Genomic DNA, 121,896 nt, shown 5'->3' with positions numbered 1-121,896 from the left:
TTGTTGTTTTTGGCTCTAAAAAGGATAGCTTAAATGTTTGAACATTTTTAGAAATATCGAACTTATGAAGGTTTATCTCTTTATGAATAGTCTTGCCGTTTTTATTTATAATTACACTTGCGACAAAACACGACGACTGTGGCGGCAATGTTTTAGGTCAACGCCTTCCATCCCGAATAGATCTTGGAAGAGGTAAAGGCAAGTGTATGGATCTTCCGTAAAAAGCAGCGGTCTACACATGGAAGCTTCTATATCGTCGAATCAAGTTGGATAACAGTTCAATCGATATTTATGCGAAAAACTATAGAAACAAGCCCAGTAGCAGAACGTTTAAACGGTTTAATGGCACTGGGTAAACGCCAAAGACATAGAACATAAAAAAACAAAAAATCACAAACAAGAAACATGGAAAAACAGCACAAAACTCCACAAACAGCACATTGCATACATACTATATATAAAAAACTAGGTATGTTTATCAAGGATTGTTAGGTACCGCCTTGTAACGGTCAGTAAAATGTAAATTTACTGGGGGTTTAAACCAGTTTGTGTGCACAACCTCACTCTTATCACAACAGTACTGAATAAAGTAAAAACGTAAAAGGTAAATCTGATCAAAATTTGCATTAACTTGTGGACACAAAAAATCCGTATAATTGCACATGGTAAACGCCAAAGACAAAGTACACTAAAACAAGCAATCACAAACCCGAAACATGGACCATATGCTAGATGTTATGTAATCAAAAAATAAATAGGTGAAGTTGGATATATTTATCTTTGTGATTTTTGTCTTGTTTAAAGTGTAACTAGTGTGATTTGATAATATAAATTATAAAACTCATGTGAAACCAGTGTGTACGTGTTATAGATTAAACAGGCGAGGAATATTCCTACTCCTAATAATAATTAGGAATTCTAAGCATGCAAATAATAGTAATAATAAATGATTAATAGCGAGAAATGAGTATCATATTACTCCTTTATGAGTCAAAAAGACAACATTTTTCACCTAGTTTCAGACTCGTTAATCACAAGCTCTTCCCGGCCACAATTAACGATAAGAAGCACCATTTAGAAGACATGTTTCCACTTGTACCACCACCGTTGCAGTAGAAATATTTCCCGCGCTAGATGCACTGTCGTTTCAAGAGATATTTATTAAATTCGATTTTGTTTTAATCGTTTTGATGAAACCACTCGTTCTTCAAAACGTAATTGTACGATGTAGCTAGGCTACGAGCCACCCATAATTGTATTCTTAGTAAGCTTGTAGGTTGAATAAATCAATAATATTTATTAAAAAATTAACCATGGCATCAATTGACGATTCTTTATAAGTTTCAAACCACTTAACTAACTATAATGATCCTTATCATTCGAAATCTTTACTTATATGCATTCTAGCGAAGCAATGGAAATAACAGTAACTGGAAATGTCAGAATATTCATATGTAATAAAACAAGATTTAAAAATGGAGTCCTTTAAGCAAAAATGTTGTATTAAGAACAGTGGAAAACCCAGAAGCCTCTATTTTGCGACGAGCCCGTTCAGTGCAACAAGGCTCAGTGCCTGAGAGACTTTCAACGCCACAAAGTACATCAAGACATAATACATTATACATTTAGATATATTTAATAATAAAACTTTTGGTTACTATATCGACATAAACGAACTTATTTAAATTAAATAAAAAAGATAAACTTTCTTATCTGTAAATTTAATACTTTTGGGGAAAACATGATGATTACGCTTTGGCTGGTATATTTTCAGGAGTGAGTGGGTGTTTGTAAGACAGGTTGGACAACATTAAGCCTAAACACTGATAAATTGATCGGTATTTATTTAGATTTAACAGATACACGAGTTCTGAAGTAATCTCATGCGGGGACATTTACTAGACTAACAACTTTCCTAATATTTGAACGAAAATATATTTTAATTTAAGGATACATGTATAGAAAAGCGGTTTACCTAAAAAAGTATGCATTTATGATATGCTAGTATCAGTGTACATTACGCCGACATGCAAACTAATATTAAACACCGAGTTGATATTTTTACGTTCAAGTTATATTTTTAAAATATTTTTTTTTCCTGATTTACATTAACGGCATTTTTGTGGTTGTTTTGTTCCAAACATTAAATTATTTTCCGACCAAGAGAGTATTACTAGGCGCTATCAAGAGGTTTATAATGTACCGATGTATTTACCCTCACATCTATCAGTTATTTGATCAGTCTCGTGAGGATTATCTAATGGTATAGGTGTCCACCCAAGAGGCTGTGGGTTCGATCCCTAGCGGGCGTACCTTCTCATTGCCTCTCAAAATGGACACCAGTACTTTCGTCACAATCGTCCTAAAAGAAATTAGAATAAACTTAGCAGTCTTGTGAAGCATGTCGATTTCACGATTACGGTTTGTTTTTGAGTTTACATTTTCCAAAAAAATGTATTCCACTTGTGACTGATAAATACTAGTTTTAAAAATGTCTATATTTGAACTCGTTGTCGCATGACTTTTTTTTGCCAAGTGTTATACTGAATTAATTTCCATTAGCTGTCTCCAAGCATTTTAACATGTTCGAGCCCAACGCACGCCTATTTATTTTAAGTTTCGTTCGTCTCTTATTCTGTTACTACTAGTTCAAATGCAAAGTCATGATTTACTTTAAAACATAATGGTATAATCTGAGTATTTTTTAGTTTATTGACATGACTCTCAACGACTCTTTATATATGTTTAGATGATTTATTTTGATTTATTTTTCATTTTCTTCAGCCTGCTCCGATTGGATAATATTTTTATTATTGCAATGATTTATAAATATTGGGACAATGGCATTCGAGTTTGAAAGCAGACAAGTTTCTGACTTAATTCCTCTAATTTATAATAACGTTTCGTTACTAGACGGCTGCATCATTTTCTCTTTTTTTGAATTTAGAGAATTGCAAAACACAGCTCCATACTTTTATTCGACGAGTGGTTTAATTTCGTTGCTTATAATGAATAAGTTTATTCGAAAAAAAATATATTATTACCGTTTTCTTGTTTCACTTTCGAAGATATGTTGAATAAAACAAGATATCATCAAGCCATTTCAGGGGAAGTTTATAATCAACTACTAACATATAGTGTAAACTAACACTGTATAGAAATAATACACTCATTAGCATGTTTCTTTGCACATCCCCCCGTTCCAGAGGTTTCTTCGGTTGTTGGTTCGTAATATTTATCAAAGATCCACGTTTCTACAGCCGTTGATTTGCTGTTGTAGAACTAAAGCTGGACGCATGATATTTCAGTAAAACATGCTATTAGTCAGGGCCCCAGGTACCAGTTTCTCAGAAAAAAGTGTCCGGCCTGCTATACAAAATCTGTGTTACTGATTATATAGGAGGACGTCTACCATGTACGAAAAGTGCTGTTGGCAAAAAAAATTATCTTGCGAAAAGCCAAAATCCAAGATGGCCGCCAAGATGGCCGACAAATAAAAAAAAATACACTCTTGCAGAGAAAATCCATCTCATTAGGAAGTTTTTTGAAGTTCTTAGAAGTATTAATTTGTCTAATTTATGATAATACATTTTCTAATACTTTAAAATTGTCTTTGATGAATTATTATCTATATTTTTCAAATTATTAGCCTTTTTTACATTGAAATAACCAAAATAATACCCTTTTTTGGCCAAATACCTTTACGTTTATTTCTTTTTTATTGAATAATAATCACCAAATTATGCTTACAATAAGCCATTGTCATAATGCAAGCCACAATGATGTTATTTTGAAAATAGCTTGTTATTATAATGTTTTTTTTTCTAATAGCGGCAGTTCTTTAAGTGGGTGGGGTAATTGAAACCCCTGAAAATTATTTGCCAAAGTGTTTGTCTGCACGAATGTTACAGTTTTATGTATGAATTAAATGCTAAATATAAACATGGATAATACTTATATTATACTATGCGTAGAATTTACGTATTTCTTTAGAATCATGTAGTTAAGGTCAAGGTCATTTGAAGGTCAAAATACAAATAATTCATTCCAAAATTCCAGCTCTAGTTACTTAATAAACTGTAAATCCGTTTTATCCACAAATAATGAGCAAACTGTTAAAATTATCACTAAAACTTAAGTTTTTCAGAGCAGGTAAAAAAAAAGTCTGACCACCTGCCGCCATTTTTAATCCGATAAATGCCATAATGTTAAGCTTTTATCTATTCAGTAAATTGTCAAATGATGAAACTGATGTCGTATGGCAATCTACAATTTTCAAGTGACAAAAGAGCAGAAATTAATACACTGTAACAAAAACAAATTAGTTTTATCTGTTATTTCCAATACCTGGCTCATATGTAATCATTATAATCATTTTCCGGCTATTCCGGTATTCTTCCACAACGTTATGTGGCCCCAAGACAAGTACAGCCTGCGAAACAATTCATTCTGGAGCGAGAACATATACAATTTTTTAAGCAGTGGGTTGATTTGCATGCGACAGTTTTCACACTGTTTGGTTTTGATGGCATTTTGCTCAACACTGGTGTACTTCAATAAATTACCAAGTATTTGGTGTATGATTAGTAAAGTAGTTTACAAACACTGGTATTTATGGTTCGATATGCTTAGTTATGAGTTGAAAAAATGTGTTTTATTTGAAATACATAAATTCTTATATCTTATCTAACAAAGAACAATAATTAAAACATTTTATGATAATAATCATGTTTTAGTTGTATATGACGGTATATCTTATTGATGTATTATATCACTTGCGTTGTATGAACTGAAGAGTTTGAAGCATTTGTCATATTGACCTAATTCTAACATATATGTTGTATAAGTTGGTAATGAATGAAACGTTTTCTTCCAAACCTGATTTATAGCATAGATTGCATTCAGAAAAACAAATATAGTTCACTGTATTATCAACCAAAGGACACGCAAACATGTCGTAAAGCTGTTTCTTTGATAACAAAAGCCAATAATTAAGCATCCAAGATATACAGACGTTTGTTCTAAAACAACCTTTATTGCTATTATTGATAAAACTAGGATACATCTCTAAATATCAATTAAGAAACGAGTACCGCGCCCAGTTGTGAAGTATTCATGTATGCGAAAACATTTACGAAACACGAAAAGAAATCACATAAAATGACAAGTTATCTGCATGTGTTGAGAACTGTTTTGTTTTTTTAAATAATTTGGTTGTATCAGTGTAATTTGAGAAGTATTTGTTGGAAAATATTGATGCAGGTGTCAGAGCAAATGTGTCATGAGGCTTGGTATAATTAACTAATTGTGGTCAATAAAGTAGTGCATGTAGATTGACACAACTACTGCTTTACGATGTTTAAAGAAAAATATCATGTTTATATAATGTTTATAAACCGAAATGTAACGCACAGGCAAAACATGAACTCTTTTGAAGTCATCATACAATTATAATAGTTTGGTTTAAACATTGGTTTGTCAAATGAAATTTCCATTTCAATGACCCATTCATAACTGCGGCATACGGTGGCATGGGGGTAAAAATGTTATATCAGTCTCGGTCTGTTGTCTGGCATTATAAACTTTCGGGGTGCGACACGTCCTGGTCTGTGTGACAAATCCCTCACAATATCTGTATTAGGCAGTTAGGACCATTTGCCTGTAACACCACATCGACCTGCGGATCAATAACTAACAAATCCTACCATAACATATCTGATTATCGCAGTGTTTTAAAATAGGTAGGATAATTGTTTTTTTTTTATGACTCTTAGAACGCTTAAATATCCTAACTTGATCAAACAGAAGATCGAAATTACCAACAATGACCTTAGCTACGATAAAACAACGGAAACAACAGTAACAAGACCTTCTTATTATCTTATTTAAACAAATCATGCTTTGCAAATACTATTTGTCATTTGCCTTCTTTAATTAAAATGGGTAATGGATAGCTCTGAAACTCTGATCAGCTAATTGGGGTAGTGTAAACACGACTCTGATATAAGCATCATTAGAAAGAATTAGTTAAAAGATATCACGCTAAACAGATTTTGTGTTTTCTCCTAAATGAAACAGTACATGGACAATTCAATGCATACAAATCTGTAAATATTGAATTTATTTGAGGTTTTTCTGAATGTGTAGACTGGCACTTTTACATAAGACAGCTTGCGACAAAATGCGACGATTTCTCTCTTGTATCTGTTTGCCTTTGCGTCTATTGATAAATCGCCCCTCAACTGCAGCAGTGTTTAAAATCAACGCCTTCCTTACCGCATAGATTTTGGTAGAGCCCAGTGCTTGGAACTGCCATGAACAGCGTTGGTCCTTCGATGGAATCTGATATACTGTTTTCATCTCGGTGAATCAAGTGGGATAGCGCTTCAATCTGACGATATAATGGTTGTTATGTAATTACATAGGAAATTTGTCGAGTTGGATTTATTAATCATTGGGAGTGTTGTATTGTTTTAAGTGCACCCGTTAATTAATATAAGATTGGATAACATAACGAATGCCGGTTAAACCAGTGTGTAAAATACATGGATTAAACAGGTGAGCAATAATAAAATTATTAATAATAATAAAAATAAAAATAATAATAATAATAATAATAATAATATTAATAATAATAATAATAATAATAATTTAATAATAAAAGGTTAACAAAAAAAGAAAATAATTTGTGTCTCATGTAATATGATAAAAGTTAAACCTATCTGTTATATTCATTAAAAAAGTTTTATGATTTGTGTACGAATAAAAAAAGCCTTTAAAATTTGGGTTATCAATTAATAACAACGTGGCCACAATTCCCAAGTTCAAAAGGCGCCAAAATGTTGATCGAGCCAACTAAAATCCGTACATTTAATACTTATATGAAATCATCCATCGTATGATATCAACCTGCGACCAATTCCGTGACGTACTATTTATCGCTATAACCGTTACAGAATGGGTCGCCGTGGGTATCAAACGATGGAAATAACTATACACTAAGGCCGGTGCCTAGACACTTTAATAAAGTTATCTTTAGTACAGACATGTGGTATTAACATGCAATAACATTTTGAAGTGTCTCTTCCACCGTAACATATGATTACATGGTTTATGGCAATTTGGCAAAGATTGATTCAATGGTCTGTATAAGATATTTCGATTGATGAAAAATGTCATGGATACGCATTGTAAAAAGGAACCGGCATGGGAAGGTTAAATAAGTGGACCAGGGTGTAGAATTATATCAGACATAATACCGACTGCTAGGAGGCCAGACCGACACACAGTTAGATGGACTATCAAAGTCTCAATTAGTTAAACAGTATTTATTTCAATTTAAGCTTACAAGTGTTTTTAAAGGATCTCCCCCATGATCGTTAAACACAGAATTAAGTGCTTAAAACAAAATCAGTCCGACGGAATAGTTCATGGGATAAATGCTTCAATGCAGATTACTGGTTGAAGGGTCTAATTTAAACACATTGCGTAAAACTTGTAAATATAGTACACATTGATATGTATAAAACAAGTGACTTTATTATATGCCGATCAATTCCCTTTTCGATATCCAGTAGTGAAAAGAGACACGCCATATTGAAAAATCCGTATCAAGTTACTGGGTTTTTTCAAACCCGTTGGAGCACGGTAGCATGTGTTGAGTGCTATCCTTAGCTTAATCATGATTTAGAACAAAAACGACATTTACTTACTACTCAATAATAGGAACGTACTTTATCAGTGTGTGTATATCACGTGATAAATAACGTCATAAATGCCACGTCGGAAGGCAATATTTTGCTTCAAATGAAGACTTAGAACAAAGATAACTTTTCTTTTTCTTCACTATTTTAAATGAAACAAAGGACAGTTTATGCCACTAAAATAGCCCGCCTTCTTTTTGTTACCGGAGTTTGATAAGTGATTAGTTTCTTCAAACACTCCGACGAACCTGTTTCAAAAAAAATGTTTTGACAGTGCTACACACACTGTATTTACTTAATATTTATCTTTCGAATATATTCAATTGCTGATTTGTGTCTATATTCAACAAAATGCATTAATCATTTATGCAATTGATTGATGACGTTATTTCTGGAATGGAAATTGTCATGGAAAATCTAAAGGCAAATTTCTTTTGTTAAAACTAAAAGCAGTGCGTTTAACTATGGAAATAATCATTAATATGAAAAGCATGTAATGTCTCGAGCGATATATAAACATGCATCCTAACAGTCTCGACGCATGAAAATCATCATATCATAATATTCTCTATGTATCAATAATCATGAATATATGATAATAGTTTTGAAATTGTAATGCATACAGTACAAAGGGATGAAAAATTAGAAATATCAGCTAAAAACTAAACAAGAGTGAGAGCAGTCTAGTGGTTAAGGTGTCCGCCTCTCGCCAAGTATTTGTCGTTTTGAGCTCCACCAGGGGAATTTTTCTCAAGGCCTGTCAAAATGGCCGCCTGTACTGGATAAAAAAACTGATTCGAGAGTGATCGTGTCAGCTTTTGTCACAATCGAGCTTAAATTTGTATAAACTAAAACTACACGATAAACTATCGAAATAACGCATAACATTGACTACTTTATACTTTTTATGACACATAAAAATATGTTAGTATGTTTGACAATGTTGCAGACATTCGCTCACAGAATGGATGACTGACAGAGGAAGACAGTAGTAGTTTATAAAAAATAAATATCTAGATGCTTGTGGCTTTGTTATTTATTTCCTCTCAAATTTATCAACCCTAATATATTTTGGTTGTTCATAACGAGCAAGTTTGAAAATTCAAAAACGTATGTCATTACTTGGTCATGCAAGGTACAACATTTGAAAAGGAATGAAATCTCGATGACAACCTGTAAATGCTTATTATTGCATAATGTGTTTTTTCTGACTAATACGTCAATTTATACGCAAAAAATGATTTTTCATTTATCGAAAGTTTTTGCTCAATTTATGCAGACATAAAGACTTGTGCAAATTTTACATAATTTCAATCTTTATAATATAATCACCACATACTTATCATTTCTCTTACAAAATTATCATGTTTTGCTAGGAACATTATAGTATAAAGATAAAGATTTTAAATGTACTGAGTGTTTTTATGACATTAAAATACCTTGATATGAGAAATGTTATTTAACACAAACGCCGAAGGTGTAAAGATTGGATTCGTCGTTTGGAATACGTATTATTACAACGGATTGGATCGTTCAGAATAAGATTATTCAAGCAATTTTTTAAACGAATCGATGAGCTTAACGATAATGTCAATTAACTTAATAACGTTTGACCAAAGATTTCTGATTGAATCAAACAGTGTATGAGAGAGGCTGTATCTCCTGCCACGTTGATTAATCAATTGGTAAATATCTGCAAACTATATATCCATCCAGTCGATAAGCTTGTATCTCATCTTCATACCGGAGCCAAACGCTTGAAGGTCAGCAGCATCGCCAACTCCTTTCACAGTGCCATATGTTCTAAGCACCATAATTACGAACGGCCTTACGTAGTTTGAACACTTTTTTTTAAATTCCGACATGTTATCTATAGTCTTTGGATAAAAACACCTCTATCAATAGCTTGACTGGTCAGCATACCAATATACATTAATATGCAAACAATCTTGATATTTATTATGAAGTGTTATAATATTATTGTTTGCAGTCTCATTGCAATGATGCTCTGGCTAAAAATAATCATTTGTAGGTGATGTTTTCATGTTTTTGGTTAGGTTCTTCATGTTAATTTATACGTTTGATATCACTCGTTAGCTCATCAGTGGATCGAAGTCGAATTACTAGGATATCATTGTTGTCGATGCCGGTTGCGGCGTCGTCTAAAACATTAGCCAGATCTGAAAATAATAAAAAAAAAACGTTGAAGATAATGACATACTATTTGTCATATATCACCAGTCACATTATACATATATGTATCAGGTACACTCCTCTGACGTCAGTAGTGATAAAATTATTCCCTATGATTGACTGAAATATGAGACAAGCGGTGGCACCCGCAGTCGATGCCCTTGTTGTGCTACACACGTATAATCTTAGGAATGATACTGTCTCTTATTGTTTAAGTCTGTCTTTTACTGATAAAATGCTGGAACAGGCTTGAAAACGACGCACTTAAATGTGAAATCAGACTGTTTTTAGGTGGTAAAATTTCAAAACTATTTAAATAAACGGTATTTTACAATTCACGTGAACTGTACGTGTCTTCTTGTGTGTCTCTGTTTGTGTTTTATCATTGATCATGGTAGTATTAAACAGAATCAAAGTAGATTGATCGCTTTGCTCGTTCCTAAAGTTTTAACTGCATTAATTTATATTGAAAAGCTGTACCGAAAGTATGCGCATATCATGGAACAGATTTCAGGTATTTAATTTTTATATGTTGATAATTAACTTCGATTCAAGGCTGAGCATAGACTCATCGAGCAAAGACTCATCGATTGAATGTTCAATGAATTAAGCTTAACTTAAGCTGAAATACATCCAATTATAGTCCTTACCAGATAATATTTCGAGTTAGTGACAATTGCTTTAATATTAAAATTTACGACGATTCTCAAATGTGTCCCAGTTGGAATTGAGGTTTGTAATTGAAGCATGTAACACAGAAATATGTTTGTTCTTGAACTTGAATAAGGGAAATACTGTCATTATTTTTAAGGCAACCTATTTTATAATGAGGGTTTTAATTATTTGAATATTTGTCTTCGGGCAGCTTGAAATCTGTTTTGTAGATATATATATATCCTTATAACTTGTTCTGAGTAGTGAATCCAGAATAGTGGTCCATCAATACAATGTTTGCAGACTGTTCAACGATATTCTACGAGATTCAAATTCACAAACATATATCAATTTCAAAGCTAAGGACTAAGAAGAAAATGATATTCAACAGTTAATTGCATGTGGATTCGTCCTTTTATGGAAATATTACTGTGTAATGGTTGGTTGTGAAAAAAAAACACCATATAATACCTGTTTCACCACCATGTAGTCAAACGGCAGATAAATTTTCAACTTAAATGCTTTGTAAATTTCGTGTGACCAGATTCTCTTTATTTCTTATAAAATACTGTGTTGATAAATTTGTTCGCTGTATTATCACTGTTGATATCACATGTACATTGTACACATACACATCTTTATTTAATTATAATATTTCTTACACAATCATTGTGTACAATGTATGTATCACTTAAATGTATCATTTTGCAATAATTGCACTGAACACCATTGATTATTGTTGTCTTAATTCCAGTCATTGATGCTATGTAAAATAGTACTCGATTGCTTGTATATCTACACTGTTACATACACTTTATGTTTTATATGAAATTATGCTCCATATATAGGTGACTTATAGGCCCGATATGCCGGGTGTAAATGTAAAACTATTCATCATGAATGTTTTTATGCTATGTACACATGCCACTATAATAAACAATTTACTTACTTACTTACACTAATATTTCACTGTTTTGTCATGTTATGTTTGCCATACGGAGTAGACATGTTGTGAGTTTAGAAGTACTTGGGGTTTACCTATAAGTTAGTTTAAACATATTTTATTCAGTTCATATATACAAAAATAACAGTACAACAATTGTATGATGAAATGGATTGGAAAACAAGCAATGTGATTGATTATACTAATTCCTTTCCATGTAGAAGTGTACAGTTACGAATTGCATAGAAAGTACAAATTGCATAGAAAGTTTATTAATATTTGTTTTATTGTTAAGTTTCCTCAAGTCAATGCACACTTTGATAAGATTTACCTTTTGTGTTTTATCTTTATTTAGGATAGTTTGGATAAGAGTGAGGTTTATGCATTTAATTTGGTTTAAAAAACCCAGTAAATTTACATTTTACTGACCGTTCCAAGGGGGTACCTAACAATTCTTGATAATCATACCTAGTTGTTTTTATATATATAGTATGTAATACTATGTATGCACTGTGCTGCTTGGGGAGTTTTGTGCTGTTCTTCCATGTTTCTTGTTTGTGATTTTATGTACTATGTCTTTGGCGTTTACCCAGTGCCATTATACCGGGTTTATGTTTAAACATTTTGCTACTGAGCTTGTTTCTGTAGCTTTTCGCATAAATATTGATGAAGTTTGATATGGTTAAGAGTGTGATATCTAAGCTTAACGATTGTGTAAATCCAAACGAAAGCACCGTGGATGGGTGTATTAACATTATTACGTGATCGCCAGATTGCAAACTTTAAAAAATGTCAGGTTTTACGGTTATTTTAGGTGCACTTCTCAGTAAGCACACTTATATATGTATTATTTCGTAAATGTTTACGTTTGTTTCCGAGTAATGCAAACCTCTCAAATGAAGATTTTTATAGAATTTGGTTAAAAAGATATTTGCATCCAAACCAGACGTTCGACACGAAAATGTATTGTTTTAGACGACCATTTCTTTGACACTATCCATCCAACAATGTTATGTCGGGTTTGGGATTTTTTCTCCAATTTTCAGAAATAAATTTGCATTTTTGTGAAGAAGCCAAATTTATGTCAATGTATTTGGTCCTATCTAACCCGCAACAGATGCGTTACTTGCCCGTCTGTTTTTGTAACATAATTTGAAAGCCACACTAATGTTCACCTTTGTTGCATCTTTCACAGTTTAAAGTCATATAAAGAAGGTTAAGTTGCTATGGCTAGAACGTATTTCCCACTCCACCACATTATTGATGGTACAATGGTAAGTCATAGAAGGTAGCCTGTCCCTTCTGCATTTTGCATATAAATTTCAGTTTCGAAAGTCGGAGTATTTATAAAATTAATGTTTTAGAAATAAAGGGTCGGCAACACTGCGTACTGTGTCAGTAAACTGGTTCAATCCTTTATCCATAGTATTTTGTACAGTTATTTAAATAATTCACAATACTATTAAACGTGGTGATTTGGCTGTAAGGCCAGATCGAAAATAATCTCATACATTATCAAGAAACGCACATGTACACGACCAAGTTGCCACAAACATCCGAGTACGTATTTCACAATGTGAGCGTCAAAAGATATTGTGCTGAGTCTACGATTGTACATATTAAGTTATATTCGCATTAAAAAGAACAACAACAAATTCATTCAAATTAATTTGATTCACACTCAATGAATTGTATATGTTTATGATAAAGGTTGGATTCTTCTTCTTTTTCAAAAAACAATAGTGAACCACGAAAGGAAGGCCGAAGGCCAGGCACGCTCGCTGCATATTCTTTTGTAAAACGCCAAAGCGATTTGTCCAGTTTTGCGTTCTACAAAAACGTATTGTCTGACTCGACTACCTTCCGAATCGATCTGCATGAAATTGAGCAACAGACAGTTTCGAAGTAGCTCGAATATATCGTTGACTTTCTTGAATATTCGGGAAAGTCCAAGTAAATCGCATTCAAAAGTGTTCGAAAGACTCATCAGTTCATGTTCACTTCTCGTTGCCCTGCGGTTTGTCAGTAAATCAACAGGTTCAAATGTGAAACTTGACATACTTCCTTTAAGGTTGCATCCATATTGATTTTACCGCTATCTCATAATTATGGAAGATGAGGTCAAGTGCATTTCAGATATCACCCGAACGCTTTCACGGAGACGATCGTTGATCTCCGTAAATCTTTTAGAATCCACCAGTCATATAATATTTGTACGTTTTAGCTATTAAATACACGGTTGCAATCTTGAAATCAGTAACTGATATTTTCAATGAATGAATTATTTAGTAAGTAGTTAAAGGTTTATCCCTCAAATTTTATGTTTGTCGTATTGATTATAAATGCGAGTACCATTTTAAAAAGAGAACGCTTGAACCTCTGCGCAGTGTTCAGTTACATTGTTTATTAATACTTTTATTCTATGCTAAGCAATTGAAAACATCTTTGATGATCAGCTGAAAGTACGTATGTCTTAGATATTTGCACATTTCATATCCAAATTAATACCTGGCAAAACGGATGGGTTGAGAGAAATAACTTCAAACTAAGAAGTTAATCGAGCTTCACATCTGCAACATATGTTCAAAATAATGAGTTTGAGTAACTAATACCCATATGGTGAATTTTCGTATTAAGTTAATTATCAAGTATTATCATAGTGCACATAAAATGGTTAATAAGCGCGCATGAGCGCTGGCGTTGGTGTACGTGTATAAATTTCTTCTTTTGTTACTTGAAAAAGGTCAACAATTTCGAGTCACCCGTGGGATTGAAGTGTTTGCATATTCAGTACTCAGGTTTATTCCCATAGATACAACTACGTGAAATTAAGTTAAAGAAATAAACCCAATGTATGAGCTGCCAATGTAACGCGTGAAGTACACCTCATTAGAGATTTTTATATCCCCAAGGAGAAGTCGACATGGCGCTTAAACGGACCACGCTTTCCCAGGTGCGAACATGCTGATACGTCCAAATGGAACTCGGATAACGGGCCGAGCTAATTAGACAAATTATATTTAGCAACAGCTGGCTAAATAGGTCGTGTGCGATGTACTGACTGTGATAGAATTTCTTTATTCATTATAAACCTCGAACAGTAATTGTAAGGATTTTCTCTTTAAAACGTTAATCAACCATACCAACCTAAAAGCCAATATGGTATCTAATGTGACACTTCTACCCGCTTTGCTTTTATTTATTTCGTGGGGTTCCGTACTAGACAAGTTCTTATTTCGTATTTATAAGATTCGGTACTTTAAAGGTTACTTTTTTCGACGAATGGTCTAGTTTTGTTGCTTTTTAATGGATTTGGTCTTGGATCTGCGTTCACAAATGAGTTACATTTGTATAAATTGATTCATTACTTAAGTCTAGAAGTTCAATTTGGTCTTATTTATAAATTTTATTAGGGCAATTAATCAAAACACAAACGCATTCTGAAAGATTCAATGCTCGTACGAACACTTTATATTTAGCGTTTTCTTCATGGTTTGCTTTCTAAAAACATATTGGAGAAAACTATGACCAAATTATTTTATATTATACTACAGGAGCTGTTATTAGCAAATTATATCCATAAAGTACACACAAATACTGCTAAATGTTGTTCTTTCATGCATGCACTATTTAATATGTGTATTTATTTTTGTGTTTATAACAATGAGCTATATATGCATAAGTTGAATTAACGTTCTGTTTTGTTCTGTTCTACTCAATATAATTTAATCGTTTTATATTGTTTTGCACACCCGTGACTTCCTCCCGCTTATGTTATTCGAGTGTTTCTTCGGTCGTTGGCATGAAGACACGTGTCGTTGTGAATTATTCACATACACCTGATGTATTGCAAAGATAACAGTTGGAGAAATAGTTTGCTATATTAACAACAAATAGACACGCAAAACATTCATAAAGCAAAGAAAAGACATTTTAATTAAGCATCGTAGATATACAGACTTATAAAACTTAGATACACCTAAATGTTTATGCGAGAAAAAATCGGTAAAAAACTTGCCCAATTAGTGAATATTCATGAATGCATGGGCAATAACGAAAGAAACGAATAAAAATGCAGTGTTATCTTGATGTGTGAGGTAAAATGAAGTATTTTCTTTTTCATTTCATTTTAATTATTTCAAAAGTTTGCTTGTATCACAATCGTTAAAAAGGTTATAGGTATCTGCTGGAACGTATTGATACAGGTGTCGGGGAACTTTGGTAATGAGGCACGGGTAATTAGGCTTTTGTATGCCGGGTTTGATCAGTTGTTATAACGTCCTTGTACATGTTCATCGGTAATTGTTTATTCGTATAAGAACGTTGGCTAGTACTGTAATGTAATTCTTCTCCAAATGAATGAGTCGAATAGTAATTGCAGCATCTCTGCATTTTCTTTCGAGACAACCTCAGATGTATATGGACTGTGAACAATGTAAGAATTTTTTTACATTTAACAAGTAAGTAATTTCAATAACTTCTTTTACTATCTTGAATACTTGCACCGGCATACTTCGGTGTCTCGTCGTATGGCGGAGATGACCGAGGTGTTCCGATACTATAAATAAGTTTTATGCATGGAGAATGTTTCCGGTTATAGAATAGAATTGTTTGATTTTTTTTATCCAGATAACTAAATGAAGCAAGCTTTTGTCGATAATATTACATTGTTTCCTATTTTTGTCGTCTAATAAATGGTTTTGGTTTATACCGAGTGTGGTTGAATATATAGTTATACTTCACTTTTTTGTTTTGAATTTTCAAAACAAGCGGCATTACAGCAAGAACTAGATCAGTTAAAGCGATGTTAAATGTCAAGTGTTTAACTATGCACATACAGTATATAAGGTAAAGTAGGATGCTCACAGGTCATATTTGTTTCTCTGAAATACTAGAAGAAATTTGATGGGAGGTGACTTGTGAACTATGTGTTACAGAGTTATAATTTTTCAAATTGGTACAAATACAAATTACCATTTAATGAGCAGTCTCATCATTGAACATTTCTATAACATGGTTGTTTGGGAACAACAGTAAACACAATTATGGTTTTGGAAAGGTGCATAAGTCGATATTTACATTGACCAATTAATTTCTTTTATGTTTTGGAACTATGGTCAATTGTATAGAACAGAACAGAACAGAACATAACATTTTATGGCACGTAAACTTACATTTTTGTCTGTTTCATTTACATTTACATATATCAATATAACAACTATACTATGCATTAGCGATTTATATTATTGACATAAAAAGGATGAACTGAACATAGCACAATTGCAAATAATCGAAATTAGTACAAGACTATCATTTGCCTATCGTATACATATGCATGTCTGAACAATAATTTTCAACATATGATTTACTAACATGACAAATATTGTATTAAATATCTTAACATGAGTGTAAAACATAAATTATGTTAACATAAAAAGCTACTTATCAATGTACCAATTAATAATCTTGTTTATATATCAATCAATAAAGTATATCGAATCTTAAATGCTTCCGATGTATATTTACTTAACATAAATGCGCAGATTTTTTTCTGTATTAAACAGCTGTTTAAGGTAAACATACTGGGTCTATATCTATCATAACGTTTAATATAATTTTGTCTTAACATAACATTTAGTGTACAGTTATACATAAAATGCTACTCGTCTTCTAACTCTTTTGATCGCAAAGTTGACAATGACGCAAGTTTCGTTTAAGTATATCATATCTACCAGTATGTTTTCCTATTTTATGAGATCAAATACGTAATTTTAGAATAACAATTGTATAATTTCTTGACGCGATATTGTCTAAATTCGATCCAAATTCAAATGAGGTTTTGAGTTTTCTATTAACAGTTAAAGTACCATTATTATTAACAGTTCTTTGTCATTGTTGTCATGCTTAAATTTTCTATTGATTTATCGATATCCAGTATATGCATGAGATAATAAACATTCTGTTCTGTTCTGTTCTGTAAATATTCTTCAATAAGACGTTGTTTAAAAATACAAATAAAATGATTTTCGTTTATCTGTAAAGCATTTCACCACACACAATATAAACAATACCATGTGAGAAGGTTCTTACCATTACTTAACCAGTGTGTATACGCTGATGAATGAAATATGTTTAGCTAAGTATAGGTCTGCAAAATTTCCAATGTATCCCCTCTAACTGTAAGGATATTGTTAATCTCCATCTTTCACACCAGTGTGTAATAATGGATGAAACAAAGCATATTATACCTATATTAGTGCTGACCTTCGTTTATATTGACAACAAAGTATTCTGTGTTTTAAAGCCTTGACCATAGAGAGTTTGGTTATTAAGATTAAAATTACCAGTGTAATTCAATGTGACATCCAAGCAGTTACATTTGTTAATAATTTGCAATTGCTCATTTACATAATTATATCCAATTATATTTCTTGCGTTTTTGGGAAAATACAATTTATGTTTAGCGAAGTGCTGAGCCCCAGCTATTTCAGTAACTATGTAATCTACCTAGTGACATTTGAAAATCATCTGTTTGTTTTTTAGGTTAAACCACATCATCGGCAAATAATAAGAAAATTAAACATATATCCTGCATACCTAACCCACATCTATTTTGTAAACATAATTCCAAGCGGGCACATAATCGCCCCTTGCTTTAAGGCCAACTGCGATATTTAAGTAATCTATATTACTAGTAAAGTGTTATGCACAAGAATAAACTGACTATTATAATATGTTATATATGTTGCGTATTATACGTAACATTTTACCATTTAAATTCGATATATGCAACTGCAACCATAGCGCATTGAGATATATGGAATCAAAACAACGTTTCATGTCAATAAAACAGCAATATAAACTTTTGTTTAAGTTAACATATTTTGAACAATTGGATGAAGAAAATAAATTGCATCAACTGTAGACCGACCTCTTCTCAAACCAAATTGTGCGTCAGAAAAAACATTATTTTCTTCACACAATTTTGACATTCGCATTTGGTACTAATGTAAAACGTTTCGAAAATAGCAGAATTATTCCTCTATAATTTTTAACATCAAACTTATGAATTATTGTGCCATTGTAAGATACAACCCTAAGTCTAAAAATATCGGGATGAATCCGGAATTAAAATGCTATTGAACATCTTTGTCATATATCACCCCCAAAATAGCACAATCTTCAATAAATTTCCCCAGAGATTTACACTTCTTGAGCAAAGTAATTGTTTTGTAAATTTCATCGTATGTTATTGGGTTAACTAGGTCTCCAAAAATATTAATAAACTCATTGAAATCATACCTGAGGTTTAAGTTTGCAGCCTACTCATTTTTATCTTGATTAAAATAAGCAAATATTTGAACGAATTTGAACGAAATGATTTTTAAAATCCTCCAGTTAAGTGGTACTTTAACATTATCATTTGCGTTTTGTGAACGAAATCAGTTATAATACATTTTTCAAAACATGAGTTTTTTATGACATGCTTAACAAATAATAGGTCTGCAACTTCACTAAAAATAACTGTAAGGGTATTCATCATAAAGTGAATGTTTATGTTATTTGAACATGACAATTTTGAACCAAATTCTATGACGCTTTTGCCAATATACTTTGACCTTGAACTGAAAAGGAAGTTGTCACTGAAAAGAATTACGTAAAAAAACGAGTCCACCAAATCCATTCAATAAAAACCACTGGTCGCCATTTAATTATCCTATTAGTGCCCCATAAAATATATTTCTACTACATTCCACGATTAAATTCGTATAAACCACTGCAGCAAACACAAAAGAGATTATACTCACTGTTTTGACCATTTTCAACGAGATACTCCCGCGTTAGTGAATTCTTAACGCATAACTTAAATGTTTTGGCTCCGTTCGCCGGTGCTAATATCAGTATGCAAATTATAGAAACAATATATTTAATATTTAAGAAAAAGGTTAGAATTTCAGGGTACAGTTTTTCATTGCAGTTTTGAAATATCTAGCTATATTTATACAGTGTTCTCGTTGAAGCGGATAAGAAACAATTCATAACTGGGGCAAACGTGTTCTTTGGTAGCGGTATGGTAGAGTCTTTGAAAAATCTTAATTCGTTGTCGATCTATTGACTGGCCTTATGAATATTCGGCGTGCGACACTTTCTTGCGTGTATTACAAACCCCTCGCCATATCTGTAATTGGCAGTTTAGAAACAGTTGATTATGCTCCATGCCGTCGACCCGCCGATCAATTACAAACTAAACGTACCACAAAACAGCCGATGGACTACAACTATTCAAAAAGAAAGAGGACAGATATTTCCTGATTCTTAGAATTGCCTAGATGTCAATACTTGGACAGACTGAGATTCGTTAAAACAGGAGAAACCACAAGGACACACATAGTAACCGAAATTAAAATATGATTTAACTGTTGTTGTTTTTGTTTTCTATTTATATAAGAACAAACATACGTTGTTGCTTGCTTGTATTAAACATTATATATGTTTTTGAACGTAGCGTTTAGGCTCCTCGTTATATAAGCATCACTAGAGTTGTATTTGCTCTTTATATACGATAAAATCTTCATAAGTTACTCAACATGCAGTTGAACTGTTAATAGCTAGAGGACCATGATGGCAGTAAAGCGACATGTACATTGAGCGCCCGAATATGAATCTAACTGTGGATTTTTGGCCCATCAGGTGCTAGTTTGAAAAAAAGTAAGAACACTCAATGTACATGTATAACCCAACCGTTGTGTTTTGGCCCTTATGGTGCTAGTTTTAAAAAGTAAGGACACTCTTTGGAATTATCTCTGTACGTGTAGATTTGTACCTTCGTATTTATAACTCAACTAGCGACAAAACGACGATTTCCCCCTTGTCTATGCATCATTTTGCTTTATAGATAAATCGCTTCAATTCTGCAGTAGACGTGTTCCAACTAATCGCCTTTTTGATAGAGCCAAGTGTTTGGAACTGCCATGAACAGAAGCGGTCCACCGAAGGAAACTGATATTCTGATTTTCATCTCGGTGAATCAAGTGGGATAAGACCTCAGTCAAATCACAAGATGGCTGTTATGTAATCACATGTGAAGTTGGATAAATACTTTGTAGTATTCAAAGATGAAAGATGAAATTACTTACCGATCTCATGTGAAACAAATGTGTATTATAAATGGATTAAAAAGGTGGGGCTAAATAATAATAATAATAATAATAATAATAATAATAATAATAATAATAATAATAATAATAATAATAACAACAACAACAACAACAACAACAACAACAACAACAACAACAACAACAACAACAACAACAACAATAATAATAATAATAATAATAATAATAATAATGATAATAGGTCTGTTTGCGGTGTATGTATTTGTATATGTGGTGTTGATTCGCTTGTGTCTCTAGTTCATTGTCATTTGGGCCCTTGCCTTGTGCATCTAAACAGGGTAAACATTTGATTTTCTGCCAACTGGGCTTGTCCCTGTAGTTTTCATAATATTATCGCGTAATTGCTGTTATATTAGAAATAGAAAAAAAATTACTGGGACATCAAGAACGTACACATGTTTTGATACAACAAGGACAACTCAACTCCATTAAAGAGCAACAAAACTACCACTATTCGAATAAAAATATAGAGCTCTGTGTTTCAAGTCTTTAATTTTAAAGAAGAAAATGGCGCAGGTGTTTTATTCTGGTTGCTTGTAACGAAACACAATTATCAATTATGTAGATCAAATTAGAAACATGTCTGCTTTCATACTCGGGGAAACAAGTGAAGAATATTACTTATGTCCAAACATTTATAAATAATTGCAATTTTTAAGATACAAGCAAATCAGAGAAGGCTAAAGGAAATGAATTATAGAGTAAAAAAATCATCTTAACATGTATAAAAGGGCGCTAAGCGTCATCTCAATGCACTACTCATGAACAGAAAATTAAATGTACAATTCCAATTAAATCATGGCTTTACTCGACATTTAAACAAGTAGAAAATGAGACGAACGAAATATACGATGAACATTGGTGCGTGATACAAAATAGTATTTGTCGTAACAAATTAGGAATAGTTTACAGTCCCGTAAATGTCCCCGCATGAGATATCATCATATCTCGTGTGTCTGTTAATTTTCACCCAATAACTGTTTAAAAATGTTCCCGCTTCAATTTATCATATTAAATTATGGAAAGGTATTTTTATCTATTTTAACTAAAAAGGAATAAAAAACACTGTCATTAAGGTCGATATGGTAACCCAAACTTTTATTATTAATGCTATCTAAATGTATATGTTTTATGTTTTTTGTGAGTGTATATTAGGCCCTGAGTCCTGTGCCACTAAATAGCTTACGAGTTGTTACTGAGCTTACCCCTGTAGTTTTCATGGTCATATAACAACATGTTTACTTAAACGATATACCAAAAATATGTATCTTTTCGACTCATACAGGAATAATTTATAGGTACCATTTTCTTCTTTCCCTGTTGAATTAAATAAAATAAAACAAGATATGATCAAGACATTTCAGAGGATGTTTTATTATCAACTATTTACACATCGAATAAACAAGCTCTGTTAACAAATAATTAACTAATTCTGATGTTACGTTGCACATATTTCACTTCCCCGTCTCAAAGGTTTCTTCGGTTGTTGTTACGTAACATAAATCAAAGATGCACGTTTTTTACAACCGTTGATTTGCTGTTGTGTTTTTAATCATAGGTCGTATTCAACTATTTCTAACATGTTTGGTACATATTAAAAGTGATCATGAATAAAGGTTTTCTTCTATCCTTTATTGCAGATATAACGTTCAGTAAGAATAGTTTTGCTTTATTGTCAACCAAAAGACACGCAAAAATGTGATAAGGCTGTGTCTTTGATAACAACAACAAAACTTAATCATCAAAGATATACAGAAAATTGTTGTTAAACAAAATATATTGCTTTAATTGATAAAACTCGGATACATCTGTAATGAATAATCAAGAAACGGATTACACGCCCAGTTATGAAAGCTTCCTAAATGCGAAGAAAAAAACGAACACACAAAAGCTTAAAATGACAAAAGTTATCTCCATGTGTAAAAACCCCCCATTTTATCATCATTTTTGGTTTTGTTTCAAAGTTAAGATTGACTCAGAAATATTTAAGATGTATTTGTCGGAAATAGTCGGAAAGTATTGATACAAGTGTCAGCGGAACCTCTGCAGTGAAAAAGGGTAATGAGGCTTTAAAGTGTACAGGGGTACTCTTCCTTTGATATGAGGATAAAAAATCCTGTAGCTCAGGAAAAACCTCCCAAATTTTATTGCCTTTTCCTGTGGAAATAAACAACATGCTATGCATGGAGAAAGTTCCCGGTTTTAGAAAACGAATGTTGATAATAAAATTTATTTGCCTGATACAAACTTAAAAAAGGTAGATTTTGATATATTATTTGCATTTATTGTTTCCTGTTGAAAAAAAGCTTAAGTTTTACTGCGGTTGTTAGGTTTGAATATGAATTCCCTCTTCTTTTACTCTACATACTTAATTGTTTTGTTTAACACGGACTTTATATGGGGGAAATACTAAGACAATGAGCCATCACAGCCATAACAGATTTCGACCAGAGCCTCGAATGATAACATAGTGTCATGGAGTGCTAGATGCCAATATAGGTTAATATAGAAATATAGCAGTAAACAAATAAGTAACGTTATAAGCTTTGTACTAATTGATGTGCAAGTGTTTTGGATACGTATACAGTTAACTAAAAGTATGGGTCAAGTAATTTCATTAAAATACATATATATACATACATAGCCCATACTTTCTTCACGACGTTACGCTAAGGGCGATATGATTTTTATGAAACTAGTTCACTGTCTACAAGTTAGGATTGCCATCTGATTCAAGCAAAATAATCTCAACTTACCTCTGAACAGAAGAAACAATATCAGGGGATGTAGCTTTGCTTTACATAATGTGCTTAATACGAACATACTGCCAATTGAAGCTTCCATTTAAATGACCCATTCATAACTGCTGCATACTGTGGTATGCTGGTAAATATCTTAGAAATTCTTCTTCACTGTCGGTCTGTTGTCTGGCATTATGAACATTCGACATCGAAACGTTCTGACGTGTGTGACAAATCCCTCGCAATATCTGTAATTGGCAGTTGCTTATGTTACATGCGATGACCTGCCGATCAATTACAAACACAACTTACCAAATCATAGCTAATGAACGCAATATATTCAAAAAGAAAGAAGACAAATATTTTCTGATTCTTAAAATACCCTAGATATTGACCGTTGGTCAGGCCGAGATTTGAAAATATAAACGAAAGAACAAGGACACACCAAGTAACTAAGATGAAAATATGGTTTAACTGGGGTTTTTTCACACATGTTAGTGTGTTACTTGCTTGTATTAAAATGTATTATTTTTGTTCATGAACTTCCTATCACTAAGGTAGTATTAACACGATAGGGTGATGAATTCTTCATAAGCTACTCAACATGCTTTTGAACTATGAAACGATTTAGTACTATGGTGGCAGTATAGCGACTTTTACAGTGAATATTATTCTGTTCAACAGCAAATGAGCATGGATGTTGTTGGTTTTGGCCCCTACAGTGATAGCTTAAAGAATTATACGTATAGACATACATTTTTACATTTTTATATTCAACCTCTGGCAAAACAAGACAATTTCTCGGTTGTTTTTGCTTCTTCTCTTTTATTGATAAATGGGATCTCATCTGTAGCATTGTTTTAAGTCAAATATCTTGGTAGAGGTTGAGCCAAGTGCTTGGAACTGCCATGAACAGAAGCGGTCCACCGAAGGAATCTGGTATACTGTTTTCATCTCTGTGAATTGGGTGGCATAACACTTCAATCAAACCATATAATGTCTGTAATGTAATCACATAATTAATAGGTGGAGTTGGACATATTTCAGTCCATATAAACAGCCGCTTCAGAGTCTTTGACGATTTTTGATTTGGCAATTCTACGCGTCCATATTCCACTTGTTGTTTTTCTAGAATGACAGATCCCAGCGCTAAATATATTGAGCGAAAAGCTGACGGGCACCTGCCAGATAGTTTAAAAATGGCGATGCGTTGTTGACAGATCGTTTCATGAAACACTTAAGTGTTATAAGAGAAAGGTATTGGCTAAAAAAAAATATGTGTAACTTTTGTGGGTTTTTTTTTAACAATAGAGTGTTAAATATTGTAGAGTTATAGTTGAAGAAAATATTTTACACTGGTATGGATCAGTCGAAATGTTGCATTTAGGGAACAAAATGAATATCCAAATGTAAAAAAGTTCCCTATACGCGCATTATTGGGGCTAGACATATTTATGTTAGTGTGTTTTGTTTTGTTAAAGTGTTATTATTGTGATTTCATAGTACTACTCATCGAATTCATCTTAAACCAGTCTGTAAATTGAATGGATACAGCAGGTAAGGAATACAACTACAAATAACAATACTACTACTACTTCTACTACTACTTCTACTACTTATAATAATAATAATAATAATAATAATAATAATAATAATAATAATAATAATAACGTGTAATTAAGCTTCACGTCTCATTCAATTCATTCCAAAACGTTATGGTAAACACTAAAAAGTAAAATAATTTGTAGAATATATAAACGGGGTATTGTTTGCAGTTTAGATGTGAAGTGAATCTTATTTTTTAATAATCACCATACCTAAGTGGACAGGACCGACGAACAAAGTGCTTGTTTTAGAGTTCCACATATGATTTTCTATGTAAAATGTAAATAGTTAAAACGAAAACAAATCATCTAGAACTTGAATGTTATCTTGCTAGAGTTAGATGGTGACAATCTAAAATCGGGAATTCCATGAAAAGTGTTATTGTTCCTTAATCTTAAGCGATTCCATCACATACGATACAAATTATAGAGCTAAAGTAGATTAACATGGTGCACTACGATCGTTTGGTGAACGTTGTGGTGTCAATGAATAAAGTGCAGTGCCAATGCATGTGTATACCGCTTTTGCCAATAAACTTTGATGTTGAACTGGAAACGAAGTTGTCAATGACAAGAATTATGTAACAAACGCGTCCACCAAATCGATTCAATAAGAAACAACATATCGCAATGCCTTTAACTTCTCTTATTAGTGCCCCATAAAATACAGTTGTACTGCATTCCCCTATTTTACACTGGAAAGGACACATACAAAACTATTTTCACTGTTTGCAACCATAATCAACTTTGTGGCACTACAACAGAACGCTTTGAGGCATTCTAAACTCACAACCAAATGTTGTGGCTTCAATTGCCCGTCGTCAAATTATTGTACGTATAAAAACATATATTTAATATTTAAGGAATAGGTAAATCCTCAGGGTAGAGTTTCTTAATTTTATTGCAGTTTTGAAATATCTAGCTATTTTCACAGTTTTCTTCGAAATGGATAAAAACCAATTCATTTACAAACGTGTTCTTTACTAGTGGTATGGTAAATATTTAGAAAACTCTTAATTTGTTGTCGGTCTTTCGACTGGCCTTATGAATATTCGGTGCGCGACACTTTCTGGAGTGTATGACAAATCCCTCGCCATATCTGTAATTAGCAGTTTAGGAAAATTGCTTATGTGACATGCCGTTGACCCACCGATCAATTACACACTGAACAAAGAATAAAACAACCGATGAGCTCAATACATTCAAAAGGAAATAATACAAATATTGTCAGATTCTTAGAATTCTCTAGAAATCGACACTTTGTCAGACCGAGATTCGACAAAAAAAAGAGAAAATATATACACAGTAGCAAAGAAAACTATAATTTCTTGTTTTAAAAGTATTAATGTTCTTACTTCCCATCGACAATGTAGCGTTAACACTACTTGGTATATTAGCCTCACAAAAAATGTTTTTGCTCTTTATAAACGATGAAATCACAAGTTGCTTAACATACAGCTGAACTGTAGATAGCTAGAGTAACATGATGGCAGTATAGCGACATGTACATTGAGCATCCGAATATGAATCTAACTGTGGATTTTTGGCCCATCAGGTGCTAGTTTGAAAAAAAGTAAGAACACTTTATGAAATTATCACTGTACGCTTAGACTTGCACCTTTACATTAGTGACTCATCTTGCGACAAAACACGATGGTTTTTACCTTTTCTCTGCTTCTAATTGCTCTATAGATAAATCGCCTCTCATCTGCAGCAAAAGTGTTCCAAATATACGCCTTCTTGGTAGAACTTATTGTTTGGAACTGCCATGAACAGCAGCGGTCCACCGAAGGAATTTGATATACTGTTTTCATCTCGGTGTGTGAATCAAGTTGGATAACACCTCAGTCAAATCATAAGATGGCTGTTATGTAATCACATCAGAAGTAAGTGAATTTGGATAAATACTTATCATTGTGAGAGTAATCATTTTCTATCACTAGATGAAATTACTTACCTATTCCATGTGAAACAAATGTGTAAAATAAATGGATTAACAGGTGAGGATAAATTATAATAATAATAATAATAATAATAATAATAATAATAATAATAACAATAATAATAATAATAATAATGGGTTTGTGGTGAAGTATAGAGCTCTGTGTTTCAATTTTCTAACTTCAAGAAAAAATTGGCACAGGTGTTTTATTCTGACCGTCTTGTAACGAAACACAATTACAAATTAGCTGAATTAAATGAGAAACATGTCTGCTTTCATACTCGGCGAAACAAGCGAAGAAGATTTTTTATGTCCCAACACTTATAAGTAATTGCAATTGAAAAGGTACAAGCCAATCGGAGCGGGCTGAATATAATGAAAATAAAGTAAAGCACTTCATCTAAATATATATATAATGAGGCGTTTGGCGTCATGTCCATGCACTTCTTATTAAGACCAGATTAAATATATAGGTTTTAAAATAAATCTATGTATAAAAATTAGTAGAAAAAGAGATGAACGAATTATGAGGCGTGAGTGATACTCGAACGGAAATTAAAAATGCTTAGAGTCAGATGATGACAATTCATTCAGTGTTATACTTGGCAAAAACCTTAATGAGACAACGATTTTGAAATCGATGACACAAAAACATATGTATCAGACACAAGAGTTATAATTGTTTGTAAACTAAAAAAAAAACAATAATCGTAAAATCGACGCATTCATGAGCCATCTGAAATAATCGATAGATCTGAGGGTAAACACATCGTTACTATAATTAACCTCGAGATAGGTCAATGCATTACTCTCCTAATCTTAAAGTAATGCAATTTCAAAAACAAAAACAACCCCAAAGATGTAAAAGTAAATCAGGAACTATTTTAGAAATATAACTTGCATCTGAAAAAAACAAAACAATTCAGCTCGCTGTTTGAATAGTTTACTTGTCAGCGTAATATTCTCTAAAACTAACATAAAGTAAGCATATAACTGTTTTAGTCTATTTTGCTGGTAAAACATTTTATATTATCACTTATTTAAACATCGAGTAAACAAGCACTGTTTAAAAATAATCAACTAATTCTGGTGTTTCAATATACATATTTCACTTCCCGTTACATAAGTTTCTTCGGTTGATGGTAAGTAATATGAATCAAAGATGCACTTTTTGCACAACAGTTGAGTTACTGTTTTAGAACAAACTCTGGACAAACATACAAGAATGGAGCCTTAACAATTCATACTACATGTTTCATGATAAACTACATATGACCTCTATGGTCCATGTTTCATGATAAACTACATATGACCTCTATGGTCCATGTTTCATGATAAACTACATATGACCTCTATGGTCCATGTTTCATGATAAACTACATATGACCTCTATGGTCCATGTTTCATGATAAACTACATATGACCTCTATGGTCCATGTTTCATGATAAACTACATATGACCTCTATGGTCCATGTTTCATGATAAACTACATATGACCGCTATGGTCCATGTTTCATGATAAACTACATATGACCTCTATGGTCCATGTTTCATGATAAACTACATATGACCTCTATGGTCCATGTTTCATGATAAACTACATATGACCTCTATGGTCCATGTTTCATGATAAACTACATATGATCTCTAAGGTCCATGTTTCATGATAAACTACATATGACCTCTATGGTCCATGTTTCATGATAAACTACATATGACCTCTATGGTCCATGTTTCATGATAAACTACATATGACCTCTATGGTCCATGTTTCATGATAAACTACATATGACCTCTATGGTCCATGTTTCTTGACCTCTTGTAACTTTGTTGTTACGAGAATATCATGAAATAGTCTGTCTTTAAGAATGCATCGCCTTTTTGTGTTCCCAGTAATAAGTATAGGACATTTTCTCTAGGGTTTAGTACACTCGGAGGTTTCGCACCTTTGTCATAGAATCATTTTTTCACTTTCCTGGCATTTCAAAAACTGTTCGTGGGTATTTTCACACACTTTCGATTGCAAGAGATCTGATTACATTGGTATTTTATCTCGTGGTCGCCTACTCATGAGTATTTGTGCAAAAGAATAATCGCATGCAGTGAGCGGCGAGTTCCGATATTCCAGCACGTGTGTTCGCTGTTAAACGGCATGTTACCGGCAACAATTTGTTGCGGCAATCCGTGCACTGCAAATAAAGACATTATATGTCTCCCTACCGCGGCTTCATTTTCCCGTATAAAAGTCGTAGGTCAACGAGTTTTGAGAAATAGTAAACGACCATCACGTTATCACGATTTCAGTATTGCACAAGGTCTCAATGGGAGATCGTGTCGTAGTAACAGTTCTGTGGTATTGTTTCTTTTGTACATGTAACAGATTGTACATTTCGAGCATATTATTCGAGCATATGCTTCTTTGCCCGATTTTATCTGTGACCAGTTGCTTGTATTAATGAATTGATAAGAAGTATATTTGCAAGGAAGAGAGATGTCATGATAAACCATTCATGACCTCTACGGTCCATGCTTTTTGACCTCTTGTATCCTTGTTGTTCTGAGGATATCATGAAAATATGTGGTACTTAATGTCTATAAGAATGCATCGCCTCCTTGTGTTTCTCAGTAATGAATATATGATAACATGTATACGTAGTTATAGTATAGTTACAAAGGGGGAAGGGTTATGACATTTTATCAAAATATGCAATTCTTAAAGTATTCTTTAATATATTGTTAACTATATTTTGTGTAAGTTTAGAAAACTATTTCACAAACGCTTGTCATTCTGGTTTGCTATGTTAGGAGTTAAAATGTTTGTGGTTTATTTGAAATTGATATGGGTTTTTTATATCTTAGGCGACTATTTATTTATTGCTGAATTTTCAACTCATATTTAAAGAAAAACAGTCATCTAAGAAAAATTAAACTTCATCTCCGCCCCCATTTAAAATAATTGGATGAAAATAAAGCAATTAATTCAAATTGGTCTTATTGTATAATTAACAATGATTAAAACATTTTTTTATGTTAAGAATGTATAACTTGAATGTTATTGTATGGTTTTATTATTGCATAATATGACTTGCATTGTATGTACTGAAATGTTTGAATCATAGGTCATATCGAACTCATTTTAACATGTGCGTAATATATAGTGAAAAATGACTAAAGGTTTTCGTCCAAACCTGATCTATTGCAGAAATAACGTACAGAAAGAATAAACCGGTGTATTATCAACCAAAGACACGCAAACATGTCATAAAGCTGTTTCTTTGATAACAAAAGCTAATAATTAAGCATCTAAGATACACAGACGTTTCATCCTAAACAACATTTATCGTCTTATTTATAAAAATAAGTTACATCTCTAAAGATTAATTAAAAAACGGGTAACACGCCCAGTTATGAAACATTCATAAAAGCGGCATTATTTAACAAAACGAATACACAAAAAATAAAGTTACAAAATTTAACTCACGTGTTAAAACCAACCCAGTTCATCAACACTTAATTTTCAAAGTTTTGATTGTATCAGAGTAATTAAAGAGGTATCTGCCGGAAAGTAATGATACAGGTGGCAGAGGGTTCAGGGTAGTGGAAATGGATAATTACGCTTAAGTGTGTTTTCGAAGGGATACTGTTCCTTTGATAAGGTGTCTCCGTACAACAGGACTGGTAATTGTTTTGTTGATGATGCGTGATAATGGAAATCGCAACAAATTAAATAAATAGAAGATAAATGTTTGTTTCAGTGCAAGATCGTAATAATTTCCAAGGAACGAGCACCAAAAGACATATTTCACGCCCGAAATTAGATTTAAAAGTCATTTAATTACACTTCTGTAGAAAAACGCGCAAAATTGTATACGCACGTAACATCATTTCTGAAATTACGTCGTTGACATTGTGCCCAGATGTTGACATAAGCTCGCCGTCCATCTTCCATTTGAAGAGTATTTAGCGGAAAATAACCGCTTACTCTAATGAGGATCAATAAAGTTGATACTGAGTTTAAAACTCGGCTGAGAATGGTCTCAAATTAGTTCGTGATCACCAAATTGAGTCCACAAAAAAGTCTCAAGTCAAATTTTGAGTTTGAGGTTGAGTTTGAGTTCTTTCGTGATACTGGGGCCAGGCCCTTTGTGCTCTGACGTTTGGTTTGGAACTGAGAGCGGGCTTAATTTTTCAAACAGTGAAAATATCAATTTTATATTTCACTGTTTCAAACAGTGAAACATTAATTTTATTTCACTGATGAATTTCTATAAACCACCGAAAACATATAATAAAATGTGATGCTCTTGATTGGCAATGGCATGGAAAAAAAGTCCTGTATCTAAAGGCAAAAACCTCCCAAATTTTATAGCATTTCCTCTAGAAATAAATTACATGTTGCATGGAGAAAGTTCCTGGTTTTAGAATAGGAATGTTGATAATAAAATTTATCTGCCTGATACCATCTTAAAAAAGCAGATTTTGATGTTATTTATATTTTGTTTCCTGTTTGAAAAAATAGCCTCTGTCTTACTGCGGTTTTGTGGTGGAATACAATTCCCTCTTTTTTAACCCTACATGCCTAATTATTTTGTTTAACACGGACTTTCATTTGGGGGAAATACCAAGACTATGAGCCATCACAGATTTCGATCAGGGCCTCGAATCAAAGCATTGTGCTAGACAGAGTAATTTGAAAGCATGATAGAAGTCAATATAGATAAATATAGAAATATAACATTAAACAAATAACTAACGTTTGAAGTTTTGTATTAAATGTTGTGCAAGTATATTATTTATGTCTACAATTAACCAAAACTATGGGTCAAAGCAGTCTCTTTGAAACAATTTTATATGAGATATAGCCAATACTCGCTTCACGACATTACGCTTAATGCGATATGACTTTAATGAGATTATTAATGGTCAAAGAGTTTACATTATTTCGCTGTCTACAAGTAAGGATTGCCATCTGATTAAAGCAAACTGATGTTAACTTACCTCTGAACAGAAACAATATCAAGGGAGGTAGCTTTGTTATTTGAATAAAAGTTGCCTTTAAAATATAACAGATTATTGGTTATTAAAGCAGTATAAATACATATTTACATAAATATTGGTTTAGATATATGCTAAATACGAACATACTGTCAAGCTTCGATTTCAATCACCCATTCATAGCTATAGCATAGGGTGGCATGGTGGTAAATAAAAACACATTAGATATTCGTGTTCCATTGTCGGTCTGTTGTCACGCATTATGAAATTTCGACGTGCGACACGTCTTGGCGTGTGTGACAAATACCACTTAATATTTGTAATTCACAGTTGAAAACCAGTCGATTATGAAACATGCGATCGACCTGCCGATCAATTACAAACACAACTTACCAAATCATAGCTCATGAACGCAATACATTTGAAAAAGAAATGAGGCAAGTATTTTCGGATTCTTAGAATTCTTTAGATATTGACCATTGGTCAGACCGAGATTTGAAAATACAAACGAAACAATAAGGGCAAGGCAACTAGCCAAAAATAATATATGGTTTAACTGAAACCTCGTTTCCACAAAACACCCTACGTTCGGGTCGGAATAAACCTATCTTACACTCTCGGCCATGGAAGATACTTATAATCACCTGCTCTTTCCCGGCCACAATTAGTGACAAGAAGCACCATGTAGTAGATCTACTTACCACTTGTATCACCGCTGCTGTAGTAACACCATTTCTCGCGATAGATGCTAGATTCCAAGTCGTTATCAAATTCGAAAAAAAAAATGGTTCGTGAAGACATCCACACTGCAGGCATGTTGGTTAGGCAAAATATCTTAAAGAAATTCTTATTCCATTGTCGGTCTGTTGTCTGGCGGTATGAAATTTCGATGTGCGAAACGTCTTGGCGTGTGTGACAATTCCCTCGCAATTTCTGTAATTGGCAGTTATGGACCAGTTGCTTATTAACATCCACTCGAACTGCCGATTAATTACAAACATAACCTACCATAATATAGCTGATGAACGCAATGTTTTAAAGATTTGTATTTTTTGATTCCTAGAGCAGCTATAGTATCCATACTTGGTCAATCAGCAGATAAAATAACCATTGCCGATATTTTGATACGATCCTACTATGGAAACAACAATAACAAAACCAACCGTGAAAATGTTCTAGTAAGGATGTTTTAAACAAATCATGCATTGCAAGTGTTACCTGCCATTTGCCTTCTTGAATTGAAGTTGTTATATATATATCTTTAAATGCGTATCAGCTAATTGGTGTAGTATTAATACGATTTTGATAAAAGCATCATTATATAGAAATAGTTTAAACATATCACGCCTCAAGGGAACCAAACTGCGTTTGTTTTGTTCGTAAATGAAACATTGCAAAGCAAATGTATTGCATACACATTGATAAATATTGAATTTCTTTTTGAACTTTTACATAAGACAGATTGCGACAAAGCACGACGATCTCACCCTTGTCTTTTGTTTGCCTTTGCTTCTATTGATAAATTGCCTCTCAACTGCAGACGTGTAAAATGGTAGAGCGAAGTGCTTGGAGCTGCCATGAACAGTGGTGCTCCACTGATGAACTCTGATATACTGTCATGTCGGTGAATCAAGTGGGATAATACCTCAATCAAACCATGTTAATGGCTTTGATTTTATCACATAAGAAATAGGTGGAGTTGGATACATACTCATTATTGTGAGTTTTGTTTTCTTTAAAGTGTACTCATTATACATTACTAGATGGGATTACTAAATGAATTCATCTGAAACCAGCGTGTAAATCACACGGACTAAAAAGGTGAGGAATACTACTAATATTAATACTAATATTAATACTTATGTAAAAAAACTACAGAAACAAACACAGGAGCCAAAAGTTTAAACATAAACCCCGTTTAATGGCACTGGGTAAACGCCAAAGACATGGAACACAAACTGGAAACATGGAACAACAGCACAAAACTTCACAAAAATTATATTAATAAATATTAATACTTGTCTTGCTGTGGCCGTTGACTCGTGACATACAGCTAACATGTAGACCGCTGAGAGATTATGTTTAAAGATCACATACGAGAAGAGTATTTTATAAATTGAAAATGAATTATTCCAATAATTTTTACGGATGAAGAAAAGGAGAACAACGTCAATTTTCTAATTAATGTACGAGTATAAGTAAAAAACAATTATGTATGCAAATTTTGTAAGCAAATATGTTGCAATGATACAATTAAAATTGCAGGGACAAGTCCGGATCCAATAACTTTAACCAATATTTTTTTAAAGGACAGAAAGTTCAAGGCGTAGCAAAAACAAAAAAAAACAACACAAAAACAATACGTCATTGGTAATTGCTGGGTTTATCCACATAGCACGGCAATTGTGAAAACTAAATAAGAACTCACAATGAGGCACATTATTTTACGGACTGGTTACACTCATATACATTAGGCTATTTTGAATAATAAGTTAAAAGTTACCAAATCGAATCGGCTTATCAGTGTTGTTTATTTTTATACCCTTTTTCGAATAATCCACGTGCAACCCATTCCATTTCGTTCCATTTACTCTTTTACCGTTACTGAATGGGTCGTCCGTGGGTATCTAACGTTGGAAATAACTATTATGTATACATTTTAAGACACTTTAATTATGTTATTTTTAGTACAAATGTGTGGGTAGTTGCATGCAATTACATTTTGAAGTATTTTTCTTCCACCGTACGATAGTACTACATCGGTTATGGCAGTTTGACAAAAATGATGTAATGGTCTGTTTACGATATTTAGCTTGATGCAAAATTTTATGCTCACGTATATAAAGAAAATGGAATTGAAAGGAAAAACCAAGTAAACCAGGGTGTTAGATTATAGCAGACATATAATTTAATTTGGTGTTGTCAAATAACGAGTCTGTCCGTAAGTGCACAATCTAGAATCGTTACAATGTATTAGAGAAGAAAGCTTTGAAGCTTTAACTATGTCTTTTTTTGTTAACCTTATAAGCTGCGTATTCTAGTGTATTCTTAAAAGTTTGTTTGATTATAAAATGATTAACAGAATGAAGAATGCAAGTGTATGATATTCAGTTGGAAGTTCCGAACGTAGAGTATAAATGGAGAGTAGACAAAGTGAGAGTGACGGGAAGAGATTGTTTGGACAGGTCATGTCAGTGGTATAATTAGGTTTATTTAATATATGTAGAAGATATCAAATACGTTCAGTATGACGAGTGGTGTGATAAACGTGGTTGAATATCGTTGTGTTGATTTGGTACGTGTTTTTTTTTTTGACCGGATAAAGGCTTCAATGCAGATAACTGGACGGAGAGTCTCATTTCGAAACATTTTGTCAACCTGTAAATAAAGCACACAATAAGATCAACAAAATCCGTATTACCCAAGTAGTATTTATGAGTGCTACCTTTTGAAGACTGATGCTTATTCAAGATTTAACAATATTAACCTACATTTTATAATAGGAACGTACTTTTTTTGGTAAAGAATGTATGCAATTCCTAATTTGTGTGTATATTACAAAATGCACTAAATCGTTAATGCAATTGCTTGATGACGTTATTTCCGGATTGGTAATTGCGTGAAATGTGGAAAAATGAAAATAATCAAAGGAGACATTTAATAAATAACGTCAATTTATACGGACATAAAGATATGGGCAAACTTGACATAGTTTCAATCTTTATAAAAATCACCACCACAGAATTTACATTACTCTTACACGATAATCGTCTTTACACGGAACATAGGATTAAGACTATTTGCTTTTTTAAATGTACGTTTTAAAATGTGCACAACTATGATATAAATAGTTTTCAAGTTATGTCCCATGATTGGCTGAAAAATGAGACAAGCCTTGCACCGTTAGTCGGTGCCCTTGGTGTGTTGTATACTTAAAAGTCTAAATATTGGAACTGTCTCCGATGGGCCTTATATAAATTAAAGTTTGTTTTGAATGATGAAATGCGGGAACATGCTTGAAAAAGGAGTAGTCCACTGTAAAATCCAACTGTTTCAAGGATGTAAAAATTCCAAGCTTTTGAAATCAACGATATAAATATATATATAATATGTATGAACTGTGCTGTTTGTGGAGTTTTGTGCTGTTCTTCCATGTTTCTTGTTTGTGATTTTTTTGTTTTATGTTCTATGTCTTTGGCGTTTACCCAGTGCCATTAAACCGGGTTTATGTTTAAACGTTTTGCTACTTAGCTTGTTTCTGTAGTTTTTCGCATAAAGTTTTTTTATACAAGAAAAATGTTCATTTCATTGAACATATTTCATGTAAGTTTGATATTATCGTAATCAACTTAGATCATAGCTGAGCATATCGTTATTCAAATTATAGGATAACTTAGATACAGTTTAATTAAATAAGATTTTCTTCAGATAATATTGCTAGCTTTCTTCGTATTATATCAATTCCGAGTGCTGTGACCTGAAATAATACATGTAAAAATAATCCTTACGAGATAATTCCCAACCAGGTTATTTTTCATTGTAGTGTCGATAACTTTAATATTAAAATTTACGACGATTCTCAAATGTTTCCCAGTTGGAATTGAGGTTTGTAATTGAAGCATGTAACAATGAATATGTTTGTTCTTGAACTTAAATTGAATAAGAGAAATACTGTCATTATTGTTAAGGCAACCTATATTGTAAAGAGGATTTTTATTATCTGAATACTTGTCTTCGGGCAGCTTTAAATCTGTTCTGTTTATATGTTTGGTCTAAGTACTTATTATGAGTATTGAGTTCCCGAATAGTGGTCCTTGTCAAACACAGAATAAAGACACTGTTTCAATAATTATGATTAAGACTACTCAACAATATCTTTGGAGTTTCAAGAAACACAAAGTTATATCAATTCAATGCTCTTGAAGGTTTTCTATTCACTAGAAATAAATATTCACACTGTCAATCGCATGTGTATTCGTCTTTTTTTGGAAATATTACTATACACTGTGTGCTTGTAAAAATGTCCCCTGTTATACCTATTTAGCCGCCATGTAGTCAAACTGCAGATGAGTTTTCAAAAAGGCTTTGTAAATTCCTTGTGGCCACCAGGAACACTTATATTTCATTGTTTTGTCACTTTATAATTGCCATATACAGTAGACATGTCCTGAGCTTGATATGGTTTCATGAACAGAACAGAACACAAGTTTATTTCCACACATAACATCACACATATGTACATCAATGAAGTAGACTATGATAGTCCATGATCATTTCCATTATTTTACACTTGCTTGAAACATATGGTTGCATGTGGCAGAGTGTGATATCACAGTCAAACGATTGTGTTTATCAGACGATAGCACCGTGGTTGGATGTCAACGCAAAACTACGTTATGAAGTGATCACCATAGTGCAAACTTTGAAAATGTCAAGTTTTTACGGTAAAATTAGGTTCACTCCTTATGTATCATAAGTTTACATGTATTTGGCAAATATTGGTCAAACAGGAGATTAAAACAAAGCAATTCCGATTCTGTTTACGATAATACAATGAAAACAACAGTAACACGATCAACAGTTTATAATTTTATGTTCGTGTTAGGATTTTTTTTAAACAAATCATGCATTGGAAATGTTACCTTCCGTTTGCCTACTTGAATGGAAATGTGTAATGGATAGCTCTTAACATTCTTAACAGCTAATGGATGAAGTGTAAACATGATCCTGATATGAGCATCATTATATAGAAACGGTATAAATATATCACGCTTTCGTACCTTTGCTAAGTTCGGCCCAAAAAGAACCAAAATGTTTCTGTTTTGTTTTGAAATGAAACATTACAAAGCATATTGCATGCTCTTTGATAAATATTGAGGTTCTTATTGAACAAAGCATATAACTTCACCCTTTTATCTTTTTTTGCCCTGCTTCTATTGATAAATTGATAAATTGTCCCTCAACTGCATCCGTGTTTAAAATCAGCGCACTCCTTACCGATCATATCTTGGAAGAGTCAACTGCTTGGAACTGCAATGAACAGCGGTGGTCCACAGATGGAATATGATTTACTGTTTTCATCTCGGTATGATTACATTGTTAATGGCCTTTTTACACAGATATATTCAATGTTATGTGTAAGATATTTCGATTGATGCAAAATGTCAGGCACACGCATTAAAAAACACACACAAAAAAAACAAAGCAGAATTGAAAGGAGAAACAAGTGAACCACGGTGTAAGATCATACCAGAAATGTTAGTGAACCACGGTGTAAGATCATACCAGAAATGTTAGTGAACCGCGGTGTAAGATCATACCAGAAATGTTAGTGAACCACGGTGTAAGATCATACCAGAAATGTTAGTGAACCACGGTGTAAGATCATACCAGAAATGTTAGTGAACCACGGTGTAAGATCATACCAGAAATGTTAGTGAACCACGGTGTAAGATCATACCAGAAATGTTAGTGAACCACGGTGTAAGATCATACCAGAAATGTTAGTGAACCACGGTGTAAGATCATACCAGAAATGTTAGTTGATGATGTGCCCTTACGAGTCTATGCGTAAGTACACAACACAAAATATAGTACACAATAAGATGTATATAAAAGGGTATCAGACAAATTGTTCTATTATCATAATCCATTTACATCAACACGTATCAATAGGTGATCATATCTTTCAAATAATAATGCATACATTTAAAAGGATTAGGAATTTAAGAATACTATTTTACAACTACACAATTGTGAGAGTGGTCGAGTGACTAAGGTGTCCGCCTCTCACCCAGTACATTGTTGGTTCGAGTCCCACCAGAGGAACTTTCTCATGGCCTCTCAAAATGGAATCCAGTACATGTTTCTTACCTGGAAACGGACTCGAGAGTTGTGATATAAACTTTCATCCCATTAGATCTAGCTAAGAAACCAATGCATGAACTTCAATTTCACGAAACACGTTTCGTACGAAATGTCTATACATTTATTATACTTGAAAAATATAAGGCTCCTTTGGTAAGCTATGTAAGTATGTTTTACATACAGTTTGTTTCTTTCAGAGACAATCCTTCACAAAATGGATTGGACAACATCAATCACTGGCTATCTTCTTAATCAAACCCACACACTATTTATTTTTACACTATCGTCACTCCTCACATGCTGTCCTTATTTGATGTCTCGTTCCTTTTTTCACTCAGCTCCAAAAACATATAGTTATACATTTTTAACGAGTTAGTGAGTGATTGAAAATTATAGACCAAAATAGCAATGAGTGTAATTGATTGATATTAATTTCCACCAGTTATGACGATATCTTATGCGGGGGACATGAACACTGATCTCAATATTTAACATGTCAATATTGGAAACAATATAATAAATTAGAGAGCGGGCTGATTTTATTTTTCAGATAAAAATTGTAGTTTTAAGTATAACTTATTTTGATAACGAAAATTGAATCAAATATGTCATAACTTGGTCATGCGAAGGAGAACAAGTTAGAGGCAATTTAATCTCGATGACATCTTTAAATGTCCAAAACTACTGCAGAATGGGAATTATTTGCTGTTTGATACCTCAGTTTATACGCATGAAAACAGAGTTTAGGTTAAAAAATGAAATTTCATTTTATCGAAAGTTTTTACCCAATTAATGCAGACATAACGACATGCGCAAAATGAACATAATATCATTCTCTATAAAATGATCACGACTGACTTGACATAACTTTTGCACCATACTCATCTTTGGCTCGGTACATAGCATTATACGTAAAATATATTTGTAATAGTAATGCACTGTGCGCAATTATTTATCATAATAAAATATCATGATATGAGAAACGGTATTTAAAAGAACACACACAACACAAAAAAGCGTATAAGGCATGTTTGTTGTTGGGTATAAAGTCTTTTACATATTTGTTATGTATTATACAAAAGATGAGATCGTTCGGAATTATGCTATTCTATCAATTTTAAAATAATCGATGAGCTTATCGATAGTTTCAATTAACCTAATTACGTTTGATCAATGCTTTCTGATTGAATCAAACAGTGTATGGGAAAGGCTATATCTCCTATCGCGGTGATTAATTAATTGGCAAAATGCTGCAGACTATATCCATCCAGTCAATAAACTTGTATCTGATCTGCATGCCAAAACCAAACGGTCGAAGGTCAGCAGCATCCCTAGCTTCTTTCTCGAGGCCATAAGTTTCATCATTACGGGCGGCATTTGGTATGTAGTTTGAAAAATGTTACAGTACTTAAATGTTCCCTATAGTATTTGGATAAAAGACCAGTATACATATGGCTTGTATGGTCAACATACACAGACATTTCATACGCAAACATTCCTGATATGTGTTATGAAGTTATTTTTGCAGTGTCGTTTCATTGTACCAATGTTGCTTGTAAACATTGTATAAAGTACTTTAGGTTAATTTATATGTTTGAACTCGTCAGTGTATCGAAGTGGAATGACGATGATAAAATTGGAGTCGATGTCAGTGGTGGCGTCGTCGACGTGAATGACTTAAACCTTATCCAGAACTGAACAACCGTGGAAGATAATGACGTGTTATTCTGTTCATGTCATTAGTCACATAAAGCACATATGTATCAGGTACACAACTCTGACGTCAATAGTTTTCAAGTTATGTCCCATGATTGACTGAAATATGAGAAAAGCGTTGACAAGCGCAGTTGGTGCACTTGCTGTGCTCTACACTTAAAGTCTAGAAGTTGATACTGTCTCCGTTGAGCCTTAATTTTTAAATTATGTTTCATTGATAAAAAACTACTATAGAAATAAACAATATTTTACTATTCATGTGAAAAGTAGGTCTCTTCTGTGTAGCTTTGTTTGTCGTTTGCATTGTAACATTGTGGTATTTAACAGAATCACAGTAAGTGGTTCACTTTGATCTTCCCTAAGGTTTAAATTGCATTGTTTTGTATTGAAAACGATATACATGAAGTATGCGTATTTTAAGGAACATATCCCAGCTATTGTTATTTGTGTTCGTTCGTAATCAATTGAAATCAGAGCAAAGCATATACAGTTAAAACTCGTTGGCTCGATATCTCATGGCTCGATTTCCTCGTTGGCTCGAACCAGATTAAAAGAGCCGATTTTTTTTTACTCTATGTTCATATAAAATCGATCGGATGGCTCGATATATTGAGGGTTGATATTTCTCCACGCTCGATGTTATTTTTGCGGTCCCAAATAAGAATTTCACACTTTGTTTTGTTTGCTTGGGTCGATGTCATTTTCGCGGGTTCAGGTAAGAATTTCATATCTTAATTTGTTTGCTTGGTTTCATTTAGCACAAGGCGCTTATCGATAAAAATTGCTTGATTGATATTATAATTAAAATTGATTTAACAGTTTGAGCAAACATACCATCACTTTCTGTTCTGTCTCTAATTGTTATCCATGAATAAATTTCACTGCATTTTGATAAGGCGACAATCACATAAAACACACTACGAAACTTCCTTGAAGAAAGTGAAAGTACAGAAGATCTACAGAGCCACCTCGATTACTTAGACCGATATACGACAAGCCGATACTTCAACAAATAAGCCCCCAAAAACCACCGCCTTTAAAGCTGTTGAACATGTAACATGCACTTTATTTTATTGCTCAAATGCTTCAACAGTAAGATGTGCTCAAGTCTTATTCATGTGCTATCTCGATATTTTCAGTGGATTGTTTATGAGCTTATGAGCTATGCTTATATGTTACTCACTGTATAAACTGCTTGTTTGTTGTCTTCGCATAAATGTATTTTTATTTTTAATATTATTGCGTAAATAAATCAAATGATAATTCCTTAGTATCGTATAATGTTGCGAACTGTACTGCGTGTGTACGGTAAATATGTGCAATAAATACTCTTCTCTTGCGGAGATAGCGCAGCAAATAACAAACGAGGTAAACAAGACTTTTTGTAACGTTTAAATTAGTTTACACGCACTAACCTCACTCTTATCCCAAAAATCATGAATAAAGTAAAAAGGTAAATATTATCAAAGTATGCATTAACTTGAGAAAACTTAATAATTAAACAAATAATAATAAATTAATAGGTAAACCTCAAGTACTTCAATGATTAGGGATCTAACTGCAAACGGAGGAAAACAATTCAGAGTATTTAATGCAAAAACTTTTCAAAGATACGATGCAGTTATTGTTTGAAACTATGAGCATTACACACAGTCTGCCTTAGAAAATAAAAGGTTTAAGACTGTTTGATTATAGTGTTTCATGATTAAAAGCATGGTTCATACTTTTTTAAATTATTGTCATTTGGTTATATCAATTTTACCTTCAGACCCTTTTCCAAACAATCGAAGAACAGGTAATCTCGCAGCAAATGCATTATGCCTAATTGTGCCCCTGCATATATAGTACCAGCAGATTCAGTTTATAATTGACGGACGTACCTCACTTAACCGCCACCGTGCATTTCTTGTGCATTGGGACAATTTCTGTATTCAAATTTAAAACCTAATGCCAAACTGTATTTCTTTTTCATGTACAAAATTAATGCGTGATTTCCTGTTTACAGCACGTTCGTATGAGAAAGTTCTTCCTTAAAAATCTGCTATCATTCTGCAATCCCTTTTTACAGAGGGTATTAGTAGAGCAAATCTGCGACGGCTTCAATGAGGTTTTGGTGCCTGTCATCGAAGATGTCGTCGAAAATATAGACAAATGCTCTTTTGTCTGTACACTTTCCTCGGTTCTTTTAAATTTCAATTGCGTAGGTAGCGGAACAAAATGGTTGCCGAATAATTACATTTCATGAATCTGATGTGTACAAATAAACAAAGCCAGAATCTATGAAAATTAGCGTTTTCCGCATATGTAAAAAATTGTTTTCATTGAATATCTTATTTGTTCAAACTTTAAATAAAAATAAAACGTGCACATTCTTTGGTTAAATATACCAAAAACTCTTTACCACGTCAACAATATGGTCCAACCTACGGTTTTTCTACCAAACACTCACAAAAAACTGTATACAAAACAACACGGACACCTAATATTAAAAACAACCGGTTATCTATGAATTATTGGAGTTCCGCCTAAGAACGGTCAGAGGAGATCTTTATATAACTTCATAAAAACAGCTAGTGACCAGCCTTCTTGTGGTTTTAAAAAACGCATCCGAGTCAGTTATTCTAGTGTCAAAATTGTGTTCTGAGATTGTTAAGTTTGTTTTGTTCCCTTGCGTGACAATACGCTCCTGTCGCATAAAACAAGACTAAGCTCATGGTCAGAATCTCCAATGCACATTCTAGTTTTATAAGGCCTCTAAGTTGCTGTAAGTCCCATGTGTTTGCATCAGTGCATTGTATACTTTTTTCATTAATTAGATGTATATTATTTAGTGCCATCAGTGCATGAACGTGAATTCTGCGAATCTGATATGTTGCTTGTCGGTGCATTAACATCAGCAAGACATTGACTTTACGTCGATGCAGGACAAAGTTATCCCAATGGTTCTGGCTTGCTTTGCATGCGACAATAAAATTTCTTGATGTTGTTGAAGCGCTTTTAACTATTGTATTGTGCATTTTGCATTTTTCTTATTACAAATAATCATACAAATGACACCAGAATAAAAATAATTAAAATGGTATAGTTAGACCAGTGTCAGTAAGGCGAAAACGAAATAAATCTGCAATAACTATTTGGAACAACAAGCTTACCACCAACAACACAACTCGTCAATCAGACCAAGGACAAAATATTAAGGCACAATCATCTTCTTCACCCGGTACTCGGTATTGGAGTATGGCATGGTGAAATGTGTATGTGTGCTTTATATCGGACACGTATGGTTATATTCGAAAAGAGGTAGGGTATCATGGTTGCATTTATTGAACCCTTCCCAGTCCATGTTTTTTTCGGATGTTTCAATAAACAGATATTGTAATGAGACTTTCAGCTATCTGAATATTTTCCGTATGATAAAACTACTCTAGGGATAGGTTATCGTGGAACAACTCGTATTTTTCGTGTAACAGGTTATCGTTATGTTTTAAAAGCTTTTTGACACACTCCGATTGGTTTACAGGTTTATGAAATTGTTGGCAATGCTGTCAAATCAATCGTTTATGTACTTCTGCATAAGAAAATATCTTGTATTCAAATTTTAACAAAACAAATGTAAAAGTCGATATTCCGACCAAATGCCTTTTTCATAAATTGAAATTGTCTGAAATTAAAAGGCCTGACAACCCTGTTATATGGTCTATTACCATGACGCCACGAACGCTGTCATATCGCTTCCCTCGATACCAATCTGGCAACAGGCGCCTTAATTACGCTTGTGTGTTCGCAGCCAAATATGTTTGTCTCTGGGACAGATCACGGATGTAAATCACAATCAACATGTTGCGGATCGGAGCTAAAGGTCACATAAAAGAAACCAAAGGCAATATGGATAACGGTTTATCAACTACAATTCATAATAATACAATTATTGCTAGAGTAAAGGAGTTTATTATTTCCTCCATTGCATAGAAAGTTTAGTTTGAAACATCAGTTTCATAATTATTCATACATAGATCCTTATTTGCATAAACACAGCGATTGCATTTTTTTATATCAAGAAATAATCTATAAATTATGTGAAAACAATGTTTCTACAGTAAGGTGATGTGTACTTTAATCTCCAAAAAGCAATGTATCTCCATAGTTGATACGTTTCTGCGATCTCCTGTCAAGACCACTCCGGTATCAAGAAATAGAAACATATTTGTCACCCTGCTTCCTCAAATGACGCAACCGTCTTTGTCAATCTAGCTGAAATATTTGCTCTTTTCATCATGGCCTGCCTGTGTCACTGTTTAAATTGGTAAAATCTCTTCAGTAACGGTTCATTACCACATTCATAAAACATTTTGAAATGGTGAAGTGTATAGAATTAATAAGAAGCTTGTGTTTATATTCCGTTTTCTTTCTGCATCATGGAACTTTAAATAAAATTTACATCGAAGAGAGACAAAATACATGTCATGTGAATGATTTTGTTAACGGTTCATGACTTGAAATACATGAAAGGAATTCTCAATACATTATATACTAGTATTGCATTACTAAAAGTATGAGAATGTTCAGTGTTATTGGGCGTCACTTATATTGTACCAATTATATCAACGCAGTTCTGGAATAACAGACTCGTTAAGAACAGAAGTTGAGCATGCATATGTTTCTCTTTATATCCACTGAAAACGATTTAAAGCTAAAACATGTTTCATATTATATTTTTTTTATAACTATTATATGTGCCGAAGCTGATGTAAATTGTTCTGGTATTGATCTACTGGTCATGGTGTGTACATGTTTGTCTAAACTCTGGTTCAACAAAATTTCCCTTTAAAGTCTAGAAAAATGGTATATTCTCCTCGTGGCGGATGTTTCCACCCAGAACTGCTATTTTGGAAAATGTATAAAACTCATTTCGCTTTTTACTCAATGATATTTCTTTACATCAGTTGATGGCATTTTAGATGAAGGCCCACTTTTCATTTAATACCATGTGTTTCAGTACCAATACCTCACACGGGTTTGACCAGGCCTGTGACTCGACAATCTTGACCTTATGGGTTATTATTAAAACTGAATTTTACCTGCATTTAATTTTCGCTTGATTAAAAATGTATTGGAAAAATATTATTATTTTTGAAACTCCTCACATATAAGGGTATACCAGAATTGAGCTGACCGATGGCTTTTCCATGTTTTCGAACTGACAACCCCATTTAGTGTTATTTTCGGTTGTAAGGATCGTGTTACAATCCACAGCTACCACGTGCAATTTTTACACCAACTCACTATTGGCACGTGCATTTTGATGTGTGTTTGTCGTTTCGTAGTTCAACGTACTGTTATGTTCAAATTGATGCTTTCGAATCGATTAATGTTGCAGAAAAATCTGTGAAGAAATATGTATCACTTAAACGTTAAACGGTAGTGAATAATGCAAACTTAATGCAAAGATTTGTTTAGTGTATGTTTTTATTCAAGGAATATTTATTGCCCTCTATTAATGTATTCAAAATTGAAATGGATATTCTTTTTACTTGCAACCGAGCGAGTTGCATTACTGGTTTGTGCGTTCTCGGGGTCTCGTAGCAGATTGTATGCATGTTCCGGGGTTTTAAGTTTCTACATTTATGCTGATTTTATGTCTCTGAAAGCATCCAAACTGTCAGTTTTTTGCCCTAAGTGGCTTTCAATTTAAAGTTTTACTACTTGTTCAGTAGTTTTTGCTTTTAGGGGTCAAATCTTATTAAATAGAACAAAAGGTACTTGTACTAACTCTCTAGGTAGATAATTAAAATGTCATTTTCATTTATAGATGGACATTAATGGTATGTAAATGTACGGAGAAAATGTGTTCGCGTTGGTCACAAAGATCAAAATAATTGTCATGCATCAGATAATGGTAAAGTTGCACGGAATAAAGTATATGTTCTTGACAAGATGATTTATTCAAAGTTAATGCATAGCCATAAGTTGGAATGTTGTTTGTGTTTTCCATGTTATCTTCAAGTTGACGTTGTGCTTTGAAGCAACAGGTAGTTGTGTGTCTTTTTCTATAGAAATACAAGTTAGAGTTTATTAACAAATACACCTAGGCCAAATACCGATAAGGACACACTCAATAATTGCCAACATACTTTAAAGAAATAGCAAAGGAACAATATGAGCAGCATAAGTAAATCACACAATTATTTTAACAGCAATATATCTTATATCGCACCAGTATTACCTGATAATGCAGTAATAACATTGTTTTTACATATAAACAATAATTCTATTATCATTGGCATGTTCTTATTAGCTGCGTGAAGTTAGCTAAACATACAACATTGGACATTGGACATTCAAGATCGAATGTTGTGCTGGCACGACATTGGACATTGGACATTCAAAATCGAATGTTGTGCTGGCACGACATTGGACATTGGGATTTCAAAAATGAATGTCGTGCTGGCACGACATTGGACATTCATAATCGAATGTTGAGCTGGCACGACATTGGACATTGGACATTCAAAAATGAATGTCGTGCCAGCACGACATTGGACATTGGAATTTCAAAAATGAATGACGTGCTAGCACGACATTGGACATTGGACATTCAAAATCGAATGTTGTGCTGGCACGACATTGGACATTGGACATTCAAAAGTGAAAGTCGTGCCAGCACGACATTGGACATTGTGATTTCAAAAATGAATGTCGTGCTAGCACGACATTGGACATTGGATATTCAAAATCGAATGTTGTGCTGGACATTCAAAAGTAAAAGTCGTGCTAGCACGACATTGGACATTGGACGTTCAAAATCGAATGTTGTGCTGGCACGACATTGGACATTGGACATTCAAAAGTGAAAGTCGTGCTAGCACGACATTGGACATTGGACATGCACAACATTCGATCTTGAATGTCCAATGCCCAATGTCGTATGTTTAGCTAACTTCACACAGCTGTTCTTATTTATGTACTCCAGTACATTTTATTACATTTGGACCTGTAAGATCCTATTTTTTTCAAATAATGTTTTCTCAAATCATAATACAATTGACTTTTTTTATCAAAAGGTAATTCACCTTCTTATTCATTACATGAAATGAATTTTATATTACAAAGAGGTATTACAACTGCTTTGTGCCATCTACTGGGTTTTACCTCTCACCTACGTGCAGAATATCTAAATTTTCAATGTTTCACTATATTAAAATGACGCATTCGATAGTTGCTCTGGCTCTAGTGGATTCATATAACTCCGTTTGCCAGTTTTGTATAAAACAAAACATCTGAAACGTGTTGTTAATTGAAAACATAAATGAATTAACATCTCCAGCACTTTGAAACATTCCCATGATTATCTCCCAAGGACTGAAGGAAATACTTCAGTAATTAAGCCATTGATTTGAAACTAGGATAACAGTCTAAATCACAACACATTTTATCATCGACCAAACAGACATATTTAACATGTCTCTATTTGTATTATCGTCATTTCTTATCTTCTAAAGCTTTAAGAACGTTTAGCTAATTAATAATACATATACGAACTATATACATTCGTTGAACAGAATTAACACTAAATTTCAATCTACATAATATTCATCTAACATTACTTATCTTTTCTTTAATATTGCCTCTTGTTCAGAAAATAATACTCTATCATCGGCATATGATAATAAGAACAATTGAAAAATGCCTAAATCAACTCCGCTGATGTAATTTGTAACCAAGTAGTATTCAATATCATTTTAGTACATGGAACATTGAAAATAGAAAAGGAGATGTTCTTTCTTTCTGTTTTACTCTTTAAAGACATTCATATATGCCTGTTTAAAGTAAAGAAAACGGACAGCATGATTTTAAAATAAGAAAACTTTAATAACCCTTTTTTCAAATTAATAAGCCTTCTATGTAGCTACTGCAAGTTTTAGCGTGTGTATTTTGACCTTGAGAAAAGAAAGCTATGGTCGGTGTCTTCGTCTATGTGACGGTCGTTCAAAAACTTTTATCATCACCTAACGAAACACCCTTACAGACATTAACCTGAAACCTATCACGTATAACCGGCGACAATATGCGCATGTGAAGCAAGACCCATAATTCTGGTTATGATTATTGTCGGGTTACGCCCCTTGGTCGGAAATATTTGTGTGCATATCTTTAGTTTTACTAGAATGATAAATCTTGTTAAACTTTTGCGCGAAACTAAGCACCATTGCTACTTGTGACAATGGGCATATGTGTAGTACGGTCCATAGCTGTTGCTTTACTAATTGTTGTGTTATGCTTTTAAGTCGACTTTCAATAACAAGCGTTTGCATCCGTTAGTGGTGCTGTTTTTTAAACAATTACTGTTATGCTTTATAGCGTGATATACGTGTTATAGAAACTTGTTCATATGAGACTGGATGGGAAATATGAAATGTATGTTGGAATTTTTTGGAAGTATTTTTTTCTTTGTATTGGTACTTGTCAATGACCTCTTCAACTTCTTGCACGTTTAATATAAGTAATGAAACGCTCAGTACAGCTTTCTGGGGAACAGTTTGCAAGGTCGCTGTGGGCTTTCTGGGGAACAGTTTGCAAGTTCGCTGTGGGCTTTCTGGGGAACAGTTTGCAAGGTCGCTGTGGGCTTTCTGGGGAACAGTTTGCAAGTTCGCTGTGGGCTTTCTGGGGAACAGTTTGCAAGGTCGCTGTGGGCTTTCTGGGGAACAGTTTGCAAGGTCGCTGTGGGCTTTTTGGGGAACTGTTTTCAAGGTCGCTGTGGGCTTTGTACCTTGTAAAGGAATCGTGCACGCATGCAACGCAGCTTAATTCAGTTGAATATACTGAATCAGGCAAAACTTGTCATCACGATATATCTCACAGAAATATATTTTTTTTATTTTCAGAGCATTTCCCGACGGACAAAAATATCAAAGCATATCTTTTTCGCAATGCATATATTCTAGATAATGTCTTTAACAATTTAATGCGAAACCCAGAAAAAGAGTCTAAACATGCTTTTTCCGGTAAACAGGCGGTCATTTTTATTCCCGACAAAATAAAAGCACTCGATAATACTGGTTTTATCTTAAATGTAAGCTTCTTGAGTGAAATTAAGCTGAAAATTGGTGAAAATGTTCTACTTTCGTTTGTAAACATGCATGTGTTTGATTGGAGAATCGGTCTTATAACTCCATAAACAATATGTTTACAAAATAACCGAAATACGTGTGAAGATTAAACATATTTATATGGCACTGCATTCCCCGAGTTCTCAAATAAGCCCTCATAATTGTGATATTAGATAAAATAACGAGTCATACTAACGTTTTATGATGATGTCCGTTCCTTTGCACTAGCCCGGAAGTGTCATTGTCTACTTTATTAAGAGGTTAAGAGTCGTGGGAATAAATGTTTTACAAAGTCTTTCGGGACAGTGTATAAACAAACAGAATCACGAACATGTTTTGTTTTGCCAAAGAAACCTATAAACAGTGAACTAGTGTTAACGAGGGGAATGAGATTTTCAGGAAAATAATATTTTGATTCTCTCATAATGTCTTTCAACTGTCGTAATTTTCGACTTCCCCAAGCAATCGATCCCACCTTTATGTTGCATTCTGTATTCGTGTATCGCCAAAAAAACATGAACGAATGCATTCGCATTGTGATATACTTTTATGATGTGCGGACTACGCATTGTGCTGAGCTGTAATGATGTGCGGACACCACATTGTGATAGACTGTTATGATGTGCGGACACCGCATTGTGATAGACTGTTATGATGTGCGGACACCGCATTGTGATAGACTGTTATGGCGTGCGGACACCGCATTGTGACAGACTGTAATGATATGCATACACCGCATTGTGATAGAAGGTAATGGTGTGCGCACACCGCATTGTGATAGACTGTAATGATATGCATACACCACATTGTGATAGAAGGTAATGGTGTGCATACACCGCATTGTGATAGACAGTAATGATATGCGAACACCGCATTATGATAGACTGTAATGGTGTGCATACACCGCATTGTGATAGACTGTAATGATGTGCGGACACCGCATTTTAATAGACTGTAATGGTGTGCGGACAGCACATTTTGATAGACTTTAATGGTGTGCGGACAGCACATTTTGATAGACTGTAATGGTGTGCGGACAGCACATTTTAATAGACTGTAATGGTGTGCGGACAGCACATTTTGATAGACTGTAATGCGCGCGGACAGCACATTTTGATAGACTGTAATTTTGATAGACTGTAATGGTGTGCGGACAGCACATTTTGATAGACTGTAATGATGTGCGGACACCGAATTGTGCTGAACAGTAATGATGTGCGGAACATGGTCCGTTGTATTTTACGTATAATATTATCTTATAAATCATATAGATACTACATTTACTTGAATATAAATGTTCATATCAATCAATATCCAGTACACCAAACGCACAATCACTTTGACACGAAACAGGTTTTCGTAAAATTATTTTTGCAGCTTTTTTCTGAATAATATATATCTTACATGTAGATGAATAAATGCACACACATGTAAAATATCCATTATTCATAAAAAGCTGCAAAAACAGTTTTTACGAAAACCTGTTTAAATGTCATCCAGTCCATTGTTTAAGGAATTAGGCTGGTTATCGTTTGAAAAATAGATGTAAATTTAATGTTGGACTTATTATCTACAAGTTTTGCATAGTGTCATGCCTGAATACTTATGTGAAGTAATTTAATTCACACGCAATGCGGTCTGTCACTCATAATGATTTAAGTTTCCTTTGCTACAAGACTAACTATAGTAAGAAGACATTTACTTATTTTGCTAAATCTGTTTGGAATTTTTATATCGATTTTTATTCGAGAATCATCATCTTTAATTGCATTCAAAACACAATTAAAAAAACACCTTATGACAAAACAAATACTTTAGTGAATGATTGTCTGTTTAAATTGTTTGTTATAATGCGATTTATTTTGTCTTTCAGAATTTTGATCATAGTACATGCTGTGTTTGAATGTCGTCTTGTTTGTTATTGTGAGAAATATATGTTTATATGTTTTGAGAGTCTATTGAAGCGCACATTGTAAAGAAGATACTTAATTAACTTAGTTTAAACATATTTATTGAGGAAAATAACACAAGACAACATATATACATCAATGAAAAACAAAGAATTTGATCGAAAGCATAGCTTATATAGATCATTTTCGTATGCATGTATACTTTACGAATCAGAAAAAGGTTGTCGCACAAAATATCATTTATTATATTTACCAAGAAGATGAATATGTCTAAAATAAATGTAGAAGAATAATGCTATTATGAAATTTAAGTATTGTAATAAATCAAACATAGAGCAAGTTTTAGGTTGAGCGGTACTACAAATGAATATTGCTATAGTAAAATGTAAATATTTTAGTAAGTCAAACATATAGATAAAATGAGTTAAGCGCTCATAATACAAAATCATTAGAAACAGTAGAAGATTATGGGAATGATGTGTCTCAAAGTAAACAGATTAGATGAATTTCAACGCACACATAAGCTGTTTAGAGAGTTAGTACTCAAAGAAACCTCTTGGTAGAATCAATGTATGAGTAAACAATAGAAAAAAGCTGCGAGTTGACGGGATCAGTAAATCGAACGTTACCCTTTAGCAATAAGTCGAGCGTGATAGCTGTACCAGGGACGAGCAAATTTATTGACTCGAACATATCCTCTCTGTAGGAGGTGTAAAGGGGACAAAATAACATAAAATGGCGGACAGATTCAGAGTCACCACAGAGACAAGCTTGTGAGGAAACAATATTCTTCCGGTAAAGATCATAATTAAGTAGACTACAGCCTAACCTAAGCCTAGTGTGATGGACTTGTAAACGCCTAGGTCCTGTGTTAAAATAATGAGGAACCTTAGGAGTATTACTAATCAGCCTTTTAAAACTTTGTATTGAGTCAGCGGACTTGAAACTTGAATCGAGAGTATTCCAAGCACGAATGGCAGACGGAACAAGAGAGTTATAGTATAGTGTGGATCTGCAATGTATAAGTGGAATATCCGAAGAGTTTCGAAGATTATACCTAGGATCGGCTGGGCGTAAAGGAATGAGATTAATAAAGTATGTAGGACTAATATTGGATTTGATTTTAAACATAAAAATAAGTTTGTGGTTGGTGCGGCGATCTGAAAGGGGCTGCCAGTTCAGGTCACTGTAAAGTTTATCAATAGAAACTAGCTTTGTTGCACCTGTGACGATTCTCGCAGCCTCGCGTTGTATTTTGTCAAGTTCCTGCTTTTCCCCTGCAGTGCAGTTGTCAAATATAATATCGCCGTATTCAAGCAATGGTCGGATAAAGGTCATATAAATTGTCTCAAGGGTGAGACGATCAAGAGTAAACTTGAGCGAACGTAGAATATTAACACGGGACCATGCTTTGTCTTTGATATAATCAATATGGGCAGACCAGGAGCAGTCACTAGAAAGAAACATACCGAGGTGTTTATGGGAGGAAGTCTCTGAAATGTTATGGTTAAGCATAGTCAAAGGGGGATGTAGGGGTCGGTGGAGTTTCCTGGAAATCATCATTGAGTTGGTTTTCTGGGGATTAAAGGAGACTAACCAAGTATCGGCCCAACGGCTTATCTTCTGTAAGTCCGAGTTAAGAACAGAAGCAGTTTTGTTAGGGGTATCGACTACCATAGATAGGCTAGTGTCATCAGCAAAAAGACTGATGTTAGCTTCGATGTCGCGAACAATGTCATTAATATAAATGATAAAGAGCAAGGGTCCTAAAATGGAACCTTGAGGAACACCTGCTTTAATGTAACGAAGGGAAGACGAAGAATTCTGAAGTATAACACGTTGTTTGCGGTGTTGTAGGTAACTACCAAGCCAGTGAAGCAAATGATCTCGGACGCCAATAGCATGCAATTTCGAACGAAGGCCTCTATGCCAGACACGGTCGAAGGCTTTACCTATATCACAAAATACGATACGCACCTCCTTACCGTTGTCAAGTGCTTCACAGAAGCTGTTATATATAAAAGATAGTTGATTCACAGTTGAATCACATGGTCGGAAGCCAGACTGAAAATCCGTCAATATATTGTTGTCTACAATATGGTTAAACAAGTGCTTATAGACTGCACGTTCAAAGACTTTGCCAAGTGAGTCAAGTAGAGATACAGGTCGATAATTAGCGACAAGATTAGACTCACCCTTCTTAAAGATAGGGCAAACATTAGCAATCTTCCAGGAATCAGGAAAGAATGGAATAGACATCGAATAATTGAAAATATCACTAAGTGGTTTTGCGAGGACGGCAGATAGTTCAATAAGAACACGATTATCAATCGTGTCTGGACCTACAGCTTTCCCTAGTGGCAAAGAACGAAGGAGAGGCTCTATATCCGAGGGACTAAAAACGACTGTTGCTAGTAGGGAGGATATATGGTAAGTCGGTGGTACAGGTTCACTGTTAGGCTCTGTGAGATGTGTTTGATTGGCGAAAAAAGTGTTGAAAGCATCAGCCTTATCTGCATTGCTATGAATAATACCAGATTCAACAACTAAAGGTGGAATCGAAAGAGAACCAGAGTTAGGGGACATGAATTGTTTAATGGTAGACCACCAGCCTTTGGATTGTTTCTTTTCGAGTAGAGATTTAGAGATAGAGTCAATATGCAAAGCCTTGGCTTCTCTAATTTTAGAAATAATAAGATTCCGTAGCTCTCTAAATTTCCTCCATGTAGATGGTATGTTTGACCTCTTCGCCTCTTTATATAAGCGTTTGCGACGACGAATGAGCCTCTTGATATCCGATGAAATCCATCTGGGTTCTTGAGGTCTGATAGTGATCATACGATTAGGTATATAGCGCTTGGCACCATCAAGAATAGTAGAAGTAAAACGAGAAACCCATGTATTAAGATCATTGGAGCGAATCGAGTCCCAATCAAAATCTTCGAGGTGTGCTCTAAATGTATTGTAATCACCACGGTCATACAGCCATACAAGACGACGATAAGAAATTAACTTTGGCTTACAAAACTTAAAGAAGACAAAAGTGGGACAGTGATAGCGAACTTGTTGATCAAACAAGGGATCTCCAACTTCACAGAGAAGCAAACTTGTAGTATTTTTTAAAAATACCAGGTCAATAATAGACGAAGAATGTTCGGTAAAATGAGTGGGCTCATCAATGCATTGGGTAAGACCATATTGCTGACATAAAGACACTATTTTAGGACTGATACAATATGGAGTAGCATTCAAGTTAAAATCACCCACCAAAACAATGTTAGAAATATCAGTGTTTACAGCCGTATTAATAGACTCCTCAATACGTGAATCCAAGACAGCAGAAGTGTTTGGGGGTCGATAAAACAATCCAACAAGCATCTTCAAGTTAGGTTTAATAGCCAACTCGATCCAAATGCATTCAGTGTCCAGAACTTCTAGATCAAATCTCCTCTTATAAAATATATTTTCCTTGACATATAAAATAACACCTCCATAATTGTTGGTTGCCCGATCTTTGCGTTCAGGAGCCTGAAAATGTGGAAGAAGAATATTGTTGGTGTCAACTGACTGTGATAACCAAGTTTCCGAAAACGCTATAACATCGAAGTCTAGAAGTTCAGCTTTGATTATGTCAAGTTTTGGTAATATGCTTTGGACATTGTAATGAACCAAGGATAAATTATTAATCTTAATTAACTTAATGTGTTATCTTTATGAAATAAAGTTATCATTATTAAAATAATTATTATCAAACATTAAATGTCTGGCATGTTCGACGTTTGTTAGTACACAATTTTGTATTATGGTAGAAACTAAAACAATATCCTAAAGGTCGGACGGCGAAAATTAATTCGAGATTGAGTGTTTTATGTAAATTCATTTTTTAACAATTCTTGAAAAAAAATGTTATTGAACAAACTTTTGCTTCTAATTACCCGATGATAATCAGCTCAAACTAAAACAATTAAAACAACAATTGTTGCAATGCCATGTTCACGATACAGTGACAATAACTTGTAACTATATGTGCATTTCAAAAAATATTTCATTTCCTAATATAAGAAAGAACGCTATGGAAGGCGTATTCGCTGCCATCGACAGTATACGGAGCTACGTCTTTGAAAGTAGAAGTGATTGGCCATCCTCACCACTCTTTGTGTTAACGAAAAAACCTTAATGGACAGGTTTTTGCCTCTCCATTTGTTCAATTGTCTTTGTCCAGTGGCCATTATGGTTGGTATGCAATTATGTTTGCATCTTATTTCTGGAAAACTGCTGTAGAAATTTGAGCCGATGCTGCTCTATATGTTATTGAATGTTGCATGGATCAACCGTAAATCATTGGAAAAGTTAGAAAAAGTGTCATTATTAAACAGTATACGGAAAAAAATTCACAATTCACCAAGTTTCGCTTTCTTCATCAAGAAAGCCCGGGGCCTGATTGATCAGCGAAAGTAATCCCAGTTTGTTGTGGCATAGGACCTTTCTAGGCAATAGCTGTTCTTGCCATTTTCCCATGCACATGTCGGGAAAGCACAAGGAAATATAATAATACTCGTTTTGTTTAGTATCTGATACCAACAATCTTACACAGATTTCCGGACGGATTTATAACTTTATTTCGTATGCGTGCGGAGACACATTTACATGAGCTAACCACTTACAGAATGCTTAATTATGCATCTTGGGGAAGTTTTGGGACGAGATAACAGCTTTTGGCGTCTTAGCTGGCAAACTTGTGTACGTTAAAGATGTTTAATACACAAATTATAAAGCAAACAGGGCATATTAAATGGTTTGGGCTTTCGTTTTGTCAATTATTTGCTATTAAAGTAAACAGATTTGCCTCCAAACAAAGACATGTTTTGTATTTGTTCAAGATCAGGGTGCTTTGAAAATCGGTTAAAAACCCCATTTAGTTCCTAAAAATTCAAGGGAAAGTGAATGCTTCAAATAAACGCATATCGTTTAGCATTACTATTGATTACATCCTAATGTAACCAACTCAACCATATTCTAATTATGAATTAATCGTGAAGTGATCTTCATTAAACCAACATCAAATTAAATTGTGTATGTTGCCCTGAAATAAAGATCTTGCAAAGCATGGTATTCCTTGTTTCCGTATTGTTTTGAAATCACTGCTTTTAATTAAAGTAAGCGTTCGAAAAGGATCGAGTCCAGCCGTCAAAAATCATAAGCTTGTTTGAAGGCGCACTGGTCAAAGCCCAAACCAACTCCCACCGATACACACAACACCACAAGACAACACACATGGGTTACACAAATACTGATTCATCGTTTATCAATACATTTTGGCGTAGCTAGTTTGGAATGGTCGGTAAATAAAATAGTCCAATGGTTTGCTGAACCGGTTTTCAAAATTTCAATTCCACATTTGTCCCAACATTTTATCAATATGAAGCAAATGTGAAGGCAACACCAGACCAACATCAATATACATAAAAAAAGAGTATAAAGCAAAAAAACAAAATATATTAAAGTGGTTCTCGTGTTGAAAATCAATATATATATATATATATATATATATATATATATATATATATATATATATACATGTATAAAAAACATAAAGTTTGGACGACAAACATTAAATAATGCGTTATGGAACTATGTTAATTACTGATTGAAACCGTGCATTAAATAGCTGAAAACGCACAAATATTAAATGACTGGTGGGTACTAAACGATTTATAGCGATCAACTTTAGTCTCATAAGGTAGTAGTACCTTGTTTTCTGCACCTTTCTTTCAAATTAAACACGGTATCCTTCTCATTGTTTCCGATATTAAATAATCTTTTTCGGTAAATTGAAACAATTGCATTACTTGTGGCGCATCTTATCTCAGAATACAACTTTAACAGTTTTTAAAACAAGGAGGTATATATGTAATTCGGCGCATATTGAAACACGGGAAGAACATCAAATTGGCTTCATCTCTGACCGTAACTTGAATGAACTAGAATTCTGCGATTTTAATATGGCGCCTGGAATGGAAACTTATTCAAAGACTTTTTATTATGGATATAACTGCTTAACTAAAGCGATATTTTGAACTTCTTAGTAAATTGTCTGTATACTGGGCTTGTCTCTGTAGTGTGCATTGTATTAAAGTTGGTATATTCGATTTAGTTCAATAAATTGATGCGCTTTATGTAGAGAAGGTAAAAAATGAAAATTCAACGCCAGTAACTCCATTGTGAATTCCAAACTGGCAGGCTATCACATTTGCGCAATATATTATGCCGATTATATTGATATTACAATGATCTTAAGGGAGCGCAACAAGTGAATTTGGTGGTTTTGATATCCCGGAACAACGGGTTTTCGACCGCCTAAGGATTATTTACATTTTAATCATAAATAAGTGATAATAAAAAATAAATGTTTGTGTGTACCATTTAAAGCAATCATTCATCTTTCCAAAAAAAAAAAAATCTATTTTAATCGTCTATTGTTTACATTTTGAATGCAAAATGGCGGCTGTCACTTGTTGTATTTGACCTAGATACAACATGCTTTCGACCATGACCTTTAACTATACTTCGCAACAAAAGTTTGTGCACAATATTTTTTATTTTGATTTGTATAACTTGTTTAAACTGTTTAATGCATTTTATTTTTAGAAAAAAGTAATTAAATATTTACATATTTGCCATACAGTCACTTTTTAGTTACTTATCACCACAAGAGAGGCAAATGAATGCATCATCCCTTCTAATGGCTTTCACATGGGTACAAAATGATAAATTCACCCATCATGAACCCTGTTATCACTGGTCCAACTCTGAATGAGCCTCATATGGCCTGCCTAGGCTGCAATATGTATAATTTTATGGTAACTAAGCGCCCAAATGCAATTCAATATAGTTACCTGTAGATAAGTTTCATTAATTTTAGAATAAGCAACATACCATATTTAGATGCGCTTTTGATGTTGTGCACTATACTAAGAAAACAATAGGGCATAGGTTTTAGGCTTTGGTAGATATGTAAGATCTGGCAAACAAAAACAACACGATTTTAAAGAAGTATTTTACTTGTGAAATCATATTAAACAAAGGGTCTAATTTGGCATTAATTAAAAATGACAAATTGGTGTTGTTTCAAGTATAACTTAAGTTTTTTTAACACTACCATTCCCATGCTTTTTCAAATGAAGTTTTCTGACAGTTCTACTGTTATGGTTAACAATTGGAGCTTATTTTTACCGGAAGTGACGCAAAATAGAAGTGTTTTACCCATTTTCAGGAGGCGGTCGAAAATAGGTTGTGGTCGAAAATAGGTTGTTCCGGGATAATTGATGGGCCATAACTGCCATTACCATTCTCAAGTAAGAGGAACGACTAATTGAATTTGATCAAATTTTGACAATGCATGGGCAATAAAACCAGCGTTTAAAATGCGACCTTGTAATGACCATTACAACCCAGTCGACATATTACGCTCATTAACATTATAACAATGTCTGGTAATCATTTGTTTAAAAATAACGTGTGACACAACAGACGAAGACGACGCGGACGACGACCCCGGATAAAATGACCCCTATCTGTGTATTGCTCTTGAATAAGTAGGGGCTAGGTATGATACGTTCAAACTAGAATTTTAGACACGAATAATCAATCACAAAAGGACATTTATTCAATGTCAACATGACTTTGTCAATTTCGTAACATATAATTTAAGAAAGCATACTGGGCGTCCAAGAACCGTTATAATAATAATACACATAAAATACACACCATATTTGTAACAATAAACACAAAATAAACCAACACAAATGCATATACATGTTTACACTCAGTAAAATAGTTAAGTGTTAAAAAATAAACACAAACCAATAAGAGAATGGGCTGATTATATTCCGGGCATAACATAAATAATTGAGCCAAAAACTCTAAAACTGGGAATAATGGTATGGGTTTTATTTTGTGGCGAGAGGTAACATTGCCAATCATTCGCTCCGCACTGCAATCATTCTCGTAATTTCTTCTTAAGAATTATACAGTTTAGCCCGCTATTTAGCTTGGCTAATATTCCATGTGAGTAGAAAACAAATGCAAAGCACAACTCGATCATTGCAGCCGTGTCTAATTCACAAACGCTTGTTTTTGAAAATATTGGAGAAGTATATTCAGTTTCAGAGTTATAATTATTTACGCTCTAAAATGATATATTGTAAAAACCTACTCACAGATTAAATGTTTGCAGGTGCTGAGCGTCCCCCAGGGTAATGTGAGCTTGTAAGCCATGCGGGCGATACTTCACCTGCTGTTGTTGGAGATCGTGCAGCCGAGCCTGCTGCTAGTGGCAAGCTTTGTACCCACGGATGAGCAGCGCCTGTTGGACAAAATTCTGGCTGGCTACAACCCCGCCTCCAGGCCCGTCTACAACGCCTCTCATCAAGTCACAGTCAAGTTCGGCATCACCCTTGCACAAATACAGGATATGGTCAGTATTAGCAATACTTCTATCAAAGCGTTATATGTGTTTCCCAATAGTTGCCAATGTGAATGATAGGACAAAGAAAAAAGATAATTCGAAACGTTTTTTTTTTTCGTTAATTGAAACACTATGTAAACAAATCTTAAAACAGATAATTAACACTCATTCCATGCGCCATCTTGTGAAACTACGTGTACATTCATCATTATGGTACAACCTCACATCAACTGCAAAGACACCAAGTCTGTGGAAAAAATACGAGCAAAATGCACCAGCTTCTGAATGTCGAACCTTTTGCATGTGTGACTTCATCTTCACCAATTTCACGTTTAGCGTTTCTTAAACGCTTGAACTGCAAATGCTGTTTACGCATAACATTAATCTCTTGAGACAAAATTGTTAACTAATTTTCTCGCTGAATGCAGGCCATGGTAATTACTGGAAATCATTCTGTCCAAGGTATGGTCGTTAAAACGTCAAGGGGAAAAGAAGTTTAGATCAAGGGTTTCGGGTTTACGTAATTGTTGATGATAATACTGGCAATCAAAGGTAATGTTAAACAGAACAACAAGGTTCCCAGGACACTGTATAAACAGAGCAAATCACGAACATGTTTTGGTTTGCCCTTGAAACCAATAAACAGTGATTTAGAAATACACTGAAGCACTTATAAAGTCAAATATAATTAACAATGGGGAAGAGATTTTCAAGAGCAGAATGGTTTGATAATGACATGATGTATTTTAGTCTGTCAGGAATTGTTATCATCGACTCTCTCGAGCAATCGATTCCATTGTTAATGTTTCATACTGTGTCGTTAAAATGACATGTAAAAACATCTTTATTGTCATGAAATGTAATTGTGTAATATCACGTGGTTCATTGTTTACTTTCTCAGCTATCAAAACGCAGCTATTATTGAGGAAGTTCAGAGTTAGAATAGAATGTTTCAGCATGAAGTTGAACTAAGGTATGCATTCTGGGCAGTCTTTTAAGGCGTCTGTCAATAATTTTTCCTTGATTGATATCATATGTCAATGGGATGTATATTATATCAATATACGGACACCTATAATTGGCAAGTTGATGATAGAGCGCTAAATAATCGCCGCCAGATTGATAGCAAATGAAAATCGCAGTTGCGGCCAGCCGTTATACCAACTCTCTCGCCTGTCTTAGAGAAATTATTATTCCGTGGCACCAAATGAAATATTTGTGTCATATTTCATAATCACATTGATCTTGGTCGTCGCCTTTCATTTTCTAAGAAAAACAAAACAAGGAAGCCAATTGATTATAAACGTATTGTCTTATTGCACTAGTGACTGGTCTATGTTCACTCTGGTTGTCTCCTGCACTACTGACTGGTCTATGTTCACTCTGGTTGTCTCCTGCACTACTGACTGGTCAATGTTCACTCTGGTTGTCTCCTGCACTACTGAGTGGTGAATGTTCACTCTGGTTGTCTCCTGCACTACTGACTGGTCTATGTTCACTCTGGTTGTCTCCTGTACTACTGACTGGTCTTTGTTCACTCTGGTTGTCTCCTGCACTACTGACTGGTCTATGCTCACTCTGGTTGTCTCCTGTACTACTGACTGGTCTATGTTCACTCTGGTTGTCTCCTGCAAGCAATGACAGCAGCATTTGAATATTCATGTAAGTCTCTTCTCCGGTCAGCAACGACAGTGACACATGTAACGTGTTGTAAGTCTTCTCCTGCAACCAAATGTAATGACACATGGAACGCGTTGTAAGACTTCTCCTACAGCCAATTCCAATGACACATGTAACGTGTTAAAAGTCTTCTCCTGCAACCAAATGCAATGACACATGTTACGTGTTAAAAGTCTTCTCCTGCAACCAAATGCAATGACACATGTGACGTGTTGTAAGACCTCTCCTGCAGCCAATTCCAATGACACATGTTACGTGTTAAAAGTCTTCTCCTGCAACCAAATGCAATGACACATGTTACGTGTTAAAAGTCTTCTCCTGCAACCAAATGCAATGACACATGTGACGTGTTGTAAGACCTCTCCTGCAACCAATTCCAATGACACATGTTACGTGTTAAAAGTCTTCTCCTGCAACCAAATGCAATGACACATGGAACGCGTTGTAAGACTTCTCCTGCAACCAAATGCAATGACATATGCTACGTGTTGTAAGTATTCTCCTGCAACTAAATGCAATGACACATGGAACGGGTTGTAAGTCTTCTCCTGCAACCAAATGTAATGACACATGGGACGTGTTGTAAGTCTTCTCCTGCAACCAAATGCAATGACACATGGAACGGGTTGTAAGTATTCTCCTGCAACCAAATGAAATGACACATGTAACGCATTGTAAGACTTCTCCTGCAACCAATTCCAATGACACATGTTACGTGTTAAAAGTATTCTCCTGCAACCAAATGCAATGACACATGTTACGTGTTAAAAGTCTTCTCCTGCAACCAAATGCAATGACACATGTTACGTGTTAAAAGTCTTCTCCTGCAACCAAATGCAATGACACATGTTACGTGTTAAAAGTCTTCTCCTGCAACCAAATGCAATGACATATGCTACGTGTTGTAAGTATTCTCCTGCAACTAAATGCAATGACACATGGAACGGGTTGTAAGTCTTCTCCTGCAACCAAATGTAATGACACATGGGACGTGTTGTAAGTCTTCTCCTGCAACCAAATGCAATGACACATGGAACGGGTTGTAAGTATTCTCCTGCAACCAAATGAAATGACACATGTAACGCATTGTAAGACTTCTCCTGCAACCAATTCCAATAACACATGTTACGTGTTGTAAGTTTTCTCCTGCAACCAAATGTAATGACACATGGGACGTGTTGTAAGTATTCTCCTGCAACCAAGTGTAATGTCACATGTAACGTGTTGAAAGACTTCTCCTGCAACCAACGGCAGTGACACATGTTACTTGTTGTAAGTTTTCTCCTGCAACCAAATGCAATGACATATGGGACGTGTTGTAAGTCTTCTCCTACAACCAACGGCAGTGACACATGGAACGCGTTGTAAGCCTTCTCCTGCAATCCATTCCAATGACACACGGGACGTATGGTAAGTCTTCTCCTGCAGCCAAATGCAATGACACATGGTACATGTTGTCAGACTTCCCCTGCATCCAAATTCAATGACACATGGAACGAGTTGTTAGTCGTATTTTGCAACCCAACAGCACTGACTCATTGATCGTGTTGCAAGTCGTCACCTGAAAGCAACGGCAGTGACGCATGAACCATGTTGTAAGTCGTCTCTTGCAAACAATGAACGTTGGTGTTGTCATTATAACTGCTCCTTATCCACTGCCTGCAAGTGATCGATTTACGAATACTAGTGGGTATTATATTGTATTATTTTTTCTGCTTCAATTAATATTGTCTATGAAAAGCTAAATGTTCAAAAACAACTGTTTACCCCTTTGTAAAAGATCACCAGTACATATTTATTTCTTCTGCTTAATGTCTTTAAGTATTTCTAACCTTTTGTAACTTGGTGTCTTCTGTGAATATATTTGTTTAGATGGCGTTAATGCGCCATAAATTGGTCGTTATCTCTGGTTATTCTTCCACCGGAATTCGCTAAATCGCTTGTTTGGTGGTCATTGTATGCGCGTGGTATTGTCTGATAATTGCCTTATTTGCAATCGGGAGATTCTAACAATATTACAGTTCTGTTTTTGCTCAAAATGCCGAGCAGAGTAGAGCCGTTACGCCAAGTGTATGCATTACATGAATATGCAGGTTTAAGACGTCGGTGAGCAAATCATTAATCGATACATCACTGGTTAACAACACATTTACTTAATATTTCAGGTAAATAAAAAATACAACTACTTAAAATCTATCTAATCCAAATACCTAAGTAACACCTTTATTTTCCATGTCTACAAACGTACAGTGACGGATAGAATTAGTACCTAGCCACTGAAACCTCTAAAATAGCGTAAGATTGCCAATAGAACCATACGGCTATAGAAATAAGCCTCAAAACGAGTTTTGTTTTATCTTCAGGACGAGGTCAATCAAGTGCTGACAATCAACGTCTGGCTGGAACAGGTATATCAGGGGATATTATGTTTTCGAAACACTACGAGTAGTTATAAGGGATGGTAATACAGTTGTTAAACAGTTGTGTTCGCAACAAGCTACAAATATATTAAGAACCGTCTATCACTAAATCATTAGGTAACCGCCTTTTAACGGTCAGAGAAGTTCACTGGGTGTTGAATATTGTATTTATTATATTACAAATACATCTCAATTATCACAATTATAATGAAAAAGGGAACACTTTCATTTGTAAATAGTTCAGAATTAAATGTTCCTGCTTTTAACAGTTTTATTTTACCTGCCTTCCTTTATACATCTTGTGTCACTGTGTTTGAAACAGTGCGTAAGCAGTGGGCAGCCTCCATATTAAACGATTATGATTTTTCATCACTTCATACAACTGTTTGTCAAATAGTTATACGTTCAGAGAAATTGAAACCTCCAAAAATCAACATCATTAACGCGAGAAAAAAAATACATTTTATGGCAATAAAAATGGAAATGCTCATTTTGACAACTACATCACGCTCGGATGCGTGTGATTCGTTTGGCACTTTATCATTTTTTCATCAAGTCGTGAACATTAAAGAGATATCTTAGTCTTCACCTCTCAAGCTGCTGATTGTGCTTAAAGACGATAATCCCGTACTTCCAGATAGAATCATATAATATGTATATTGCGTTTTAAAAAAAGACCCTCATGAAGACAAGACTATCAAATTGTACGACAAATAAAATGATTTTATCTTTAACATTGTAAATCGTCCTTCTTAGAACGGCGAAGTTCGAATGGCCCCTTCATGTGGTGTATGTATTTCCATTTATTTACACTTGCTAGGGTATGTTCGGATGTAGATGGTTTTAGTTCCCGTAATAAACTGTTATAGCAAGAACTAAATAAGACATTTTTCCAAGTTTTTCAATGGACATTTATATTGGTAAATCGGCATCTTGCCTTTCGCCATTTACACAATGAAGTAAATTGATGACCAAGACACAAACGTACATAAACAAATATTACAATTATAAATTACAAACTTACATTATATTAAACAAAATAAAGTGCATATGAAAAACTTGACAATGTAAATAGTATTATTAATCAGCGAGTTATACAATCCATATTATTATTAATCGTTATAGTTTCTGTCATAATCCTTATCATCATTCCATTATCATCACTACTATTATCATTACTATCATTATTGATAAAGAAAAACTAAGAAGCAGCCAATATTTGGAATTTTTCCTCTCAAAATTTCATAGCATCGGAAATAAATCTAGCAACATTGTTGACAGCCTTCACATTTTGACATGAACTTGCATTTAAGTAAGCTATGCCAGTTTGATTTCATTCCATATTCTCTACGTATATTGTATGGCATATATATACCGTAAAATGGCCGGTTAACGTTCGCGAATTGTTCCGTGTTAACCACTTAATTTGTTTTCACGATCATTATCTTGCTATCAAGTGAATATTTGCGTTACGTTTTTGGTAAGATAAATATCATAAGACTGAAAACAGTCTTGAAAGTGCCCAGAACTGCCACCTGTTACCTTTTTTTGGCTGTATAACATTAACAGGTTATCTAGTTATGGTTTGTGAATTCCACCTAGTAAGTAACATACTAACTGGTTAACGTGATAAGATTCGTGTTACCACTTAGCTATAAATGCATTCCAGATTCAGGCGCTAACAGGTTATCTAGTTATGGTTTGCGAATTCCACTTAGTAAGTAACATACTAACTGGTTAACGTGATAAGATTCGTGTTACCACTTAGCTATAAATGCATTCCAGAATCAGGCGCTAACAGGTTAACTAGTTATGGTTTGCGAATTCCACCTAATAAGTAACATACTAACTGGTTAACGTGATAAGATTCGTCTTATCCCTCTTTAGATAGCAGAACAAGAACGATGACCTTTCTTAAAGATAGGAACTATGACGCCTTTACAACAAGCCTCAGGATAAATTCCTTTGTCATAAATATAATTCAAACTCTTAACAGCATAGGGGGAATAGAGTGCTTGGAATCAATGAAAAAATTAGCAACATTACTTTGCATATCAGGACTTTTTGTCTTTTTTTAATTTGAAATGGTTATCAAAATTTCAGTGATCGTAAAAGTGCAGTCTTATTCATCAACATTTAATGGTTTCTGGTTCCAAATTGTTAACATTGTCGAATGAACTGAGGTGTGGAGTTTTTGTTATATCCTTAAAATATTTAATGAAATCATCAATATTGACATCATGACTGCTAGAAGTAGATTTAGCCTTGTATTTGTTTAGATATTTCCAGATAGTTCTGGGGCTATATTTACTCAGAGTACTTAACGTACCTTGATATGAAAAAACACGTTATGTTTTGCATTCAATATCACAAAAGCTAGCTCCAGCACCTAAAGAAGCTAAGCGATTTCTTTTGAGGTGACTCTTACAATTTAATTTTACAATGATAAAATTTATTTTGACAAAGAAAGCATCGTCCAACCTGACTTATTTGCACTCATTGCAAATATGAATTCTGAAATTCTCAAGATATCGGCACAACAAGCTAAAGATTCAGTGCTTGTCGCAGCTATTCAAACTGACATGGCACAGATAGCGAATAATTAAAGAGTGTTTAACGGAACGTTTAGAAGTGTACTTGCGAGGCTACCGGAAGCAACCGCTACTTCCGAAATCAGTAAGCTTCAGACTGAGGTGAAGCGTCTTGGCTCTTCCATAGCGACCGTAAATCAACGACTTGTCGACGGTGCTTGGAATAAAACCGATGATACATCCGTGAGCTATAGTGGTCACGATGCAGGAGCTGACGCTGTTCAGCCAAAAACATACGCCGATGCTATTACGCTGGGAAGTGAAGTGCAATCTAGGAAGCAGGACATGCATACATGTGTAACTTCAGATAACTCCAAAATGACGACACTAATCACACAGGACAAAACGAAATCATTGCCGTCAACAAAGCGACAGGGATCATGAAATAAAAGCCTCTCACTCCGCTGCGCGAGGATTACGAAGAATCTGGATGGCAGCAGGGCGACCAAGAGGTAACGAGTACGATACCTATCGTGAATATAAGCAGGCTAAAGCAAAGTTCAGGAACATTCAGAGACAAAAACAAAGAGAAAGTTAAAACAAATACTTAGATGAACTGAATCGCACCGCAGAGCTTGACTATATATATATAGACAGTTCTGGAAAACATTAAAGAGTAAGATTGGGAAAAACACTGAAATTTGTAACGAACTGATATTTGATGATGTGAAATATTCTGATGAAAATGTCGTTAAAGGCTTCCAAAAATATTTTGAAAATGTGTTCGATCACAACTATCATCTTTCGCGTGAAGATGAAGCAATAAATATGCGTGTACAAGACTTTGCTAGCAATGACAGTCGCCAAGACATAATACTACCAGTTGAGGTCGAATCAGTTGTAAAAACGCTTAAGAAGCAAAAATCACCAGGAATCGACAATATACTAAATGAACATGTCATACACTGTGGGAAAATGCTACAAACCGCCCTCTTGAAGCTGTTCAACTCAGCCCTGCGTAACGAAACAATACCTGAGACGTGGAAGACAAGTATTATAATACCTCTTTATAAGGGAAAAGGAAAAGCAAAGAATGACCCCAACAGCTTCCGGCCAGTGTCGCTATTGCCTTGTTTTTGTAAAATCTTTGAACGAATCTTATTGAACAGAATAAATAATCAAAATGCATCGCCTACAATTTCCGTCGCCACAGCAACAGGGTTTTCAGACAGGACTCAGCTGTCTCACAACCGCCTTCAACTTCCAGGAAACAGTCTACACGCAGATAGAAACCGGAAGTAACGTGTACACGGCGTGTTTAGACCAGAAAGCCGCGTTTGATTTTGTATGGCACACCGGTTTGTTTTACAAACTCGGTCAGTTAGGACTTACTGGAAAATTTCTACGGATCATTATGAGCACGTATGACAATCTGAAATGTGTGGTACGCACAAACGGACTGAACTCAGATATCATTAACGTTCGCAGATCAGTACGCCAAGGAGGAGTACTTTTGACATTTCTCTATCTTGTTTACGTCGATCAGTTGTTACTGGACTTAGAGAATAGCAATAGCGGTTACACGGTGATGTCCGTAAAGGCGGGAAACCCATCATTCGCAGACGACATTGCGCTAGTCGCTGTAGCCCCCCTCTTTCTTCAGATTATGATCGACATTGTTTACAAGTATTGTAAAACTTGGAAGATGGACATTAGTGTTGCCAAATCGAATATCATCGTATTTTCAAAGCGCAGGTCCATACCTGTCGCAGGGATGATATACGGAGACAAATTATTACAACAAGTAAATAACGTGAACCACTTGGGTATAAGGCATGACTCGAATTTGAACTAGACCATGCGGATACAAGATAGGATACAAAAGGCCAGAAACGCCTTCTTCTCTATGGCAGCTCAAGATGTCAACCCGTATGGTGCAAAACCCTTAGTTTGTGTCAATTTGTTTTCAAAGATAGTAAAACCAATTGTAGTATATGGATCTGAGCTATGGTGTAATTTAACTAAACACAACGTGTACTTGATTGACAAATTCCAACATTTCATTGTTAAGAAAATACAGGGATTCCATGTTCGTACAAGGTCAGATATGTGTGAATCAATGGTTGGGTTGCACAAACTTAGTTGTGATGTTACTGTAAGGAAGCTTATGTTTCTACACAAACTTCTAAGCCTAGATTGTAAATGCACCTGTCGTAACATCTTTATTCGACGATACTTGTTATTTCTATCATGTAATACAAACGTGCGGTACGGATTCGTACCCGATATATCTAACATTCTTTGCCAACTTGGCCTCCATTCTCTTATTAATAATGTTCTCATCAATCCTTCTTCGTTACCTACCAAGTTGTTGTGGAAAAGGACTGTCAGACAGCTTGTGTACTAGGTGGAAGCTCACAGTTGGAAACATAGGGTAATGACGGACTCCGACTTTGCCTACTTCAGGGTACTACAGCCTACCATCACTCCATCTATTGTATACAAAGTGTGCAACAGGGCTGATCATAGAAACATGATGCATGCGGTTGCTAAAATATGGTGCCATGGAAATCGATGAACGGACTTGGTCGTCTGTGAACGCTGCCACCTTTAGATATCGGACACAATTGTGCATGTTATTAGCGAATGCAAATCGACAGCCTTATTGGGGTCTCAACTACTGAGCGACAGTTTGTTTTGTGGCAGTGACTTTGTATCAGGGTTATTGAACTTGAGCCAAACTTTGTTTGCGTTAAGGCTCATGGGTGCTCCGATACAGCCATTACTTGAAGATGACGCGAACATGACATTCTTACTGATATCATTTCAGTACATCTCCAAATGTGTTCATGGAGTTTAAGTTGAATATGACACATATGTGACTCAATGAAGAGTACATATGGTAGACTAATCACCCTTATTGGGCACATGTTGTACATATTTGTAATGCTCCATTATAATTTTGAATATTGACTTTTCTATGTGTATATAACATGCATATCTCCTGCAAGGAGGAAATAAAGATATTGAATTGAATTGAATTGAATTGAACATATCGATTAAGATTGATATTTTCAAATACATCTGATCGTTGACCTGTCCTTGAAATTGGAGACTTGTTAGAATTATATCATCCAACTGACTGTAACATGTAATATCAACATTAAGTTGTTCATGGAATCAAATTCAAATATAAGAGAGTTTTCATTTGTATAAACATTTGAATCATTTGGATTACATGAACAAATATATTTATCATTATCCGCCCCCAAAAGGCATTTTTATATCATATATAAAACCATATTATATCTTTGTTGTTTAGATTCGAATATAATGTCTTGAAATACATAATAACCCCACCGCTATTACGTTTTGCTTTTCGGTTGCATGTTAGAAGAGGATAGGAAAAAACCTTCAAAATGATCAAAGTTGGGATTGGAAGTTTTAGAACTCCAAGCTTCCGAAAATATTAGCACACCATATGAGTAAATAACATTAAGGAAATATGCATCATTTAGCAGAGCGATAAAGCTTCTAAATGCAATTGCAGTCTCGAATCTGCGGTTGTTGTGGACATTTGCCATCCTGATTAGTATGGAAATGTTCTTAAAAAAACTGAGCAAAATGTTTCCTTCTTAATCATAACGAACGTTCACAAATTATGTTTCAACTATTACATATACCTTATTGGCTTTAAGTTGATTCTGGCTCAGATAAGGCGTATAAGTATAATTGTGTTATTTTTGATGACAAGTGCGAGATTAAGTATTCAAAAATAGTTTTAACCTCCAGTGATCTTCTGTTTCTCTGACTGAGTCAAGGCGTTCACCCGAACATTTATTACTTAAGATATTTTAAAGCACATGCTGCATACGTTATATGTTTTTGTTGAATTGAAGTGGCTCTCGTTAAGTGGCTCTTAGGTATTGAACCAGAGTTATCGTTAATGAAACAAATCGGCTTCTCTTGGTATACTCAATTGTATTAATATACTTATAAATCATCACGAAATAGTTAATATATCATAGTATGTGTACATTCGATCATAAAAGCACCTGTCACGTGTACCTTTACCACAGGAATGGGTTGACGAGCGGCTAGTGTGGAACCCGGCCGACTATAATGGCCTCCAAACACTGCGCATGCCTTGTGAGAAACTGTGGCTTCCGGACATCGTCCTCTATAACAAGTAAGGACATAACAGGCTGGTACAGATGTTTAATGTTTAACCGATAGCAAACATGTGCATTCATGTAACAATTGTACAAAATGACACTGGCAAATCGCTGTACACCTGATAGGGTTTAGATTATTTGAATTTAACACTGTAACAATCATTTAGACACATTGGCAAGAACAAAACTCATGTTTGCACTTTCAGAAATGCATTAGTTTGATAAATGGCGGAAATGAAATAGCATTTATTAATCATTAATGGCGCCACCGAAATAAACTGTCGTTCCTTTTGGCATTTATAATATGATTGTAATTAGTTGTATGCAGCCTTGACAATTACTTACTCTTTTATTCTGTGGATCTCATTCTGGGACACATATTGAATCACTGAATGGTAAAAACACTACGTTCTGATCCATTGTCTGGTAAATGCAAATATTTAATAAAGGACCGTGGCAGTAGAGAGTTATTGTCCAGAATACCATTGATAGCCAGGGGTGACATTGCTTTCATTGGTTAATGCCATTCAATGAGTTCCAGTACGATTTTCACATCAGACAAAACAGGGTCTGATTCGATTTAGTATTGTCAGGAACCTAGTTTCATCATATAGCGACTGAATACAGTCCGACTTTTATCGCGTCGTTTCTAAGAGAGAAATAATGTATGCCTACCACATAAAGTGAAAAGTGGCATGTTGTGTATCACCTGACAAGCATTATGCATTAATGGTTAAGCATTTGTAATGTACTCTTTTACACAATAATAAACTGACTTGGAAGGAAACACAGTAGTAAAACTTATAATGTGTCCCCGTCTCCAGTGCGGACGACTTCACGACCGGTTATATGCAGTCAAAAGCAATGGTTCACCACTCGGGCGTCGTCTTCTGGCCACCACCCGCCAAATTCCGCTCATCTTGCAAGATCGACATCACATACTTTCCTTTCGATGACCAGCTTTGTAAGATGAAGTTCGGCTCATGGACCTATGATGGCTTTCAAGTACGTTACAATGGATAACTAAGCAATAAAAAGATTTGGAAAATATCAGAATAGTGTTAAACTTGTTTATACTCATCCATTCATGTCGTTACCGTTCTCTGATATCAGACTAGTCGTTTTGATAACATGAAAGAGCACGTTTTGGTTCTTTGTTCTTCGCCACCTTTTCAAGCATTTTGGTATCTCATCACACACTGTACCTACACATCTGTGTGTTACAGGTGGACGTTGTGAACCGATCGGCGGAGGTGGACCTGTCAAACTATGTGTATAGCGGAGAGTGGGAGCTGCTCAACATCAAAGTCGTCCGCAACACCGTCACGTACGCCTGCTGCACGGAGTTCTTCCCAGACGTTACGTTCACCATAATAATGCGACGCCGCACACTCTACTACCTGTTTAACATTATCTTCCCGTGCCTATGGCTCACCATCCTGAGTCTGCTTGGTTTCTGGCTGCCTCCGGACAGCGGCGAGAAGATCACCCTCGGTATTACCGTCCTCCTGGCGTTCTCCGTCTTCATGCTGCTCATAGCGGAAAACATGCCCGCGACATCCGAGTTCGTCCCGCTCATAGGTAGTTTTTACAAATTGCAATTTCTCATACTTTATCTCTTTTTTTCAGATAAAGTCTAGCATTTATCGATTATTGGCATGTACACAAATTTATTTTTACCCGATATAAACTTATAATGTTCATGGAACAGTTCCCCTACAGTGTCCCCTATCATGAGAGGTCAACAAGTTTCATGTGTAGAGAACATTTTTAAATCGTTGACTCGAAATGACCGTGGTCGTTAACAACTCTGGTCAAATATGTCTTGCTCCCTCACATTGACCAGCTCATGTGTGGGTTGAAAGAACGCTTTGCAACTTCTTTTTCTTCTCACCAGCCGACGTATCAGATTGTACATAGCTGATTTTGTATAAGACATGATTTTCCGAAACAAGAAGATGCAACAAAAATATGTTACAATTTGTACGAACATCAAAGGTTCATTTTAGTGTATTTTTCTGCAATTTTAGCAATTATTCTCCCAGATCGTGATATACAATGGAATCACACGTTTATGCTTTCTTTACAAAACAACATAATATGTCTGACACATTTAAAGACGTTTACAGACAGTGCGTCGTTTCAACTTTGCTACCAATATGATTTCTCTATTGATTTGTCATGCAATGATAAAGTATTTCAATATCAGGGCAGTCGCGTGAGATGATTTCATTAGTCCAGCCCTCGGAAACAACCGGAATCTGTCAGAAATAACATCCAAAACACTTCAACGGAAATTGAATAAAATATGAAACGTGCAACTTATTGAACGAGGATATTAATTACCATATTTTTCATTTAAGTGATACATCCCAAATATTGACGTCCTATCCCATATACAACAAGGTCACGGCGAATTGACAGGGTGCTTTCAGTGATCAAATTGTTATCGTTAACTTATTTTAAAACGTTGTACAAAATACTATGGGGTATAGTTGCGGTTTTTTAAAAGAAATGCATCTCTTGGTGATATATTTAGTTTTGGTTAATTGTTATAAATATTTGTACACTTATTTTCAATCGTACTAGACGATTTGGCGAATACTTATGGGAGTTACGAAACTGTGTTTCAGGAATCTATCTGACTGTGACGATGGGTATGACGTCACTCTCGATCATACTAACGGTGTTCGTGCTGCAGCTACATCACGTGGGTCCCCACCAGAAAGGCGTGCCACGTTGGCTCCAGGTCCTCTCCTACGACATCCTGTCCAGCATGCTCTGTATGCGGCCGCGCCTGAACCCCTTCATATACCGTACCTCACACCAACACGACCACACCTTCCAGTATACCGAACCAGTAGAACTGGTTTCACAACCTTACAGAACAAACGGTGTCATAACTCACAAAACTGCCAACCGCGCGCAAACTGTGCCTATCAACCAAAATCATGTGACGTCACCAGTGACGCAAAATGTTTTGCACAATAATCAATTTGAAAATCATTTTAATGCCACCATGGTTGCTCCTGATGGTGAGGGAACACAGAATCGTATTACTTCCTCCTTGAAGATCCTGATGGAAAAACAGGATATAGAGGAGCGGCACCAGGACATCGTGAACGAGTGGCGCTTTGTGGCCTTGATCATGGACAGGGTCCTCTTCTGGCTGTTTTTGTTTGCCGCAGTCATATCGTCAATTGTAATTCTAATAATTATGCCAATGCGGAAACCTGCAATAGAATAAATCTCCATGAGTGTGTGTGCGTGCGTGCGTGCGTGCGTGCGTGCGTGTGAGAGTTTATGCATGTATATAAGACGAATAAGAACAGTTAATGTCATATTTCATAGTACACGTAGTAGTGACGTGGGACTATCGAAGAGCCACCGTGTTGCTTCAAAGGTCGATTGGGACAGGAAACTCCACGCAGGGGTGTTGTACAGTAGGCACATCCATCAACAATATTTCATAATGTTAGTCAAATCCACATGACCGCATTCATTATTGCTCTTTATCATATAACTTTTAGTAATGTAATACTGAGATAGTATTAAAAAGTGTTTAAAAAAGTGAATACTAGCAGCTGAAATACAGCAATTTTCTTATGTTATGACTGGATCTTCACCGTTCGCCCCCGGAGGTAACGGTGGAGGACATTTGCGAGACAAATCAACCGTTGCTCTCAATTTGAACTATACATTTTTGGTGTGATGACTGTTTTGTTATTGTGTTGCAATCCTTAATAATTGTGTTAAATTTACGATAAACATTAGGTTTTTAGATAAGAATATTTTCAACTAAAGCGATTGCATTTGTCCTTGGTCGTTGACGGATTAAACGCACATTTTCTTTTTGGTGTTTAAGTCCTTTGCTTAATTTCTTATACATTGTACCTCATTACAATATTGTTGTCTTTAAAGAAAAAGATAAAGCTTAAGTCACACTAGAGTTACAACAAATCGCCGACATCCATTCATTGGTCTCCTGTTGGTGGCAAACGGAAGCACTTTGGTCAGCATGAGGAAAACGCTGCTCTGCATATTGGTTTTTGAAGCTACTGGGCGTTAATTTGTTGTCCAGTGGTTGGTGACGGAAGTCTTTAATCGGTTGTCCTGGTATAGGTTATAATTCTTTGATGCGACCAGTGACCAGTGCAGCAACGTCTACCTTTACACGACTAAGAGTTGCCAAACACTTACAACATTAACAAACAGCCAGAAATTGTCGGGCGTGTGTGTAGTATAACATCGGAACACACTTTGATTCACTTTTTTATTTTATTTCGATTTAACTTTTTCATACTCGATATTGACTAAAACAATGTATGCATTTTCAGTACATGTAATATATGCTATGACAGAATGGCGTTGCCGTTCGCTTGTTTCAATTGCAGGTACTAACATCTCAGTCTTAATATACTCGTATATTTTTCCAATAATGTTTGTTTGAGTCTATGAAAGATATAATTAGAATGTGTATAATGTATAAATATATATGATTTTATGCATTTTATCTTGTCATGGTTAATCATATGAAATAAAACAACATGCTTTTCCTTCCATTCTTTGTCTCGTATCATTGTGTTGAAGGTAAAATGTTTAAGTCGAACCGTTCTTCGTCCGCATTGCAGTTATATATTTCTGATTTAATTTGATGAACCGCGTTGACAATGGCAATTACATCTCTGAATAACATCGGGGCTACTTTTTTCATACTCAAACGCAATTTGAGTTTACGTACTTCGTCGCTGAAACAATGATATTAAAAAGTAAGAAAGCTGAATGACTTTTGAGCAAATACATCAATTTCTATTTCCCTGACGTCTCATCCCGGAGTTGACGACTGGTTCTCAGACCCGCCTGTACATATTTGATAAAAGGGTCACATTGCTAAAATGAAATTAAATCGAGAAACAATATGAATATCACAGCTCAAGTTCTACAAATTGTAGGAAAACCGTACCAACTTCCTACAAAAAGCGAGCAAACAAGCTTTCAGTGAATGACAAGTTTGAGGGGTTCGAATATTATAATCAGCAAGGCGATGGGCACCTGGACATTCAGCAAGACGATAGGCACCTGGCCATTTAGCAAGACGGTAGGCATCTGGCAATTCAGCAAGACGGTAGGCACCTGGCAATTCAGCAAGACGATGGGCACCTGGCAATTCAACAAGACGATGGGCACCTAGCCATTCAGCAAGACGATGGGCACCTGGCCATTCAGTAAGACGATAGACGATGGGCACCTGGCCATTCAGCAAGACGATGGGCACCTGGCCATTCAGCAAGACGATGGGCACCTGGCAATTCAGCACGACGATGGGCACCTGGCAATTCAACAAGACGATGGGCACCTAGCCATTCAGCAAGACGATGGGCACCTGGCCATTCAGCAAGACGATAGACGATGGGCACCTGGCCATTCAGCAAGACGATATGCACCTGGCCATTCAGCAAGACGATAGGCACCTGACCATTCAGCAAGACGATAGGCACCTGACCATTCAGCAAGACGATAGGCACCTGACCATTCAACAAGACGATTGTCACCTAAAAAATTAGCAAGACGATAGACACCTGGCCATTCAGCAAGACGATGGGCACCAAGCAATTCAGCAAGACGATAGGCACCTGACCATTCAGCAAGACGATAGACACCTGACCATTCAGCAAAACGAAAGGCACCAGGCCATTCAACAAGACGATATGCACCTGAAAAATTAGCAAGACGATAGACACCTGGCCATTCAGCAAGACGATAGGCACCTGAAAAATTAGCAATACGATATACACCTGGCAATTCAGCACGACGATAGACACCTGACCATTCAGCAAGACGATAGGCACCTGACCATTCAGCAAGACGATAGGCACCAGGCCCTTCAGCATGACGATAGGGACCTGGCCATTCAGCAAGACGATGGGCACCAGGCCATTCAGCAAGACGATAGGCACCTGGCCATTCAGCAAGACGACATGCACCAGTCCATTCATCAAGACGATAGGCACCAGACCATTCGGCAAGACGATAGGCACCAGGCCATTCAGCAAGACGATAGACACCTGACCATTCAGCAAGACGATATGCACCTGGCCATTCAGCAAGACGAAAGGCACCTGACCATTCAGCAAGACGATAGGCACCAGGCCATTCAGCAAGACGATAGACACCTGACCATTCAGCAAGACGATATGCACCTGGCCATTCAGCAAGACGATAGGCACCTGACCATTCAGCAAGACGATATGCACCAGGCCATTCAGCAAGACGATAGGCACCTGGCCATTCAGCAAGACGATAGGCACCAGGCCATTCAGCAAGACGATAGGCACTTGGCCATTCAGCAAGACGTTAGGGACCTGGCCATTCAGCAAGACGATAGGAACCTGGCCATTCAGCAAGACGACATGCACCAGGCCATTCATCAAGACGATAGGCACCACACCATTCAGCAAGACGATAGGCAATTGGCCATTCAGCAAGACGTTAGGGACCTGGCCATTCAGCAAGACGATAGGGACCTGGCCATTCAGCAAGACGACATGCACCAGGCCATTCATCAAGACGATAGGCACCAGACCATTCAGCAAGACGATAGGCACCAGGCCATTCAGCAAGACGATGGGCACCAGGCCATTCAGCAAGACGATTGTGACCTGGCCATTCAGCAAGACGACATGCACCAGGCAATTCAGCAAGACGATAGGCACCTGGCCATTCAGCAAGACGGTAGGCACCTAGAAAATCAGCAAGACGATAGGCACCTGGCCATTCAGCAAGACGGTAGGCACCCAGAAAATCAGCAAGACGATAGGCATCAGGCCATTCAGCAAGACGATAGGCACCTAGCAAATCAGCAAGACGATAGGCACCAGGCCATTCAGCAAGACGATAGGCACCAGGCCATTCAGCAAGACGATAGGGACCTGACCATTCAGCAAGACGATATGCACCTGGCCATTCAGCAAGACGATATGCACCTGACCATTCAGCAAGACGATAGGCACCAGGCCATTCAGCAAGACGATAGGCACCTGGCCATTCAGCAAGACGATAGGCACCAGGCCATTCAGCAAGACGATAGGCACTTGGCCATTCAGCAAGACGTTAGGGACCTGGCCATTCAGCAAGACGATAGGGACCTGGCCATTCAGCAAGACGACATGCACCAGGCCATTCATCAAGACGATAGGCACCAGACCATTCAGCAAGACGATAGGCACCAGGCCATTCAGCAAGACGATGGGCAGCAGGCCATTCAGCAAGACGATAGTGACCTGGGCATTCAGCAAGACGATGGGCACCTGGCAATTCAGCAAGACGATAGGCACCTGGCCATTCAGCAAGACGATAGGCACCTAGCAAATCAGCAAGACGATAGGCACCTGGCCATTTAGCAAGACGGTAGGCACCCAGAAAATCAGAAAGACGATAGGCATCAGGCCATTCAGCAAGACGATAGGCACCTAGCAAATCAGCAAGACGATAGGCACCAGGCCATTCAGCAAGGCGATAGGCACCTAGCAAATCAGCAAGACGATAGGCACCAGGCCATTCAGCAAGACGATAGGCACCAGGCCATTCAGCAAGACGATAGGGACCTGGCCATTCAGCAAGACGATGGGCACCTGGCCATTCAGCAAGACGATAGGCACCAGGCCATTCAGCATGACGATAGGCACCAGGCCATTCAGCAAGACGATAGGCACCTGACCATTCAGCAAGACGATAGGCACCTGGCCATTCAACAAGACGATTGTCACCTGAAAAATTAGCAAGACGATAGACACCTGGCCATTCAGCAAGACGATGGGCACTAAGCAATTCAGCAAGACGATAGGCACCTGACCATTCAGCAAGACGATAGACACGTGACCATTCAGCAAAACGATAGGCACCAGGCCATTCAACAAGACGATATGCACCTGAAAAATTAGAAAGACGATAGACACCTGGCCATTCAGCAAGACGATAGGCACCAGGCCCTTCAGCATGACGATAGGGACCTGGCCATTCAGCAAGACGATGGGCTCCTGGCTATTCAGCAAGACGATAGGCACCAGGCCATTCAGCAAGACGTTAGGGACCTGGCCATTCAGCAAGACGATAGGGACCTGGCCATTCAGCAAGACGATAGACACCTGACCATTCAGCAAGACGATATGCACCTGGCCATTCAGCAAGACGAACGGCACCTGACCATTCAGCAAGACGATAGGCACCAGGCCATTCAGCAAGACGATAGACACCTGACTATTCAGCAAGACGATATGCACCTGGCCATTCAGCAAGACGATAGACACCTGACCATTCAGCAAGACGATAGGCACCAGGCCATTCAGCAAGACGATAGGCACCTGGCCATTCAGCAAGACGATGGGCTCCTGGCTATTCAGCAAGACGATAGGCACCAGGCCATTCAGCAAGACGTTAGGGACCTGGCCATTCAGCAAGACGATGGGCTCCTGGCTATTCAGCAAGACGATAGGCACCAGGCCATTCAGCAAGACGTTAGGGACCTGGCCATTCAGCAAGACGATAGGGACCTGGCCATTCAGCAAGACGATAGACACCTGACCATTCAGCAAGACGATATGCACCTGGCCATTCAGCAAGACGAACGGCACCTGACCATTCAGCAAGACGATAGGCACCAGGCCATTCAGCAAGACGATAGACACCTGACTATTCAGCAAGACGATATGCACCTGGCCATTCAGCAAGACGATAGGCACCTGACCATTCAGCAAGACGATAGGCACCAGGCCATTCAGCAAGACGATAGGCACCTGGCCATTCAGCAAGACGATAGGCACCAAGCCATTCAGCAAGACGATAGGCACTTGGCCATTCAGCAAGACGTTAGGGACCTGGGCATTCAGCAAGACGATAGGAACCTGGCCATTCAGCAAGACGACATGCACCAGGCCATTCATCAAGACGATAGGCACCAGACCATTCAGCAAGACGATAGGCACTTGGCCATTCAGCAAGACGTTAGGGACCTGGCCATTCAGCAAGACGATAGGGACCTGGCCATTCAGCAAGACGACATGCACCAGGCCATTCATCAAGACGATAGGCACCAGACCATTCAGCAAGACGATAGTGACCTGGCCACTCAGCAAGACGATGGGCACCTGGCAATTCAGCAAGACGATAGGCACCTGGCCATTCAGCAAGACGGTAGGCACCTAGCAAATCAGCAAGACGATAGGCACCTGGCCATTTAGCAAGACGGTAGGCACCCAGAAAATCAGCAAGAAGATAGGCATCAGGCCATTCAGCAAGACGATAGGCACCTAGCAAATCAGCAAGACGATAGGCACCTGGCAATTCAGCAAGACGATAGGCACCTAGCAAATCAGCAAGACGATAGGCACCAGGCCATTCAGCAAGACGATAGGCACCAGGCCATTCAGCAAGACGATAGTGACCTGGGCATTCAGCAAGACGATGGGCACCTGGCCATTCAGCAAGACGATAGGCACCTGGCCATTCATCATGACGATAGGCACCAGGCCATTCAGCAAGACGATAGGCACCTGGCCATTCAGCAAGACGATATGCACCTGGCCATTCAGCAAGACGGTAGGCATCAAGGCGATAGGCACCAGGCCATTCAGCAAGACGATGGGCACCAGGCCATTCAGCAAGACGACATGCACCCGGCCATTCAGCAAGACGATAGGGACCTGGCCATTCAGCAAGAAGATGGGCACCTAACCATTCAGCAAGACGATGGGCACCTGACCATTCAGCAAGACGATAGGCACCTAGCAATTAACAGGCTGCCAAGTGAACTTTCTTTTATAAAGTAGGAGATAAGGAATTTGTACTAAAACTGTAGGAGTTTTACATACCTTTGGGCATAACTTTGTATTACTTACAGACATAAATTGCCAACTAGAATACTTCTTGACGAGATTGCATAGACTGGTCTTTTGACTCTCATACATATTTCACCTTGGTGTGATCATGAAGAAAACAGCCTTATCCTCCCAGTCTGCACCCCCAGTCTGCACAGTCTCATCAAGATGATTTCAGTCTTCTGATCCTTCCCAAATGAAAAGATCCTACATATATACTACCATTTCTAACTATCAATGCAAGGTAATTGTGAAATACACATCTTGAACCAAAAAGTAGGAAACACCAGAAGTTTTGGACCAAAAAGTAGGAAAGGGTAGGAAGGAATTAAAACATAAAAAAATAAGAAAGCAATAGGAAAAATAAGGATCGATTGACAGCCCGCATTCAGCAATACAGCAAGACGATGGGCACATGACAATTCAACAAGACGATTTACTTTAGTTCTAATGGAGCTTTACTCCCTCTGTAATAAATGTCCTAACAATGTAGTCATACCCATGAAACGTGGTGTATTGAAAACCAAAATGTGAGCGCTGGTTGTAGTTGATTTGTATCTACCAAGTGCCTCTGTTGGAAACATTGATATCCTCATTCTACGCAATTAAACAGTTAACACTGGCAATATGATACAGATTGAAATCTAAAAGTAGCGGCATCAATCTTAATATTTTCTTTTATCCAGTTTTATTCTTTAATGTTGATTCCAATATAATTCATAATTTAATTAATTTACGCCTAGGTAATAATTATATGAATGGATTTTATATCTACTTATAAATCTTATATGAGTGTGCATTATTCAATTATGTGAATCTTTTCTATATTTTATTATTTATGCACGGAAAATTGAGCATTACAATAAACTGTATAATGATAATCGGTTCGATATTATCAATACAAATAATTACGGTGCGTCGAACATGAAATGATAAAAATATAAAAAAAAATCATGAGAAAAAGGTGAGCTGGCTAGGTACAGAACAGTCGATTATTAAAAGAACTCGATCATCATCTTAACCCTTCGACGTATTTTTATGATACTTACTTACAACCTTCCGGCGTGCGTTTCTCTCCGACCTGTTCAGGTTTCACATTGCCATTTTATCTTTAGCTTACTCTTCAACATGTTTATATTTCTATTCTGGAGAGAGATATCTTCCAGTATGCTTGCAAACTGAGGGTATAATAATGTCAGAAATGTCTCTGTCTGCCATCGAACTACAATATCATTTGTCCCCTGCAGATACTTAGAATAAAATCGGAACTGTCTGTTAAAATATTAATGACTGTTTGTTACAAAATTTAAAAATTAACCGAGAAACTTTATAAAAACTATGCAAAGCCCTGCATGCAACACAGCATACATAAGAAAATCAAATAAACACAAAACGAAAAATGGAAAACGGCTATAACATCGGTTATCTTAACATGTTGAACATCTTCAAATTCATAATCTTACTGAAACTTTGTGACAGTACATATGTATAATGAACTAATTAACAGTAAACGAAAAACGCATATATCAATGCAAAGAAAAGGTTTAGAATGGCACACTTAGCATCATGTATATGTATAACTTTAGTAGAAAATGTTAAGAGAATTGTTTCATTATTATTTTGCAAAAGTGCTAGGAAGATTTCCACCATGGTTTAATATAAAACAATTAAGTATCATGAAGTATCATTATTGTATGAGATTTGGTACTCTGAAAGGGGCTAGACACCAACTGATTCAGTTGCAAGAAAAAAGCAAATTGTCAAAAACCTACATAAAATGTACATCGTTGTGTACAACGCATTGGATCTTACTTACTGATGTATCACATCGCTTAGTACATATGCATCTTTCGCAGTTAATGCACAGTTTGCTATTTAGGTTGTATACCACGTTATTACGTTTAAAAATAGCGTCTGTGTATTCATCTGTACTCATAAACAGATATGATTTGAATTTTGAAACCATTATGCGCTATTTTAAACGGGGAAGAAACAGAGATGAGACAGAAACATTATTGTTGCGTTTAGTATGTTGACCATGTCAAAAAACGTATTATTGGCCTCCTACTAGCTTGCATTGACAGTTCTAGGCCTGTTTTGAGAAAAAACTGTATTTGCCGATTGTTTGGCCATCTGGGGTCTAACCCCTTTAACATGGGGAATAATATGGCAGTTTTATATTCAATGCATGATTTACTATAGGAAAACTTCAAAAACATCAAGCTACATTACATTTGTAACGGTTCATATATATAATGAACTTTTAAACACATATCACAAAACTAAAAAAGAAAAAAAAACACGATTTTAAAAGAAATCATGAAACATAATGACGATAGGAAAAAAACAAGAGCTACAATTGTACCATTAGCAGCATCAAATAAAAAATCATTATTTTGCAAACAATACCAAGGTACAAAAAAGCTCTTCAATGCTGCACTCTCATAGATAAACCGTTTTGACAGCTGCTTTTTATTTTTTTTGTCTAGGAATGAGCCAATATTTGCGTAAATATCTAACAACCAATGATATAAGACTGCTGATCAGATCGCAGATTTTCATATTTCCGTTCGAAAATGAATGTTATATGGAGAAAGTAAAGCCTTAAGCCATCAATTGTACTTCCTGTATTTACACCTTAAATATCGTTTTAATGAGGATATCATTTAACATCATTTAAAAACATAGAAAGAAGACTTGCCTTAAGCCTATGATATAATTCAAAGATCTGAAAAATTCGTAATTTTATGTTCTGTTTCATATCAAAATTTTAAATTTGAAACAAGGTCCATTTATATTATTATTGATTACTTTCTGCTCATACAGAGTCAAATGCCTGCTTGAAATCCATAAAACAGCTAGATTTTTTTTTGGCAAAATATCACGTAAGCCCTTCGGTATGAAATTGTTATCTACTGTTGAACATTCTTTTCGAAAACCTACTTTGTTCTCAATTATCAGGTAAGATTTCTCTACATAGGTATTAAGTGTATTATTTAAAACGAAAGTAATACGTTCGCCTTAGCAACAAAAGAGATATCGGTCTATTGTTATCAGGGTTTTTATTATCACCATTATCTTTATAAATTGGTTTAGTTATGCCTTCCGTCCAACTGTTTGGAAAGAAACCACTCTTTATAAAGGCTTTATAATGCTTTAAATAGACATAAAGCATAATGTGTATAGTGGATTTGAATAGTTCATAAGATATACCATGATTACCCGATGCTGTACTTTTTTTGTTGATGATTGAACCGCTTTGTTTATTTCCCGTTCATTAAATGACGTATTTAATTCTTCATTTCTATTTTCAATACATGCATTTGATTGCATGATTCTTTCGCATTGCAAATATAATCGTTTAAATTGGGATTCTCATTAGCGTTTTTAATTTTTGTTATAAAAATCATCTAAGGATGCAATTGGGTTATTTCTTTTAATATCAAAAACTTTCAGGATCAGAGCTTTTGATAGCTCTTAATTGATTAATTTATTTGAGATGAATATTTTTCTAGCAAAATGCTTCGTTTTATTATGTTATGTGTATTATTTTAGCATCCTTTAAAGTACATACTTTTTTACTATTTTAAGCTCTTCGTGTTCTGTGATAAATGCTTATTACCCTGTGGCATTCACCATTAAACCAGGTGAATTTGTATGGTTTGTTGATATTATCATGTTTATGTTGCTTTCTATGCTCTGTGCCAAACTAATTTGAACAGCTGGTACTAAAGAAATTAGATATAGTACGAACACAATCATCTATATTTGTCTGAGAAAAATATTTATTAGAATTCAACATGTCAATTCTGATTTGAATTTCTTCAACAATAGTAGTATCAATATTATAAAAAATCAAAGTGCTGAAAGCACTGATGGACTAGGGCTTCATTAAGGGAAATGTTGACAACCATAGTCTAAGCATTGAAAGAATCGGCTCACATCACAAGGGGTCACTGTTTAATGGGCTAGCTTAAACTTTAGACTAAAACTGCTTGCAAGCTGCAAAGGAAATTTGAAAAATCTAGTTAAGTGTGTGTAGAGTGAGTGGGGTAGGGTGGGGGCGTGTACACATACTTCTTTAATTTGATCAAATCCTTTTATATCAAAGGTCTGTTATTTGCAGTTTCAGAGCAGATTTTCAATGATGTAATTATATACTATATAGAAAACCTGTCACCTCTTTTTCAGGGGAGCTTTAAACCACAGGGCCATACTTTGAACAATCTTTGTAAAAGACATCTACATTGTACACCTATGTCAGACTGCATACACAATGCTATTAGGAAGTAGTTTTTATTTAAAAAGAGAAGAATTATTTTCTCCCTCTTAATTTGTGCTTGGTATTCAATTCATATAACATGTTACCATGATAACTTAGTGCTGTTGATAAATATTAGGCACTGCCTTCTGTCTAATGCTATTCATATTACTGCTGCAGACTTTTGTACATAGCAAAGCAAGTTGAGTAGACTAAGATGAGATGAATATCGTTTTTAAAGTATGAAATATTGAAATGTCTTTTAAATACTTTGACCATCAAATTTCATAACATGGTGTCAGCAGTTCATCACACTGCTAGTGAGAATGGAATACCAAACATAATGTTATTCTTTATTATATACCCATCATCAATACACATGCAATACATATCACAAAATACTTTAATCCATATTCCGCTCCAGTGCAATACGGCCATATACCACTCTTGTGACGTCACGTCATAACAAGTATGTTGCGCAATATTAAATTGACGTCATTAAACCAATTAGTGCATCCTTAAAATGAAATTTATTATGCAAAGATGTGGCTTCTAAGTGATCTAATCAGTAATGTATATAATAAAAGGGTTATTAGTACTGCGTTTTGATCCGGATATGGCGGAATTTCATATTTGATTCTGGTAGTTTTTTGTAGATTTGATTTTACTCGGCTTGTGCCTTGTGAAATCCGAATCTGCAAAAATCTACTTGAGTTAAATACAACCTCCTGGATCAAAACCCAGGAACAACAAAACCTGTTACCCCATGGACAGAGCATCTTTACACAGGGCCATTGTAACTTTGAACAATCATTGTAAAAGACAACTACATACAAGATGCTTAAGGAAGTAGTTTGGAAAAATTAAGAATTATTTTCTCCATCTTAATTTGTATGCATTAGATAACTCAATAATTGCAGCAGTTGGCCATTCTTGTATTGTTATCTGTCACTGTCCTGATAGCTCCCTATTTCAATAGATGCAAAAAGTTGTAGGTTCATGATTCTCCTGGTCCAATATGTCATACGGAAAGATGTTGAATGTAGAATCAAGAAGCTTTCTTTTCAGGCACTCCAAATTGAATAGTACTGTAACATTTGGAGTGCCAAGAATTTGTTGGATTCCTAGGCAACAGGTATCAGGTGTTGCAGTACATTTGGCAAATACTTTTCACCCGACCTTGTAAATCTAAAAAAGCTTTCATTTCGCAAAAGTAGTTCATATAACTATATTAAAGTTGCTAAATCAGAGTTTGAATAATTCTGCAAACTAGATGTGCCTTTAATTCCAGCAATTTGAACTCCAACTCATAATGTCAATTTAGCTGGTTAAGCAAAACTGCAGTTCCTTGGTGTGGGGATTGCTTTATTTACTTTAATAAACAAACAGTTCTTGCGTTGGAAAGTACAATGTATTAGTATGCATTTTTCTTGCCCTGACTCCATCCAAGCCTTAAATCTTAGATCAACATGTACTTGGGGCTATGTGCAATATCAATGAGAACTATAAATTATGTTCAATTTAGTGCCACTTATGATATTTCATTCCACATACAAAACACTAACATGTTCTTTAAAACCAATATCCTATGTTATGATAAAACCATTGCCAAGTTGGTAATTTGAAAAGACAAGAAATTACATCTGGTCAGGGTTTGACATAGTCTTTCTAGACAGCGTGCTGGACTTGTTTTGCAGTTACTTTGAAACAAGACTGGAGCAAAAAACTCACAAAACCAAAAGGGGTTTTAAAGACTTACGAGATCATTCTCACATCAGCTATACCATTAGTTCTTATCTACAAACTGAAGTCAACATAATAATTAATATTTTACATAAATATTGCAGTGAATAAAACATATTGCAATAAGTGCCAATAACATAGCAATCAAGTATGATCACTATAGGCCTAAACATGAGATTTCAACATTTTTTGATAAACAATAAATAATTTTACTTAACAATTTTCTCATTATTTACACAAGCTGAAAAAATGGTCTCTTTTTTAATGCTTCACATATTTCATGGCTTTCATTATTTAAACTAACATTTCGCTTGATATTTCAATATTCAATGATTTTGTAAACATTCATAAATGATGGTTAAAATTAACATTTATGCTAATCATGCCTACCAAAAGCACCTGACTGACCAATCAGTATCCAATTTTGGCAGGGCTTATTGGTGGTTCATTGAAATCAACCATGACCTCCCACAATCTGCACTGATCAACAGTAGTTAATGAGTTGTTTCAATTGTTCTTATTTGCATAAACTTAGAAAACAACTGCAGTGAATAAAATTTATTCCTCATCACTGAGAGAAAGATTAGAAAAATGAACGAAGCCGAGTTACATCTAGTAGGATGTCAAATCCTACAAATGTATCCATCATTTTATATAACCATATTTAGTAAATGTTAAATTTTTGAAAGTCTAAAAAAAATCATTTTTTTTGTATATCAAAGAACATTTGTGTGTATAATGTTGATGATATTTTGTGATTAATTTAATTTCATTCTTGTTTGATTTAGTGTTCAATCCCAAGCTTTCTTGTTCACATTTAAGTGCAAGAAAAGTCACTTAATAATGATCTGAATAAATTCATTATAATGTAAGGTCACATAAAGGATATATATTGTGCTTTTTAAAAATAACATTTTTTCATCTGTTTAAAATTATGTCAAATGTAGTGCATTGAAATTTTATAACGAGTTTAAAGCTGCACTCTCATTATGACAACTTTTTTTCTTTTTTTCTTGGAACGAGCCAATTTTTGCAAAAATCCATGGAAACCAGTTATATAAGACTGCTGACCAAAATTTAGATGGCAGATTTTTATATTAAAGTTAAAAAAAATGATGTTTTAAGCATTATTATTAAACTGTTAGTAACGGTTTAAGCCATAAAACATTAATTTTCGAACGGAAATATGACAAACTACGAGCTGATTGTTTGTCAGCAATCTGATATCATTGGTTTAAAGATGTTTACGCAAAAATTTGCTCTTTCCAAGACAATTTTTTTTGGTAAAAACGGTAAATCTGTGAGAGTGCAGCTTTAAATTATGACAGGAATAATTCAAGGGAATGATTTTTTGTGATTTCTAGCATTAAAATTGTCTGAATCGCATGAAAATTTATAAATTATGTAAGGTATTCTCACATTTGTCACACTTTTTGAACTTTGTGCTGTCTTCTTTTTGTTTGTCTCAAATTAATACAGCATTTGCTTCACTTGTTGTTTATGAAAGGGACTGTACACCAGATTGGCACCAAAAAAGTTTTTTTTTTTCCTGTAACGAATCTAAGGACACTTTTTTAATAAAATATTTTACTCTTTGATATCGTTATTGTAAATAAAATACCAAAAATAAAAAAAAAATGCAGTGAAGTGTCGTATCCACTATTCTATGAAGACTTACTTTTACTGGGTGGAATTTTCCAGATGAATACCTAACTCGCTAATATCATGTAATAACATCAACGGCAGATTACGCATAAGGAATGAATTCTACTCGGTAGACATACCTAGTAATCTTTTTTTAATGGAAAAACACGAAATAACTGCTATTAATAAATCATTTGTAAACTATGGGGATCATCAGTTAGTAAGTTTCAATTCATTAATTGTACACATCGATACCAAGTTTATGTCAATTTTCTACAATTTTCTTTAATTTTTTGCTTTTTCATCATTAACTGAGTACAGCCCCTTTAAACTGTACCTTATAATGTCTGTGACTTATCAAATATTTAATAGTAATGGTCTACAACCAAGATTTGTTTTAATTATCCAGGTTTCAAACTGCATTGTGTATGCGATTGGAAAGGTAATCTTGAAAGTTCACTTAGTATAATTTTTACGAATAACATTCACCCTGCAAGGCACTCATATTTGGATGATACATAAAGATTTGCACAGTCATTTATGTATACTTGCATTTATTGATAAAGGATACCTTTTTCAAATCTTTGATTTAGATTGCAACGTATAACTTATATAAATAAATAAATATTCTTAGCTTTATCTGAATACACAAGCTAATGCATCAGTCAATTGTAACCATGCCCCCCCCCCCCCCCCCGATCCCGGAATAACGGGGACTTTTACATTCGGTCCAGCCAACCCCAGCTAAAATCCCCGCCCTGCTGAGATAATCTGATGGTAAAGTCCCCACCAAATGCCCCACACCCAAGAGACATTATGTTAAGCCCCATCCACACTGTATATTCCGGGAAGTCTGGTACTGCGGGGCCACCTGAAAAGTAAAAACATGACCCATTTCGCCGGCTATCCCCGGTATACCCCCGGATGTGGGAGCCGTGGTTACAATTGACTGGTGCATAGTGATCCATGTAGTGATCCAATCTCATGTCAAGAAGATTTCTGGTCTGACATCGCGAGGTTAGTTATTCTTAAGCATAAAAAAGCCTGGACAGCATTTGAGAAAGACTGTTGTGAGGTTAAATCTTCATTACTTCACTATTCCACAACATTGGGTGATAAGGGAACTTTATTGAATATTTTGATTTTAATTTTGTTCCCTAAACGCCACAAGTCAACTGATTAATTAATACAAATACAATTCTGTCTCCACAATATTCGGCACTGCATTGTTAAATAAAACTCAAAAGTTACACTTGTAAATTATTTAACCAAATACCTTTCCCTCAAATAATTCACAAATTTATATTGATCTATCAACAACAATGCATCACCATACAGTATCTCTGACTGATTTTTGATTTCCACTCTTGGCTAGAAAACAAAAAGTGAGCACAAAGCGTCTTCAGAAAAAGAACTTGTAAATTATGCACCAGTCAATTGTAACCACGCCCCCCCCCCCCAGGGAATTGCAGCTACTTTGACTTTCGGTCCAGCCAATTCCCGGTAAAATCCCTGCCCTGCGAGAACGAACTGGTGGTAAAATCCCAGGTAAAAGCAATTCCCTGATATATTTTGAGGGAAGACAAAACCACCGCAATCACCCGGCATTGCGAGGACACTAGTTCTGGCTTCCATAACTTTAATGTTGATATTTATTTTTGACTGGTGCATTGTGTTGTTTTGACAAACGCCTCTGTCCGTTTTGTTGTTTGTTTTTTTGTTTTTTGTTTTTATCAATTTTTGTAAGAATATGATATGGTAACTGTAACTTGTAATAATTGGCTAAAAAATAAAAAAAATATATATATATATTTTATCTTTGTAAAGGGTGAGGACTTCACCCTGAATTTCCATATATTTGCCGACATGACCCTGTTTAAGAAGCCATAACTTTATCAAAACTTTTGTGTCAAAACACCGCAACCTGCCCCTGTGGTAAGAGAGGAAATCAAAATTGAGCATGCAAGATTGTTTTATCAATGGCGATGGTTTATCACAATGTCATGTACTTACACTGAGAGTGGCTCCAAGACTTTTCTATCCACATAGGTAAACAATCATCTTTTTCACAGATGCTGTGCACATATTCATACACTTGGCTTCATTTAGAATGAAACTTCAGAAATAAGTATGCGCATATTTGATATTTTTTATCTCCATTTTGCAAAATTGAAATCACATGATCTTTTCAAACGAACTTGGTACGTATTGCTTGAAAATTTACGTGTCAAATTAAAAATGCTACCCACGGTAAGATAAAAATTCTTGAAAATAAATCCGTTTGATGGTGGTAATCATTCAGTGGCGGCTTTATTGATAAATTTCCTCAATAAAACACTATGAAATTCACATCATCGGCATCCGGAAGTAGTGATAACATACATGTATGTCTGAATCATTCGGCCGCTCTGATCTGAGTAAATTTTGAGGTCAATAATTAGACTGGTACCCTGATATACTTTTCCTCAAAAATATAAAGTTATACAGGTACGCGGCATATGGTTTTGAGTTAACATTAATAGTATTTGAACTATAAATACCAAAAATCATGTTGTATTTAAAAATGTGCTAGGTGCCATGCGATGATTAGTTAAAAAAACTTTGTATCGAAAAGAAAATATCACGGAAACATGCAAATTATGTCGAAAGAACAGGGACCGACCTCGGAATACCAACATTGTATGCACAGGATAACAATACTTTTTTTAAACCAACTTTCCTGGTTGTTTTCTACTTAGACCGCACGCTTTATTCGCTTAACGTATGAATTCACAAGACATTTCGAATGCGCGACGGGCACCGCGGTTAGCTGATACTGGTTTCTTTTCGGATAAAAGAGAAAGAGGGTACCAGTCTATCAATACAGAGCATTGAACGGAAAAAATTCGATGCGTACTTTTCCATATCCCTATTGCATATTATCTGACCGTATGCAAGAATATCATGTAGTTAACCCGATTAACTCACTCGCTACGTATGAATTTCTTGTGCTTCATTAAAAGAACATACAGTTAGCTTGAATTGTTAGGAGAACTATTTTTATTGGATGTTTTCATTGTAATCAGTTCTGGTACTACTTTGATTATTCAAATTCGCTAACGGCAATCCAATCAAAATACAGCGTATGAATACATTACGTCAGTGAACCCCCAGATGCGGCTTGAGAATGCAGATAGCAGATAGTTAATGGCTATGAACTAGGCCACAAGTGCCCTAGTCCAAAAACATGTTTCTCCCTGCTTATCCCATAATTTACATCAGAAGAGGAGCAGTTGAAGGTTGATAAAAATTTCATCGACTGCAAAATTCTTAAAGCTGCGTTCTCACAGATTGAACGTTTTGACAATTTTTTTTTGTCTTGAAACAAGCCAATTTTTGCGAAACTCCATGGAAACCAGATGTACGTGAAGTAAGCGGCCTAGAGGCGTGAAGTTAGCGGCCTAGCGGCGTGAAGTTAGCGGCCTAGCGGCGTGAAGTTGGCGGCCTAGCGGCGTAAAGTTAGCGGCCTAGCGGCGTGAAGTTAGCGGCCTAGCGGCGTGAAGTTGGCGGCCCAGCGGCCTAGCGGCTTGGCGGCCTATTTTTTTGAATTATTAAATTGAAAAACGCTTCAGAGTGATAATTTGTGCATAATAACAGTAAATACATCATTGTTTTAGAAGAACAGGCATGTTAAATATTTTGAATTAGCTGACTGCTTTATCGACGTTTTTGAAAAAAAAAAATGTTGATAATCGCTTCAATGTGTTAAAATGTGCATAAAAACAGTTAATATGTCATTGTTTTAGAAGAAAATGCATGAATACATGCTTTGAAATAGGATTCAATTTAGGCCGCTAGGCCGCCAGGCCGCTAAATTCACGCCGCTAGGCCGCCAGGTCGCTGAAGTGCTTGATCGACTTTTTTGAAAAAAAAGTTGAAAAAACGCTTCAGAGTGATAATTTGTGCATAAAACAGTTAATTTAAAATTGTTTTAGAATAAAAGGTAAAGAAAAATGTTCTGAATAGAAAACAATTTAAGGCTGCTATGTAACTGTATGGATAAAAACTTTGATTTATAATTGTTTTAAAAAAACGCATTAACAATTGCTTGGAAATAGAAAAAATAATTAGGCTGCTAGGCCGCTAGGCCGCCAACTTCACGCCGCAAGGCCGCAAGGCCGCCAGGCCGCTAGGCCGCTAATTTCACGCCGCTAGGTCGCTAACTTCACGCCGCTATGCCGCTAGGCCGCTAACTTCACGTACATGGAAACCAGTTATATAAGACTGCCGACAAAAAGTTGCATTTTTCTTAATCCGTAAATAACGGTTTAAGCCATACAACATTAATTTTCGAACGGAAATATGAAAATCTACATTCTGACTTTTTGTCAGCAATCTTATATCATTGGTTTGCAGATATTTAAGCAAACAATTGCTCTTTCCAAGACAAAAAATAAAAAAGCTGTAAAAATGGTAAATCTGTGAGAGTGCAGCTTTAAGGGCTCACACAGAGATACATGCAACTTGTGCGGCCGGATGGATCAATTGTTAGAGGACGAACAACAACGCATACAATGTAAGCGTTGTGTGTTTAAGGTTTCAAGAATTTTAATTACCATTTATGTGGGAGGTTTGGGAGATGCATGTGTCCCTGTAAAGATTTTGCAGTCGATGAAATTATTATCATCATTCAAGTTTCCCTCTGCGAAGGTAAGTCTCGGTCAATTTCATCTGCATAAATTCTAAATGCCCCTCAGAGATTTAAGTGAACACATTTTACGATATACTTGTTAAAAGTTAATGTTATATTTCTTATAAATTGATCAACATCTCTTTGTTAATATCAATACATGCAATTTAATTACACTAGGTTATGTTATACAGACATTACAATTGAATGTCGATATGTTTTGAATAACACAGCATCTTGCGCAGAACTTTACTCTTCGATTGATTTGTCATAGAAGTGCGAATGTCATCTCTTTTGACCAATCGCCTGTTTGGTTTAGACAGGGTTTATTTTGTAATATATATATAGAACATTACGTATACACTATGAACAATCATATGCATTGATGAAATGCAGTAAACAACATGTATATACTGTATTAAATGGAACATATTTTACATATTATATATGTTTAACGCAGCAGACAAAGTATAAATCTTGCTATACAAAAGATACTTACATACGATTATACATTACAGAGACGTTATAGAAGTATAGAATTATACCAAATATAATTCTATTCACCCTTCTCCATTACACGGGGTTTATGTTTAAACTTTCGACTGTTGACCACATTTTTGCTGTTTTTCAAATCAATAATTGTAAAAGTATAAATATAGTTGTACAATTATTTATTTGAAAAACTGCAGAAATGTGTCCAGAAGTCAAAAGTTTATACATAAACCCCGTGTAATGGCAAAGGGTCAACGCCAATGACATAGCACACAAAAACAAACAATCACAAACTAGAAACATGGAACAACAGCACAAAACTCCACGCGATAAATTAAAGCACTGTATGCTGCCACCTTGTAAAAAAGGGCAGCTATATATATTAGCACAAATTTACAGTGCGACAAAGGGGATTTGGTTCAACTATTTTTGCATTTTCGACGCTCCCCATGATTGCAACATAAGCTCTTAAGGCTTGCGCGGAACTGTAATCGGAGGGCTTTGCTAATACCGAAAAATTGCGTATTGTTATTCTTTAAGGGATGTTGTAGATGTAGCTTGCTTGGCATTGTTAGTATCTGTTGATGACTTGGAAGTAGATGGCATGACCCGCACGAAAGTGGTCACAAGCACTGCGTTTCCCATATTGGTGCTACGTATGATTTCCGAACTTGAAAGCAAATACTATTCCGATAAGATATACATCTTTCGATTTAGTTGAGTGATGGGGGGTCTTTAATTATTCTTTAAGATGTATCTTTATTTCTGATGAAGAATTTTGGAATGTCATAATAACTTTGCATTCTTTAGTTTAACGAGATTCTTATTTATCAACATTTTGGAACACCATGAAGATCATAATCTTTAAAACTGTCTTTATTATCATATATAAGACTTGACCTTGTCTGACATACGTAAATAATTTTGATGATAAAGTGGCCTATCGTTTCGATCGTACCAATAATTTCGATAAAACAATCTTTACGATGAATGCATTGTCTACCATCTTTTTATGAGACAGTTTCTATTATAATTATTATTTTTGTTTTTTCTAACATATTCACTTAGTTCGGTCGGAGTCAAATGTACCTTTTTCGGAAGTCGTTCGGGAGTCAAGCGTGTAGCACACCGGGCAATGTCATATGACTTTATTTTAGTAAAAAACGACATCGTATGACTGAAACTGATTATAACTCCATGAAATTCTATTAAGAGCATACAATTCAATAGTTGGTTATTGCCTCCAATAATCAAAATATCTGAACAACGAGACAAAAGTTCATACATGACGAAAGTATACAAAACTCTGGTCTAGTTTCTGTGGAAAACAAATGTCCTCATTGGTTGAGTTTATTATGTGTATATACAATAAAAACATATTATTACCTTGGCGTGGAATAAATGAAGTAAGAACTATATTCGAGGAAACCAGTAAGGTATAGAACTGGATAAAAATTAACAATTAAAATTGATGTCGCTACTTTCATATTTCAGATTTCAATCTGTATGATGAAGCCGGTGTTTACTGTGTAATTGCTTTGATTTTGTGTAATATTGTTTCCAAAGGAGACACTTGGTAAATACAAATCAACTACAAAAAGCACTTATTTTTTTGTTTTTTCAATGCATCAATGTTTAATATTTATGAATACATTGAAAACCCTACATAACTTGTTTTAAGTGTTTATATTACCATATAAACCTTAGTTATAAAGACAAAGATAAACTTTTTGACAGTCTTATCGGATTCATTCTTTATTATTGATCATAATACTACAGAAACAAGCTCAGTAGCCTAAAGTTTAAATAAAACCCCGTGTAATGGCACTTGGTAAACGCCGAAGACATAGAACACAAAAACATCACAAACAAGAAACATGGAACAACAGCACAAAACTCCAAAAACAGCACAGTGCATATATACTATATACAAAAAACTAGGTATGTTTATCAAGGATTTTAAGGTACCTTTTATATATATATTATGTATGCACTTTGCTGTTTGTGGAGTTTTGTGCTGTTCTTCTATGTTTCTTGTTTGTGAGTTTGTGTTCTATGTCTTTGGCGTTTGCCCAGTGTCACTAAACCGGTTTTATGTTTAAACTTTTTGCTACTGAGCTTGTTTCTGTAGCTTTTTGCATAAATATTGTGTGGGGTATAAGTAAAATAGTGCTGATCAATTATTAGACAAAACTATTCATTTTCTAACAAAAACGAGGTTTCCAAAAATACTCGTTCAATTTAAAACATGCTGTTGTTAACAATAATAACTGCAGTGGTTTATTGGGCATTAGATGTAAATGGTATGTTTGATATCTATAAAAACCTCGAGGTATACCATTTCCATTAATTTGTACTACATTAATTTGAAAATAATTATCTGAAAGTTTTTTGTCAGATGGTAGCCGAAATTTTCCCCACATATTTAAATGGGTTTTTTCAGTCTGAATGGTTCAATTTTTGGTATTTATATACATTTTCTCCGATATAGACATCATTTCCCAAAATGTCACATGAAAAGCAAAAATGATTACGTTGTCACATAAACTATGAAACCAATTCATGCATTTATGTAATGTTCATATACATAGGAAGAAGAATAACTACGATACAAAATATTTCTAATTAATAAATCGTATAATGCAATAAATAATAACAGATAAAGTAGAAGTTTAGCTAAGTGTAAGAAATAAGATTGAAGAGAAGAGCTAGAAATATCGAGAAAGAAAAAGTGAAAGATGAGAGAGGTGGAGAGCTCCTTGTGCTTACTGTGGAGTGTCTAAGAAGCGAATACTGTACTTTATATAGTGGTGCACTTCCGTAAATATTGAGCAGTTAAAGAAGTAATGTTCGGCATTTTCTTCAGTATTACAGTGACCATATAACGGAGAGTCTCTAATGTGATTATTAAACAAGTCTGAACTGAGATCACTGCAGTTATTTCTTATGCGTGCATGATAAACCGACCAGCGGCGTTCTCCACAGACAAATAACGATGGAACATCAGACCCTTTAAACCTTTGTTGTAAATTGCGCTTGAAAGACGAGAGTGAAGGCGAGTGTCTTGTGTCTACATCGAGTTTATTCCACAATGAGATGGCAGAAGTAATTGTTGAACCACTGTAGATTTCTAATCTCCTATTAAGTGTTACTAAATTTTCACTGTTTCGTAGACTATAAGGGTTATAGTCATTTACGGTCATTGGGAAGAGCTGCGAAAGATAAGATGGTAGTTCTCCACTTTTATATTTATAGACTAGGATGAGTTTTTGCATTGTTCTTCTATCCGATAAGGAAATCCAACCAATTTCTTTAATCAAGTCTGCAATTGACACAGACCGTGTAAGACCTGTAACAATTTTAGCTGCTCATATTGAAGTTTCTCGAGTGTTTCTTTTTCATATTCAGTACAATTATCCTATACTACTGAAGCATATTCAAGGATTGGTCTTAAGTAGGAAAGATAAATTTGATTGAGAGATTTTCGACGAAGTTTAAATTTGAGAGCTTGCATAGAACCAAGAACCTTTTTTGCAGAAGCAATTATGTTTTCAATATGTTGATGCCAGGTTGCGTCAGAACTTAGAGTGCCCCTAAGTGTTTGTGTGGGTCGTAATAAGTGAGTGTTGTTGAATTAAATTCAAGATGTGGGCGCGGTTTATTTGACAGTGCGCAAAACATTGCTTGAGTTTTTGATGGGTTGAATTGAACAAGCCATTGTTTTGACCAGTCAGAAATGGTTTGCATGTCAGCATTTATAGTATTTATAGTATTCTCCATATATTATGTGCTAGCTGACGAGACAGCAAGGGAATTATCATCTGCAAAAAGTCTAGTTGTACTTTGTAGTGCGTCCGCTATGTCGTTAACGTATATGAGAAAGAGCAGAGGTCCCAATACTGAGCCCTGTGGTACACCTGCTGTAATGGGTTTGAACTGGGAAAAGGATGTGCCAATGAACACTCGTTGACTTTGATTTTGTAAGTAATGGGATATCCAGTTGATTACATTACCGGTAATTCCATACTCTTTAAGTTTGAAAATCAGTCCGCGGTGCGGGTTATTATTCCACTCTTAAAGAAACAACTACGGACGATCCAAACAATTACAGGGGGGGGGGGTAACTCTGATAAGTTATCTTGCGACGTTATTCACTACTGTTATAAATGAGCATTTAAAAATTGGCTAATGCAAATGATAAACTTTCAGGTGCCCAGTTTTGATTAAAGCAAAAATACGGAACATCTGATGCTGTTTTTGTTTTACATGACCTAATAGAAAGTTGTCGAATTGACAAGAAACCGTTATATGCTGCGTTTGTGGACCTCCGGAAGGCATACGATTCTGTCTCTAGAGTATCATTGGGGTACAAGTTAATTAGAGCTGGTGTCGACGGCATGATGTTTGCAATATTGCGGGATATGTATAATGACGTTGAATTATGCGTTTAATACTGTGAAAATGTCTCCGTTCTTCGCAAATAACATAGGCATATTTCATACTTCCTGCATAATATGTTTTCCATTTTCCTAAATGACTCGGAACACTCACTTCAAGAAAACGTGTGGATAAGCAGTAGACGAAATTAACATTTTCCTAATATTGTTTACGACTGTTTATCGTTGAGTGAACACCGGAAGGTCTCAAAGACCATCTCAAATCGTTCTCAAATTATTGGGACAGGTGGCAACTACATGTCAATGTTGAGAAATCAAAAATAGTTGTTTTCAAAAGGAGGGGGCGAGCAGTCTTGAACAATCTCATTTGGACCTATAATGGCACAGTGGTCGACGTGGTGGGCGAATTTATTTATTTTGGTTTCATTTTTAGTTCGAACGGGTCTTTTAAAAAGGAGATACAGGCCTTGCGTCTAAAGCAGAACAGTCTTTACACTCGTTGTTTGACATAGCAGAACAATCTTTACACTCGTTGTTTGACATAACAAAGGGGACTGAAGTGCCGGTAAACATTATGGTAAAGCTGTTTGATTCATATGTGATATCAATTCTGTGCTACTATAAAGAAGTATGGGGATTCTCAGCAGCCGAAAAGGCGAAATGGTCCACAGGAAGTTCCTCAAACGATTTCTTGATGTCAAGATGTCAATAGTGAACGCTGCGGTCTATGGAGAGGGCGGACGCTACCCGCTTATCATTACTAGGCAATGGGAAATTATTAAGTATTGTTTTAAGTTTGTTACAAATTATAACGGGAATTGCATTCTTATCTCTTTGTACATTGAAGCCCGTATGCAGTGAGAACATGGCGATGAAAATTGGGTTTTTAAAGTGAACATTTACGGTGTTATAACGGCTTCAATGTTTGGTATTATTCTAAATCTGTGAATGTCAACTTATTTATTGTTTTGTTAAGGCAAAGATTGTTGGATAAATACATTATTTTTTTAGATTAGTTGTAAATAAGTCACCAACTTTCGCATTATATTAGGAAGTTAAACTTGTATCTATAGAAAACAAGTTTAGACATGCATTAACAAAATTATTATTATTATTATTATTATTATTATTATTATTATTATTATTTTACCTCATTTATATAGCACTCGTTTCATAAAGCAATATACGTTTAAAAGTGCTTGACAATACATGTACACAAACACACACAACATACCATATCGAACTATTGAGCTACAAATTAAGCGTGATTACACTGATTCTTATATATTAGTATTGTAATAACTTAATTTCGGACAATAAAACATTAATAAAACAAACAAAAAGACAATGTAATATTAATTTAAGTTGCCTGATGTGTCCGATCTGTCTGATTTGTGCTTACGGAGTTGGCGTGTTTTTCCATGATCATTCTATTATCGAACCATGCACCTAGATTTTGCAAATATTCTAATGACTTTATTTGCGAGTCCCCTACTTTCACGCCTAGGTCACATATGTGTTTGGTGTTTTTTTCAAGGGGGAATACTATTACTTCTGTTTTGTCAGTGTTAAGCTTTAAACATAGTTTTATGCATCCAAGATACAATATCTTGAAAACATTTTTTATCCCGACGAAGTGTTTCATTCTGAGCTACTCCGTCGGTAGGTTTGAATGATAGATATAGTAGTGAGTCATCTGCGTAGAAGTGGTGGTCGAGTCCATGTGTTTTGCAGATTGCGCCGACAGGTTTTGTGTACATAGTAAACAATTTCGGGCCTAACCCAGGTCCTTGTGGTACGCTGAAGTTCATCTATATTGGTTTGGATACTTTACCGTCGATACACACTGCTTGGAAACGATCTGAATATGATGTAACCCATTCAAGTGGTTTATCAGCAAAACCAAAATGTTGCTCGATGCGATTCAAGTGGGTTTTGTGGTCCATGGTATCGAAGGCATCAGAAAAGTCCAGAATAACCAAGATAGTCACATTTGTCTGATCCAATGATTAAAGGATGTCATTTTGCACTTTAAACAAGGCTGTTTCTGTTGAATTGAACTTCCCATATGCCGACTGGGTTTCCGACTGGTGAATGTTGTATATTGTCAAATTTCCTCAATTCTTTAACTGACAACCTTTTCCAGAATTTTAGAACCTTATCGTGGATTTGAAACTGGGCGGTCATTTTTTAGTATGTCTTTATCAAGATTATTTTTTCAGCAATGGCCTAACACGAGATGTCTTGAAGGATCTTGGTACATTTGCTGTTTCCATAGAAAGGTTAATGATTTTTGTTGGTATTGCTAGAAGTTCAGTTATACACAATTTCAGTAGTCATGTCTGAATAGGGTCAAGTTCGCCGTTCATTGGGGGATTGTTTAATTTGGGAATTGTGCTTTTCATTTTCTTTCGTGGTTGCTGCACGGAAGTCTGTAAAATTATCTACTTCTTTCAATGAATCATTTTTATAGCTTGTTGCAATTGAATTGGTTTTGACATGTGAGGTGATATCTTTTTTAATTCCTTGCTTATGAAGATATACTGAAATCTTGTGCTTGCTTGTCAGGTGTTTTTCCAGCTGGGAGAGATATATTTCACTTGTACCCCACAATAGATGTTGAACATGCTCTTCTGATCGAGGCCGCAATATATTACCTTTTCCGAATAAAACTAGATTCGAGTGTGTTCCAGCAGTTTGTTTACCTTTGCGCAGTGATGCCTGTAGATTTCGTGGTCATTAGCGCATTTCGTGTATCGCCATTTACGTTCTAACTTGCGTTTAGTTTGTTTAGCGTCATGCAGTTCTTCATTGAACCACGGACAATTAATGTTCGTATTGGAGCATATTTCATGAAACGATTTTACATAAGGTGATCTGCGATTACCTATAAGTTAATTATTATTTGGTTTATTGTTAAGTTTCCTCAAGTTAATGCATACTTTGATAAGAATTACCTTTTGCGTTTTTTTCTTTACTTAGCATTGTTGGGATAAGAGTGAGGTGTGTGCTTTTAAACTGGTTTAAAACGGTGTATATATATATATATATATATATATATATATATATATATATATATATATAGTATTTATGTGCACTGTGCTGTTTGTGGAGTTTTGTTCTGTTCGTCCATGTTTCGTGTTTATGATTTTATGATCTATGTCTTTGAGGTTTACCTAGTGCCATTAAACCGGCTTTATGTTAAAACATTTTGCTACTGAGCTTGTTTCAGTAGCTTTTCGTATAAATATTATCTTTTGATGGAGGTGGTCTGTAAGTAATGGCTATGCACAAAGAGTAATCTTTTAGTTGTTCACTTCAATCTAAGTGCTCAAAGAAAGTAAATTCGTAATCTTTTGTCGAAGTTAAGGTTTTGATATTGATGCTAGCTTTGTGTTTTAGAGCCACACACCCACAACGCCGCCCGCTGGGGCAAGGGGCATGTGTAATATGATAGCCATAAGGTACTTGTAAGTTCCGTAATTAACGCCTTATCAGTTGTGTTACCAAGCCAAGTTTCAGTAACACCGACAAGATCACAATCATTCGATGAAATGTAGTCACTGAGAGCCAATGCTTTGTTTTTGACAGATCGGGGGTTAATGCAACATGGTTTAATATTTTTCTGTCCCTAAACAGCATTTTTAGATTGATTTTTTATTCTTGTTAAATATCTTTTTCTAGTCTGCTGATGTGATGATTTTGCAAATTTTGTCGCATTTGATCGACTGTCGATTTAATTATTGGAAATCAAGGTAGGGTTTGTCCTTGGTAATGTTTGTATATATTTCCATGTTGACACCCTGATTAATGTCATAAGTTTGCCTCAATCTATATTTACCACCTCGGTCGGTTCTGTATTATAAGTTACGGGGTTAGTAGGTGACCCTATATAGGATATACGGGGCAAAGGAAACATCTATCATATATCATATATCACGGTAAAGGGTAAATTTATATTTTTGTAAAGAAGTAATAGGAGTAAGAAACAAACTCAAATGATTGTTAAGTAAACGTTCTGTAAAAAATAGTAAATACGCATTCCATAAAATATGTCAGAACTGTGTTAAAATGTATTTAGAAGTAGATAGAAATTCAAATAATAAATCATGGATATATATGTTAAGACGATTATTACAGAGGCTTGGCAAATAAGTGTTGTATTCAATGATGTATGGGTACACCAAGGAGTTTGTGATATAGATTTATTTTTTAATGTTTTAAGCAAACAGTTACTCATATAATTATACAAAATTATGACCTTAGAAATAACAGTCTACCAGAGCTAAAAACTTTGTGCTATATGCAGATTTCAACATAACGACTCATTTAAAAGATTTTAATATTGATAAGTATATACTTGCTTTGTCACACAGATTTGCGCACAGATTTCAAGAAGAGGCTGGCAGATGGCATAACGCAGCTTCTATACCTTATTCGGAAAGAAAATGACATTTATGTGATTAACTAGAAGATGAATATCATTTTGTTCTTGAATGTAAGTTGAATACTGATATAAGAAAAGCTTACATAGATTAATATCATAATGCAAGCCCGAAGCACGAGTTGAGAAAGACTTACTACAGTAAGTACGGATATATTTTATTTATTTATCTCGCTAATCGGATCCTAACAATTACAGAGCGATATCATTATGCTCGACAATTCTAAAGCTATATGAAAAAATTATAATCAACAAAATCAACATATATAACAACATACATATACACGGATTACAAGGCGGGTTCCAAAAAGGCTTAAACTGAATGTCTACTGCTTTTATGGCTAAAGAATGCATACATTTCACACGTGAAAACAACTCTAAACTGTATGCATGTTATTTAGATGCCTAAAAAGCGTTTGACAACTTAAATTTTGAAATACTTGTCTACAAGCTTTATGACATTGGGATCTCACCTAAGTTTCTCAAAATACTGAGAAATATGCTTTCAGACATATACAGCTGTGTCCGAACAAACAATATCGTGTCAACATGGTTCCAGATACGGAAAGGGGCGAGGCAAGGCCAATGTCTAAGTTCATTTTATTATGTCATCTACATAAATAGTTTAATAGAAAACTGGACTGCCATGACAGTGCTCTTAAAATACATGACACCTCTTTTGCTTGTCCTACAGTAGCGGACGATGTGATGTTGCTCTCGTTAACGCCGAAAGGCCTTCAATCGATGATGGATGTCTGTTCCGAAAACTCGAAAAATGATCGTTATGAATATAATCAAAATAAATGCACTGTTATTGTATATAATGAAAAACAGAGCGACTTTAAAAAGTGTAAAAGGCATTGGTCAATTTGTAACGGAGAAGTAACGGAATCCATAAGCTACAAACACCTTGGAGTATTTTCCGATAAATTTAACGACATAAGCACATTGGTTGACCTTTGTTGTAAAAGATTACGTCGCACGTATTTTTGCTTAAATGATTATGGCTTAAATGACAATGCAATGCATCCACTTGCAATAAAACATTTATACCTTAGCACTGTGATCCCGAAGGCCCTCTACGGTTGCGAGTTGTGGAGTGACCTACAGGATCATCATATATTGGCTCTAGAACGAGCCCACAGAATATGAGTGAAACATATGCAAAATATGCCAGTATACACAAGAACAGTGATTGCGTTAAGTTGTGCTGGAATCTACTCATTAGAAACATATATAGACAAAAGACAATTACTATTTTTCGGACAATTGTGCCGTACTGATTACACAAAAAGGCTAAAAAACTTATTCCTTTTAAGACTATGCAAATTCGCAAGCGAACCAAAAGCAGTAACAGGATTTATTCCAGACATTTACAGAATCTTAGGCAAATATAAACTAATACATGTATTATGCCACTTTCAGAGAGACGCAATTTTTCCGAGTCATGATAGCTGGAGATCTACTGTAAATAAATCTATAAATAATCGTGTTGTAACCAATTACAAAATATCACAGGAAAACGATATGAACCTACAATTATTTAAGTCTATCCATTGTGAATATGAACCTTGTTTAATGTGGCAGTTTAGTAACATGTATAGAGTCCAACTGAAAAATTGTAGGACTGCTATGCTGATTATTAGTAAATATTTTTCAAGAAGTTTTGTGTCCAAATGCCAAGAATGTGAAATAGTAACAGAACAAATGGTTTTACACAAAATAATGTTTTGTAAAATCTCGAGCTCTTCTAGAGACGATTTATGGATAGCGTTATGTAAATGTGTTAGTGCCAAAGTTTTCCTTGAGTTCAGTCATCTTAAACCCGATGATCAATTAATCGAACTTTTAACTGGTTTTCCGCAGCTATCTATAGAGGACACAGGTAGAGTCAATGCTTTCAAAGCGGCACTGAAGTACATAAGGATCATGTATAAATACGGATACAACAAATAATAACTCCCGTGATTTTGACCTAGTCTTTCGCTTTTCGTCGTTTATGTTATTTTGGGCTAGCACGGTAGAAATTCAAAATATAAACTAGAAATTATAATATATGTAAACAAATCAATAACAATAAGACGTCGTAGAATGGGGAAAGGTAAATGAAATTACAAAACTATGTTTCATTCACTGTATTAGTACATGTATAGATGCATAGTTATCACAAAGTATTACTAGATGTATTATTTATAGTTATCCTTCTTATCTGATATATTTGTTTGTTGTATATAATTCATGTAATCTTTTGTTCTATATGTTTCTTTGTATTATGTTCTGATTATAATGTGTCATGTCTCTTCATATCGGAGGAAATAAAGAATCTCTCTCTCTTTCTCTATGTTGTGCTATGGTGCCGTGATTGTTAGACCGATTTGTAATTTTAAAGATTAATTGGCCATTTACTATGTTATATGCATAAACGTATTTTACTGATTGTTGACGAATGGGCATATTGCTATTGTATTCTGAAATAACCCTAAACTGCAAATGTCTGCAATGTTATACCATAAGCCTCTAAACTTTTAGAAAACTACATATTTTAACTCTGTTAACCGTTAGCATTTGTCTAGGTATTTATCATTGCTGCAATCTCAATAAAATCAGATCCCAAACACTCGTGTCACGATGTTACTAAATGTTAAGTAAAGAACGTAATGAAGTGAAATGAACGTCACGATATGATTTCAATGCGATTGTCATCCTTATAGTCTCTTCAGTCATAGTTATCATTTCCATTAGTACTATTTAATGTTTTGATATGATCAACAGGGCGTTCCATATAGGAGAGATATTCAATTTGTTGGATTCTAGTAGATTTGGCATGTAATGATACAATTTGGGACAGTCGCGTGCAAATATGTTATAAAAAAGTCGAATATGTGAATTGGATGTGGCCAATATTTCAAACGCTTTCTCGGAAATACAGGAAACTCTGAGGTTGTTACATCTACAAATTTATTTTCGTCCTAAATGTGACTACATTTAACAATAAAACGTGATTTTACAATAATCAAATTTTCCTGCCCTCTGATAATCAAATTGTAAACAATCTACAAAGACACACAAATGTTTAAAGGGAATGACGACACACACTACAGTTCAGAGGGAATGACGACACACACTACAGTTCAGAGGGAATGACGACACACACTATACTTTCAGAGGGAATGACGACACACACTACAGTTCAGAGGGAATGACGACACACACTATAGTTCCGAAGGAATGACGACACACACTATAGTTCAGAGGGAATGACGACACACACTATACTTTCAGAGGGAATGACGACACACACTACAGTTCAGAGGGAATGACGACACACACTACAGTTCAGAGGGAATGACGACACACACTATAGTTCAGAGGGAATGACGACACACACTATACTTTCAGAGGGAATGACGACACACACTACAGTTCAGAGGGAATGACGACACACACTATAGTTGAGAGGGAATGACGACACACACTATAGTTCAGAGGAAATGACGACACACACTATAGTTCAGAGGGAATGACGACACACACTATAGTTCAGAGGGAATGACGACACACATTATAGTTCAGAGGGAATGACGACACACACTATACTTTCAGAGGGAATGACGACACACACTACAGTTCAGAGGGAATGACGACACACACTATAGTTCAGAGGGAATGACGACACACACTATAGTTCAGAGGGAATGACGACACGCACTATACTTTCAGAGAGAATGACGACACACACTACAGTTCAGAGGGAATGACGACACACACTACAGTTCAGAGGGAATGACGACACACACTATAGTTCAGAGGGAATGACGACACACACTATACTTTCAGAGGGAATGACGACACACACTACAGTTCAGAGGGAATGACGACACACACTATAGTTTAGAGGGAATGACGACACACACTATAGTTCAGAGGGAATGACGACACACACTATAGTTCAGAGGGAATGACGACACACACTATAGTTCAGAGGGAATGACGACACACATTATAGTTCAGAGGGAATAACGATGCACACTATAGTTCAGAGGGAATGACGATACACACTATAGTTTAGAGGGAATGACGACACACACTATAGTTCAGAGGGAATGACGACACACACTATAGTTCAGAGGGAATGACGACACACACTATAGTTCAGAGGGAATGACGACACACATTATAGTTCAGAGGGAATAACGATGCACACTATAGTTCAGAGGGAATGACGATACACACTATAGTTTAGAGGGAATGACGATACAGACTTTTGTTCAGAGGGAATGGCGACACACTATTATTCAGAGGTAATAACGACACACACTATATTTCAGAGGGAATGGCGATGCACACTATAGTTCAGATGGAATGACAATGCACAACATTTTTAAGGGCATGAACAGACGAAGCATGCCAACTGTAAGCTGTATTTCTGGAATGATTAATTATGACTATTTGGAACACAATGACAACCGATCACAAACATCCGTTTACGTTAGGTTGTCATTGAAAAGACTTGGCTCAAATACAACCCAGTCTATTGAAACTAGGGAATGTTGACTTCCCCCGCTCACTGCCTTCACAAGTGACATTGCATTTAGTTTCTGACAATATTTATACAGAGAGGTTTGAGTAAATTTGCGTTTAATAGGATCTTTCATAGTCTATGCCTGGTCATCCAAAATTCATGTTAAATAAACAAAATTATTTATCCGTATTATATATGTTATATATATATATATAGCCTAAAACACATACTTCGCTAGTTTATATTTGCCTTGGTTTTTTGAGAGGTAAATTTTATTGCATTTGTTTGTACATAACTATTTTTATCTATTAATGTTTTTCTTATAACAGTATATAGGGATTCGGAGGTAGGGGATATTCTTCGTAAAGGAAGATTTACATGAATTGACATATTTAAATGTTTACATAATCATTCAATTTTTCAACGTGAGTATCAGAACAAAGTGGATGCATGTATCCTCCTTTTCGCAATTCGTTTGAGCGCTTTCATCCATGTCTGAATATCCAACAATATACCTGCTATTCCCCACAGTTAGAAGACTTAGGAGTAAAAGATAATGTTAACAACAGTCTTTCGTTGCCATTTGAACTCAACATAGTGTCAAAGATCAGAGATATCCAGTATTCTCTCCAGCGTTCTTCGCGTACAGTACTTTACCCGTTACATTAAAGACATTTCAAGTATGCAAATGTGATCATATCTTCTTAGACCGGGTTGTTTGCTGATGCCAACATTTTCCTTAAATACCCGGTACCTAGGGTACACGTAATTTTCAGTTGGATCTTACTGCATGAATACATTGTAGGACATAATGGCTGCTGAGTTCCACCTAACTAACAAAAGGCTACTTTTTAAGTTACCGTGTCGTTGAGAGGTACTTAAAACATACGATCTCTAGTTGACAAAGGATCCTACCCTAATGAAGTTGCAGGCGTGACAGAGATAGCTGAGAAGAAGCTGTCACATATTTCTTAGATCTTTTCTCATACTGGTCATTGTTGAATGGAGTAGTAACAGTTATTGAATTACGTCTATTGTGTAAAATGAACAGAACAGGAATTTTAATAGACATTAACATTAACATGTTTGTAGCCAAATGCTTATATATACATATACGGCGCCATTAAAAAACATAATTGACATTAATGTTGTATAAGAAAAGCATAAATTCAAGAACAAATATAAATATAGCTATTCAAATAATAATCGGCAATAATTAAATTAAATAAAAGCACCTTTGCGTTTTCAGTGGCAATATAAACAAATTTAGCAATTTTCCTTAACAATGCTGCATTTTCAGAACTTAACAAATTCATATTGCAATTTATACATTTTCTATCTTGTCTAGGTACAAAGTTTGGACGAATCATTTTAAGTCGCATACCATTTCTGCATGTGCTGATCATATAATCTTTCAATAATTTTGACAACTGTAACTTAGTGACTGACATCCCAAAGGTAGTTAAATCCTAAATCATTCAACAATGTTTTTAACATCAGAACACCATGAACTGCTTATATTTAGTGAGCTACAATATTTAAAACATCTAGACAACAGGTTATCATTTGAATTTACAAGCTTATACCAATATTGCAATCTGCTTTCTTGGCGTATAACATACAATGGCACTTTGCCAACTTCACCATAAACAGCAGCATTAGTTGTTTGACATCTAATATTTAGTAATTGTTTAAAAAAATTAATAAACCCTTTTAATATCGGGAGCAGAATGGAATCCCCATATTTCACAACCATTTGTACAAGTTAATTTTACGCAAGCGACCTGCATTCAATTATCCACGTACTGATACGATGGCTGTTTGTAGAATATAGTATCAAATCAAATTTACGACTAGCCTTACAAGAATGATCATCACAGTCAAGCGACCCATCTTGTTAAAAGAAACTCCAAAGGGGTCATTCTATCAAGAATCCCAAGAGCGATGTTGTAACTTAGAGAGGTTGTCAACATTGTGTCCTTCATTTTTGAAGATCCATCGACTTAGGAATCACGCCATAGGTTCCTCGTCATGAAAGAAAAAAAGAAAGATAATAACTACAATTAACGACATAACATAAAAGCCATTTCAATATACATAACATGGTAAAGGTATAAAAGATACGGGACAAATTTAAAACGAATCGATATCACAGTAAACTGCTGTGGACAAAATGGAAATATATGCCGTAGGAATCTAAACAGGTTTATTAAATCTCCTTTGGCATGGGTCAAAAAGCATCAGGCAATAGCACAGAAAATTGACAGCCATTTTGACAAATTAATCCGATAAACCATTGTTGCAAATATAATAAACAATTGTGGAGAAACACTGTTAGAAGACATGTTGTATCTGTAAGATAATTAAGCGATTCTTTGTTTGATTTATTACTGGTAATATTTCATGTTTAAGCAAGAATCCTTTTATCCAGTCTTGTAAGGAATTCTGGTCAGATTCACAGCTGTATTGTGAAAACATGTTGTGTCCCTGTCGTGTGAAATAGCAAATAAAGTAATGAATATGTCTAAAATTAAGTTGGACACCATTGTTATAACACCGTTACAAACCGTTGACAGCCACGGACACTATAATGCCAACAATAATTGCGTTGTACTTGTAGGTTCAAGAGAGCACGGTATATCACTGAACTTCGTCCTTTCATGTATTGAGAAAAGGCAATCGTAATGATAAACAAAAGAATCTATAGCCTACATGTCATGTATGATATACTTCCCGCGCAGATGCGGAAGAAGGATTATGGTACAGTACGGGTATTCCAAATATTACGCAATATCTATTTATAAATAAGTGATAACTGCTTATCTAGTTACGTAACTAGTTAACCACTTAACATTAAGCTGGTAAAATAATACAAGAATGGCAGTTGTAGGCGCTAACATGCATTTATTTCCCGTTATGATCTTTTATTTATTGAAAAAAAATAACCAGTTAAGTAACTAGTTAACAACATAACTAACTAGTTAATTAAGTGGTTAACTAGTTGCGTAACTTGTTAACCACTTAATTAACTAGTTAATTATATGGTTATCTGGTGGCAGAAGTATGCCACCATATATTTGTTTTATTGCAAGGTTATTTTTAAAACAAAATAGAAATAAAGTTCGATGCATATGCTGAATGGAGTTCGGTAGATTTTAACTTATTGCATATTTCAAGATATAAAAGTGTAAGCTAGCAGTAAATTTCTAAACTTGTATACGATTCTCAAATGAGACTAAATAGCTTAAAGCAACCGACGCACAGGTATCGTTAAAAGAAGTTGCGTTCCTTTAAATGATGTCACTGCATTTCGGTGAAATTACACTTTAAGTGCCAATTTGGTTGTCTGGTTCCCTGCTTACTGATTTCCGATAACGATAGTGTAAGGGGAACGAACTCCAGACTTACAATCGGGTTGCATGACAGAAAGTATTTAACATTGTGAATGGGTTGCTACGATAAAGAATATTATTTAAAGCATTAGTTGCTCAGAGTAAATATATCTATACACACACACAATGCCATATTTAAAACGAATTGTGAAAAGGAGGATAGATCCACTTTGTTCTGATAATCACGTTGAAAAATTGAATATAAAAATATAACTATGTCAATTCCTGTAAACTTTCCTTTACGAAGAATATCCCCCACATCCGAAGCCCTTTATACTGTTATTAGAAAAACATAAATAGATAAGAATAATTATGTACAAACAAATGCAATAAAATTTACCTCTCAAAAAACCAAGGCAAATATAAACTAGCGAAGTATGCGTTTTAGTCTATTTATTTGGGAAAACATATTACATATATAATACGGATAAATAATTTTGTTTCTTTAACATGAATTTTGGATGACCAGGCATAGACTATGAAAGATCATAATGAACGAAAATTTACTCAAACCTTTCTGTATAAATATTGTCAAAAACTAAATGCAATGTCACTTGTGAAGGCAATGAGCGGGGGAAGTCACCATTCCCTAGTTTCAATAGACCGGATTGTATTCGAGCCAAGCCTTTTTCAATGAAACCCGAACGTGAACGGCTGTTTGTGATCGGTTGTCATTGTGTTCCAAATAGTCATAATTAATCATTCCAGAAATACAGCTTACAGTTGGCATGCTTCGTCTGCTCATGCCCTTAGAAATGTTGTGCATTGTCATTTCATCTTAACTATTATGTTCATCGTCATTCCCTCGGAACTATAGTGTGTGTCGTCATTCCCTCTAAACAGAAGTGTGTGTCGTCATTAATTCTAAACTGTAATGTGTGTTGTCATTCCCTCTGAAATGTAGTGTGTGTCGTCATTCCCTCTGAACTATAGTGTGTGACGTCATTTCCTCTTAACTATAGTGTGTGTCGTCATTCCCTCTGAACTGTAGTGTGTGTCGTCATTCCTTCTGAGCTGTAGTGTGTGTCGTTATTGCCTCTAAATTAAATTATAGTGTGTGCCGTCATTCCTTCTGAAATGTAGTGTGTGTCGTCATTCCCTCTAAACAGTAGTGAATGTCGTCATTCCCTCTGAACTATAGTGTATGTCGTCACTCCCTCTTACCTGTCGTGTGTGTCGTCATTCCTTCGGAACTGTAGTGTGTGTCGTCATTCCCTCTAAATTAAGGTGTGTGTCGTCATTCCCTCTAAACAGTAGTGAATGTCGTTATTCCCTCTGAACTATAGTGTATGTCGTCATTCCCTCTTAACTGTAGTGTGTGTCGTCATTCCTTCGGAACTGTAGTGTGTGTCGTCATTCCATCTGAATTATAGTGTGTGTCGTCATTCCTTCTGAACTGTAGTGTGTGTGTCGTCTTTCCTTCTGAACTGTAGTGTGTGTCGTCATTCTTTCTGAACTGAAGTGTGTGTCGTCATTTCTTCTGAACTGTAGTGTGTGTCGTCATTCCTTCTGAACTGAAGTGTGTGTCGTCATTTCTTCGGAACTGTAGTGTGTGTCGTCATTCCTTCTGAACTGAGTGTGTGTCGTCATTCCCTCTGAATTGTAGTGTGTGTCGTCATTCCCTCTGAACTGTAGTGTGTGTCATCATTCCCTCTGAACTATAGTGTGTGTCGTCATTCCCTCTGAACTAAAGTGTATGTCGTTATTCCCTCTAAACTGTAGTGTGTGTCGTCATTCCCTCTGTATTATAGTGTGTGTCGTCATTCCTTCTGAACTGTATCGTGTGTCGCCATTCCCTCTGTATTTTAGTCTCATTCCTTCTGAACTGTAGTGTATGTCGTCATTCCCTCTGAATTATAGTGTTGTCGTCATTCCCTCTGAACTCTAGTGTGTGTCGTCATTCCTTCTGAACTGTAGTGTGTGTCGTCATTCCCTCTGAACTCTAGTGTGTGTCGTCATTCCCTCTCAACTATAGTGTGTGCCGTCATTCCCTCTGAATTATAGTGTGTGTCGTCATTCCCTCTGAACTCTAGTGTATATCGTCATTCCTTCTGAACTGTAGTGTATATCGTCATTCCTTCTGAACTGTAGTGTGTGTCGTCATTCCCTCTGAATTATAGTGTGTGTCGTCCTTCCCTCTGAACTGTAGTGTGTGTCGTCATTCCCTCCAAACTTTTGTGTGTCATTCATTTATTTCAATATATCCTCTGCGTGGGAGATTAGAACACAATGTAATATATATAAGCATGTTTAAATATGTCAGTAGAAAAAGTATATTCATGCAAGAAGTAGCATGAGAGTAATACATACATGTATACAATGGGTTCAAGTCAAACACAATATTTATGACAAACTTACAGCAATTGTATGATCATACAATATAGACATAATCATCTTACGCAATATATGCACAAATGCCACTGTTTCAGTATTATTTAAACACTATCGAAAGTATTGTATACATTGAACGCATCTTGTACATAACGAAAACTGAGCTTGCATAACAGTAATTGATTATAGTCTTCATTTTGTATGTACTTACTCCCTAAAACAAAATCTCTGAAAATTGTCGAATCTTTTTTAGCTAAGTCGGATCCGACATATTGACCAAATACCATGTTTATATCACAATAAAAACTATCGCGAACAGCTGCTGTACACGGACAAGCAAACACGATATGCTCGGTTTTGTTAAAGAACACGCGTTTGCAAATTAAGCAGACGGAGTGCAGTAAAGAGGGCTTGTCTAGCCACAAGTTAGCAATAAAGTGCGCAAGTTTTAAGTCCGAGCGATTATTTGCGGACTGCCACACAACACATGGCTCAATTTGTTTATGGAGATTTTTGAATAGTAAAAAATCCCTGTCGCTAATAAGTCTTTCGCGCCATAAAGTAAGTTCTGTCTGTTTCACGGTTTTATGAATAGAGCTTTTCCAGCTCGACTTCGAACGCGCGACATTATGCAATATGAAATCGTTAAGGCTATCTTGTAAGCGGTATTTGTTTACAAAAGCGCATATGTCAGGTATAAAGCCAAGCATTGGATTACTTGTTCGGCGATTAAGAAATGTTATATATTTCCTTATAAAAAGTTGTCGCGTTAAACTATCGGAAGGCAACGTCATTATCTTTTGCAGAAAAGATAATTTGCGGATCTCGACTAAGCTTATAAGACGATAAAGTCCCACCATAAAATAAATTTGTATACACCGTTACAATCTTGTTATCAGTAATTAATATTTTCCATAAATGCATTATTTAGTAAGAAGGTAAAGATTTATCAGTCAAAATGTATATTTGTTACACATGTGTTTGTATTGGTTTTGAATATGAGTTTCACTTTAACACAGGGTCAATGTTGGAAGAGCAAATGAAAATAAATAGCATAACTCAAATATCCAATCCTTATGCACCAGTCAATTGTAACCACGCCCCCCCCCCCCCAGGCCCGGGGAATAGCGGGGACTTTGACTTTCGGTCCAGCCAACCCCGGTTGGTAAAATCCCCGCCAAATGCCCCCGCACCCAAGTGACCCTAGGAAAGGCCCATTCCCCGCTAAAGTTTACGCGAAGACAAAACCACCGCATTCACCTGGCACTGCGGGGCCATCTGAAAGGTAAAAACACGGTCCATTTCCTCGGCTATCCCCGGTATACCCCCGGACCGGGGGGGGCGTGGTTAGCATTGACTGGTGCATTACGTACTTTGACTTTGACGCACATCTAATGATTCCTGGGAATCACTTTTGATATTTTTCGCATATAGCGGAGAGCAAACCTCCACATGTAGGGCAAATGTGTACATGTGTGAGACCCTGTGCATTTGTGAGTCCTACAATTATGACTTTCTTTCATATTATTTATCATACAGCAGATTTGTTCAAATGGTGACCAAATGTTGAACTTCTTTAAAGACGTCATTGCTTAAATTCAAAGTGCATTCCAAGAACGAAAACAAGGTGGTCAGCTGTGCAAGTGTATGTTGTCAGTAAAGTGCACGAACAACTTGAATGGGTTATTTGTTCCACTTCACCTTGGGAATTAAGTTATAAGTAAACTTTAATCTGTTTATTTCATTTACTAATCGCCTTATCGCTTTTAAAAATATCCAGGATTATTTTGACATTATTGCGTTCTTTCTTTGACCATTCAGCCTTTCTGGCAGCTAAAGTACATATTTACTCCTTGATTGAAAGATCTCATAAATCACCTAGAAAATGCCCACATGCACTTTATGCATTGTGTTGCGCATCCCACACCATTTGAACTGACCACTGGTAAAGTACCGTTATCGATAGGGACTTTCTCATTTTAAATATGTATCTATATATACAAATATAAAATGTGTATTTCACATGACTATATATCAAAAGGTTAAAATTGAATGAGATGACCAATGTAGATATATAGAGTGGTATGGTGATAGTATTTATGAAGTACGCATGGTTTCATTAATAAACATTCAAGATTCTCAACGAATGACACACGAGAAGTACATTAGGAGGTCATCAAATGGGTTCCGTATTTGATTCTCCCTCAGCAATAGACAATGGTTGACCTTCTGGAGTAGCAGTATGAATGGTTTCTTACATGAATATCGTCATAATGTAGTCAAATTTAATATCGGGCATACCTCAAAATAGTTCTGATTCACAAAATGAAATGAAGCGCATTCAATATTGGTAATTGGTAATGATATGTTATCTATGGATCATCCGTATATTTAAGATTCCTGTACTCCTTATTCAGATGATTAAAATGCCACAAACGTTTCCGTTATCACGATATTTTATCATAATGGTTACTTGTTGCACTGGTTTGTTTTGACATTGTCAAAGCAATGTGCATAACACTGTGCCACCACGCCATATTTCAACAGGCTTGTGAAAGTCGAATGAAAAAGGTGAGCCACTTTTAAGAAAACTGTCCTTTCATTCAATGAATGGCCAGCGTGTGTAAACTGTTTAAGTAATTCCCACGTTTATTCCATGTATAAACTAATTGCAAGACATCGGACTAGAGTGTTTGAGAAACTGCGTATGATTGACCAAAGACAAACATGACCACCACAAGGGCAATGTGGGTCTCGTTATTGAACCCAAGATGGTCAGTGATAGTCAGTGTACAATATTAATGCACTTTTCTAATGCCCCTAATTGCTTCGATGCCGAAATCGTTTTGATATGGTTTAAAGGCAAATTAATATTAAGAAATACGAACTTTAGCAATTTTCAACTACGGTGACTAAATATTATTTTTTTACTGAAAATTTAACTAATCAAATAAATGCATGTATTAATTGATTAAGCATTTAAATAATTTATCAACTGCAGCGAATCGTATACCGAACCTTAATTGCAGGGAACGGTACCCTACAATTCAGACCATCAGGTGCCAGGCATTGTCCAGTATCTGTGTTTAAACCATTAGGGGAAACTATAGTCTAAAATCTAGCCCATAAGTCGTAATTATTAACATGCAAATATGCAGTACAAGCCCTCACTACTGAATGGCCACTTAAGTACTACAATGTTTTGACACGTTCCATTTCAATGCCACATTGTAAACAGTAACCAAACATTTGGTTCGACTATAGAACGATCATAAGACGATCATAGAAGGACCAAGTAACTTTTTAAGCTATCCGCGTGATAAAATAAATCAAGGATTGATTATTGAATAAACAACCATTGTAATACCCTTGAAGTTTACGTCATTGAGCAGGCTTATAAAAGCCAAGCAGCTTGAGATCATAATTCAATTCGGCACCTTACCTACCGAAAGTTGGTACGTCAACTATTAGTATTTATAATATATTTGTTTTATGTTTTTACGATTTATTATGTTTGAGCATTAAAGATAACAACATTTACTAAAAGAAAAATATCATTTATTATTACACTTTGTTTTTTCAGAAGAAAAATTCTCAAAATGCGTCAATTTTCACCGCGCAGACGAACTATAACGAAGCATGCGAGTTATCCGACGGCAAAATCTGACCGAACCCGCGTGCCGGCGGAGATGAACACTGAGACACAGGCCAACCTTCGCAAGACCGAGAATGAACTGCGTACCAACAAAGGTTTTATGGACACTATCCATCGGAAAAGTATTGGTGACTTAGATCAACAAAGAAAGGTTTTAGAAAAATCTATGTTGGCTTACACAGCTAAAATGAAGGCAATATCAAACTCTCGAACAAGTGAGCAGTTCAATGAACTATACACGTGCCATTCGAGCCGCAAAGATGATGACCGGAAGGGTGTGACTTTGATGGACAGTATGTCGCCTCGGTCCTCAATTTGCAGCCTGCCCGCGGACCTGCAGCGCGCCCGTCGCCACGCGGAGATCCGCAGCCTCAATGGGTTCGTCGGGGTGGTGGTACCGTCACCCGTGCAGGAAGTCCGAGACTCACCAGACTGGCTGCACTCCCGCATCGCACAATCCGCCAGTCATAAACGAACAACACATTATTCCCCTGTAAGAAAGGGGACCATGTCTGAACATGGCGAAATGGAGAAAAAAGTATCAATCGAACGTGATACCTGTCTCACGAAAGCAAATGAACAATTGGCTGTTGATCATACGACAGATTACTCAAATGACAGTAATACGATATACCCAAAACAAACTAGCGTCAGCAAACCAGGGCCGCGAGTATCACAAGGCCACTTCCCGTGGTCTCTTAAGGCGGACACGGACAGCCTAACTGACAGCGCCTATAGTTCCGGTACAGAGGACGAAGGGTTGGAGCAGCGAGATCTAACCCCGGACGATGAGAGTGATAGTGTGTCGGGTCGGGAATCGCTTGACCTCCCGTTTACCCATCCAAGACTACATGTCCGCAGAACAATTTTGAATAAGCGAAAAGGGAATTCCCGTAAACATAATAACGAAGAAAATTTGTTTAAACAAGTTCTTTTAAAACAGTCTAAATATTCGCTTAACGCTAATACAGCTAACACTGCATCTTTGTGACAAAAACTACGACAATAAATATACCTGCACAGATGCTTCTTCTAGTGAGATGACTTTGAGCGAATAAATTTAACGTTTCAGTTATTTTATGTGTTTTCACATATTAAAAGTATATTAAAGTCACCTTTCTCAGCCATGTTACAAACCCAGTATGCAGTTAATCTTTGCAAAGTGTGTTGATTTTCTGCAAAGTTGTTTCCTTGGTTCTTCTTTTTAAAGCTGCATCCACACAGATTGGACGTTTTGACAACTTTTTTATTTTTGTCTTGGGACAAGCCATGTTTGGAAAAATGCACGGCAACCAGTGTTATAAGTCTGGTGACAAAAGAGGTCGCAGGTTTTAATATTTTTGTTCATAAATTTGTTTTATGCATTTTTACAGCGTTAGTATCGTATTTGTCCATAAAAACATTTATTTTCTAACGGAAATATGAAAAGCTGCGATCTGATCTAATGTCAGTAGTCTTGTATCACTAGTTTTTAAATATTTACGCAAAAACTGGCCCATTCCAAGACAAACAAAAATAAATGTTGTCAAATCGGTCAATCTGTGAGAGTGCATCTTAAAGCCCAAGGGCGCGCTGATGTTTGCTATAAATAACAGAACTTTATTTTCAAAACAGTGAAAAATATCAAATTGATATTTTCACTGTTTGAAACAGTGAAATATCATTTTGATTTCCGATAAATCTCTATAAACCATCGGAAGAGATATGATAAACATTTATTTTTTCATTCGCCTAGTCTTTTGTACAGAGAAAATTTGAGATGGCACAAGGGGTTACGACGTATATATTTTTTTTCTTTGACATCATTTAACCAATTCAGCTTTAAGTCATCCTGATGGACGTGGCGGGATGAAGTCGTTATGCCGCCATACAGGCACGATCAGACCATCATTTAGTCCATAAGAAGAAAGAATGTTCAACCATTAATAATGTAAAAGTCTAGAAAATTGCCACAATGGTATCTTGCTGAACAATGTTCGTGCGATGGTTCGGTAATATGAACCAGGTTTCTTTACGCTAGGAGCAGGCCTCATATAATTCGGGAAATTGGTCGAATTTTCGTTGTAGAACAGTCAGATTTCGTTGTGAAAATGATTGGATTTCGATCAGATTTTGTCGAGAAAATGGTCAGAATACGGTCAGAGTATGTCCAGAAAATGGTTGGATTTGGTGGAGGATTTGATCGCACTTCGATGGGGTTTAGGTCGGAAAGAGGTCACATTCCGACCTTGGATCACCCCGGAAAATAATACATCTAAAATATTTTCATATCGGACCCCTGTCACACCTAGCCGCGTTGCCACTGCGATTGCACAGCGTTGTTAAAGGGGCTGTACTCCGTATGATAAAATAGCGAAAAAAAGAAAGTTGTCGAAAACTGACATAAACTTGGCATCGATGTGTACAATGCATTGAAACTTACTAACTGAAGTACCACATAGTTTACAATTTATTTAGGTTTAGCAGTTATTTCGTATTTTTCCATTAAAAAAGATTACTGGGTATGTCTACCAGGTAGAATTCATTCCTTATGCGTGATTGGCTAGTCGGTGTTATCACGTGATATTACCGAGGTAGGTGTATATAGCTTAATTATGTCACCCAATTAGAGTAAGCCGTCGCAGCTCAGAGGATACGACGCTGAACTTCAATTTTGGCGACACGGGTTTGAACTCGGTCTCCGACACAATTGTTTGTTTTACATTTTTGGTACTTTTTTACAATTATGATATCAAAGAGTAACACATTCTATTAGATAATTGTCCTGAGAATCGTTACAGAAATTTTTTGGTGCCAATCTGGTGTAGAGTCCCTTAAAATGTCCTAGAGCACCGTGAGAACGCAGACAAACTATATTTTTCATGAAGATGGTCAAGTCACGGTGTTCTCAGGGCGGCTTTGGCGTTTCTACGGAGCACCATGCTCTACCGCGTTATACTACGGAGTTCTAGTTTGCCATAGTCTGTGCTCTCATGGCAATATCTACGCGCTTCCACTGCACGGCGCGCACTGCATGTGCACTGCGCTCTCAAGGTGCTCACACTGCGCTGACGGTGTGTTTTTTGCACTACCTACAAAAACGATATCTCCATCAGTTATCCATTCTTCCATTTGCTCTCGAACAGTTGAGACCATGCTGAAACCGTCTGCCTTCGTCCAGCCATGGTCGGACCCAAAGCTTCCTATGCATTGGGACCCTCCTCCGTCGTCGTCTTAGCGTCTGCATCATCCTGGATCTGCTGGACCTGCATATAGGCAAGCAGTACCCATGCCTGCTGATGCACATCAGTCATGGTGAAATGAATGTTTATTTGCATACATGTATGTATCATTCTTTAAAACTATTTTGTTGGGTTGATTCATTGTCATGCAAACGCCGATTGACCCGGTAGAAGCGCGTTGAGAGATCAGATCACCGTGACGGCTCCGTACAATCGTTGTTAGAAAAGTAAGAAAAATAAAACATGTAAGCGCCGTAGACGGTATAGGTGCGATAGAGACGCAGAGTCATCTCAGAGAAAGCCGTACGATCGCCTGGCAAATGCCACCGTTAACCATTGCGTTCGCCTGCGACCTCTGTGCGCGCCCGCGGCGATCCTGTTACGTTGTAGGAAACCTAACTGCGCTGTAACGGCGACCTCACGGCGATCACGCTGTGCTCTTCGCAGAACGCCAAGCGACGGTGTTCAATACGATACAGCCGCATTTACTGGCTATGCCACTGCATTGACACGACGATGCTTTGCGAGCATTGCGAGCAGATCGGCGTTCTTGATTTTTCTTAGACGCCATGGAATCGCGGTCCTATTATGACAGAAGTTTTAAGCCAGAGGGTCATCCGACGTCTGCATACAGTGTACCTTACGCCGAACGGGAAAGATTTGAATTCTCTATGGACAAAGTAAAGAACAAAAGGTTTTTTGGTCTGGTACAAGCACTGTCTGCTATTTGCAAACAAGATCGAAGTAAATTTCATGTCTTTGCTGGTGTATAATGTTGAGTGTTTTAAGGCCTTCTTGATTTTAGATATCATTGATCTGCGAAGAAGGATGTCATAATGAGACACATTGTCGTCATAGATAAAACGGAGTGCTCTCTCTTATATTTTTTCACGTTTGTTTGACGTTTCAGCACATATGAAGTGCCATGATAGACGAGTAATAGATGCTCAGTTTGCCAAGTGTTCACAATTGTTTGTCAATATGTTTATGCACTCATTGTGAGAAGATTTCTTACAACCGTGGAACTTAAGTTGAACATCAAATACGACCTCTAACGCATAGCATGGAAGTACGTTTCAAATTGAATAAAAGTTCTGACTTTTTGTAATTCACGTTAAGTCAAGTCAATATTTGTTAATTGTCGGGTCACATTGAAAACATAAGCTATGTATAGCTTAGATATTATGTTATTCCTGCAGCTTTTACTAGAGGACCGCTGGCTGGAAAGTTCTCCTTTAACCACATATAGGTCAATACGGTAAAAATAGCAGCAAACCAAGACCAGATTTGTGAAAATGTTCTGAAGGTGTTCACTTCATCACCAATGCCCTGCTGTATAGGTGGAGATATGATTAAAGGGAGTTGACACCAGATGGTCCAAAAGTTGGCAAACACAGTAACAAGCCTTTAATTATCAATACCTGTTAGTATGTGGCCGAAAATACATTATTTTACACGATTTAAAGAACAAACGCATCAATCCTGTCCATGTCTCAGCTTATTTTACCCGTTTAAAAATAGCGCATTATGGTTTCCTAGTTTAGCGCGAATATTTTTTCCGAAAACCTTACTAGTCAAGTGACCGCTTCACACACTTAACTGTCAATAAGGAATTTAGCAAGTTCCTGTCATTTTCAGCAGTGTAAATCTCTTCTTAAAGATTTCATCCATCAATTTCATCACCGCTGATGAACTGTCTGGCTACGTGTGTTTTAAACTAAAGTATTCCCGTTTTTTGCACTATCCGTCCTTTTGGAAGACCATGAAATGTGTATATAGACACGTGATGAGTACATATAGATATACCGACGCTATTTTTAAATTGACTTGGATTTACGTTGTAGACAAACCAAGTAAATTTCGAATTTGAAAATACGCAAAACTTGAACGGCGAATATTGCATATGCCGTAAACGATAGGACACATCAGTAAGTAAGGTCCAATGCGTTGTCCACAGCAATATCAAATGTATGTCAGGTTTTGATATTTTTCTCTTTTTTATCCAACTGTATCATTTGGTGTCTAGACCCTTTAAGGCCAGGACTAGCATGACGATAACTTTGACTTTTTTAAAATATTTTTAATTGATAGCATAATAAAAAAACACATTTCTATTGATTGTTTTTGACAGTTTTAAAAGCCTCCATCTCGCTGTCTATACTGTAAACATCAAGTCAAGAAATTAACTATCGTCAGCGCGACAAACACATCTATGCATGAAAACTGTACGTGTACAAATTAAATTCGAAATATTGAACTTGATATCCGATACTTGCTTGAGGTGATCGCTGCGTAGGAGATAATTTGCCATTGCATGTATATACTTCTGTAGGTAATATCATTCAACATATAAGACCATAAACAATAAACATGCAAGTAACGGTAAGCTTAGAATGGCTAGTATAAATAGTATGTTGTTGTTGTTCTT

At 35.7% G+C, this 121,896-nt stretch overlaps 3 protein-coding genes across 7 annotated transcripts; all 3 read left to right on the top strand.

The window, feature by feature from the left end:
• The first annotated feature begins 6,353 nt into the window (after positions 1-6,353).
• On the top strand, positions 6,354-75,350 carry LOC128229082 (neuronal acetylcholine receptor subunit alpha-10-like). 5 transcript variants are annotated; one of them, XM_052940739.1, is made up of 7 exons: positions 6,354-6,558; positions 59,789-60,028; positions 64,063-64,107; positions 70,730-70,839; positions 71,650-71,830; positions 72,052-72,406; positions 73,459-75,350. In XM_052940739.1, the coding sequence occupies exons 2-7, from the start codon at positions 59,828-59,830 to the stop codon at positions 74,070-74,072; spliced, it is 1,506 nt and encodes a 501-aa protein (XP_052796699.1). In that variant the 5' UTR covers positions 6,354-6,558; positions 59,789-59,827; the 3' UTR covers positions 74,073-75,350. The 5 variants fall into 5 exon arrangements, with proteins under 5 accessions (XP_052796699.1, XP_052796704.1, XP_052796700.1 ...); XM_052940740.1 differs by lacking the exon at positions 6,354-6,558 and adding an exon at positions 26,784-26,900; XM_052940742.1 differs by lacking the exon at positions 6,354-6,558 and adding an exon at positions 33,629-33,773.
• A 681-nt stretch (positions 75,351-76,031) lies between these two features.
• On the top strand, positions 76,032-80,649 carry LOC128226372 (trichohyalin-like). Its single transcript, XM_052936251.1, has 4 exons — positions 76,032-76,253; positions 76,633-78,189; positions 78,793-79,971; positions 80,062-80,649. Exons 1-4 carry the CDS (start codon positions 76,032-76,034, stop codon positions 80,647-80,649), a joined length of 3,546 nt encoding a protein of 1,181 aa, XP_052792211.1.
• A 35,360-nt stretch (positions 80,650-116,009) lies between these two features.
• Positions 116,010-117,352, top strand: LOC128229085 (uncharacterized). The gene is made up of 2 exons (XM_052940747.1): positions 116,010-116,047; positions 116,176-117,352. Exon 2 carries the CDS (start codon positions 116,192-116,194, stop codon positions 117,236-117,238), a length of 1,047 nt encoding a protein of 348 aa, XP_052796707.1. The 5' UTR covers positions 116,010-116,047; positions 116,176-116,191; the 3' UTR covers positions 117,239-117,352.
• Positions 117,353-121,896: the final 4,544 nt, after the last annotated feature.

Source organism: Mya arenaria, chromosome 3, assembly GCF_026914265.1.
Source record: "Mya arenaria isolate MELC-2E11 chromosome 3, ASM2691426v1".
Taxonomy (NCBI): Eukaryota; Metazoa; Mollusca; class Bivalvia; order Myida; family Myidae; genus Mya; species Mya arenaria.
This window is presented reverse-complemented; position numbering and strand designations above follow the sequence as displayed.

Excerpts from the sequence above, each read along its gene's own strand:
- LOC128226372 (XM_052936251.1), top strand. The coding sequence starts at position 76,032 with ATGGGCACCTGGCCATTCAGTAAGACGATAGACGATGGGCACCTGGCC. Across the intron at positions 76,254-76,632 it reads GATGGGCACCTGGCCATTCA|CACGACGATAGACACCTGAC; the intron begins GCAAGACGATAT and ends CTGGCAATTCAG. Across the intron at positions 79,972-80,061 it reads AGCAAGACGATGGGCACCTG|CAAGACGGTAGGCACCCAGA; the intron begins GCAATTCAGCAA and ends CTGGCCATTTAG.
- LOC128229085 (XM_052940747.1), top strand. The coding sequence starts at position 116,192 with ATGCGTCAATTTTCACCGCGCAGACGAACTATAACGAAGCATGCGAGT.
- LOC128229082 (XM_052940739.1), top strand. The coding sequence starts at position 59,828 with ATGCGGGCGATACTTCACCTGCTGTTGTTGGAGATCGTGCAGCCGAGC. Across the intron at positions 64,108-70,729 it reads TCAACGTCTGGCTGGAACAG|GAATGGGTTGACGAGCGGCT; the intron begins GTATATCAGGGG and ends CCTTTACCACAG. Across the intron at positions 71,831-72,051 it reads GGACCTATGATGGCTTTCAA|GTGGACGTTGTGAACCGATC; the intron begins GTACGTTACAAT and ends TGTGTGTTACAG.